Source organism: Mercenaria mercenaria, chromosome 16 (genome assembly GCF_021730395.1).
Source record: "Mercenaria mercenaria strain notata chromosome 16, MADL_Memer_1, whole genome shotgun sequence".
NCBI lineage: Eukaryota > Metazoa > Mollusca > Bivalvia > Venerida > Veneridae > Mercenaria > Mercenaria mercenaria.
In genome coordinates this window covers 9,196,898-9,341,076 of record NC_069376.1, presented here as the reverse complement: position 1 = coordinate 9,341,076, position 144,179 = coordinate 9,196,898, and the positions used below count along the sequence as shown (strand labels likewise).

Here is a 144,179-nt window from a genome sequence, read left to right as displayed (position 1 = left end):
ACTGACGATCACAAAAGCTCACCTTGTCACTATGTGACAGGTGAGCTAATAAAATGAACGCCCCGAAACTAATCGTCATGACAACGGCAACGTCACAATTATTTCCGACTAGACTAAAAGGTGAAATTTCGACGTCATTTGCATAAAAAGTGTGCATTTGACCTTTTCAATAATTGTACATCGGATGAAGATCAACTTTTGCTGTTAATTACGTATGTTATCAAGGACGCAACTCGTTTTTGAAAATCCCGCACATACCAGGTTCAACTTCTTCACCTTAAAAGCACTATCACATCAATAACTCTTGAAATATGAAGATTATTATTTCAAATGATCAGAACTGGAAGATAAAAGAATGTTTTAATGAATGTTTTGTTATTTCAATTTTGATCTTTGTCCCTAATACACTTATACAGGTTTTCTCATGGAACGGCCCATATATATTCCGTAAATCTATGATGGAACATTAATGAAAAGTATGTGTAGGAAAAAAATGATGTTCTATAAAGGAGAGTAAATAAGACCTGAGGTTGTCGAGTTTTTTTGGTTTTTTTTAATAATCAAAGAAAGATTTGATGGCAATTTCGGAAACTCCAAAATGACGACCAAAATGGTGGCGCATAACTGCTGGTGATTCAGTTTTCGAACAATAGTTAATTTTAGATCGCTTTGTTGATCATCGCGATACCAGAATATTGAATAGAAATACTGACCATTCGTTTGCATTTTTGTCCGTCTGCCTTTCTTTAACACAGTCCATAGACTACTTTTGCCCCAGCCCCTAAATCTGTAAACTTGATCTAGATAATTTGACTTTGACGTATATATACATGTAATTATTCGGATACAATATTCTGGAGTAGATTTATACATGAAAACAAACTATACGTTATAATTGCTACTTGCATCCGTTACCTTATGTTGGAACAGTCTTGGAACATCCTATAGTGTGTAATTTAAGTCATTTACACTGTTCTGGTAAAGTTATCAATGGATGTTACAGCACGCTATTTCCACCTTAAATTTCTCTACAAATTGTCATCTGGGTGTAAATATGATATAAATGAAGTAGGATACTGGCGTTAGTGTGTCAATATGTCACATTACAATGCGACATGACACAGGATATGCCACACGACAATGTTATGCACCAGGTATGTCACGCGATAATGCAACGTGACACACGATACGCCACACGACAATGCGATATGACACATGGTATGCCACTGAAACAATTCGAAGAGACACGATACGTCACATCCCAATGCAATGTGACTCACGATATGCCGAACGACAATGCGACGTGACACATGAAATGCCACACGACAATGCGATGTGACATACGATATGCCATACGACAATATTATGTGACACAAGATATGTCACGTGACAATGCAACGTGACACACTTTCACACGACAATGCGACGTGACACACGATATGCTACACGACAAGCGACACGATACACGACAGTGCAACGCGACACTTGATATTTACAGCGACATTTCATGCTACAGGCGCGATACAAAACCGTGCAACAACGCGACGTTCCCGCGTACAAATTTAGTATGTCACGTTGCAATATCGACTATTCAAACGAGTGTCGTGTTGCACTGTCATGTACCGTGTCAAGTGTCGTATTAAGCTTAACATGGCTCAAACCGGATTCCGTAAAATGAGGTTGTGAAACCCAATGAAATAAATGATATTTCATCTATAAATCTTTTTGAGACATTACAGTGTTATAATCAGCTGGTAATACTGATGTTTTCTCTATACTTTTTACGATAGGATTTTACTATGGAAACTTTTTAACAAGAGGGCCAAGATGGCCCTAGGTCGCTCACCTAGTGATTTCATGGAAACAAATATTCTGACCAATTTTCATTAAGATTGGACCAAATAATTGGTCTCTTGTGATAAAACAAGCATTTTCTTAGATTATGATATGACCTAGTTTTTGACCCTAGATGACCCATGTTCAAACTCGACCTAGATTTTATCAAGGCAATCATTCTGACCAAAATTCATGAAGATCAATTGAAAAATACAGCCTCTATCACATATACAAGTTTTTTCTTTGATTTGACCAAGTGACCTAGTTTTTGACCTCAGATGACCCATATTCAAATTCGACCTAGATTTCATTAAGACAATCATCCTGACCAAATTTCATAAAAATCAATTGAAAAAAAAACAGTCTCTATCGCATACACAAGATTTTTCTTTAATTTGACCTAGTGACCTAGTTTTTGACCTCAGATAACCCATATTCAAACTCGACCTAGATTTCATCAAGGCAATCACTCTGACCAAATTTCATGAAGATCAATTGAAAACTACATCCTCTATTGCATACACAATGTTTTTCTTCGATTTGACCTAGTGACCTAGTTTTGACCCCAGATGACATATTTTCGAACTCGGCCTAGATTTTATCAAGGTAATCATTCTGGCTAAATTTCATGAAGATCAGTTGAAAAATACAGCCTCTATCGCATACACAAGGTTTTTCCTTGATTTGACCTAGTGACCTAGTTTTTAAGCCCAGATGACCCATTTACGAACTCGGCCTAGATTTCATCAAGGTAATCATTCTGACCAAAATTCATGAAGATCATTTGAAAAATACCGCCTCTATCGCATACACAAGGTTTTTCTTTGATTTGATCTAGTGACCTAGTTTTTGACCCCAGATGACCCATTTTCGAACTCGGCCTAGATTTCATCAAGGCAAGTATTCTGACCAATATTCATGAAGATCAATTGAAAAATACAGCCTCTATCGCATACACAAGGTTTTTCTTTGATTTGACCTAGTGACCTAGTTTTTGACCCGAGATGACCCATTTTCGAACTCGGCCTAGATTTTATCAAGGCAATCATTCTGACTAATACTCATGAAGATCAATTGAAAAATACAGCCTCTATCGCATACACAAGGTTTTTCTTTGATTTGACCTAGTGACCTAGTTTTTGACCCGAGATGACCCATTTTCAAACTCGGCCTAGATTTCATCAAGGTTATCATTCTGACCAAAATTCATGAAGATTGGTTGAAAAATACAGCCTCTATCGCATACACAAGGTTTTTCTTTGATTTGACCTAGTGACCTAGTTTTTGACCCGAGATGACCCATTTTCAAACTCGGCCTAGATTTCATCAAGGTTATCATTCTGACCAATATTCATGAAGATTAATTGAAAAATACAGCCTCTATCGCATACACAAGCTAAATGTTGACAGACGACGGACGACAGACGACAGACGACGGACGACAGACGACGGACGCCGGACATTAAGCGATCAGAAAAACTCACCTGAGCATTGCTCAGGTGAGCTAAAAATCCGAAAATCTCCAACTCCTGGCTCCCAGCATTTCCCCTTAATTTCAAAGAGCAAGCCAGCAGCCTAAAACAAAATGGCGGTTCGTTGATGAAAGTAACAAATCAAAAGCTGGCTTATGAAAACCATATTATTGCCCCTTAATGCTACGCCCATCTCAAATGAACAAAAAGAGCTCACTGGCACACAAAGGACCAATCTGGTGCAACTGGAATAGTGCACCAATCACTTTTTCCATATTGCAGAAATGAGCTTAACAGTTAGGGAATCTTTAGGTAACTAAACCAGTTTAGCACTTAGTAGCTTGCGCATTTCTACAGACACCATAGGATCTCTGCACTGGAAATATTTCAGGGACCGAATACATGTATATATTCAGTTTACGCAGTATGAGAAACACTAAACATTCCATGGAATCACTGACACTACCGCCTTTTGATCTCGATTTTGATTTGATAAAATTAAAATTTAAATGCTGATTCATTTAGGTCCACTGTGAAACAAATCATTTAAGCTTTGATAAATCACTGTCGACAACTTATTCCACGTTTTCTTTTAATGCTGAGCACCAAGCAATGGAAATTCCCGGTACCATTTTTACGTCCTTGGTATGAAGTAGCAAGGATTTGAACCGGCGTTACAATGCATCTGTTGAAAAAATGTTTACTGCTTTTCTATAAGTAACGTCGGACATATATATTTTACACAAAGCCGGACGTTTTATTAAAACTTTCACTCTAGAGCTTTACGCACAATATAACATGTTGCGGAAACTTTTATGTTCATGGTACGGTTTGCTGAAATTTGGTTTCTAAACATCGACCGAAGAAAAAGAAACTTATTTTACACATTTGATTTAATGTCTTAACATACTGAATGCACTGAAGATTTGCCCACATGTACGCCAATTTACTTTGGTAATTAAACGTGAACTTTCAAATATAATTTAATATAAAGGTAAATTTAGACTGAAAATATTGTTATTCGTAGTGTCGTATGTTAAAAACGTAAGAATTTTCGTCTAAAGCTGTGTAATTGATTCTGTATATTCCTGTTGCATTGTAGTCCAGCACACCTAAGTAATATTCCCTACAGGTATATTCTACATAAATTGTTGATGTTCAGAGTGCTGCCATATATATCGAGAACCATTTCAAAGTAAAAATCCTAAAATCATTTTGAAGAATTACTAGTGTCATCCCGGAGAACGGAGCCTTGAATTGTATTCTGACATGAAGTTACGGGCTAACCGGAAGTTATGAGAGGAGCAGATATACCTGATGTATAAAAATTTTCGATAATGAAAAAAATAATAAAAAAAAAAAACTGGTAATTGTTACAGTATGTCTTCAGATATACGTTATTATTAACATGGAAAACAGCAACTGATCCCCGGCGGGTTCGATGCGACAGTTTCATCGAAAGTTTCGTATTGCGGCCCGAGTGCGTATCCTAAATGAAAGGAGTTTTCTGAATAAAAGAAAAGGATGCATTTCAAAGACTCTTATTTTCAATTGGTTATTTTTGATGTTTATCAAACTAAGAATGACCGCGAAAGTGTAAACTGTGTAAAATAAGGAATGCTCGATTAGATTATTTAGCTCCGTTGTGGCGGTCAGGTTTAAGACCTAACATGACGTATTGAAATTCAGTCAAAACTGAAACGGACAACCCATCATCTAGATTCAACTCAATTACTCAAATTTGCGAGAAATAAAATGTTTTTTCAAGACCACCGAATACACCTAACTTCCTGCTATACAAATATAGATAGTAATATGTAACAGGTGTCAATAGATAAGCAATTTGCATATACTTACTTCATAATCTGTTAGTGTCCTGAAATCGATAAACGTAAAAACGAACGAAAATGCAAAACATTCACTCTACTGTCCCCCACATTTCTCAGACTTGTATCGCAATGGTATTAAAGTACTTCTGCGGAAATTTCAACAGTGTGTCGCATTACTACAATTGCATTTAAAAATATATATATATTTTGTTTTCTATTTGATAGCTTACTGAGAAGAAAGTGATTCCTTTAGGCTATTTTCAAACAAAAAGTCTATTAGTGTCTAGGGAAATATAATTGCGAAAAACTTCTTTTAATTTTGACTTTATTTTCTACTGATTATCTACAAAATAGACATACTCTATTTTCAACTGGAAGATTTTCATACCGCCCCGTCTAAAAACGAAGTTGGGCTACTCATCGAACTTTTGCATACGTCCTTTTATGTTTCTTGGGTATAAACATCACAATATAAGGTTCCAGTTCATAATTCTGGTCAAAGAATTATACTAGTCCTATAAAATAAGACCGGACTATTCATATGCTTTTCGTCCGATATTTTAGTAGAACTAAAATACTTTTTGAAAAATACATGTACTTAGATATACATGTTTCGATTCATTTAAAGCCGTACACGCCAAAATGTTATAATGTACGTCTATGGGAAATAAATTGATGGTCTCTAACCTAAAGACGATATCCGGGCTTCCTTCAACGTTATTTGTAGCGGAATTGGACAATATACAGGGTCACATGATGTATGACGGTATACCAAAGAAAAAAAAATCACATTCTATGTTTGCATGACATAACAGGCAATATTGCTATATAAAACGGACCAAGATCTTTCCTCTTAAACCGACATTGCCCTAAAACGTTAACACCAAAATTGTCCTGTTTCTATTTAGTATGCAAAGAAAAGTATGAATTAAGGTACCGCCGAGATTATAGGGCCAATCGTTTCACTCAGCCCGGGACATGCCGGTCACGAGAACGGGTAAAAAAATAATTTCCGCCGGTTGAATAATAAACGAACGCTTCGGCGTACGCCACCCACGTGAGCTGCAAATATAAAAAAAAAGACAAATTTCCAATTTATCATGGTTCCTATAGACACCTTGTCATAAAAGGTTAGCAAAATAATTCCTGAAGTATTTTTCTATCTTTACTGTTATTAACCCAATTTGTCAGATGTATAACCAATTTTATATCGCGAATATATATGATCTGCCGCTTTGCCTATCTCGTTAGACCGGCGCACATCGGCGTACGCCGGATAGACCCGAGAAGTGCCGGGAAACCAAACGACCACATAGCCGGTTGCCCGAGACAAAACGGCGTACGCCGCAAATGTGAAACGAGTTGGCCTAATGGGGTTTACTTAAATACGAAATAAGGCAGAGCTTCAAAGCGAACACTCGATGAAATCTTGTTTGGTTTAAACATATTGAAAACAGACAATTTATATTGTGCTTTTTGCAGCGAATATCTTATGGATTAGTCCTTAACTGAAGCGACCTTTAAATCCAGTTATGCAGAATGATTTACAAATTTAAAACATGTCAAACTTTGCAAAATTTGAGGAAAGCCGGTGACGTCATTTTCTATTCGCCACTTTATGATTACTAATGGCAATATGTTTCGTTGTCAGTCCAATCATCTTCTAAAATAAAATAATCTTTTATTTCTCTCAAATAACAAGAAGCATTTCTTGCATTATTTTTTAGTGAAAGAAATATAAAAAAAAACATGTTGGCACGGTTTACAAAGTTCTTTGCTACTCATTCAAACAACCAGTCTGCGGAATACCGGAAGACATGAGAAAATTGCCCCTTATTATGCAGATAACAAAGACGAATAACTATATACCGACGTTGCCGTCTCGAGGATTTTCATACCCTATCATAGCCATGAAACATAAATATCAAACTTGTATTTTAGAAAATATCTAATTTTGATATTACGGATTGAGCATTTACATTTTCCTAACAAAAATTCACCAGAACTTTAATACTTTTCTTTTGTTCTTATGTAGTCCCTGTTACCCCGATCAGTCTATATGATATATCCCGATCTAGATAATACAATCCTGTAGGGAGATGTACTTGACCTGTTAAAAGCTTTTTATGACAAAATACATGTCTGGCGAAACTATTTATTCGTGTCACGTGATGGGCACGCGCAACAAGACAAGACGGTTTATAGTACGGATGTCATAATTTCTTATTATAATGTAATTGATAAACCTATTTAAATAACTAAACGTAATGCTTGAAATGGTGAGGACCATGAGCCTCAAATGAGAGCAAAGCATACATATGGCTACAGTCACCCATTTTCAACAATGAAATTAAATATTTATGAATGAACTTTTAATGTAATAAATATTAATGCTCGTTTGTTTTCACTCTTTTAAACAGGACACCCATTCTTATAATTGTAAATCTCTATATTTAGAAATATTTAGAAAAACTACACATCATCCATTACTATTGACACGAAAGAAAGATATGCATGTTACGTCCATCACTATATTCACGATACAAAGATGTGCATGATACATCCATCACTATATGCATGATACAAAGATGTGCATGATACGTCAATCACTTTATGCATGATACAAAGATGTGCATGATACGTCAATCACTATATGCATGATTCAAAGATGTGCATGATACGTCAATCACTATATGCATGATACAAAGATGTGCACGATACGTCCATCACTATATGCATGGAACAAAGATGTGCACGATACGTCAATCACTTTATGCATGATACAAAGATGTGCACGATACGTCCATCACTATATGCATGATACAAAGATGTTCACGATACGTCAATCACTTTATGCATGATACAAAGAGGTGCATGATACGTCAATCACTTTATGCATGATACAAAGATGTGCATGATACGTCCATCACTATATGCATGATACAAAGATGTGCATGATACGTCCATCACTATATGCATGATACAAAGATGTGCATGATACGTCCATCATTATATGCATGATACAAAGACGTGCATGATACGTCCATCATTATATGCATGATACAAAGATGTGCATGATACATCCATCACTATATGCATGATACAAAGATGTGCATGATACAAAATGTACGTCCATCACTATATGCATGATACAAAGATGTGCATGATACATCCATCACTATATGCATGATACAAAGTTGTGCATGATACAAAATGTCCATCACTATATGCATGGAACAAAGATGTGCATGATACGTCCATCACTTTATGCATGATACAAAGATGTGCATGATACGTCCATCACTATATGCATGATACAAAGATGTGCATGATACGTCCATCACAATATGCATGATACAAAGATATTGTTCTTTTGATGGTAAATATTTTTTACCGTTTGTTCATCTTGATTAACTTGTACATAGAAATGTACAAACAGTACTTTGCAATACAACCGCATTTTATAAGATCTATATCAGAATTCATTTATTATGAAAGTTTTTTTGTAGATATAATGAAAATAGCCCAATATCCTAACATAATTATTGACGCAGGAACGATAGATGCATGACAATGTATGTTTGTGCTTACATGCTTTACGCTTTGTTTCGCAAACCAAACCACAAAACAATATTCATTACATTTATATATATCTTACTACATATAGAGGCTGATCTATTCATTACAAACAACTTCTCTTCGACATAAAGAGTAAATATCTTAAATTTATTTCTTCGTAAATCATTAAAGCTTACGTGACGAAATAATATTTTATGTACATCTCCTACAATGTGGGTATTAAAGTGATATGTTTATACCACGTTGCTCTTACCTAATTCAAATTCCCTATATAAGTAACGCGTTCTAGAACAGCCAGGATTATACTTCTTTGACGATGTTTTTTTTTTCTTTTTAGACAAATATTCAAAAATACTCTGGTCACGCAAATTTAGCTATATTCGAATGGATATATAGCATGAAATACTCACAAGAGCCGCACATGTGGCACATGTGGTTAACTCAGTCCGAGTCCATAATCTGGTTAAATCCACAAATAACAAACTAAGTACTTTTATATCAAATGTATGCTACACACTTTAATTGTACTATCCCCTATACTGTACAACGTCGGCTTATTTGATATACAAACCGCTTAAGACATTTTTCAACCATAAAAAAACTGGAAAGCACGAGACAGAAAATTGAACCAATCAGCCGCCTATAGGAACAGATTAATTGCTGTAAACTCACCAAAATTGGTTCCCACACTGTCAATCAAATTTGTCTCATTTACATATCAAGAATGATTTTAAGTGCGAAAATCATCTCGTTAATTTGTTAGGGAGATTAATATCACTTTTTCAATTTCCCTTTAAATAGTTTAGTAGATTTAATATCTTGCTTTCATCTGATTGCCTTGTAAGCCATGTATCATACATGACGATGTTAAAATGAAATAAATAAATAATTTATATATTTTGCTCATTGTGTTACCAATACAATTTTTTTCTCATACAAAGTACCACGCAAATAAATATACAATATTTTCAAACATGCTCAAAATCTGTTATAAACTGCCTTCCGTATCCTGACAAATTCCTATTATGAAAGGAAATGTTTTAACAATGGAAAAATACTAAAGACATCTTTACTGTTTCCACAAAATATCCATCCGAGCAGAGATAAAATTTATTTCTCGCATTCAATGTTTTCAATAGAATAATTAAAACAATTTGCTTTTCTTTTAAGCACAATTTTATCATTATTTCTTATGAATTTTGGTGGAAATCTACTACTTACTTTTCATTGTCACAATGACATCCTAGTAAGTTGGATTAATTTAGAACTTTTCGTGCTTATTTTTTGCTTTTCTGTAAAAGTTAAGGTGACTCTCACACAGTGCTGTTAAATACTCCATTCTCTGTCGTTTTCAGAAATGGTCAAAAAGCCTTGTTGCACCTTAAATTGGTAGTAACGCGTTTTGGTAGTCACTACCAAAATTCGGCCGAGTTTTGGTAGTCACTACCAAAACGCGTTCGACTCAACGAAATTTGGTAGTTTACAGAACTGTAGTACCAAAATGCGTTGGATATGTACACATTCAACGAAAAACGGTATTAATAAAAATCTCAAAAAAAAGAAGATATTTTGTGACAAATGGAGAATATTATTTCAAAGAGTTTCATGATGGAACTTAATCGCTCATCCCACCTTGACCTTTCAATCTTGAAAATATATTCAGTCAAGCAGGACCATTGGAACACACGCGAGTCTTACTCTGACATATATCGAGAGATATTGAAGGAACTTGGCACAACTGTTTACCACAATTATCTGATGCGTCGGACGCATGACCCGACCCTGGGACAGGTTTCACAAACGCTCATAAGTAAATATAGACTGTATAGACTGTTTGAGGTTAAGATTCTAGCGATTCACGAGAAATGGTCTCATAAGATGATCTGTATAATACCTTTAAAAGTATATGCAAGGTAAACATGCAACATTTGTCCATCAAAATTCTTTAGAAGTGTTCAATGTTGCTTATTATTACATACTCGTTTCTACTCCCCGTTAAGTTACACTGGTACCGGAAACGTCAATATTTTTCCATACACTGACGCCTGGATTTTATATCGGGTGCGTGACGTAATTCAGTGTGTGTTGTTGCACTATTTTTTTTCTATTTAGTTCAGTATTGTCAATCCTATTCAGGCTATTGAACATATTTACGATTTTTTTACATAATATTTATACGTATAGATGCGTATGTAATAAAAAGGTTATTATATTTGCATCCTAAAGTCGCGCAATATTTCCGCTGAAGAACTCGTGCGTATTTCCCGATACAAAGCTAATAACCTATAAATATAGTGAAGTGAAATGCAATTAAATAATCCAATCCCGTAGTGAATTTAATTCCGATGGTTACCGATTAATTTATTCACCGAGAGTTATCGAGGTTGGCCGAGTAAATATCAAGCACTTGTATTTTTGTATATCGGGCATAACTTTCTCGTATGTTCACCTGGTACTGGAAAAAACTTTTCGTACACCCCGGGGAGCAGGACTGCCGTTGGACTGAATGCACAAATGAACACTCCTGAATTGTTACATCCGTTTTAAAGTTGAGGTTCTGTTGCACATTAGGTAAGCGTCTGTCCATTACTCGACTAAATGTTGGTATCTTGGAAACATGAGCCTTATTATAATAACTGAATATTCAAGATAAATACTTTATGCGACTTGGAACTAGAATCATATATCACATTAGGACCTCAACAGAAGTGGCGTCGGTACCAGCGTCCAAGTTGGCGTTCGCTTATAGATTTACATGTAATCAGATCCTTCGCCAGAGTATACTGAAAGTTTAGCACTAGAGAGTGCAGATCCTTCGCCTGAGAATACTGAAAGTTTAGCGCTAGAGAGTGCAGATCCTTCGCCAGAGAATACTGATTCAGTGCCAGAGAGAACAGATCCTTTGCCAGAGAATACTGAAAGTTTAGCACTAGAGAGCGCAGATCCTTCGCCAGAGAATACTGAAAATTTAGCGCTAGAGAGTGCAGATCCTTCGCCAGAGAATACTGATTCAGTGCCAGAGAGAACAGATCCTTTGCCAGAGAATACTGAATGTTTAGCACCAGAGAGTGCAGATCCTTCACCAGAGAATACTGAAAGTTTAGCCGCTTGAGAGTGCAGATCCTTCGCCAGAGAATACTGATTCAGTGGTAAAGAGAACAGATCCTTCGCCAGAGAACACTGAAAGTTTAGCACCAGAGAGTGCAGATCCCTTGCCAGAGAATACTGAAAATTTAGCTCCATAGGGTGCAGATCCTTCGCCAGAGAATACTGAAAGTTTAGTACCAGAGAGTGCAGATCCTTCGCCAGAGAATACTGATTCAGTGCCAGAGAGAACAGATCCTTCGCCAGAGAATACTAAAAGTTTAGCGCCGGAGCGTACAGATTCTCTTGATCCTCAGTGTAAAGTGAACAGAAATTATATGCTCATTGTAAACGAAAGTGCTACCATTCTGGTTTAATCTGACATTGACCTTTAACCTATTAACATAACAAGAGATTACAGAGTGATCTTGGCGCCATCCACTGAGCCATTTTCGAATGCTCCAAATTTCAAGACTAGCTCAAGGTCAAACTCAAGGTCAAATTTCATTTCGGTACAAAATAATGTGTATGTGGTCCCAATTTGAAAGCTGTGGTTTGAGAAATGTGAAAGCAGGTCACTAGATCAATTTCAAGGTCAAAGTTCATTTCGGTAGACAGAACTATGCATGTGCTTCAAATTTGGAGGCTGTAGCTTGAGAAATGTGAAAGTAGGTAATAGGTAAAAATCAATGTCAAATTTCAATTCATAACACAAATCTATGCATGCGGTCCAAATTTAACGGCTGTAGCTTGAGAAATGTGAAAGTAGGTCACTAGGTCAAAATCAAGGTCACATTTTATTTTGGAACAAAAAACTATGCATGTGGTCCAAATCTGAAGCCTGTACAAAAATGTGAAAGTAGGTCACTAGGTCAATAACAAGGTCAAAGTTTTTTTCGGTACACAAACTTGTGCATGTTGTCTAAATTGTAATTTACAAAATATCAAAGCCATAGTCTTTGTGGTTTGGACAAGAAGATTTTCAAAGTTTTTCCCTATGGGTGGGGCCATATTTGACCCCAGGGAAATAATCTGAACAATCTTGGTAGAGGATCACTAGATTTTGCTACATACCAAATATCAAAGCCCTAGGCCCTATGGTTTTGGACAAGAAGATCAGAAACCGTTTAACTGTTCCTGGCCAATGCAACCTTGACCTTTGACCTCAAAATCAATAGGGGTCATCTGCTGGTCATGGCCAACCTAACTATCAATTTTCCTGACACTAGGCCCAAGCATTCTTGAGTTATTGCCTGGAAACCATTTTACTGTTCCTGGTCAGTGTGACCTTGACCATTGACATACTGACCTCAAAATCAATAGGGGTCATCTGCTGGTCATGACCAACCTCCCTATCAACTTTCGTGACCCTAGGCCTAAGCATTCTTGAGTTAACATCCGGAAACCGTTTTACTGTTCAGGGTCACTATAACCTTGACCTTTAACATATTGACCTCAAAATCAATAGGGGTCATCTGCTGGTCATTATCAACCTCCCTATCTATTTTCATGATCCTAGGCCCAAGTTTTCTTGAGTTATCATCCGGAAAACGTTTTACTATTCAGGGTCACTGTGACCTTTGACATACAGACCTCAAAATCAATAGGGGTCATCTGCTGGTGATGACCAACCTCCCTATCAACTTTCAAGATCCTAGGCCCAAGCGTTCTTGAGTTATCATCTGGAAAACGTTTTACTATTCAGAGTCACTGTGACCTTTGACATACAGACCTCAAAATCAATAGGGGTCATCTGCTGGTGATGACCAACCTCCCTATCAACTTTCAAGATCCTAGGCCCAAGCGTTCTTGAGTTATCATCCGGAAACGGATTGGTCTACATTCCGACCGACCGACCTACCGACATCTGCAAAACAATATACCCCTCCTTCTTCGAAGGGGGGCATAAAAATCTGGGTTAGAGGGTCACATAAGGACCATTTGTGTGAAATTATTTCAAAATCTGACCATTATGGTTTAGGAGGAGACGTTGTTTGAAGTTTTTTCAATTTTTAGCTCTGACAGACCCTATGTCCAACCAAGCAAAACTGTTTGAACAACTTTGGTAGAAGACCACCCAAGGAACATCATGGCCAAGTTTCATCAAAATCCATTCAGTGGTTTTGGAGGAGATATCATTTAAACACAAATGTTGAAGACGAATGACTCGACGCAAGCACGGACGCACACACAGACGACGGACACAGCGTGATCACAATACCTCACCATGAGCACTTCGTGCTCAGGTGGGCTAAAATAAGTTACAGAACTATATGCTCTTAAGTAATAGTAATATGTACTTCCACGCAACACTTTAACCAGAATTTTCAGTCCAAAAGGGGGCATAATTTGGCAAAATTGCATGTTAGAGTTATGGCTCTTGATGCTATCACCTAGTTTTATGACCCTGAAGACACATGTGAAGTTTCAATTCAATATATGCATATTTTTTTGGAGATAGTAAGTTGCATGTAAACTTAAACAAGGATTTTCTAAGTCCAAAAAATACATGTCAGAGTTATGGGACTTGACCCAGTAAGGTTGGTAATTGACTTAAATAAAAAGAAAATATAAGTTTCAAAGCTATATACCTTTAAATGATAGCCATATGTACTTCCATGCAAAACTTTATCCAAGGTGTGACACCGATTCCGACATAAGTAAAACAGTCAAGCTAAAAATGCTTGTTTATTAATGTGGAATAGCAGCATATTAGGTGGTTTTGAAACATGTAAGCTACTGGTTCAGTGGCTGACATCATATTTGTTAAACCACTTAATTACCACCTGTTAAAACAAAAAGGTCATGATGACCCTGGATCGCTCACCCGAGAAATATGAGCTACATGTTTCAAATGTCAAACTGATGATTTTTAGAATTTTTTTGGAATATTTTCCGATGTACAATTAAGTTAACCCTGGGGTGGGGTCAATTTTATCCCGGGGGTCATGATTTGAACAAAGTTTGTAGAAGTCGTCTACTAGGCAATGTTACATATCAAATATCTAAGTCAGATCTAGGCCTCCTGGTTTATTTTTAGCAAATTTATTAAGTTTTACATATGTACAATCAAGTAACCCCTGGGGCTGGGTCAATTTGACCCTAGGGGGTCAAGATTTGAACAAATTTTGTAGAGGTCCACTAGGCAATGCTACATGTTTAGGCCTTCTAGTTTATTTTAGAAAATTTTGAAGATTTTTCTATGTACAATCAAGTAACCCCATGGGGCGGGGTCAATTTCACCCCGGGGCTCATGATTTGAACAAATTTTGTAGAAGTCTACTAGGCAATGCTAATGTCAAATATCTAAGATCTAGGCCTTCTGGTTTATTTGTAGAAATTTTTTGAAGATTTTCCTATGTAAAATCAAGTGACCCCTGGGGTGGGGTCAATTTTGACCCCGGGGGTCATGATATGAACAAAGTTTGTAGAGGTCCACTAGGCAATGCTACATGTCAAATATCTAAGCTCTAGGCCTTCTGGTTTATTTTCAGAAAAATTTTGAAGATTTTCCTATGTAAAATCAAGTGACCCCGGGGGGTCACGACTTGAACAAATTTTGTAGAGCTCTAGGTCTTCTGGTTTATTTTTAGAAAATTTTGAAGATTTTTCTATGTACAATCAAGTAACCCCATGGGGCGGGGTCAGTTTGACCCCGGGGTCATGATTTGAATAAATTTTGTAGAATTCCACTAGGCAATGCTACATGTGAAATATCTAGGCTCTAGGCCTTCTGGTTTATTTTTAGAATTTTTTTGAAGATTTTCCTATAGAAATCTATGTAAAATCAAGTGACCCCTGGGGCGGGGTCAATTGGGATCCCGGGGTCATGATTCGAACAACTTTAGTAGAGGTCCATTAGGCAATGCTACATGTCAAATATCTAAGCTCTAGGGCTTCTGGTTTTTGAGAAGAAGATTTTTTAAGATTTTCCTATGTAAAATCAAGTGACCCCTGGGGCGGGGTCAATTTTGACCCCATGGTCATGATTTGAATAAAATTGGTAGAGGTCCACTAGGTAATGCTTCACACCAAATATCTAAGCCCTAGGGCTTCTAGTTTTTGAGAAGAAGATTTTAAAGTTTTTCCTTTCGGCTGCCATGGCAACCAGAGTTCTGCATGGAATTCAATTCTTTAAACAATTTTTGTAGAGCTTCACCCAAGGATCATTCCTGTGAAGTTTGGATGAAATTGGCCTAGCGGTTTATGAGGAGATGTCATTTAAAGTAAAAGTTTACGGACGGACGCCGGACGGTGAGTGATCCTAATAGCTCACCCTGAGCCTTTGGCTCTGGTGAGCTAAAAAATTATGAAGGTATTTAAAGAAGACTGATGAGTAAATAGGGATAGAAGAATTTAAGTTCTAAATTTGTGACTTACTTGACAGCTAAGCCTAGACAAGAGCTGTCTCCATAGGATGACACATGCCCCCGATGGCACTTTGAATGAATAGTTATGGCCAATGTTAGAGTTTAGGACCTTTGACCTACGGACCTGGGTCTTGCGCGCGACACGTCGTCTTACTGTGGTACACATTCATGCCCAATAATTTTAAAATCCATGCATGAATGACAAAGATATGGACCGGACACGCCCATCAATGCACTATCATGAAATTTGACCTTTAACGTCTAAGTGTGACCTTGACATTTGAGCTACGGACCTGGGTCTTGCGCGCGACACGTCGTCTTACTGTGGTACACATTCATGCCAAGTTATTTGAAAATCCATCCACGGATGACAAAGATATGGACCGGACACGAATGCACTATCAAGCCAAGTTACTTGAAAATCCATCCATCGATGACAAAGATATGGACCGGACACGAAAATTGCGGACAGACCGACAGACTGACAGACCGACAGACAGACGGTTCAAAAACTATATGCCTCCCTTCGGGGGCATACAAATGAGATAATGGAACCAAGATGGTCAAATACACTAATCTTTGTTCAGTCTAACGCAATTTGGTAATGACTACCAAAACTCGGTCGAACTTTGGTAGTGACTACCAAAACTCGACCGAATTTTGGTAGTTTCTACCAAAATGCGTTGCTACCATTTTGAGGCGCGGTAATGGAACGCATTTTGGTAGTTTCGTCTACATCAGGGGCTGGGCTCGTTTTAATGATACACACAAATGATAGAGATAAAAGGGGAAATAACAAACCCAAAAATGTTGAATTCTGAGTGTGCATAAGGGGTCTTAAACATATCTAAACGAAAATCAGAAATACGATATATATTATATATATCTTTTCATGTAGTTTTAAGGGATCATATACGAAGCTTACTTCGCAGTAAGGTAAACTGTCGTCATCATTATTTTCATCCTCAATATCATCACCACAATCATCATTTTTCATTATTATCAGTTTCATTATCATCATTATCATCACTACCATTATCATTATCATACAGGTCGCCATAACCATTGATTAAATTCTATGAAAATTAAACAATTTCACAACACAAGCATATATACGTTACTTTGATTACAAAACATTTAAATAATTGTAAGGTATGCACTGCCAAGTTTAAGAATTAAAATGTCTGCAAAACACAATCAAGAATTGTAAGAAATAGGAAAATGCTGATCATGTGATTAATATGTTTAATTCTATGGAAATTAATCATTTTCACAACACATGCAAAATATTCATTATTTTGATTACAAAACATTTAAACAATTGTAAGGTAGATCTATGCAAAGCTAAAGGAAAGCATTTAGTTTTTGCTGCTGGTTATCAAACTTGCGCGAGAGTATTCTGACCAAGTTTGGTGAACGATAACAAAATAGTTTGGTTAACATCGGACAAAAACTGCTCATTTAAGAAAGCAGAAACTGTCAACATTCACATTTCTGAGTTATTCGAGGGACATACCTCCTGAGCTACTGAGATGATCTGACTGGTTATAAATCTTGACCAAGATATAATGCAAATCAGCACACTGACCAAGTTTGGTGGATATTGGAAAAGATTGCTTAAGTTTAAAAGTGGACGCTGCCAATACTTGCAATTTTGAGCAATTGAAAGGGCGAAACTCTAAAACTACTGGGACGATGTGGCTGATTATCGAACTTGTCCCAGATGTTAACATTCTGACCAAGTCTATAGAACATTGGATAAAAAATGCTCAAGTTAGATAGCAAACAACTTTAGGAGCTGCCCGCCCACCGCAGGTGTTCTCACAATGCGTCGTATACAAATGAAGAAGAAAGCTAAAATCTGCGATAAATGTTAAGAGAAAATCATTCGCATAATATAATTTTGCACATACATTTTTATTGATGTTTGATGTCGTGGGAATGAAATAAAGCCATTAAAACACTAGTGAAATACAGTTTTGACGTTGGCGTCCTTTTAAGTCGGATTCACTTGGTCAATAATAGATAAGCTAGCATAAAACTGCTGTTCTTGTCACTTTTCGGGGATGTTTTAACAAGAGAGAAAACGTGTGTTAACAGAGAGATTCTCGCGCTCAGGTGCTGTTGTAACACCTGTGCATATCCTATATGCGTTCCGTTGCAAATCGTTAACGTATTACGGCCCCAAAACGGTATCGTTAACGTCAAAAAAAAAACTCAGATATTCCTGCGTATTTATTAAAATTTACTGACGTTGAGGTAAAGTGAATTCATTTACTAGTTTTTCGCGCTTTATGCCAGAATATCGTTAGCGCATGTTCATTTCGTTTTATAACATCTTCAGAATCCCTCGGAAGCAGAAAAATGCTAACATGTGATAAGAATAATCTTCCCACACTGAATTTATTAAACCCGTAAAATGCTTGGCAGAGCCTCTCATCTTATCATTTTATTCAATTTGTGCAATAGTCATATGACAGGACACTCGTGTAATATCCTCTACATTGTATATAAGTGCACGTGTATTTTGAAATGTAATGTGCGGCCACGCAAAGCAGATTTCGGCCCAGATTGTACACCAAAGTTATATATGGGCAGTCTGTCAACTCAGTCATCCTCTCTTGTCGCAAGACAGACTGACGAAATATGATAAATATGACCTGTATTGCTGGCTCATATGCCTATGTCTTCAACTTCCTTTCAATTTTCATTAGTTTTTGTAACTGGTTTTATGAATACTATGAGTGCACGGATGCTACTGGCGAGTACACCAGAAAAATACAGTTGGGATCATGTATATGTTTATTTAGCGGGAAACATATAAAACTATATTTGAATTTTCCAGTGACAGGTCTTGCATAAAATGAGAAAGTAATTTCATGAAATCGTCAACAAATGTAGAAATTCTCCGTATACCCCTATAGAAAATGTGTATCTTTTAGCGTCAACGATTTGTGTCTTTTAGCGAGCCTAAAAATGTTGTATTATTTAGCGTTAGTTTTGTATCTTTTAGCGAGCCTCGATTTTGTATCATTTAGCGTTGATTGTATCATTTAGTGTCATTTTTGTATTGTTTAACGTCAGTTGTTTTAGCGAAGTTGTATCATTTAGCGTTCCCACACCCCTCTCGTTTAGTGTCGATTCCTTCAAAATGAAATTAACAGCAAGTCGAAAGATTTCCTGCTGCGAGAAATTATGCAGACATGTCCATGTTCACGTGCACCCACATATTAACGTACGGGTGGATAGGTGGACATATTATTTTTAAGCGTGCACGCACATTCTAGCTGCACTAGATATACGCGTTTACTTATACATTTATAAGTGTACGCGTAAATATCGACACACGCGTATAATTTAACGCGCGCATGCGAAATTCTATGTGCTTGTATATATATACGCGTGCGCATATATATTTTCCATTATAGGCGTTTAATTTTATGCATGCACGCTTTATTCTGAGTGCTTGTATATTTACAAATATGCATGCACATATAAACGTGCACGAGTAAATTAATATATAAGTATGCACCTACATATTTGCAATTACACATACATTTTTATTGATGTTTTTGCCATAAAAACCAGTTTAGTTTAAGGGGACGCATACTTTGAAATTAGAAAAAAGTGGGTGGGGTATTATAAAATTTACCTGCAAAAAAGTACAAGGTTTTGGTAAATGAAATGAATACTGTTTCAACTGTTATAAGTACACAAAGGATTGCTCACTAAAATAAAAATGAGAAAAACTGAAACAAGAAAGTTATTGTTGAATTACATAAGACTTCTTGTGTACATTCAAAGTCAACAATTAAGACTTTTTGGTGCGAAAATAATAGTGCTTCACTTTGTCCAAACATTTATCAATGTCCTACAGATTCTAATTTAAAGAAAGAATGTGAAATAAGTTCACTGTCTTGCTTTTCATTTCGCATATGTGAGCTAAAACACATTATTTAGTTTGTTTACAAAGTAGTGCATAAGAAAAGATACGGTGGTCAAGGAATGCCACATTACAAAACTAAAAGAGTATATTCCCCTTAATACATTAAACATTTATCGTTACAGAAGTCTAGTGGCTTACAATAAAGGCCTAGAAATGTTGCCATTATTAATTTTTAACTTGGTATTCATGAACTACAATGCACTTAAATATCAAAACACATTCAACAAACTTTTGAAAATGTATTGTCTTAAAAATCCCTAAAATAAGGTATGAAATTTGGTTGAGAGGTCCAATCAATGTGTATATGTGCAAAAGCAACATTCTAATCTTGTTCACAAAAGTTACTAATAAACAGCAGGAATGTCAATGATCAAAACTGGACGAATATACAGTTATCCTCACTTTAATGTCATTTATAATTTGTCCTTGATTTCTCCACCATACTTTTCATAACTCTGTTTGCACGAGTTGCACGATAATGCTGTCATTCACGTAAAAAAACGGGGTCAAATAAGTTGTAAATGCAATATCATCTAAACGTAATTAATGGATTATGCAGTTCAAGATAAACTTTATCTCATAACGTAACGAACATGTATAATGTTGTAACAACAACTTTACTTACACTGATTTAAGTAGCAGTCGGTTTATAAGTGACTTTATTGACTCATTTTGTGTTTTGTTATTGTTGTCAAAAAGTATAACGGAAGTGCCTCACAACTGAAGCGGAAACCAGTTTGATGCGCAAAGTAGTCCACTGTAAGTAATATTATTTGACAAATGTCCACAGAAATTAATAATTTTCTAATATTAAAGACGAATATCTGAATAGGATTCATTATTTGATAAGAAATTATAATCATCGACATGTTTTTTTAAAAATCGTACACGTGCTGACATCTAAGTTGTCTCCCGTTGTTTATTAGAGTTACCTTTCGTCCGGCGCAGTAATACATTTGCAGTGAATCGCCGAGAAGTCGTGGGAAAATTAAAAACTATGTAAACAAACTAAAATTAACCACCTTTTCAAGATGAATTTCAAGTGATCGACATTATGCATTTAACCCGCCTGACATGTGTAGCATCTTAGATATCCGTTCTAAGGTATGCATTGTGTAGAATGTCATGTTATGCACTTGCAATGCTAATCCCACTCTGATTTTTTTGTTTACATTTTTTATCAATGAGAAATATGGCGTCCATCCCGAGATGAACAGACGTGGCGTTAAATTTTTACATGTTTAAGCAAACCTGGTGTGTTAGAAAGAAAATCTCATCCCTTCAACATTATTTGGAACACTGTTATTGTAAAAAACCTGTATTTTCCTTATACAAAAGCTTAATATTTTGTGTTGAATGTACTTTCACAAAGACCTCTGTTTTCCTATTACATTCATAGTACCACATCCTTATCCACAAAATACTGAATATTACAGGTGTCCATCAGTATTATATCAGTTTAGGAATATGTTTTTTATTTTCCCACCATCGATTTCTTGAATATGCACCCCTTCCGCATTGCTGTATGAACTGTGAATGTAGCAATATGCGTCCCCTTAATAATATTTCATTGCAACTATTACAGACATGAATAAAACAATACATATGTATACATATATATATATATATATATATATATATATATATATATATATATATATATATATATATATATAGTGCAAATGGGTCGGGCTACAAGTTTTAACAACATTAGCGACAGCCCTCCCCAAAACGTCACAATTTCACATATATATAGTGGACGCAACTTGACCCCGATGGTTGACCTTTGCATTATAATACATAATGAGGCACAACCTGTTATTGAAAAGGAGTGTACGTAAAACACGAGCTGCACGAGAAAAGGGAAATATATATTTGTGTAAATATAAATTAGTGTATTGGAAAGTTTTAACTGATCAAATGTAAGTATATATTAAACTTTGATACTGCAATGTATACAAACTATTTCCATATAAATATGCACAACCCTAACCACCCTTGATTTCTATAATGAAATAATCGATATGAATAATCAGCCTTAGGTCAACCATCGCGGTCAAGTTGCGACTACTATATCTGTTCCGATACTTGTCTTGCAATTATTGTATGGTAGATTTATTACAGCGTAGAAAATGTATAACTACGTAAAGACAAGATAAATTAATTTTGAAAAATGAGAGTAGGAAAAGAAAGAAAAATGAGGATTAGATTGTCTGTTTGTCAAATGCCCCCTTAATACTGCCGAACCCTGGTTAAGCGTTTATTGGTGACAGAGTTCAATAACTCGAGACGATAACGATAATTTTAAGGTACACATTCGTACTCTTTTAACGACATAAACTGGTTTACGGTAACACGTGTACATGTAACTTCCTTGTTTTCTTGTTTGGATTACATTGATTATTTCGAAAGATTTCGAAGGCAAGTGGGAAATTTTCAGTTAATTTACTTATATACAAGCTCAAGTCATCTGATTTTAGACTTTCAGGACATAGAAAAGTGCCGTCAAGCTAAATATACATCAAAAATGATAACTTTCATATTCATGGTTATTTTTAGATGTGTGTACAAAAACAATATATATATTTTAAGCAGACATTGCATTTATGTTTATAAACAAGGACAGCTAAGAAATTGAGTTTGTAATTTATCAGCTGATAGCTGCAAGTTAGCCAGGTTGCTCAGATGGAAGAGCAGCCTAGACTTTGTCACAGCAAAGTTATAGGAAGGTCTCAGGTTCGAGTCCTGGTCTGGCTACAACTTGATGATTGATAACTGTTAAGTTTAATAGGTTTAGAATTTGAATCTTTCGGTGTGTTTGATGAATTTTTGGGTCTCTTTAAAAATGAATTCGTTTTCAGCATCAGTTAATTGTTCGTTTCCAAACAGTAGCTTATCTGAGCTCAAAGGATGAAAGATTCTAGTTGCTAAGAATACATTACGCTTCTGTAATGTAAATTGTTTACACTTGAAAAGATAATGTTCAGCATCTTCAACACCACTACCGCAGTCACATGTAGGGTTTTGTCTTAAGTGATTTTTAAACAAGTCTGCATTTAAATTGCTGCATTGGTTTCTGATTCGAGCATGGTAAACTGAAGAGGTTCTTTCACCACTTATAAAATATTTTTGTACATCCGGTGATCTAAAATGGTCCCTTAATGATGATTTGAAGTTTGAAAGTGTAGGTGAATCTCTAGTATTTCGATCTAGTTCATTCCATAGTTTAATAGAAGAGGGTATCACTGATCTGGAGTAAATTTCTGTCCGTCTTTGAATTGATGAAAAGTTTGAATTGTTTCTCAGGTTATAAGGATTAGTTTCATTAACCATAGGCGGAAATAAGTCAGAAAGATATATTGGTAATAGACCATGTTTTTCTTTGTATACTAATATGAGTTTTTGCATTTTACGTCTGTCTGAAAGAGACACCCAGCCAATTTCATTTAACAATCTATTGATTGAAACAGAACGTGTAAGACCAGTTACTACCCTTGCAGCTTCATATTGCATTTTTTCTAAGGATTATTTTTCAAAAACAGTGCAGCCATCCCAAACCACGGATGCATATTCTAAAATAGGTCTTAGATAGGAAATATATATTTGATTAAGTGTAGCACGTTTTAATTTGAATTTTAACATTTGCATTGAACCTAGGACTTTCGATGCTGAAGACGTTATGTTAGATATATGTTCATGCCAAGAGCCATCATTACTTAACGTTACCCCTAGGTGCTTATGGTGCTGGACAGGAGACAGATTAGTGTTATTAAAGACAAATTTTGGGAGGGTTCTATCAGCCAAAGAAAACGTAACAACCTCTGTTTTAAGCGGATTAAAATTTACCAACCATTGTTTTGACCATTCATTAATTTTTTGAAGGTCTGAATTAAGCATTTCTTCAATTGTGTTTGTATCGAAAGATGATACTGCAAGGCTGCTGTCATCAGCAAAAAGTCGTGCAGTACTTACTAAAGAATCAGCTATGTCATTAACATATATTAGAAATAAGAGAGGGCCAATCTCAGAGCCTTGAGGAACGCCGGCATTTTTATATTTTGTTTCAGAAAATGAAGATCCTACAAATACTCTTTGCATTCTGCCACTAAGATAATTTTCAATCCATTTGTTAAGTTTGCCTGTAACACCGTATTGTCTTAATTTGTGTAAAAGACCAGAATGCCAAACCCTGTCAAATGCTTTTGATATATCACAAAAGACAATACAAGTGATTTTTTCTCATCAATGCTTTACAAATTTGATGATATATATCAATTAGTTGATATACGGTTGAATGACCAGGAAGAAAACCTGACTGATTTTTGTAAATGAGGTTATTTGAATGAAAATAATTGTATAAGTGTTTGAAGATTACTCTTTCCATGGTCTTACCAAGACAACTGATTAATGAAATTAGTCTGTAGTTGGATGGAATGTCTTTGTCACCCTTTTTAAACAACGGCATTACATTAGCTAGTTTTAGACTACTTGGATATGAGGTTTCTTGCATTGACCTGTTGAAAATAATGCAAAGAGGCTGACATAATGTTTTAGCAGTTTCTTTCAGCATACGATGGCTTATTTCATCAGGTCCACTTGCCTTTTTAATTACTTAGTTGGAGAGAACATCAGAAATTTCTTGTTCTGTGATATTTATATTGTTAATAGAGGCATCAGTTTTTGAAACAAAATCTGGAAGTTCAGACTGAGAGTCATCAATTGTAGATATTGAAACAAAATAATTGTTTAAGGTATTGGCTATTTCTCCATCAGAAACAGAATAAGAGGTATCTTCATTCTTAAGTGGTGGTATTTTGTCGCATTTGGTCGAATTTTCTTTAATAAGCAATTTTACCAGTTTCCAATACTGTGAAGGATTTGTATTATTTAAATCATGTAGTGAAAACTCAATGTTATTAAAAAATATTTCTTGGGCATGCTTTTTCAAATTATTTACTTTATTTCTAACTCGTTTGAAGTTATTCCAATCTGAAATATTATTTGATTGCACAGCCTTTTGTTTAATTCTATCGCGTTTTCTTGATGTTCTGCGGATTTCGGAGTTGTACCATGGCTTATCACAGGGACGTACTGTTACAAAGTAGGTTGGAATACATGATTTAGCCATGTCAAGAAATTTACTGACAAAAGATGAGAAAGCTTCATCAATTGAATCATTTAAAAGAAATGACCAGTCTGTTAATCTTATAGTATGGTTTAGTTTATCAAAATCTGCATTTTTATAGTTCCAAACACGCCGCTTAAAAGGAGCACTAAATTTAAAATTAATTTTTATATGAGCATATGTGGCATAGTGATCACTTATAAGTCGGTCTGTTTCAAAAATACCAGATTCATATGTGATAATGTTGTTTGAAATGGCAATAGGATCAATTAATGTACTTGAATAGTCACTTACACGAGTTGGTTCTTCTATAATATTTCTCATATTATTCAGATTAAGAGTATCTTTAAATTTTCTATTAAGTGAGTTAAGTTGGTCCTCATTTATATCTCCGACTAATATTATGTTATTTATTTTCTCTGAAGCCTTTTCAATACAAATATTTAGTTTGTCCCAGAAGTCTACAGTACAGTGTGGTGGTCTATAGACCGTACATATCAAAAAAGATCTACTTTTATCTTTAATTTCAATCCATACTGATTCTGGGAGGAAATTCTCCAAATCTAATAAACTTTGGAGTCTTAAATGAGATGAAGCATAAACAAGAAATCCACCTGAATGTGCTGTGTTATCCTTCCTGAATAAATAATCAAAACCATCCAGAGACAATATACTATTATTTACTTCGGTAGTTAAGTGTGTTTCAGTGAAACATAGAATGTCATAATCCATAAAATTTTCTTTGATGTAGTTAATTTTGTTTCTTATACTGCGGATATTTTGATGCAATATTGAAAGGCAATGATCCGTATCATTTACAGGGCCCGGATTAAGCTCAATATCACCTGACAATAGTATTAATCTAATTAAAACCATGTAACAAAAACAACTAGGCAATAAGTCAATATGTGAATTGTGTACAGGTGATTGAACATTCATAAATTTGCTGTTTTGGTAAAAATTTTCATAAAGATTTATGGAGCTATACAGAACAATAGCTAAAAAACAAATCACACTGAATATGATAGACAATCTCTGAAGTAAAGTTATTAACATATTTAACCAGCTTATTTTCCATCCACATGAAATAACTGGTCACAATAAGGATTGGATATGAAACAAAACAATAAGATTTAGAAACTCTCTGTCTACAATTGTAATAAAGCCCTATTGTCACTCTCCATGAAGCTATGTCATTACCTATTAGGTAAAAGTTTTAAGTCAATAATTATGGAGAATGAACAACGGGCTTTTGTATTAAATGGGATGGGTAATACCCCAGGGAACTGGCAGAAAGGGGAACTATTTGGCAGTTGGAGACAAACAATGAACAAACTAAACAGTAAGAAAACAAAGCATAAAGAAATGCTAAGTATGAACATTTTCGAAGAAAAAATTAAAATTTGAAAGATCATTTCCTGGATAGACTGAATAGGAATTTTAGCAACTAACTATATTTAAAAATATGCTACTTCATAATAGAAATGATAGACTTAAGTTATGGCAAAAACATTTTAAATTTTGCAATTGTAGTACAGTGAGAAAGAAAACAAAAAAGAAAAACAACAACACACAAAAGAAAAAAAAAACAATGCAGTAGACTGACTACCTGTAAGATGCAAATCTTAAATCTTGAAATTTTGCAACAGATTACAAACATGGGAAACATAATTATGGTAAAAACACTTTAAACTATGTACTTATTTTAAGAAAATTAATATAATAAATGCATCATACCTGGTAATCACACTTCAGACTATATACTTGTTTCTAGTAAATAATAAGTGCATCATATTAAATATCTACAGTGAAAAACTTAATTTCACTTGAATTTATTTGTAGTATAATTTTGACCAGTTGCTAAGTGAACTATTTTCATAAGTTTTCTAATTTCATTACTAAAACAAATAAGACTAGAATTTTTGAGACTCCACTCAGGAAAGCATTAACAGATTTAAGTCTGGAAAAAAAACCAGTGTAATACAGTTCTGACGTTAGCATCGTTTTAATTCGTATTTACTTGGTCTCTTGTAGATATTCTATCATAAAAATGCTGTTCTTGTCACTTTTCGGGGATGTTTTAAGAAGAGAGAAAACATGTGTTAACAGAGAGATTTACGTGCTGTTCTAAAACATTTTAATATATGCACTTTCCGTGGTAAAGCGCTAAGGTATTACGGCCCATAAAGGATAATTTAATGGAAATGACGTCAACGTGAAAAGAAAAACAACAGGTATCCCTGCGCATTTCATTGAAATTAAGTGACATTGAGGTAGAGTATATTTATTCATTCTGCATTCGTTTTATGCGCTTTATGCTTAAATAGCTTTAACTCATGTCCATTTCGTGTAATAACATCTTTAGAACCCCTCGGGATTCTACATTCTGTAACATGAACAACATGCGTTATCCCTATAAAGAAAGAAGAAATTTTGAGGTTTCAGCATAACAAATCTTGCATGTGATAAAAATTCTTCCCATAGAGTATCCAATCCACAGCAAAATTGAACTACCAAAATGTACAAGAGACATTAGGTCCCTTCCTAAACAAACTGTCGCTGAATCAGTGGCTGCTTTTTTATTTCTTTCAAATTCTGACATTCATAAAAATTTTGCAGACACCGTTACATTTGACTTGTCACAATAAAAAACAAACTGTAAAAAAGTGTAAGCATTGGACTAAACCCTTCCCAAAGCATAAAATTAAACCCTGACTGACTAGAAGTAAAAAACTCAACACTACCCCGCCAAACAAATAGAATGCAAATCATTTACAGACTAACATTCTGCACCGTTGTTGTGCAAAAATAATAAAGCGCTTCGATGATACTGATTTATCAAGGGAAGTTACTCCAACCGGTGTCGATGTAAACAAAACGCGAGGTACCGCGGTGAACTGTTTTCTATAATTATGATTACTATACAAGAGCTGTCTCCATAGGATGACACATGCCCCCGATGGCACTTTGAATGAATAGTTATGGCTGATGTTAGAGTTTAGAACCTTTGACCTACGGACCTGGGTCTTGCGCGCGACACGTCGTCTTACTGTGGTACACATTCATGCCCAATAATTTTAAAATCCATGCATGAATGACAAAGATATGGACCGGACACGCCCATCAATGCACTATCATGAAATATGACCTTTAACGTCTAAGTGTGACCTTGACATTTGAGCTACGGACCTGGGTCTTGCGCGCGACACGTCGTCTTACTGTGGTACACATTCATGCCAAATTATTTGAAAATCCATCCATGGATGACAAAGATATGGACCGGACACGAATGCACTATCATGAAAAATGACCTTTAACGTCTAAGTGTGACCTTGACATTTGAGCAACGGACCTGGGTTTTGCGCGCGACACGTCGTCTTACTGTGGTACACATTCATGCCAAGTTATTTGAAAATCCATCCATGGATGACAAAGATATGGACCGGACACGAATGCACTATCATGAAAAATGATCTTTAACGTCTAAGTGTGACCTTGACCTTTGAGCTACGGACCTGGGTCTTGCGCGCGAAACGTCGTCTTACTGTGGTACACATTCATGCCAAGTTATTTGAAAATCCATCAATCGATAATAAAGATATGGACCGGACACGAAAATTGCGGACAGACCGACAGACTGACAGACGGTTCAAAAACTATATGCCTCCCTTCGGGGGCATAATAAAAATAAGTAAAATAAACTAGTGAATTATGATTTAATTGATTGGCACTTTTTTGTATTTTCATAGGGAGATTTTACGCATCGGGAAGGGGGAAAAACATACTATTTTGAGGGGCGATGGGGCCGAATTTCGCCGAATATTTTGGTGAGAAAAAAAAACCGCTGGTAACAGAAAACAACATGGTTTGATAAATGAATGTCTTCTTTAAAGCCCCACCGCAGAAAAACTGTTTTCATTTGCTTCCATGCGATTGAGAAATACATGTAACCATAGTTACACATATATGCTTAAAGTCTAGTTACACATAGACAGTGTTATATATTAGGCCAAGCATACGTACTTAAAGTCTAGATAAACATCGACAGTGATATATATTAGGCCAAGCATATTTGCTTAAATTCAAGATATACATAGACAGTGATTATATCAGACCATGAATATGTACTTAAACATAAGTTATATATCGACAGTGATATATATATATATATATATATATATATAGAGAGAGAGAGAGAGAGAGAGAGAGAGAGAGAGAGAGAGAGAGAGAGTAGGCCAAGCATATGTACCTAAAGTCTAGTTACACATCGACAGTGAGAAATATTAGGCCAGACATATATACTTAAAGTCTAGATACACATCCACATTGATATATATTAGGCCATGAATAATTATATAAACTTAAACATTAGATATACATCAACAGTGATATGTATTAGGCTAAGCATATGTACTGAGAGTCTAGATTCACAGTGATATATAATTGGCCAAGCTTATTACTTTAACACCGACAGTGACATATATTAGGCCAAGCCGATATACTTATAGTATAGATTCACATCAACAGTGATATATATTACGCCAAGAATATGTACTTAAAGTCTAGGTACACATTGACAGTGATATATATTAGGCCAGACATATATACTTAAAGTCTAGATACACATCCACAGTGATATACATTAGGCCATGAGTATGTACTTAAACATTAGATATACATCCACAGTGATATGTATTAGGCTAAGCATATGTACTTAGAGTCTAGATACACATCAGCAGTGATATATATTAGGCCATGAATATGTACTTAAACATTAGATATACATCAACAGTGATATGTATTAGGCTAAGCATATGTACTTAGAGTCTAGATACACAGTGATATATAATTGGCCAAGCTTATTACTTTAACACCGACAGTGAATATTAGGCCAAGCCTATATTCTTATGGTATAGATTCACATCAACAGTGATATATATTACGCCAAGAATATGTACTTAAAGTCTAGGTACACATTGACAGTAATATATATTAGGCCATGAATATGTACTTAAACATTAGATATACATCCACAGTGATATGTATTAGGCTAAGCATATGTACTTAGAGTCTAGATACACATCAGCAGTAATATATATTAGGCCATGAATATATACTTAAACATTAGATATACATCAACAGTGATATGTATTAGGCTAAGCATATGTACTTAGAGTCTAGATACACAGTGATATATAATTGGCCAAGCTTATTACTTTAACACCGACAGTGACATATAATAGGCCAAGCCTATATACTTATAGTATAGATTCACATCAACAGTGATATATATTACGCCAAGAATATGTACTTAAAGTCTAGGTACACATTGACAGTGATATATATTAGGCCATGAATATGTACTTAAACATTAGATATACATCAACAGTGATATGTATTAGGCTAAGCATATGTACTTAGAGTCTAGATACACATCAGTTTTCATATTTTTTGTCCAGTATTTAATAATGTTATAAAAATGTATACATTTAAAACTAATCCCACCCAGTTCACCATATATAAAATCAGTCTGTGTGGTTTTCTTAACTCCTAGTTATTTCTTACAAAATTGTAAATGCACTCTTTCAATGGATAGATCTTTTGAAAAGCCACATACTTCACTGCAATAATTCAAAATAGGCGCAACTAGTTTGTCAAACAACTGTAGCTTATTCTTTGGCGATATATAAGTTAATTTATAAAGGAATTTGTTTAACTTAAATACTGCTTTCTGAGCTTGCACAGCCAAAGTGCTTTGAGCAGTGCTCAATGAACCACCACAAGTAAAAACGATGCCTAAGTATGTGAATTTATTAACAATATCTAATAACTCTCCATCATAATAAAAAGCTAAATTTCTGGGTAAAGTGCCCGTCTTAAAAATCATTACTTTAGTTTTTGATGTATTAACTTTCATCTTCCAAGTTTTACAATAATCAGATACCAAATATATACAACGTCGTAATTCTTCTGCTGAGCTAGCAAAAACAACTATATCGTCAGCATATAATAATAAAAATACCTTAAACATATGAACATCTATACCTTGAGTACCAATATGAATAAAAACATCTTCAAGATCATTAATACACATTGAGAATAAAAAGGTAGACAAGAACTCCCCTTGTCTGACTCCGAGCATACAAGAGAATTCCTCACTAAGTTTGTTTAAGTATTTTACTCTGGACTTAACAGACTTATACATAGATTGTATAACATCTAAATTTTTTCCATGTAGGCCTAACTTTATCAACTTGTACCACAGATTTTCTCCGACTACATAATCAAAAGCTTTTGAAAAATCAATAAATAAAGTGTAGATTTGCTTCCCTTGATTTAACATATGGCTTATAAGTCCATTCAATACAAAAACATTATCTGTTGTACTCATATTTGGCCTACAACCGGCCTGTGCTTCCACATATACATTGTATTTTTCGGCCCAACTTTTAAGTCTATTATTCAATATACGTGTGAAAAGTTTACCTATACAACTTAATAAAGTAATCCCTCGATAATTATCTACATTATTTAAGCTTCACTTTTTATGTAACGAAACAATGTATTCTTTTGACCATTTTTCTGGAAAATATACAATGTCAAAAATTTTGTTGAATAGTGTATACAGAACAGGCGCTAATGTGTCTTTTCCTACAACAAAGAATTCATTTACATTGTATCATACAATCTGGCCCAGCTGATTTATTATTTTTTAACTGTTTTATGGCTAATTTTATTTCACTAACAGAAATCTGCTCATTTAGGTCTTCAAACATAACTTTAAACTCATTGTTTTCATACTGTTCATTAAAATAAATAACATCTTCATCTGGTATAAAACATCTGTCAGTAGGATTATTCACAGCTTTAAAATAAGTTTCAAAAGAAGACAATGGTATATTTCCTGTATTAATACCTGCAGACTGTTTTAACATACTCCAATATATTCGGGCATTTTTTAACTTAGCTTTCATAAGAGTTGAAGTTTGTTCTTTGTCATAATCATACCGACATTTTCTAATAATACATTTGTAATCAGACCTAGCTTTCACCATATTTTTCCTATTTATATCATTCGGACAATCTGTATTTGTTCAGTAATCGTAGGAATATATTTTTCTTCTCAAAGCAATATCTAAATTATACCATAGATTATCTCCCTTACTATTTCTATCGCTAATATAATTATTTGTATTAATATTCTTTTTAAACAAAGGTGATGCTACATTATCGATAATATTTCCGAAGTTTTGTATGCATATATCTACATCGGAATAAGAACAGCATGAATTGACCTCGATTGAAAAAGTGTTAAGATCACGTGAAATATCATCACTGTTTAACTGAGCAACGAAATCTGCTCTAAATTCATCATTCCAAGCAATTTTGTAATCAATATTCACTCCTTGATCATTCGAAGTAAATTCACTGCTCTCTTCACTACATAGAGTGTCAACACTAAAAGTACAACTAATAAGGCAATGATCTGATAAAATGTTTGACTCATCAACCTCGAAATTTTCTACGTATTTAAACATTTCTGGCTTACATAATACATAATCTATAACACTACATCCACGGTTATTCACTAAAGTATATTTTCCTATTTGCGAATCTTTACCATTTCTACCATTTACGATTCGAAAACCTGTTTGTTTACAAAAATCTAACAGTAATATACCGTTATTATTTATATGGCCTTGGTCTTGAGAGCACCTCGGCATTTCAACATCAGTAACATAATCGCCTGGAAACATATCTGTGTGAGACATATTATCATTTGAGACAAAGTCTGGTAACAAAGATGTCCTTGAATTGTAATCTCCAAATAATGCATAGTAACAACTATTATTACTGCTATTTTCTACATGAATAACGGAATTAGAAAGTCTATCAAAAATATTGTTTTCTACCATAGTATGCCGACTACTATCATCCGGCAAAATATAACATAAACATATATACATGTCTTTATCAAGACAAAGCTTATTTGCTGATTTTTTTACCCAAATAATATCATCTTGACTGGTGAAAAATAGGGTATCTTCCGAAACCAGCTCATTTCGTAAATAAACAAGCAAATTCGATGAATTGGTATCCCCCGCCGAAAGGGTTTGTGGTAAAGAATGGCAAAAAGATATATCCGGCAAAAAGTGAAAGGATGTTAATAAGAAGCAAATAATTTCATTAGTCAAAATCAATTTAACAGAAAACAAATGTTTAATTAAAGAGTATACAATAAATGTATGATACTTTTATCCTGACTAAAGAATTATGTCTCCCCCAGGAGACATATTGTTTTTGCCCTGTCCGTCCGTCCGTACGTCACACTTCATTTCCGAGCAATAACTGGAGAACCACTTGATCTAGAACCTTCAAACTTTATAGGGTTGTAGGGCTGCTGGAGTAGACGACCCCTGTTTTTGAGGTCACTCTGTCAAAGGTCAAGGTCACAGGGGCCTGAACATTGAAAACCATTTCCGATCAATAACTAGAGAACCACTTGACCCAGAATGTTGAAACTTCATAGGATGTTTGGTCATGAAGAGTAGATGATCCCTATTGATTTTGGGGTCACTCCGTCAAAGGTCAAGGTCACAGGGGCCTGAACATTGAAAACCATTTCCGATCAATAACTAGAGAACCACTTGACCCAGAATGTTGAAACTTCATAGGATGATTGATCATGAAGAGTAGATGACCTCTATTGATTTTGGGGTCACTCCATCAAAGGTCAAGGTCACAGGGGCCTGAAAATGGAAAACCATTTCTGACCAATAACTGGAGAACCACTTCACCCAGAATGTTGAAACTTCACAGGATGATTGCACATGCAAAGTAGATGATCCCTATCGATTTTGGGGTCACTCCATTAAAGGTCAAGGTCACAGGGGCCTGAACATTGAAAACCATTTCCGGTCAGTAACTTGAGAACCACTGGACCCAGAATGTTGAAACCTAATAGGATGATTGGTCATGCAGAGTAGATGACCCCTAACGATTTTGGGGTCACTCTGTGAAAGGTCAAGGTCACAGGGGCCTGAACATTGAAAACCATTTCCGATCAGTAACTTGAGAACCACTTGACCCAGAATGATGAAACTTCATAGGATGATTGGTCATGCAGAGTAGATGACCCCTAACGATTTTGGGGTCATTCTATTAAAGGTCAAGGCCACAGGGGCCTGAACATGGAAAACCATTTCCAATCAATGACTTGAGAACCTCTCAACCCAGAATGTTGAAACTTCATAGGATGATTGTTCATACAGAGTAAATGACCCCTATTGTGGGGTCACTCCGTTAAAGGGTCAAGGTCAAAGGGGCCTGAACATTGATAACCAGTTCTGATCAATAACTAGAGAACCACTTGACCCAGAATGTTGAAACTTCATAGGATGATTGATCATGAAGAGTAGATGACCCCTAATGATTTTGGGGTCACTCTGTGAAAGGTCAAGGCCACAGGGGCCTGAACATTGAAAACCATTTCCGATCAGTAACTTGAGAACCACTTGACCCAGAATGATGAAACTTCATACTTTTATTTAGGATGATTGGTCATGCAGAGTAGATGACCCCTAACGATTTTGGGGTCATTCTATTAAAGGTCAAGGCCACAGGGGCCTGAACATGGAAAACCATTTCCAATCAATGACTTGAGAACCTCTCAACCCAGAATGTTGAAACTTCATAGGATGATTGTTCATACAGAGTAAATGACCCCTATTGTTTTTGGGGTCACTCCGTTAAAGGTCAAGGTCACAGGGGCCTGAACATTGATAACCAGTTCTGATCAATAACTTGAGAACCACTTGACCCAGAATGTTGAAACTTCATAGGATGATTGAACATGCAGAGTAGATGACCCCTATTGATTTTGGAGTCAGTCAATTAAAGGTCAAGGTCACAGTGGCCTGTTCATGTAAAATCATTTTTTGGAAATAACTTGAGAACCACTTGACCTACAATGTTGAAACTTAATAGGATGATTGGACATTCAGAGTAGATGACCCCTATTTATTTTGAGGTCACTTGATCAAAGATCAAGGTCACAGGAGCCTGAACAGTGACTTGATAACCACTAGGCCCAGAGTGTTGAAATTTAGCGGGATGACTGGACATGCCAAGTAGATGATCCCTATTGCAGCCAACCATCAGTGTCTCTTTGACTTTCGCTCCTGACCGCTATTGACTTCTTGCCTATAGGACTTTGCATTTGGGGAGACATGCGCTTTTTTACAAAAGCATTTTCTAGTTTATTTTGAATGGGATATGCTTACTGTAATAAGCTTAGCTTTTAAAATTAAATGCAGTTAATTGAAATGTGAGCTTGAAGTTTAACTGGAACGAAATATTGTCTTTGAGTGGTTTGGCACCAGGTGTTGCTGTTTAACATGTACATTTGAACTTAAAAGAACAGATGTCCTTAAGAGAACACAGGTAAGATATCTTGAACATGGCTGAGGGCAAGGTTTGTGCAGTCACAACATGTTGAAGGTTTGAACATTTAAAAAAAAAAAAAAGGAATGGAAATATATATATGTATATATATTTATTTTTTTAGGGGGTGGGGGTGCAGGGGAACGGGAGAGGAAACAAAATTTCACATGCTGATTATAAATATTGATTGAAAATTAAAAATTAAAACAAAAAAAAAAGGTAAAAGGGTGAAGTTTGGGGGGGGGGGGGGGGGGCAGAGGATGCATGATCAGTGGTGGGCATGACTGGGTGGAGAAGTGAGGTGGGGGAATGGTACAACTTGGAAGGTTTGAAAAAAATCTAAAATAAGAAATGAAAAAAAAAAAAAAAAAAAAATTGGGGGGGGGGGGGGGGGGGGGGGGGGGGGGGGGGGAGAGGGTGTGACCAAGGCAAATGGGTGACCAGGTGTGGGTGCGCAACTTCACATGTTTATAATAAATGTTCACATAAAAGAATGAAAGAAATTTAATGAAATTCTGCCAAATGGTAAGTTTGTTATGTACAAATATGTGGATTTTTAGACAATTAAAGGGCAATAACTCTGAAGTTACAAAAGAAATCCGTACAAAATTGTCTGTGCACAACCACATTATAGTGCTCTAAATTTTGTTAAAGTTTCATAGTTCTAGGTCAAATAAATCAAAAGTTACGATGCAGAAATTGCCATATCTATAGTACCCTATATAGTTAACACTAGAAACTTCTAAGGCCATAACTCGGGTTGTAACTTGGGCAATCTGTCTGAAACTTGATGGGCCCCATAACCTCATAGTGGTGAACATGTATATGAAGTTTGTTTGAAAAAAATCTAAAATAAGGATTTTTTTTTTTGGGGGGGGGGGGGGGGGTTGTCGGGGGGAGGTGTGTGATCAAGGTAAGGGGGTGACCAGGTGTGGGTACACAACTTCACATGTTTACAATAAATGTTCATGAAAAAGAATGAAAGAAATTTAATGAAATTCTACCAAATGGTAAGTTTGTTATGTACAAATATGTGGATTTTTATACAATTAAAGGGCAATAACTCTTAATTTACAAAATAAATCCGAATGAAATTGTGTGTACACAACCACATTACGGTGATCTAAATTCTTTTTAAGTTTCATAGTTCTAAGTCAAATATATCAAAAGTTATGATGCAGAAATTGCCATATTTATAGTACCCTATATAGTTAATACTAAAAACTTCTAAGGGCCATAACTCTGGTGTTACTTGGGCAATCTGACTGAAACTTGACGGGCCGCAAGAACTCGTAGTGGTGAACATGTATATGAAGTTTTAAATAAATATTCCCAATCATTTCCTAGATATGGCTCCGGACGGACGGACGGACGGAAAGACGGAAGGACGGACGGAAGGACGGACGGAAGGACGGACGGACGGACAACGCCAAAACTATATCCCTCCGACTTTCGTCGGGGGATAATAACAATACCACCGGAGTTGCGTTTACTCTTACTTTTGATTAATTTTCGATTTAAAGCGAAATGCTCAAAGCCTTCTACATTTAAATCTGAGTACTGACCACTCCAAGTCTCTGTGAACATAACAGAATCATTTGTATTAAATACATGCTTTAAAAAATCAGAGTTTAGTTTATCAGTTCTTTTCGTTGACAAACCCTGTACATTTAGAGATGCACAACGTAGGCGAACCTTCTCCGCACCGTCCTAATTTTTAACTCTAAGATTACTGCTAAGGTCATGGTTCGGGTCTATGTCTATTTATAGATCCCGGGGAAATTCGTTCTCTACTTGATGACACATTACGCCCGTATGGTTTAGATGTATTTGTGCGTCTAATACTGCGGTTACGCGCACGAGAAACATGAGCAAAACCCATATTTTTATTACCGTCTGTCTGTGTATTTGGTTTATTTGTGGTGACATTCACTGGAGCATTAGATCTAAAAATAGAATGTTGACTGTTTGGAGCATTTAATCCATTCGAAAATGTGACATGTGCAGATTCTTCGGATGATTTTGGATTAATTTTTTCTGCACCTGAGGTAGGCGTTTCAATATTACAGTGACTAATATTGTTTTTTTCACATTGAACCACTAATGTTTCATCTACTGAATTGCTGAGATTTCTCTGTCCTAATACGGATGCAGAATCAATATGACTATCATTGTGCCATGATAGAGGTACTCCTGGTGCTATTGATACTGTCACATTTTCTTGGGGAGATAAGTTCAAACTTGCAGTTTTTTTAGGAGGCAGTGTTTCCATTGTGGAATCCTGTGGGCGTAAACTATTGGATTTTTCCTCAGACTCATTGTGGCGAGACGCGTCCGGCATACTCATCACTGGTGCTGAAAATTCAGGGGCGGCAGCACTATATAATGGGGGTGAACTGTTAGTAACTTGCTGCTTCAGACCTGAGGTTTTAGTGAACGACGAACACTTCTGAGGGGCAGCACTATTCTGTGTGGGTATATTGTTCGTATATATTTAGCAAAGGTAAAGACGTTTAATGAGGATTTTCTAGATTTAGATCAATATGCAATGATGACATATTTATGTAAAAGGTTTGCATAGTACATCTTTAAAGGGACGTGAAATAAAGAAAAAGCTTTGATGAAGTAATTTCTATGCTGCATCGTTATTAAATGTGAATCCAAAAAAAGAAACCTGTTGATAATTATCTAATAGTAATAATCTTACATTATTGAAATCAGTAATAATAGATTAGACAACCTTATAACCAAAAGCACCACCACCTCGCAGGAACTTGTATTCACGACCCTTCAAAATTGTATATTTATAGTCTGTAATATAATTCTACATTTAGACTTTTTAACGTATCTTTCTTTATGACTGAACTCTTTTATTTCAAGTGACCTTTGTCTTGCTATTTAAACACTGCTGGAAATAACTATAGAATAAAAGAGATACCTACATTTGTATATATAATTCATCTTTCGTGTCTATATGTTACATTCTACTTTTCGTTGGTACTGTTGTGACATTCATATGTCTTCGCTATTGACCCATTCAAATGAAACTAGTCACTCTTCCGTAAATTCAGAAAAAAAACTGACCTGATGTCTATGCAGTATTTACAATCATTTCAGAAATGTTTAAGCCGCTGTATGAACCACATCAATAAATTTGTTTCTAACATATTCTTGACAATGTTTTGACATCTGTTCGTTAATATCTTCTCTGTATTGTTTTAAATATTATTGTTTTATTCCTGTAAATATGTATCAAAACGTCTGATCACAAAGCTCCAGTAGCACATCTATGCATGATATGGAAACTATGTACGGGTATGATATGTTAAACGTGCGGTGGTAATTAAAGTGTGCCCTAGCGCTTTTGCAACTGTCTTTTCTAACATTCGAGAACGCATTTAATATGATGATCGTGATTTCTCTGACATAGACTGACTTTGCATCTTGGTAAAGAGATTGTGATAGAGCCGCTTAAGCAGGGACACAATAGATCGCGCTAAAATCAGATACGAAACGATTATTGTTGCTAAAGCAATAGAGTCGAATGTGACTGAAAATAAACAAACGCCCCTAGTAATAAGTAGAAGTATAATGATTATTTTAGGAAACAAGAACACCGAAATGCGAAGCAGTATACACCCGAATATAAAACATTTGACCTCTAAGTACAACCTTGACCTTGAACCAGCCATCCGAAACGTGCGCTCTGTATGTCGGCAGGATGTGGTGAACATTTGTGCCAAGTGTCTTTAAAATTCTTCAATCAGTTCAAGTGTTACAGAGCGGACGCGAAACAAGATTCTTTTGACATTTGACCCCTAAGTGTGACCTTGACCTCGAAACGTGTCATTCAAAACATACGCTCTGCACGTCGTCTCGATGTGTTGATCATTTGTGTCAAGTTTCTTTGAAATCCTTCGAGGGGTTCAAGAGTCACAGAGCGGACACGAAATTGCTTACGGACGGGCGGACAGACGAACACCGGCGTCATAACATAATAAGCCTCTTTCGGACGTATAAAAAACGTGTTTGTTTTCTGTCGAGATTGGCAATCGCAAATATTAGTAGTTGAAAAGGCCAATGCTCTGTGGGTGAAAAATTACAAACGGCAATCAAAAAGTCTTACATTATTTCAAATACGTCGTCTAAATTTGGCAATAAACACAAAATATTGCAAAGCTATATTGAAACGAATACATAGCAATTCAGTTGTTGGACGGAAAGATTAACAAACAAAAGTTCTCCTCAGGTAGGTACTTACAGGACCAGTAACAGTTACAGCTGATAATCAAGATCTTATCGGGGAGTCCATACCTATTTCATTGTACGTTATCTACGCTTGTTGATTCTTGGTCCTTCTGCGGAAAGCAAGAATGCCAATTTGAACATGTCAAGGACAGCCATGTTCCCAACTCGCCACAGAATCTTATGTGCTCAACCCTTACATGTATGCGTACATCTACAAACCTACTGCAGCTATTCATGGTTATAACTAATTACATTTACAGGTTGCAGCCGGTGTATTATACATTCAACATCAAGAAGTATAGAACTAATATACTTCTTCCACGAGTTATGTATTTAAGTAGGCTATTCTTAGCCTATCAGAATTCTCAGAATTCCAGGCGATGGATAATGTTTCACCAACCAATCGTGATACCCATCATGAAAAGCTTCCTTCTCAAAACTTGCTTGCCACCTTCTAGGTAATGACCGACATGAAGGTAAAAAATCCAAACTATGGACTATGGAAAGTTTATTGTTTAAAAACTCCATAATTATTCAATAAAGCTTTGAGATCCTATGGAAACTATTAATCCTAACTTTTGAAAGGCCTCTATCAAAATAAAACATATCTAGCAAGAAAGAAACGTTAGAAGAAAGGTAGGAATTCTAATCATTGCATTTGATTAAGTGCGAATGTTTAGAGTCACTGTGGACTTCAACGCGATACGAATGGTGGGCCAGCAAATTGGTACAATGTTCATTTGTAGCACAGACATAAAGGACACATAAACAGCTACAACACGTTTGAAATATGATGATATTCGTATTTTTGATGGTATACCAAACAAACATATTCACTAAGAAAATAATATATGTTCATTACTTCACATTATTTAATTGTTTATATACAAATGTACTTAAATATTGTTACTACATTGACAACAAATATTCTAGGATGGAAAACCAAAGATAATAAGATGAAGTTTTGCTGTGTAATGTAAATTGGCAATGATTTACGCAAAGTTATATTTTCAAACTTGGCCGCCATTTTGATGACGTCATAGATCGGTCCAGTCGCGGAACTCGGCCTGGCGACATGTTTTTATGTGACCTTCAGACATGGTCTAACAGTTTGGTATATGACGCCATTAATCTTTTTTTTCCCGATCGCACGGGATTCCCGTTCTGAATACACTATTAAGGGGATAGTGCTAGGACTGGTCAGCCCGGTGTCAGTATAATGTGACTGAGTGGGGTACCATGCCACGTGTCTACGACGTGATATTCCAGTGAGGCAGCGCTATAAAGTTGGGCATTGGGCTCACTGCTACAAGTAGACACCGTCATTTATATGACTGAAAAATTGTTGAAAAAGACGTTAAACCCGAACACACACACACACACACACACACACACACACACACACTTGCTTACCGGGCAGGATTTCCCCGTGTTTTCTTCTTTGCTGATATGTGTTGAGTACAATACTAAATTTACTCCACACTGTTAAGTTAATCTTTATATCATACCATAATGAAATGAGTGCCAGACTGTCACAAAATGTGCTCGTCATCGAACTTGGCCTAATTCAAGGGCCATAATCCAAGAGTGCCTAAGGCGATTTGGCTGGTTATCGTACTTGGCCGAGATATTATGCCCACAAACATTGTCAGCAAATTTGGTGACATTCGGATGAAAACTGTTCGACTTAGAGAACGGACAAGGCTAATTCGCAGTTCTTCGAGTAATTCAAGGGCCATAAGCCAAGAGTGCCTTGAGCGATTTGGCTGGTTATCAAACACGTCCGAGATATTATGCCCACAATCATTGTCAGCAAGTTTAATAACAAGAGGGCCAAGATGGCCCTAGGTCGCTCACCTGAGAAACACACCATAACACACCATAACAGTGTAAACATGTTTGACCTAATGATTTCATGGAAAAAAATATTCTGACCAATTATTAAAATTGGAGCAAAACATCTGGAGTATAAATAAGTATTTTCTTTGATTTGACCTAGTGACCTAGTTTTTGACCCCAGACTACCCATATTCGAACTTGACCTAGATTTCATCAAGCCAACCATTCTGACCAAATTTTATGAAATCCAGTATAAAATGCAGTCCCTACACACGGTTTTTCCTTGATTTGACTTAGTGACCTAGTTTGTAAACCCAGATGACCCATATTCGAACCTGACCTAGATTTCATCAAGGCTATCATTCTGACAAAATTACATGAATGTCGGTTGAAAAATACAGCCTCTATCGCATACACAAGATTTTTCTTTGATTTAACCTAGTGACCTACTTTTTGACCCAGATGATCCATAATTGAACTTGACCTAGATTACATCAAGGCAATCATTCTGACCAAATTTCATGAAGATTAATTGAAAAATACAGCCTCTATCGCATACAGAAGGGTTTCCTTTGATTTGACCTAGTGACCTACTTTCAATGACCCATAATCAAACTCAACTTAGATTTTATCAAGGCAATCATTCTGAGGAAATTTCATGAATATCAATTGAAAAATACAGCCTCTATCGCATACACAAGGTTTTTCTTTGATTTGACCTAGTGACCTACTTCTTGAACCCAGATGACCCATATTTAAACTCGACCTAGACTTCATCAAGGCAATCATTCTGACCATATTTCATGAAAATCAATTGAAAAATACAGCCTCTATCGCATACACAATGCTTTTCTTTGATTTGACCTAGTGGCCTAGTTTTTGACCCCAGATGACCCCTTTTCAAACTCGGCCTAGATTTTATCAATGTAATCATTCTGACCAATATTCATGAAGATCAATTGAAAAATACAGCATCTATCGCATACACAAGGTTTTTCTTTGATTTGATCTAGTGACCTAGTTTTTGACCCCAGATGACCCATTTTCGAACTCGGCCTAGATTTTATCAAGGTAATCATTCTGACAAAATTTCATAAAGATCAGTTGAAAAATACAGCCTTTATCGCATACACAAGGTATTTCCCAGATTTGACCTAGTGACCTAGTTTTTGACCCCGGGTGACCCATTTTCAAATTTAGCCTAGATTTCATCAAGGTTATCATTCTGACAAAATTTCATGAAGATCAATTGAAAAATACAGCCTCTATCGTATACACAAGGTTTTTCTTTGACTTGACCTAGTGACCTAGTTTTTGACCCCAGATGACCCATTTTCGAACTCGGCCTAGATTTCATCAAGGTAATCATTCTGACCAAAATTCATGAAGATCAGTTGAAAAATACAGCCTCTATCGCATACACAAGCTAAATGTTGACGGACGACAGACAGACGACAGACAGACAGACGACGGACGCCGGACATCGAGCGATCAGAAAAACTCACCTGAGCATTGCTCAGATGAGCTAAAAATCGGATGATAACTGTTTGCCTTAGGGAGCGGACAAAGCTTAATTCGCAATTTTGAGCAATTTAAGGGCCATAATCCAAGAGTGCCAAGGGCGATTTGGCTGGTTATCAAACTTGTCCGAGATATTATACCAACAAACATTGTCAGCAAGTTTCGTGAAAATCGGATGAAAACTGTTTGATTTAGAGAGACATGATTTGGACGCCGAAAGCCCGCCCGCCCGTCCGCCGCCACGGGTGTTCACATAATAGCACCCCGCTCTTTTCAAGACGGGCGTATAAAAAGAAACGAGAGAAAAGCAAATATTTACACATTTTTGGGTAACGACTGCAACCACTTCCAAAATACGCAAACATTAAAAGTTGATATTCTCTTATCATAATATATATGTTAATGTTACATGTGTGCGTTATCATGTGTTACTCTAGTGCAACAAATGTAAACAACTTTTCCTCAAAGTACTCAAAGTATTAACCGAAACCATGACCATCGGATAAGAATGTTTTAACTTAGAAACCAAGCGCACACACTTATATGCTTTGATCAGAAATAAGAAAGTAGCTATCCCAGATTTTATTTCTATCATCGTGGTGTCGGAAGACGAAATACATTATCCAAGGGAAGAAATTCAGATCGACTCCTCGCATTTAGTAAATGGAGGAGTTGTCCCGTCCAATATGAAAAATATGGATATTTTGGTATAGCCAAATACGAGCAAAAATATGGCCTTTCCAGACAGTAGATTTCGGAAATTGTTATATAGACTTTAAAAGACTTTTATTGTATAGAATCACCTCGGTATTTTGGTTTGCATATCATATATTTTCAGACGTTTTCAATGTTATGACAGTGAACACCGATACGTGTTGGTTCGTTAGCTGCATGTGCAGTATTTATTCGGCCAAAAGGTAGTCTAGAATAAACAAAAGCACCGCAGTGCGGAGCATAAACGCCTTTGTTTCACTGAATAAAGTTTAAAATGCTAATTGTCCTAAAACTTTCAAAAATGTGTAATATTCCTTACATTGTTCATGTTCATTAAACCATTGTGGGATATCACACTGGGGCTGTTCGCGTGACTGTTGCATGTGCGTAGATTTTTCATACGTTCGTTTAAGGTACAGTCCAGCAGGTCAACAATTTTACAATATAATGTTCTTGAGGTTCCTAGTACTATTCCATCACACGATTAACATAGAAGATACATCAGTTTCCAAATTTGAAATGCTTGAATGTGTTTTACTATGTCAGTTTTACCACACAAAAAAATTACCACAATCCTCTTTTAACGTTTAGCATACGTTTTACTAAGTCCGACAAGTTCCAACTTTTGCTCTATTTCATTAACGCTTAACTTCCGCAGTCTAGTTGTTGACTTTTCCTAGCTTTCCTGTGTGGAATGATACGCTTAAAATGTTTTCATCAGAAATTTTGTGATGGTCACAATAATGCAATGAATACTTTAATTCTTTTATCAAACAGAGTACATACATAGTATATAATATGAAAAGTACTTATTTCACACTCAAGGTGGAGCAAGGATTTCTAATTTTCAATTATCTTCCGTGACAATTTTACATTTCTTTTTATCTCAAAGACGAGTTAGTGTCAGTCTTATCGTAAAATTATAAAATGAATTCACACGCTTATTTTTTTTATGAAAAGTCACAAATAGTTTCGTCGTGAATGGCTCATCAGTGTGTCTAAATATTTAATAATAAAAAAAAGGGAAGTAATTCGGATACGGCCACAATATATGCCCATACTTTTAAAAGTTTACCAACAACGTATGTTTACCTGCTGTTCATTATGAACGTTATGAAAGTTATTAAAGCTTGACCTTTCATAGAAACATCTATGAATTAGTCCGACATCGTCCCCAATGCATTTTCCAGTATTAACTCTTTGTTGATTTTTCTATTTTATTTCAATCATACGCACGTACAAACATCTGTAAGCCTGGTTTGCTAGTGCGGCAAGTAAAATGCAATAATTTGAATTCGAGAGGTAGCGAGCTCGATCCCTGTGCTTTTCAAGACAATTTGATAACAAAAAGTTTTCTTAATCAACAAATGATTCTTAAATCAGCTTTGGATTGTAGCAAAAAGAGTATGAGTATACGGTTAATAAAACACAATGTATGTAAGTAAGTGGTTCTACTCAGGCGTCTGCCTGTGCCTGATTCTATATTCATATATTTATTGTACAACTTGAATAGTCCTAACAAATATAAGAGTAAAGTGAAGTGTTTGTTGATTATAGTCACCCCTACTAAAAGGGGCATCTGTTCTAGCTTTTAAGACACTTACATATATTGACATGCCTTAGTTCCCGATTCCTATTTCTAATGCCAGGCACCAGACTGGTATGCAAACGGTAATTGGCGGTTTAGTTCCACTACAAACAGGGCTAGAGCCTAACGTAACTAAGGATCATTCTTTTGAATTGGTACATATATATGTATACTACCCTAAAATGAACCGTGTATATCCCTACATTCAACTCGTATATTTATTTAAGTAATACGTGAAATGTTCTAAGTATCACCGCGAGTTATCGTGGGAAATTTAGATACAAAAAAGTTGTATATCTAACAGGGGAACGTGATATAATTTTAACATTTCATTACTATTAAACTTAAGCAATGTATGTTTTAAATAAGTATTGATCAATGAGTCAAGGATCACATCAAAACGATTTTCTTTTATCTACTTCAATGATAAAACTCCTGAAATTCTACCGTTTTTAGAAGAAAATATCGCATGTTATGTTAAATGTTTTGTTTTAAGTCACACAGACAAACATTGGTACATATAGCGACTTTCTCTGTTATGATGAAAGAAGATGCCCCGGTTATAATTCAGACGCAGACAGACGCTTGAGTAGAACCAATGACTTTCAGTAAGCCAAAACTTCTACAATCTAGATGATGTTTCGAAACTACATTCGCGTGTGCCAGAAAGATTACCCACTTAGACATGGAAGCAACCGTGACAACATAACATATATTACGTTTGTTGATAACATTAAGCTCGTTAACACCAGTTCTTCTGTTATAGTCACTATCATATAGGGTAAAAGACTTAAAGAGATTTAAGTTATCGTTTCACGTAGCTTACTACATCATTTGAAAAAAATAAATATATTTGTTTGACAATATCGTTTAAAAAGAAATCAGTTTGTACATATTATTATTCCTATCGACAATTGATAGCTTAAATTACAAGAAAATGACTAACATTCATTGAAACAAGATGGCCATAATGGCCCTATATCGCTCACCTGTTATCATTGCACTTAAGGACAAGAAGGTCAAACAAGAGGGACATGAAGGCCCTGTATCCCTCACCTGACCTATTGACCTAAAGATCATCATGATTAACATTCTGACCAAGTTTCATTAAGATATGGTCATAAATGTGGTCTCCAAAGTGTTAACTAGCTTTTCCTTTGATTTGACCCCGTGACCTAGTTTTTGATCCAACATGACCCAGATTCGAACTTGACCTAAAGATCATCAAGTTTAATATTCTGACTAAGTTTCATGAAGATACAGTCATAAATGTGGCCTCTAGAGTGTTAACAAGCTTTTCCTTTGATTTGACCAGGTGACCTAATTTTTGACCCCACATAACACACATTCGAACTGGACCTAAACATCATCAAGTTTAACATTCTGACTAAGTTTCATGAAGATACAGTCATAAATGTGGCCTCTACCGTGTTAACAAGCTTTTCCTTTGATTTGACCTAGTGACCTAGTTTTTGAACCCAGCTGATCCAGATTTAAACTTGACCTAAAGATCATCAAGATTAATATTCTGACCAAGTTTCATTAATATATATATTAGTCATAAACGTGGCCTATACAGCGTTAACTAGCTTTTCCTTTGATTTGACCGGGTGACCTAGTTTTTGATTCTACATAATCCAGATTAGAACTGAACCTTTAGATCATCAATATTAACATTTTGAACAAGTTTAATGAAGATATAGTCATAAATGCGACCTCTACAGTGTTAACAAGCTTTTCCTTTGATTTGACCAGATGACCTAGTTTTTGACCCCAGATGACCCAATATAAAACTCGTCCAAGACTTTTTTAAGGATAACATTCTGACCAAGTTTCATTAAGATTGGGCCAAAATTGTGACCTCTAGAGTGTTAACAAGCTTTCCCTTTGATTTGACCTGGTGACCTATTTTTTATCCAAGGTAACCCAATATCGAACTCGTCCAAGATTTTATTAAGATTAACATTCTGACTCAGTTTCATTAAGATTGGGCCAAAAATGTGACCTCTAGAGTGTTAACAAGCTTTTCCTTTGATTTGATCTGGTGACCTAGTTTTTGACCCCAGATGAACTAATATCAAACTCGTCCAAGATTTTATTGAGGCTAGCATTCTGATTAATTTCATTAAGATTGGGTCAAAAATGTGACCTCTAGAGTGTTAACAGTCAAATTGTTGACGACGGACGGACGGACGACGGCGGACGCCGCACACAGTGTGATCACTAAAGCTCACCTTTGAGCACTTTGTGCTCAGGTGAGCTAATAAAAAGCTTTGACACTCAGCCATCACAACATGCACTGACAGATCTAGAATTTTACATTCCTAACATATAACATTCCCTCTTTTCTGTTTGTTTCCATATCAAAACATTTCAGATTACATGGCGCAGCACATCCGATTCCATAGAGTGCATCACAGATCGGTGTTGCAACGGAAAAGCCGTCATCTCCTCCTAGAAGCATTCCGACAGCAGTAAGTTCACTATCGCTATTAGATACGCTGAACACAAGTGATCCGGAGTCACCCTTTTCCGCAAAAGGACCACATCCTTCTATGTCATAAATCTGCATAAGGTTATCTAAGATCAGTTCAATATTTCCGGAATACATCAATGGTCCCTTTGCTATATCTGCTCCCAGAAATCTAAATTCTCCAATCCTTAAACGTGAAGAAGCACCATATTTTATAAGCCGGCTGTCTCTATTTTCCTTTATGTCGCTTGAATCATAAACCTTTCCCGAGGTAAATTGAAGTGTTTGATTTTCATCAAACCCTGTGAATAAAGAAATAAATATATTGATATTTATGGTAATAATTAATTTTATTCTATAAACATTATAGAGTGATTTTATACAAATTATGCACATTTCTGTACATTTTGTCATACGCGAAAAAGTGCGTCGTGGCGCGACCTTACAGGAAACCACAAAGACCCAGTCAGCTTTTATAAGCGGATTAAACAAGAGGGCCATGAACAAGAAGGTCCTCAGAAAAAATATCTAAGTCTAAAGGACAGGAACAACAAAGGAAAGAAATTTAACCAGAAAGAAAAAAAAATTCTTATAAAGTACAGATATGTTAAAATACACCTAAAAATTGGAGGTTCCATCCATGTTGTACCACAGAAACGTGGTCTCGGTTTTTCCCTACGGCCAATAATAAAAAAAATACTAAAAATAGGCTATTTATAGTAACGTAAAAGGGAAGTAATTCGAAAGAAAATTATTGTAAGAAAGAAGGATCTGCCAAATAAATCTGTTGACATAAATGAAATTTCAGATCAGTATCTTCATTAGTTACGGAGATATACCCATTTTAATTTGAAATAAAGGGAGGTAATTTGACATAAAATCAGTACATAGTTATCTACCCTGATTGGCTCGGTCCAACTAATGACAATAATGAAATTTCAAATAAGTCCTGTAAGTACTTACTGATATAAATCCATTTTGACTACAATCAGGGGAGGTTATCAGATATAAAATAACTCTGGAAGCTACGATTGGATCTGATTTGTCATGGAATCCAAGATTTATTGTTGTTGAAGTTATTTTGGAAGTTTGAATCAAATAAAACCATTAATGAAGTCTCTATATGGCTGCAAAAGCCAAAATAGCCAATATTGGACATTTAAGGGGCCATAACTCTGGAACCCATGATGGAATCTGGCCAGTTTAAGAAAGGAACCAAGATCTTGTGGTGATACAAGTTGTGTGCAAGTTTGGTTAAAATCAAATCATAAATGAAGCTGCTATTGTGCAGACAAGGTCAAAATAGCTAATTTTGGCCCTTTCAGGGGCCATAACTCTGGAACCCATTAGGGAATCTGGCCGGTTCAAGAAAGGAACTGAGATCTTATGGTAGTACAAGTTTTGTGCAAGTCTGATTAAATTCAAATCATAAATGAAGCTGCTATTGTGCAGACAATGGCAAAATAGCTAATTCTGGCCCTTTCAGGGGCCATAACTCTGGAACCCATAATGGAATCTGGCCAGTTCAAGAAAAGGAACCAAGATCTTATGGTGATACAAGTTGTGTGCCAGTTTGGTAAAAATCAAATCATAAATAAAGCTGCTATTGTGCAGACAAGGTCAAAATAGCTGATTTTGGCCCTTTCAGGGGCCATAACTCTGGAACCCATAACTGGATCTGGCCAGTTCAAGAAAGGAACCGAGATCTTATGGTGATACAAGTTGTGTGCAAGTTTGGTTAAAATAAAATCATAAATGAAACCACTATCGTGCAGACAAGAAATTGTTGACGGACGGACGGACGGACGGACGGACACACGACGGACGACGGACGAAGGGTGATCACAATAGCTCACCTTGTCACTATGTGACAGGTGAGCTAAAAAAAAACGTAATAAACTTTCCTTTACATTAATAAAGGCCTTAATATTTTAAATGAAATGCAGAATAGGTCTGCAAGGTTTTGGCAGTTTTATATTCTACAAGAGGTTACATATTGAAATAGAAAACGAAACAGAACAGAACAAGTGTTCAGCTTTAAACAACGTCACAGTAGGTATTATGAGCTGACATTTTAATACGTCTTATTAGAGCAATGTTGCCTCAAACAATAGACCCATCTCTATTTTTTCTGTTGATTACTTTAAATCTCTTTTTATATTAAAAGTGTCTCCGACTATTTTCTGTTTTTGTTATAAGCAAAACCGTAACGGAAATAATGCGACCCATGATGGGCTTGACAAATTAGATGTAATTTAGAGACCCTCTCCATAATGTTATATTAAAATAAAAATCACTATTCCTACTTTGATTTACTCAAATGAAAAGAACTTCAGAACATGCTTCAATTCTGAATCCTGCTAAAATGGAAATTTCTGCGAAGAAAATCTTGTAATCTGTAACAAAATGTATGAAACTCACATTTTTTGTAACGATGTATTGTTTTTCAAAGCAATTTGAAAAAGACTTGTGTATACATTTTGCTTACTTTAATGCATGTATGCATTGATATAGTTTTCTTCTTATAACATCATTTATCATGCGAGTTCTTAAAATTGCCCAGTCGTTTTTTAAATTTAAGCTGCAAATTGATACATTAATTTCTCTTTTACCTGAATGACAGTCCTGATGTTATTCGTTATATACATACATATGGAGGTGAAAGGTCAAATTTAAGTTTGTCCAGACCATAACTTTGACATGCACGGACCAAATTTGTTTATATTTCGCATGCATGTTTACCTCAATGAGAAGGAGTGTCATACACAAACTCAATGATTCTATCTCAAAGTTCAAGGTCGCAGTCCAGGGTTTTTTTTTATTCTATAGCAGAGGCCGAATATCGGCCTCGTCCCCCAGCCGAGGATTTCCCCCACAGCCAAGGATTTCCCCTACCGCAGTCGAAATTCCCCTACGTCCGAAATTCCCCCCTCCAAAATCGTAAACAAAGCAATGGAGATTACTCCCAGCGATTTTCCCGACCGAATATCGGACCCGTTCACAATTGCAGACGGTCTTTCACAATTTTCAATGGGTGTGAAAACCTTTAGAAATAGTAGAAAAATGTTAGAAGAGCGTTCAGTGGACCCGAGGTTCCGGTTTTGACCAGCAAAAAACCGATAAAAACTCGTATCTGACCCGCACATAATATGCCGTGGGCGTCTGCTTGTCTCGCGGTAATACTCTTTGATGCGTAACGAGTTCGAAAGCTCTGCCCCTTGTCAATCAAAATCCCAGTGAACTTCATACTGTTTGTCGACACCAGCGTAAGTATGACAGTAGGCGGAGCGTCGTATGTTAATTAGCTACTGACAGATGTCAATCACGCCACGCGCCGACTGACACGTGGTTATCATCAGTATGTAATATAGATGATTGATAAACAATGCAGCCTCAGATTATCGTGTTTGTACCTCTTGTTAATTAGCGGTAACAGCTTATGCTGTATTGTGTAATATGTGTTGTTAATTTAAAGTAATTATTTTATGTGCTTGATTCGATTAAATAAGCCGGTCGGCCTTTACGCAAATTTATTATCTTTGCCGAGGTATTTTGCTAGAGCAAAATAAAATATAAATGTTTTAAGTAATCAGATATTATAAGTATAGAATAGTTCTGGTGAAAAGATGAAATTTAAAACGGGTATTTTATGAAGAATTTTTAATGTTTGCTTTCGTTTTTTCATATTTGTCACACGTTTTCGCGATCGTGATTTTCGGGCTTTTTTATCCTTTCTTACAAGATTTTCTAGTACAATTGAAATAAAAAGCCAACAAAAGTATGCATTTAATAATAATATGATGACTCTTGCAAAAGCAACTCTTATTTTAAAGCATTTTTTTTTAATAAAAGCATGTGACCTTTAAATATTCAATGATTTGAGCATTTCAACTCACCCCACCCACCTTGTTACAATGATAAGTGAACATTAGTGCAAGCCCATCTATTGCTAAGTGACAGTGTGTATAGTTGCTAAAAGTTGCAAGAATATGTAATAAAAACATAGTTTAAAGTGTTTATTATGCATAATTGTAAATTCCCCCCTGAGTGAAAAAATCCCCCAAAACTGCTCGTCGCGCGCTATTTTCTTCCCCCAATGACAGGCTGGGGCCTCTTCCCCCAGTCGTAAAAAAAACCCCTGCAGTCGGAGGTCAAAGGTCAAGTTGAAGCTTGTTCGGGCATTTCCTCTCCAAGCATTCTGGGATTTTGATGTATCTTGGCATGAATGTTCACCTTTATGAAACGGAGTGTCATGCGCAAGAACCAGGTCCCTAGGCCAAAGGTCAACGTCACACTTAGAGGCCAAAGGTCAGTTACAAGAATGACATTGCCTGGAGCATGTCTTCTTTATGCACAAGGAGATTTTGATGTAATCTGGCACATCAAAACCGTGTTAAAATGGAACCTTAATTTTAAAATTACTTCTCTTTGTTTTTACTATAAATAGCTTATATTGTAACTTATTAATTACATGCCTGGGGAAAAAATGAGACCACATTTCTGTGGTACAACATGCATGTTACATCCATTTATGTTGGTGTATTTTGACCTGTACCTGGTAAGGAATTTTGTGGGGATTTATAATATATAGATTTTTATTTTATAACTGGTCAAAATATTCCATATGCAAATACAGGTTCTAGTGTAAATGAGTTCTGACACCGCCAAATAGAACAATAATGTTACTTCTTTAGACAGCTTGCGGGCTCGACATTCTGCCGGTGGGCATGCAGAATGTATTTCTAGTTACAGATCGTCTTTGCATACTGTAAAACAATTTACTTAAAGAGGAAGAGTTCCCTAAAGGTAAGATTATTTTACATGAAAGCAATCATTCAAGTTTTCATAGCGCTTGAATAGTTTTTCAAAATCTGCTAGCCAGACGCCCGATAGACAAATAAACAAACAGGAAAAAAAACCGATGTAAATAAGTAGGTTGATTTTGTCTTCAATTTTAGTTCAATCGAAGCAAAGTGTGAATGGGCATGGTTTACATTTACAACTTTTGTCTAATGACAATCGTTACGCTTTTAGAGAAATTGATTTGCTAGGATCGGTTTGATAGTTAGTAGTTACAAACCTCTTCCTTTGTTAGACAGAGGTCTATATTTTTCTGAAAGACTCTTTGCACAAAAGAATTCTCATGAAGAGGTCTAGCTGTTCTGACAAAGACCTGAGCACGTGAAAAAAGTGATGAAATAGCATCTATTAAACAAATAAATATGTTTCAATGACACGCTTTTATGGTGATTTTTTCATGCTTGACCATGATTTCATTATGGTAAATAAACGACTTTTCAAGAAAAACGTCAGTTCTTATATTAACATGTCTTGATATTAAAAGAACCTTGCATCATTAGGAAATATTCTAATATCCACATAAAGCCGTAAAAGATGAGAGGATAAAAAATGAATGTGAAATCAAACAATAGGTTAAAATAAAGAGTAACCGCTCTACCACTGAAGAAGACAAAAAAGATCTTAAAATTCATGGTTTTCCAGCATATTCCACTCAAAACATTATTTTCAGTTGAATACATTTAAACAAGAGGGCCATGAAGGCCCTGTATCAGTCACCTGACCTATTGACCTAAAGATCAACAAGATTAACATTCTGACCAAGTTTCATTAAAATATGGACATAAATGTGACCTCTAAAGTGTTAACTAGCTTTTCCTTTGATTTGACCAGGGTACCTAGTTTTTGTCCCCACATGACCCAGATTCGAACTTGACCTAAAGGTCAACAAGATTGACATTCTGACTAAGATTCATGAAGATATGGTCATAAATGTGGCCTCTACTGTGTTACCTAGTTTTTCTTTCGATTTGACCTGGTGACCTAGTATTTAATCCTACATAAACCAGATTCAAACTAGATCTTGAAATCATCAATAATAACATTCTGACCAAGTTCCATGAAAATACAAGCATGAATGCGGCCTCTACAGTGTTAAGAAGCTTTCCATTTTATTTGACCTGGTGACCTAGTTTTTGACCTCAGATGGCCAAATATCAAAGTTTTCCAATATTTTATTGCGGGTAACATTTTGACCAAGTTTCATTAAGATTAGGACAAGATTGTTACGTTTAGAGTGTTAACAAGCTTTTGACCTGGTGGCCTAGTTTTCGACCCTAGATAACCCTATATCAAACTTTTCCAAGATTTTATTGAGGATAACATTCTGACCAAGTTTCATTAAGATTGGGCTAAAATTGTGTCCTCTAGAGTGTTAACAAACTTTTCCTTTGATCTGACCTGGTGACCTAGTTTTTGACAACAGATAACCCAATATCAAAGTCTTTCAATATTTTATTAAGGGTAACATTCTGACTAAGTTTCATTAAGATTGGGCCAAAATTGTGACCTGTATAGTGTTAACAAGCTTTTCCTCTGATTTGACCTGGTGAGCCAGTTTTTGACCCCAGATGACCCAATATCGAACTCGTCAAAGATATTACTTAGAGTAACATTCTGAACAAGTTTCATTAAGATTGGGCCAAAATTGTGACCTCTAAGCTGTTAACTGTCAAATTGTTGCCAACGCCGACGCCGACGCCGACGCCGACGACGGACGGAGGGACGACGGACACAGGGCGATCACAAAAGATCACCTTTTAGCACATTGTGCTCCGGTGAGCTAAAAAATGGAATATTAAGCAACACAGATTTTAATAATATGCAAGGGCTGGTGTCAGTTTGAACCTTTTCAATTGTCCTCAGTGTGTTTTATAATTATGAGCCCCTCTTATACTTTTGGTGTTTTGTGACCAAAATGTGCATAATTTGCTCTACAAAAATGAAAGTAATTTTTACTTTTCTGAGGTTCCATATTTTCTACCGATATCGAAATAATGTTTTGGTAGGCAGGCGATTATTATCCTGCATAAACGTTTCAGGTAATATTTGATGGGGGAACATACATTCCCGGTCTTACATGTACACTATTACAACATCCCACACCTATATAAACTATAAAGTACCAGAAAATTATCAGGCAATAACTTCTACGAATAAACATAACTAAAGTAACATTAATTCTTTATCTGTATCGTTTTGTGTAAGGACAATGTTTCTGTCTTCAAGTTTCTTATATGGATCTAATGCGTGCGATAAAATTTCGTCAGAATCAAAACCACTAGACATTTTGAAAAGAATTGACTCTATGCAAGTCGGATATCGACCTCGCTCGTACATCGGTCTTTCTCTGTAGGGAAGACCTGCACACGAGCATCTCGAAACACCTCGGTGTTTACAAGAAGCCAATGCAACCGCGCAGGGCTTTCCTATAGAGAAGGACCTCGTACTCGGTCGATATCCTATACAAATAAAGGAAAAATGAACATCGAGGTTTTTACCTAGCGGGGTATTTGTTCATCTGGCGTCGGGATAGCCAATTATCCAATATATGGAAATATGAAAATTAAAATTACAAAATACGGAGGCAGCGATGGCACTATTTACGACGTCATTTACACAGTGCTGAATAATTAATGTTACAAATACCCTTATAAATATATTGATACAAGATGCAATTTTGTGCCTTTTAGGACTTTGAGTTTATAAATGGCTTAAGCAGTGTCATCAATCTCGTATTTCGTATTATAATGACCTTTAGATTGATCTTACAAATAGTATTATGAGTCATGTCTAGCTACAAGAAAGCAAACGACAGTTAATAATACCATATCTATTCAAAGGCATTTACAAATATATTATTCAAACAGTCCTCGCACCATCAAATAGGAAAGCGAAAAACTGTAAAGAGGTCAGCCGCGAACCATGCACTGTGCTTTAGGATTTTCGCATTTAATCTTCGTTTGATACTTTTTCGGCGACGCCGTCTTAATTCGTTTTCGTTACCTATGCCACGTGACTTCAATTTGCAAATCAAACTGCTTGATAACGCATTATAGATAATTTATCAAAATGGAATATTTATGCAACACTCTGTCTGATTGGACGAGAGTGTCAATTTCTTTCACTCTGTTGATTGTGCTACGCTGAGTGAAATGTAGACAAAGCGTTTATCCTAAATGACGCTGTTCACAGTTTTAAAGCTAACTTTGGCTCAGTATATTTAGCAAGAATATTGATATATCTCAAAATGATAAGTAAGTTTAATAAATATGATAAAAACCATATATCAAATTAAAGAAAGAGCTGAATACGGTCTGCGTATCACATGAATAAGGGTGTGATAAGAGTCTTTTATGTAGAGAAGTGCTTTTTAAAAGATTTTCCTTGTTACAATTGTCGTCTGTATATGAAAAGGTTTCTTGCTTTTGTGACTTATTCAGGTTGCATATTAAAATGACTACTTGTTTGCTTTGATATATTTGTTATAAATTATTTAACTGATTTATTATATATGAATATTTTTCTTTAGTATCTTATGCAAATATTGAACTCAGTTGAAATCTGTTTTATTATATATATGCTATATAATGATTGAATCTCGTTACACTGAAATGAAGGTACACTGCATACAGTTTATCTATGTGATATGACTATGGTCAAACTTTGCTTATGAAACAGAAATATTGAAATAATTACAAATGTATGTTTTGCTTGACCTTCACTTTTTTTATAGGTGTGACGTCATTGTTCAAAGATTTATGAATAGCGAATATGCTATTTGTTATAGCAGGATGAGTTGGCCTATTTTAGAAATAGATAAAAATAATAAATAAAAAATCCTTTAATTGATTTTTTCTCATGTATTCTAATCAAACTTGATTTGTAGCATCTTTATTAGGCCCGCAGCCAACTTTGTTCAGCTGGGACATTTGACCCCTTTTAGGGGCTGCTAGAGCTAAAACTAGAATTGCCTTTATACAGCGTCTCATGAACAGCTTGGTGGATCTTTGTCATACTTGGTCTGGAGCATCATTATAAGATCCTCTTCCAAATTTATTTATATAGGAACTTGGGCCCTATAAGGGACCACTATAGCTAAAAGTAGATATGCCTTTCTTCGCATTAACCACTAAAATGTAATGGATTTTTATCAAACTCGATGTGTAACAATATCGTAAGGTCTCCTGCTATTTTGTTACAAATGGGGATAGGGACCAATTTAGCTAAAAATATAAACACGTTTAATGACCTCTTCTCATGAACCGCTTCATGAATCTTCATCAAACTACTGCTGTAATTATTCGTCTAAGGATAAACGAAACAAAATTGCAACCCTACGAAACCTTTGCGAAAAATTAGAAGAGAACCATTTAAATTGTTAAAGTGCGGTGTTTAGTTTTGCAATTTGAAAAATGTTAGATGAAAGATGAATGTTAGATGAAAAATTCATAAACTTCTTTCCTTATTACAATTCGCCGACCATCATTTTTAAAGATATTTCTTGTTTAAACTGTTTCATAATTATTTGATTAAAATGAGTATATGTTTAATTTTTCGAAGTTTTTAATCTACAATACCATAGGTTTTAGAAGAATTTATGGTTTATTTTATAATTTGTCATAAGTGCGAATCATCTGTGGTTAAACATTTTCTGTGTACCGTTTACAGGTCATTTGTTGACTATTCGAATCTTACTATTGATTTGGAAAAACATTACAGTCCAATTACTATCTCCTCCGTGAAAAATAATCAAGCTTAAGGATAAATCTTTTATCAGTGTCACCGTTTTTAATAAACAACCCTTACTCCTATATGTACCACCCAGAAATAACAATGGTTCCCCGTACTTGATTGCTTATACCGCCTTTAGGACCTTTACTCTTTGTTGATTTTTGCAGTTTTGATTTAATGAAACCTGCATTTTCCATAGTTTTGCTCCCTAATTTAATTTACATAGCTGACAGTCCATTAACTGACTTTTTGATTTAAATAGCGATGGCCTCAATAGCAGTAGTTGTTGCTTTTGGAATGTTCCCGGAAAACATTATTATTAAGATTATTCGGTAGGCAGTATAAAGACATTTTATATATGCGGTCATTTACCACTTTTTGTACTCTCATATGCAATTTATTTATTTATTTTGCTGGATTTAACGTCGCACTGACACAAGTATAGGACAGAGGGAGACTTCCAGCTTTGATGGTGTTGGAAGACCCCATCACGAGATGAAGTGTAGGCTGGTTCCTTATTCTTTTTTTAAATAAAGAATAACTTAAGGAGCTAGTTGCCAATTTCTTATTTGTAGAACACTAGGTAAAAGCAGTGAGATAACAATCCTTACTCTGTTCAGCAGCATAAAATGAAAACACTAGATCATAGCACGAGTGATTAAAATCGATTAACGGAACGCTTTCAAGCGCGAGTAAGGATAATAATCTCACTGCTTCTACCATGTCGTCTTCGATATGTCCAGTTCCTTATCCAAACGTTGTACCTCTATCTTGTGTCATACTCGCTCATAATGGAAAATACAGCTTATAATAGGCGTTAAGTTGGTCTGAAGTTTGCATATTGCAGTTCGCAGTCCGAATTGCAATCTGTTTTGCATTTTGTATTTAGCAGTTCGAATTGCAAACTGCAAACTGTTTTGCATTTTGCAGTTCGAATTGCAAAATGGATTTTTATTTTGCAATACAAGATGTATATGATCCATAATTTGCTTTCCAAGAAAGATGTTAATGACGGTTTTGAAACATTAACAGGAGGGCAAAGAAGGCCCTAGGTCGCTCACCTGAGAAACACACCATAACACACCATAACAGTGTAAACATGTTTGACCTAGTGATTTCATGGAAACAAATATTCTGACAAATTATCATTAAAATTGGAGCAAAAATCTTGTGTATAAATAAGTATTTTCTTTGATTGGACCTGTGACATACTTTTTGACCCCAGAGTACGAGACCTATATTCGAACTTGACCTAGATTTCATCAAGACTATCATTCTGACCAAATTTCATGAAGATCAATTGAAAACTACAGCCTCTATCGCATACACAAGATTTTTCTTTGATTTGACTTAGTGACCTACTTTTTGACCCAAGATGACCCATTTCTAAACTCGGCCTAGATTTCATTAAGGTTATTATTTTGACTTAATTTCAGGAAGATCAATTGAAAAATACAGCCTCTATCGCAAATAGAAGCTTTTCCTTTGATTTGATCTAGTGACCTACTTTTTGATCCCAGATGACCCATATTTTAACCTGACCTAGATTCTATCAAGGCAATCATTCTGACCATAATTCATGAAGATTAATTGAAAAATACAGCCTCAATTGCATACACAAGTTTTTTTCTTTGATTTGACCCAGTGACCTAGTTTTTGACCCCAGATGACCCGTTTTCGTACTCGGCCTACATGTCATCAAGGTAATCATTCTGACCAAAATTCATGAAGATTAATTGAAAAATACAACCTGTATCGCATACACAAGGTTTTTCTTTGATCTGACCTAGTGACCTACTTTTTGACCCTAGATGACCCTTTTTCAAACTCAGCCAGATTTTATCAAGGTAATTATTCTGACCAAAATTCATGAAGATTAATTGAAAAATACAGCCTCTATCGCATACACAAGGTTTTTCTTTGATTTGGCCTAGTGACCTAGTTTTTGACCCCAGATGACCCATTTTCGAACTCGGCCTAGATTTCATCGAGGTAATCATTCTGACTACTAGTAAAATTCATAAAGATTAATTGAAAAATACAACCTCTATCGCATACACAAGGTTTTTCTTTGATTTGACCTAGTGACCTAGTTTTTGATCCCAGATGACCCATTTTCAAACTCGGCCTAGATTTTATCAAGGTAATCATTCTGACCAATTTTCATGAAGATCAGTTGAAAAATTCAGCCTCTATCGCATACACAAGCTAAATGTTGACAGCCGACGGACGCATTGCTCAGGTGAGTTAAAAAGGGCGGTCTCCATAAGGCTGTTTTCCTGGTACAAACAGATTTTGATATATTTTTGCTAACAGATAGCCTTATGAATGGGCCTTACATCCCATAAATAGCTGGCCAATCGGAGCTTTAGTTTTGAGTGAATTATGTCTTAAGTGTGGGTGGGGTAATTCCATACTTGTCCTGCCTTACATAACAAATAGGTGAATTTCTATGTTTTTATATCAGCTGAACTAAACGTAAAGGGGTATAATGTGTACACTATAATCATATACTGACATGATGTAGGACATTTGATTCTGCAGCATAATTTTACAAAAATATGCCACTTCATATGCAGTTTGTAGAATCTTACACATTTTGCATCTACCAACTTTGCGGAAAACCACAACATTTCTTGATACAAGAAGAGAGACAAATCCTATTTATTGAGAATATTTGTTGATGACTAGACATTGCATAATTATGGGGATTTTTCTATGAAGTGACTTATTTGCCCTTGACTGCAGAAAAAGACATAAGAAAAAATGCAGAAAACGCCAAAATTTCTTATTTCACAATTTCAATTCATTTATGTGTAAAGGTAGCCGCTGTTCAATGAAATTACTGTACTTGACTCTTAAAATTATATTTTAATTCTCAGTTGCTATTAATTTGATACTGTAACACAGCTTTTACACTCTCTTAGCGTTGCTGTACTGTAGAAAGTAATGGGGAAAAGATACAGACTTTGCAATCAAATATAAAAGCCTGGTGTATATTTACTCCTTGTGTTATGTTTTCTGTTTCAATTTTCTGACATTTCATCGTCTTTATGTTATTCTGCATTACCATCACGTGAGGAGTTATGCACTTTCGGTGTCACATACCTCAGATGCAGCATCTGTCAAAGCTATCATGAGTTTGTCATGTGTTTTGAGGTGGCTTTATTTTTGCTTGTGACATTCAAAACTTAAATAATAAGTAATAATAATGCCTGTTTTTATCAATATGTTAGTTCTCTGTTTTGGCGAAAGCTTTGTCATATTGGCAGATTTATTTCTATGTCTGTCTTTTTGACACAAAAGGACTTCACAGAAGAAGGGGATGATGGTGGATCTAGTTCTAAAGTGCTGGCATTATTATTTGATTGCCGTTCCCTTAAGATGGTGTTAGGCAAGGAGGAAGCTTGAATCCCGTAACATTTATCACAATATCTTGTTCATTCAATTTTCTTAGTCGGGACGAACGCCCATATCTGACTTTACAGCCTTTGCAGATTTTGCCTCTTGACTTTGCCACATCATATTGAAAACAAAATGTATACACATATAAACTTGTTTTATATATGCAAAACAATAACCTCCTAGGTTCCAAATTCAGTTCTTTTGAATTAAAGTATTAACAGTGTATAACTACAAGCAGGTTATAAAATATTGTATAAATGAAGCCAAAACAGATTCCTTGTTGAAATATTATAATAATACACCAATGGTATCCGATGAAGCAAGGTCAAGAAGGAATTCAAAACATATTTTAAACAGCTCCTTATATCTACCAGAGCATATAAGGTAATGGTTTTCATAGCATGTGTTATGCAAAATAAAAAAAAAAAAACTGCCAAATAAACAAGAAACAATTTTTCAATTGGTGCTAGAGATGAACAAAACTTTGGAGCAAATGTCAGGAGAGAAAGTCTCTTCCAGCAAAACACTCTTCGTAATATATCTCAATAGATAAGAAAATACAGATATATGTACCAAAATCACTGTGGACTTTTTCTCTGAACAATCTAAAGATGTTGCAACTTTGTTGAAGGTAAAGATTTTATTTTCATTACTGTAAAAAGAGGTAAATTAATTGGACACTGGGCCTAAAGTGATACCTGCAAAATTGTAAAAATCACTATGCATTTATTCCTTTGTCATGTTTGTTGTGACAGATCCTTATTCAAACAAGGCAGATATCCGAACACCACATTACTGAAGATGTACCACAAGCATTTGCTAAATAAAGAAATGAAAACTTAGTTTGTATTTGACAATACAACATAAAGGTTTAAATGTATAAAGAGTTAGATGTATATCTTAAAGCTGTGTTCAAGGCAGAAGATACTAAAATGAATCTTTGAATCAGGTATTTTTGTTTGCTGACATTTCTGTATGCCTTTACTAGTAGAGAGATTTATAGAGAACTGACAACATCAGATGAATAGAAGATTATCACTTTTTATGAAAGTGATGAATAACAAGAGCTGTCACAGGAGACAGCGCACTCGACTTTTTCGATGCTGGTTAGTAAAACTCGGCACATTTGAAGAAACTGAAGCTGTTACTGGAGTGACTCCAATGATGGATGAAGATATTGCACAATAGCCTGAGTCAAAAATATTAAATAATAACAGAGGTAAAGATAAAGTGTATCAAAACACTATATAGGTGTATTCTAAGCAAAAGGGGGAGGGGGGCCATGATTTATCAAATATTGGTGCAAAAGTTATGCACCTTGTGTCATATGATGTGGGTGACGATGTGGGACAACTAATTCAGTTTTGAATTAAATATGCATTTCATAATAACTGAGATATAGTGAAAATGCACCAAATTAGCCGTAAATTCTAAGTAAACGGGGCTTAATTCATGAAACAATTGTGCCAAAGTTATGCACCTTGTGTCATATGATGTGGGCAATGATGTTGAACAATAATTTTAAGTTTAAATCAGATCCATTTAGTAATAACAGAGATAGAGAGAACGTGCTTCAAAACTTTAACCTGAAATTCTAAGTAAAAAGGGGGAACAAATTATGAAGACTTTTGCTAGAGTTATGTACCTTATGTCATATGATGCGGATGATGATGTTGAACAACTACTTTAAGTTTGAATCATATTAATTCAGTAATAACAAAGAGTGAAAGTGCGTCAAAACTTTAACCTGAAATTCTAATTAAAAAGGGGGATAATTCATGAAAAAGTGAAAAGACTTATGCACCTTGTGTCATATGATGTGGGTGATGATGTTGAACAACTATTTTAAGTTTGAATCAAATCCATTTGGTAATAACAGAGTCAGAGTGAAAGTGCATCAAACCTTTAACCTGAAAATCTAAATGAAAAGGGGGATAGATAATGCAAAAATGGTACCAGAGTTATGGCCCTTAGGTCAGATGATCCGGATGATGATGAGGAAAAACTATTTTCAATCAAATCCATTAAGCAATTACAGAGATAAGTAGAAAAAAATAGAAAGTGTAAAATTTACTTTAACCAAGGTGGGGGAAGACGCCGACACCAGGTCGAGTAGGATAGCTCTCCTTATACTTCGTATAGCGGAGCTAAAAATGATTTTTTAATTAAATACAGTATGATTCATTGAGCCCGAATTATTTTAGCACATAAATGGACTGAAATTCTGAAATAAGAAAATTTGGTATTTTCTGCATTTTCCTCATGTCTTTTTTCTGCAGTTAAGGGCAAATAAGTCACTTCACAGGCAATGCACAGAAAAATCCCCATAAATCTGCAATACTTAGTCATTATACACTTTTAGAAAAGATTTTATTGCCATTAAAGTATTTTCATTTTCTGTGTTTTGTTCCTTCTCCGACTTTTGAAAAAAGAACCAGTTCCTAATTCCTTATTCGATTCATCGTTTTTTCTTACTCACGATATAAGGAAACGTGTTCTTTTCAAGTCCATGAGTGTTTAAACCGCAAGTAAGGATTATTTTCTCATTGCTTGTACCATCTCGACTTGGAGAAGTCCAGTTCCTTATTTGAACTTTGATACCCTATTTCATATATTACTCTCTCATATCCGTGAAAAGTACCACTTATATCCTTAAAACAGTTCAAGAAGAATATAGCGTAATAGGGTTTTTCTATAATTATAATATAGGATTTCGGCACATAAATAGTTAAACTTCTTATAGTGTTTTTTTAGATTTAAATTCTAGTTGTAAAAGCAGGTTCCGGGACATCAAACAATTTAATTTCTTTCGATATTTTCAAGTAGAACTAGAGATGCTTTTGAGAAAAGCGCTCGTCTCCCACAACTGCCCCTGTGAAAAATGTCTAATTTCTCTAGATGGTTTAGACGAGTGGATCAAACTATATGGTCTGGACGAGTGGATCCGATCAGTAAATCAAGGGCCATAAATCAAAAGTGCCTGGGGGATTTGACTAGTTATCGAACTGGGCTAAGGTCATATGGCCAAACACATTTTGTTTAAGTATAGTGAAGATCGGATGAGAAATGTTCGACTTAGCGGAAAAAAGTAAAAGGGCGGATTTTTTGGTAATTCAAGGGCTGTAACTCCAACTCGACCGATTTGGATAGTTAATAAACTTAGCCGAGGTCTCATGGTTAAACACATTTTGTTCAAGTCTAATTAAGATCGGATGAGAAATGTTCGACTTAGAGTGCGGACAAGAGTAGGGAGGTCGATGTTTCGGTAATTCGAGGGCCGTAGCTCAAAGATGCCAAGAGTTAAAAGGTCGAATTGTTCGGTAATTCAAGGGCCGTAACTCCAAAATGCCTGGGCGGGTTTGGCTAGTGATCGAACTTGGCCGAGATATCATGGTCAAACACATTTTGTTCAAGTTTGGTGAAGATCGGATGAGAAATGATTGACTAAGAGTGCTGACAAGAGTAAAGAGGCCAAGTTTTGGTAATTAAAGGGCCATAACTCCAATACGCCTGGACCGATTTAGCTAGTTATCAAATTTCAGCGAGGTCTTATGTTCAAACACATGTTGTTTAAGTTTAGTGAAAATCGGATGAGAAGTGTTCGACTTAGAGTGCGGACAAGCTTTGTGACACACACATACATGTAAACGCAACCAGTCGGGGATGTAAGCTATAAACCTACCAACTGGGAACTTCTTTATTACTGTAGCTACAGTTATCATATTTCTATCAACTCTTATTCTTATGATCTTAAAATTATCCGAGGCTTTAGATTAAAGCTATCTTCAATTGTTAAGCAATGAGATTTTTCACATTCAGAGCGGGGAATTTTGTGTTTAAACCAACTGAGGTGAATGTGTAACAAACCGGGTGTTTGTGTATAGACGAAATGTGGAATTGTGTGTTTCAACAAAACGGGGAGTTAGTGTAAAGACTAAATGAGGTACATGTGTATAACTAACCGGGTGCGTGTGTAAAGTTGAAACGAGGAACTAGCTATTAAAATGGTGAAATTGCGGAAGCTCCTGTTACATATCATATGTATGAGAAAAGACAACCGAGGGACTTAATTTGATTTGATGGGTTTTACGCCATTTTAAACACTATGTCAGTTATGTCAGGTGGGCAGTTTACCCAACAATCGTTCCTGGAAAGATCAAGCACTAGTACTCAAGCCGTCATCTTTCTTACATAAAGAGACCTGGAAGGTAGCAAGGATTGAACCCATGTCCCTTAATCAGTGAGTATTTACGAGTGATTTTAAGTCAGCGATTCTAACCACCCGAAAACAGAGGCGGTCAGATAATAGAGAAAGTTCTATATTCTTTATGTAGGTACATGTAACACGTCAATCATTCGACATTCAATCAAAAATTGTCTATGTCAAATGTTAACATTAAAATAACTGTTTATGACAAGACATAGAACAATCGAAGAACAAACCAGACTCATGATGCAGAGACATAATAAAGCACAAAACAGTATCTGTTTTTATCAGTTGTGTGCTTAAATCACTTTCCATTGCCTACAGCAACTTTTGAACTTCGATATTATAAGATTCTTTTACTGGTTGTAGATGCAGATAGAAATATCCGGCCTCGAGGGTAACTGTTTAGGCGGTAACGAGGCTCTCTGCCGAGTTACCGCCTAAACAGTTACCCGAGAGCCGGATATTTCCATCTGCACCTATAACCAGTGGTAGAATCTTTTCCTTGCTTACCGGTTTCAAGAAATAATAATAAAAATAAAATCAATTGAACAACTTTCTTTTTTAGAACTATTTCTTATGGCAGTGTATTTAATCAAAGCGCGGGAAACCAACGTCCGTAAACAGGAAAGACGTCATGACGTTTCAAAACAAACAACAATTGTTTAGTTTCGGTTTTGTTTTACCAGTTACATCGTAACGTTATGAATTTTTGATAAAATAACGTGATTTAAATCGAGAAATATACTATCAGGAACCAAAAGGAACTGTCAAGGTATTGAATTTTCATTCCGTTTTTAAATAGAATATAAATTACTTCACAAATCTTTTACATATATGTAGTTCTTATACGTCATTTACAGCACAAGAGTCATCTTACACCGCCCCGGGGTGTAAGATGGACTTTTTCAGCACCGGTAAAGATACCGGAAATCCCCGTCTGGTTTGCAAGAATAAGTAATATTGTATGTTTTAGTTCCTTCTTTATGTTTTAACTAAAAAATTTAATTAGGCATTCACAAATCTTACACAGGATTTGGTGTAAGGGGTGCAAAATATTTGTAGTAGAACAACTAGGAGGGTCCGTAGGCATATCCCCATCTCCCCCTCCCCACCCACCGGAACATTTTGAAAACAATAGATTCATCTGGTGCACACTTGGCGTTCGAAGGTGATTTTTTTTTGGTATTGAAAAAGGACAGGTTTCATGATAAAATCAACCCAAATAACATGCTACGTATAGTTCATGTTTTAATAACTCGTCAGACTTATTCTTGCTTAAGTATCTCGGAATGGAATTTCTAAGCCCGATTTCTGAGGAGTTTTATGGGGAGGGGTTACTAAAATTTATTAACGTAAAATAAAAAAGCTTTACAGGAGCTCATGCAAACTTGTCGGACTTTTATTGTGCGAGCGTAGCGAGCAAGAAAAAAATGCATTGTTTTACCCAAACAAAAGACAAATTGCCTATGCGAGCATAGCGAGCGAGAAAAATGCATATTTATATTTTCACCCAGAACAAATGATGAATTACCTATGCAAGCGTAGCGAGCGAGAAAAAATGCCCCAATCCCTGGATCCGCCCTTGAATTTGTGCTAAGCAGACAATTTATTTTTCCTTAAATTCTACTCGTTCAAAAGACAGAATTAACAGTCAAACATATAAGTGTGGTTCCTTTAAAAACCATTCGGATTAACGAAAGCATGCATACAACAAAAACACAGACAACTTATTTGGATAATCTCCCAATCGGTGTAATATTCAATATATTTTTCAGTTGTTGTGTTCCTACATTTAAACTGTGCATTATTATATATACATTGTATACATTATCATGATTTAAACTATAGTACCGTTTGCTATTTAATAATGGTAAGTTTCAAAAAGATATAGAGAATCCATCATTGGTCTTCGGTTAAGATCAGAAAATCCCAACCCGAGGGCGCACCGCTCAAGTCTTAAACGAGGATGAGCCGAGTTTAAGACTTGAGCGGTGCGCCCGAGGGTTTGGATTTTCAATCTTCACCGGACACCAATGATGGATTCTATTTCTCACTTACCACAACAGAAACAATAAAAACAAGCATAAAAATATGAAACTACTTAAAACGCGGGAAATTGGCGTCCGTAAGCAGAAGTGACGTCGTGATATTTCAGTGACGCACAATAACAATGTTCCGCTTTAGTTTTATCGTTTGTAACGTAACGGTACGTTCTTTTCATAAAGTAATGAATTTTGAATCGAGAAATACACTATAAGGAACGGAGAGAAAAGATAAAGGTACCTGATTTTTAATTATTTTACATAAATAATATGTATATTCAGCGCATGAAGGAGTCCGTCACAGGAGTGTGGGATAACCCATGTGAGGTAAGATTTTCCAGCACTTCTAAAAATAGGGATTTTTCTGTCCGATAAGTGAGAAAAGGCATTTCAAAAATGACGTTCCCAGAGTAGGATACATATGGGAAAATTAGACCCATCGATTTTTCACACGAGTGTAAATATTTTATATAGCGCAAAGAAGGAGCCCTTTACTTTATTTAAATTGATGGAAAAAGTATTATAGGTATTTTAGCTTTGCAAACGATGTAATAATATTCAATGCATTGTCTTTCTTATGAATATTTTATTTTAAAAATGAATTTATAAGAAAATGGTCTTTTTTGCGTATACTTTATGTCTGTCTATTTACAATTAGAAATATAGTAAAATATGGATAATTTGCTGAAATTTCTTCTGTTTAACAAAGAATAAATAGATTCTTATGTGCGCTTAAAGACCTTTGCAAACGACTTAGTAATCTATATTCATTTAGCTATTGTTTCATACTAATTTCAGTTTTCTAGGTGAAGAAGAAAATGGTCTTTTTTAAGCATTTTGCAGATGCGTATAGGTTTTTTTTTCCTTATCGGAAAGACTCGAACATTCTCGTATGTTTCCGTCAATTCTTACGGAATTTAAGCTCCTTAACGGTAAAGACTGATATCTTCTCACCCGCTAAACAGCACACATGTACGGATTTATAAATTAGTGGACGCCCCATATGATTTGTTTACAGCCAATAGTCAATTTTAAACAGCTTGAGGATCGAAGTTCAACATTTAAAAAAGAAACGTTGAAATTTTAGGCGGCACATTTTGGGCAAGTTAGAAGTAGAAAATCAAAATTCAAATTTTGAAGGGATGATGTTGAATTTCGCTTACATTGAATTTCGCACAGACTCGGAAATCGAAATTAAAATAAAAAGAATTCGTCGAATTTCGAAGCAGAATTGAAATTAGATCCAGCAGGATGACCGAAATTCAAATATTTTGAGGGGAGCGGTCGTCCAGTGAATGTGTCGGCCGCTCAACCTAGGGGTCGTGGGTTCGAGCATCCGTGAGAGGGGTCACGACCATGTCTTCTCATATGACACCAGTACTGGGTTTTCCCGGAAGCTGGCTGTTTCAAAGATAGTTTCACATTCAATACCAGTTTTAAATTCGATTGCTTTGAAAATTCGAGCATGCTTCAAATATAATACCGAGAATAATCTATTTAGATTTTTAACAAGGAGCTGTGTTCAGTAAACGCTTGATGCCCCCGGTGGCATCCTTGTCGATACAAAGCAACCTAAGTCCAAAACGAGGTCAAGTTCAAGGTCAAGGTCAAACTTAGGTCAGGTGATGTCTGAAGATGAGCAATGATCACAGGTTACATCTGCATTAGTATCAAGTCATTCTAGTAAGGGGTATTGTTGCTAGACGAAACGGTCCCATTTGGTTAAACTCGTACGGATGGACGGACGGACGGACGGACGAACGAACGAACGGACGGAGAGGACAATCACTATATGCCTCCCGCATCAGTAGATGCCGGGGGCATAAAAACTTGAATTTCGATATATCCGATCTTGCACGATTTTTAATCTTTGAATCTTGAGCAGATCGCAGTTTCAGTATTATACTGAAATTCAGCTTTTCAAACTTTGAAGTACGATTTTCGAGGTGGCTCGACACTAATTGCTTGCTCGATATTTGACTTTTTCATTTCAATATCAATCTTGGAACAGGCTGTTCATTCAATACGAGATCGAAGTTGGCTTTTGGAATATTATAAATTTCGATCATAGAGCTGGCCCGAAATTAAAAGCTATTTTGCAATTTGACGTTTTTCGATCTTCAGGTGTAGCTTAGGATCAAAATTCGATAAGTTATGAAGTTGAATTTCGATCTTCGAGCTGGCATAAGATTCTAAGCCTGTTGGACACCGCTCACGACATAATAATAAATGTGCAGTTATTTGATAAAAAAACTACTTAAAATCTTTATTTCATAATCATGAACATCAAAGAAAGTATTATAAAAGCGAGTTTCCATCTGATTGTAAGAAAGTAGAAATTACTTTTGGATAGTTATTGTTTGGTTTTATAATAATGTGTTTGTTGAGAATACCGTTATTCTGATTAAACCACCAACAGCCATTTAGGTTTCTATTTTCTAATCTATCTTTGCAATCACTGTAAATTAGACTTAACAATATCCCTAAATCCATATGATCAAAAGTATTAATGTAACGGTACATTGGCGAAGACGGGTTAGACATCGGCCTGAAATACGGAGTACTAGCGAACAGTCTCGACAGCCGAATTACCTGGCTAAACATATTATCGGGTTTTATGGTGATTTTCACGATGGGTCTAATTTTCCTATATGTCAACTCATGACTCAGGCTTCAGACGAAAACAATAGTAGTAGGTATTAATTTGAATAAGATAGAACTGAGGCAAACACTTGACTCTAAATCAGGCAGAATGACAGAAACAAAGCATTTATTTTTATTTGCGCCTTTCTCTCCGATAACAGGTTAACGAAAACTTGATTTTTTTAGAAAAAAGAATTTTGCGCTTATTTAAAGTCAATGTAAAATATTAGGTTCGATATGCGGAAACAGGAAATAAAAATCGGGGAATCTTAATTCAAACTCCGCGATGACTGGCAGTCGCTGACTTTAGCATGAAAATCGTTATTTCTTGCCCGGGAAAATAGCAATCAATATTTAAAAAAGACTTAAACAAAGTTTACAGCATTTCCAGTTATAGTTATTTTGTTTTCAAACTATTTTCCCATATAAAGGTTTTGTTTTTATCTTTTTTTAGAAAACCAGGCTTCAGTAAAACGTTGACTTTACATAGTTAATTTTTCAAAATTTGTGAAGGTCGTGTGTTCGAATCCCACACTCGGAAAGTCTTTTTCCCAATTTTGTGACGATTTTTCCTTTAGAAACTGAACATGATTTAATTGCAAACAAAACTATCTGGAGTTTCGATCACGAAAATGTATATAAAGTAAAACATTACAAAGGTAGGAGAATGAAAACTGAAGCAACAGCTGAATTTACCGCAAAGTTTATCAGTACTCTTTCAAAACAAAGTACATGCAGAAACGGAATGCTCGTGTAAAACTCGTTCTGATCAAGGAAGATTAAAATGAAATCAGTCATAGGTATTTTAAATTCATGATATTGTTGTTTTAATCAAAACGTTTATATCGTAAGTATTTTTATGATTATAATATATTTGTGTTCCTCTCAATGCTATTAATACTAGTAAATTATACGTATGCCACTGTCAAAACTAAAGATAAATATACTTGCACCTATAATAAATACTGCGTTAATGTGTCACCGAATAGGGAAATGTCTTATTTTGTGTCGGTCAGTTACATGAGTGAAGTATGAAATAACCATATATGTAACAACGAATAATATCGTTATGTATTTAAAAGCTTTATATTCAATAAAATCCTTCAATCGCAATAAAATTTCTCTGTTTTCAAGTTTCAATCAAACGATTAGTACATGTATAATAAGTTGTGAATTCATACGATGCGTCACATATTGTATTTTCTAATACCTCGGGACCTCATCTGTAGAATACTGTGATTGTTTCTATTTCATCAGCACTGTCAGTTCAATCATCAATAATTTTCGTTCTTTATTTCCCCAAAATACCACATAAAATGCTACCGCAATAAACGTACGGTGTGATATATCACTGAATGAACAAAACTGATAAGCAGGTGAGTGAGGTCGTTCCCACCCTGTCCAACAAACAAAATTTCTTAAAACATTGTTTTGATCAAATTGAACTTCGACGGACCTGAAGTTGAAGAAAATATCATGCGCAGATATAATTGTATGTCATACTCATACTTATTGTAGAATGATAGGAATGTCAGTGACAGAAAAACTCCTTTTGGTTAATGAGCATATGCATTGTAAAAATTACCCTTGGTATGTCAGTAACGCACTGAGACTTTGAGCTTTCAAACTTTACACGTCAATGTTTTTTTGTGTAACAACTTAATAACTTTTATAATGCTAAAAGCGACAGTTTATAAAGACAAGACGCTTTTAAAGTAGTGTGCTTCAGGTTGCATAATCTGGGGACAATTTTTCTGTAGGATATATCGGTTCGTTATGTAAACATCAAATTTTATTTTATTTATTTTAATTTTTTTTGCATGAGAATTGTTTTGCTGTGATTCCCATGTGTTTAATTGATGTCTCACGGTTTCTATATTTTTTGCCAAATGATCTTAAACCCGTGCAGCCGCAGCATTATCATTTTATTTGAACCGTCGTAAACTACAATTATTTCGGACATGTACAATATACTTTATAGCAACATTTTTCTATCATGAATTCCTAGACTTTACGATCGCTAAACAAAAATCGCGCAAAAATAGCATGAAATTCCCATGTTAAGGTAAATGCACGAGTTAGCTATGATCTAGGCTTTAGAATTTCCAAGTGTTTAAACAGTTTTAAGAATGTATTTGAGTCAGATCCTTGTGACATTTTCTTTGATGTGTAGTAGATAAAATCAATCAGATAATGTACTAATGTTATGATTAATGTGGTCTCTAAATTTGACAAATACTTAATAAAATAAAACTGTATTAAGGGGACGCATATTGCTACATTCACAGTTCATACAGAAATGCGGAAGGGGTGCATATTCAAGAAATCGATGGTGGGAAAATAAAAAACATATTCCTAAACTGATATAATACTTATGGACACCTGTAATATTCAGTATTTTGTGGATAAGGATGTGGTACTATGAATGTAATAGGAAAACAGAGATCTTTGTGAAAGTACATTCAACACAAAATATTAAGCTTTTGTATAAGGAAAAAACAGGTTTTTTACAATAACAGTGTTCCAAATAATGTTGAAGGGATGAGATTTTCTTTCTAACACACCAGGTTTGCTTAAACATGTAAAAATTTAACGCCACGTCATTTCAGCTCGGGATGGACGCCATATTTCTCATTGATAAAAATGTAAACAAAAAAAAAATCAGAGTGGGATTAGCATTGCAAGGGCATAACATGACATTCTACACAATGAATACCTTAGAACAGATATCTAAGATGTTACACAGGTCAGGCGGGTTAAATGCATAATGGCGATCACTAGAAATTCATCTTGAAAAGGTGGTTAATTTTAGTTTATTTACATGGTTTTTAATTTTCCCACGACTTCTCGGCGATTCACTGCAAATGTATTACTGCGCCGGACGAAAGGTAACTCTAATAAACAACGGGAGACAACTTAGGTGTCAGCACGTGTACGATTTTTAAAAAAACATGTCGATGATTATAATTTCTTATCAAATGATGAATCCTATTCAGATATTCGTCTTTAAAATTAGAAAATTATTAATTTCTGTGGACATTTGTCAAAAAATATTACTTACATTGGACTATTTTGCGCATCAAACTGGTTTCCGCTTCAGTTGTGAGGCACTTCCGTTATACTTTTTGACAACAATAACAAAACACAAAATGAATCAATAAAGTCACTTATAAACCGACTGCTACTTAAATCAGTGTAAGTAAAGTTGTTGTTACAACATTATACATGTTCGTTACGTTATGAGATAAAATTTATCTTGAACTGCATAATCCATTAATTACGTTTAGATGATATTGCATTTACAACTTATTTGACCCCATTTTTTACGTGAATGACAGCATTCTCGTGCAACTCGTGCAAACAGAGTTATGAAAAGTATGGTGGAGAATTGAAGGACAAATTATAAATGACATTAAAGTGAGGATAACTGTATATTCGTCCAGTTTTGATCATTGACATGCCTGCTGTGTATTAGTAACTTTTGTGAACAAGATTAGAATGTTACTTTTGCACATATACACATTGATTGGACCTCTCAACCAAATTTCATACCTTATTTTAGGGATTTTTAAGACAATACATTTTCAAAAGTTTGTTGAATGTGTTTTGATATTTAAATGCATTGTAGTTCATGAATACCAAGTTAAAAATTAATAATGGCAACATTTCTAGGCCCTTATTGTAAGCCACTAGACTTCTGTAACGATAAATGTTTAATGTATTAAGGGGAATATACTCTTTTAGTTTTGGAATGTGGTATTCCTTGACCACCGTATCTTTTCTTATGCACTACTTTGTAAACAAACTAAATAATGTGTTTTAGCTTACATATGCGATATGAAAAGCAAGACAGTGACCATATTTCACATTCTTTCTTTAAATTAGAATCTGTAGGACATTGGTAAATGTTTGGACAAGGTGAAGCACTATTATTTTCGCACCAAAAAGTCTTAATTGTTGACTTTGAATGTACACAGTAAGTCTTATGTAATTCAACAATAACTTTCTTGTTTCAGTTTTCTCATTTTTATTTTATTGAGCAAACCTTTGTGTACTTATAACAGTTGAAACAGTATCCATTTCATGTACCAAAACCTTGTACTTTTTTGCAGGTAAATTTTATCATACCCCACCCACTTTTTTCTAATTTCAAAGTATGCGTCCCCTTAAACTATTTCGGCTTTGTAGTATTCACTACTCTTCAACATACGTAGATAATTGCGTAACAAGTTGACAGCTGCTTATACATGTATAAACATCGTAGGAGGTAATGACATAACAAATGCTGTTTCAAATGCAGCACAGGTTTTTGAGAGGTATTAGTATCGATTTTACTTTTGGGACATTTTTACATCATAGATTTCAACACACTGCGATTGCTGAAAAAAATCAGCGCGAAAATAGCAAGAAAATCCTGTGTTAAGATAATTGCATGAGTTAGCTACTGTATGATACATGTTTTATTATTTTCACGTGTTCTTAATCAGTATTTTAAACGTACTGGAGTCAGATCCTCATATGCATTTCTTTGATGTGTAGTAAATAATATCAATAAGTTAATGTACAAATGTTGTTGTTCTTTTTTTACAAACAATGGAACTGTATTAAAATTCTCTGGCTTTTCTGTATTAATTACTGTTGAATTTACATAGGTAATTGCATTATGAACTGAATATATGAACATTTTTGGAGGTAATACTACATTTATTTTTTTCAAATGCAGCACGGTAATTCAAAAGGAATTAGTATATTTCAGTACCGCGCCTGAAGTTGAAAGTTTGTTAAATGCGATGAATATATATAGAATGTATATTTTGTATATTTTGAGTAGTGTTCCTGTGTATTATAATATTCTCAGTTTAACATAAGTATTGTCAAATCAAGTCATTAACTTAGAAATAAAAGCGCATAACACAATAAGCCGGGATAGATATGCGGTAACATAGATATATAATACTGTCTTGTGAACGTAAAAAGATATTTAATTGGTAATTGATGAATTAATCAACATAATCTTTTCACTCATAAGCTTATAATGACGAAAGCATTATGTTAAATTAGTGAAAATAATTTAAACCTTTGTGTGTATGTACTACGAGTTGTATACAGGTAAACTGGGGAACTGCAGTAAATGGCGAAAGATACACACCGTTGTAAAATTCTGATTGTGTGTGAGATATGTGTATGACCAGAACCGGCGTACCGGGGAATAAATTTCTATCGCTCAGAATCAGCTCAAATTTCGACGTATGACTAATTTGAAGGTCAGGAATAACGTGGTATTGTTAAAATGAACTGGGGAATTCCCCGGTTCGAGGCGTATCCCCAGTACGTTGGTGTGTATTCGTACGAAATTACCCAGTTGGCAGCGTTTACAAACTCACACACACACACTCACGCACGCACGCACGCACGCACACACACACACACACACACACACAGAGACTAGAGTAAATCAATATGTCTCCCACACCACTGTGTGGTAGGAGAAATAATTATTAAGTTATATTTCTTGACTGAGTGTACTTGTCAAACATGTCATTTAATCAAACGCCAGAGGGTCTTAATATTTGTTTATGATTCGATTCATTTACGGAAAAACTATACTAGACTACCTCGGAAGTTTACGAGATATTAAGGTAACATTGCACAGGCCTGTCTAGCGTTTCTCCTCTTTATAAACGTATATATTTAACAAATAATCAAGGACTTCGAGTGGTTTATCGTCTGATTTGCCATGGTTCAGAGTTCAGATGCGTAGGAATTGAGCCACGAGGGTGTTAGCCCAAGTGGTTAAATACTGAAGCATCTGAACAATGAAACGTGGTAAATAAGACGATAAATCACATGTAGGTCTTAATTGTTTTCATTCTGACATGCTCATTGAAATATTTTAATAGAGATTATGCGGGACTTAATTTACCCAAGGGGTATTTTATCGGACGTCATGCAGCAATTTGACGTCATAATGCACTCTTACCGGCTCGCGCGTCAACCGTTGTTTATCGCAGAATATACAGAGCTTGATTTCCATATTTGTTTACCTGGAAATCAAAACGAGCCATATTAGAATGGGAGAAAAAATCAGTTAGAGTTAGGTTAGGGATGGAGAAATAGCTAGATATAGGCTAAGGTTATCTTGTAATAAAAGTATACTGTCATGAACTTTTAATTACTTATGAAAATAGATTCATGTATAGACACATTTCAAAAGATTTTATTGCGATTAAAATATTTTCAGTGTTCTACTCCTTATTCGATATTTGAAAAAGGAATAGGGTAGCAGTTCCTTATTCCTATTTCGGTTTCCCGATCATGCTGACGGGTCACACATTAAACCGGAATCCACCTAAAAACCGGAATACACCGGAATACACTGTGCATAACCGGAATACACCTGTATTTTTAATTAAAAGGTATGTTTGAAGTGTTTTAGATATTATTCAGTCATATTTATTATAAATAATTATCATACCAAAGGAAAATAAAATACGTTCACCCAAAATGATTTTATACGAGACTGAAGTTCGGCGACCGCGCCGGAAATTTTCATAACCGAAATACACTCTTATATTATTAATAAATGGTAGTTTGTATATATTTTTTTTCTTTTTTTTTTAGAAGTAATTCATGTTATATAAATAATAGGTTTACAAAAGGAAAATAAAATACTTAACACAAAACGATTGATACGTGATTGAAATTTGGCGACCGCTTGGGAAATTACCATGACCGAAATACACCCGTATTTCTTCAACAAATGCATTTATGTTCTTTTATGAAATAAATGCTCGTTATTTTTAGTAGGATTGTTGTATCTTATATCACGCCTATTCGGCTTCTATTGTTCCGTTATTTACCCATCAAATTTTATTCGTATTTATAATATAGCACACCTTGTTTATGCATTTCACGCACGATTAACTTCGTGTACTTTTATAAGTCAATCGCAAACGGCTCATTCTTTCTCTTCTCTTACAGCTGTAGAGGACACATTGCAGAAAAAATCTCGGAGATTTTTTTTTGAATTTGAAAACAACGTGGTATATTTCATGAGTTGCTGTACTGAGATCTACGAATTGTTAGCGCGGTGTTTATATTGTTTCTCGTTTCAGTTTTATTAGTCTTATTAGAGGAAACATTGACATGCCAAGACCGGGTCGTGTCAAGGAACGTAATGAGAGGGTGGACCATGTTGAACGGGTCAACAGAAGGGACCGGCCGCCAGTTCGAGGCCAGGCTAGGAGAATGGAAGTTCAACAGGCTCTACGTAGAGATGAGCGACAAAACAGAAACGGGCGACCTGTAAATAGAGAAGAGCGTCACCGAAATAGAATTCCCCATGACGGTCAGGGGAACTTCCAGATTCAGGACGGAAATCAGCCCCAACAAAATGGAGACGCTGGTGCGCCTTTTCCACCACCAGTCGCACCAATTATGACGTCAACGGAAGTACAGACGGACCAGACTTTAGGTGGTGGCCATGTGGAGCAGCAGCAGGCATTCCTCCCTGACCACGTGATTTGGATCGTGGGCTCTTCAATCCCATTTTGGGCTAAAAAAAGGGCACTTAGAAGATCATCCGTTAACATTGGTCTGGAGGATCGGCACTGTCGCGTGTTCTGGTTAACCCGGAGAGGCATGACCTGGAATGAATTATTTCCCTTGATTCATGAAAAGCTCAGAGCAAATTTTTACCCACCAGACGTCATTCTTATCCACTGTGGCGGGAATTCGATTACAAGGGTAAGAAAAGGTTCTTTAGTCAGGGTTATCAAGGAAGATATATCAAAAATTCATTATCTGGTAGGACATTCAACATCGATTGTTTGGTCGAGCATTCTACCAAGACTTAACTGGTTCTCTGACCGTCCTAGCAGCTTAATTAATTGTGATATCAAATATGTTAACAGAGCAGTAGCTCGCCAAACATTGTCTTTAGGTGGTCGGTGGGTAAGAAATGCTGAAATCACTTCCGATACCCCAGGGCTGTTTAGACATGACGGGGTGCATTTGTCTGATATTGGATCCGACATTCTTTTACTATCTTTTAAAGATGTGATTGAGGCTGTTATTTCTGGGAATAATAAGGCAACTTTTGACTAGATTTATAACTAGGTATTTGTTTGTTTCTGTTCGTTTAATTTTCTTCTATTTATAGCTATACTTTGGGCAAATTTTACTAGAAGTAAAATATTAAGTGGCCCTCAACACACTTCGTGCATTTCGGTATGGCACATTGTAAGTCTCATTCACTTTTGTGACATATATATATTTCGTCAAACAGAACGTCATCATCATTATTTAAGTGAAGTTGTTGAGCATCTTGGCCTCGATTTCTTAGTAGTTGTTCCTGCCTAACTCTATGTACATGTATTTCCCCCTTACACCGTTTAGTGCAGGTTTAGCTTATTGAATAGTTCTTCTGCACCCTGGCGTTGGCTATTCGGTCTCTATGCACCTTGGCTGGAGACTTTTCCTATCATATTCCATTTCATCATTGTTATAAGTCTTACATGTGCCATGATATTTCAATTCTTTTAGAACTTGCTATCTTATATAAATTTAAAAAATAAAGTCACGGCCTTCTTCCACTGAATAAGATTTTGTTATTTATGTTTAATAGCCAGAAGCGACGGTCATCACTTACTTGTTCAATTAATTTCAAACTTATAAAGTAGTCAAATTTCTCTGGTTAAGTCTGGCTCTCATCTTTGGTAAGTGTTTGACCGATGCTTCTTATATTCAGTCCCTACTAATAAAATAAATGGTATTTTTGAAGTGGTTTTTGACTGAATTCAAACATATTTATCAGAAATAATTAATTTTCAAAAGGATATTAAAATACTTCTGCGCATTACGTCTTGTACATGATTGAAAATCGGCGTGCGCATTGAAAATTTGCGGCATTCGTGAATGAATTTCCATGACCTAAAATTCTCTAATATACACCCGTAGTTCTTTAATCAATCGTATTTTTACGGTTTATTACAGAATTAAATCATATCTTAAATGAATAATTATTTTACAAAAGCAAATTAAAACGCGCAAAACGTTATTATACGGGATTGAAAATTTGTTGAGCGCACGGGAAATTTGCGCACTCGTGGATGAACCACAGTCGCCATAATAATGACTTTAGTTATAATGTAACATGTTTTTGCATGCCCAGGAACGCCTATAACCGTGAGTAATGATAATTTTTCTCATTGCTTGTACCATGTCGTTGGGAAAAGTCCAGTTCCTTAATCGACCTTTGATACCCTATTTAAAGTCATACTCTCTCATATCGGTGAAAAATACCACTTCTATTTTTAAAACAATTAACGAAGATTATGTATATGAGATTTTATTGCGATTGAAGTATTTTCACTTTCTTTTTTCTGTTCTTTATTGGACTTTTGAAAAAGGGATAGGTACCCAGTTCCATATTCCTTACTCGGTGTTCAATCATACTTACTCGTGCTATAATATAACGTGTTCTTTTCATGCCCATGAAAGTTTTAGACAGCGAGAAAGGATTATTTTGTGTACCATCTCGACTTGGGAAAGCTTAGTTCCTTTTTCAAAATTTAATACCCTACTTTAAGTCATATTCTCTCATATCCGATAAAAATATTTTATTACGATTAAAATTTTTCATTTTCTGTCCTTTACTCCTTATTCGACTTTTGAAAAAGGAATAGGAAACAGTTCCTTTTTCCGTTTTCGGTTTCTTGATCTTACTTATGTTATAATGTAATGGATTCTATTCATGCCTCTGACCGGTTTAGATCACGAGTAAACATTATTGTCTCATTGCTTTTATCATCTCAACTTGGAAAAGTCCAGTTCCTCATTCGAACTTTGATACCCTATTTTAAGTAATACTCTCTCATATCCATGAAAAATACTGACTATATCCTTAAAAAGTTAATGAAGATCATTGAAAGACATTTTTTTTCAAAAGATTTTCTTGCAATAAAAACATTTTTATTTTCTGTGCTCTGTTTCTTATTTGACCTTTGAAAAAGAAATAGGGAACCAGTTCCGTATTCCTTAATCGGCTTTTCGATCTTGATTACTTGTATTATAATGTAACATGTTCTATTTATACCCAGGAACGTTTTAAACCGCAAGTAAAGATTTTCTCATTGCTTGTAACATGTCCTTCGGAAAAGTCCAGTTCCTTATTCGAAATTTGATTCCCTACTTTGAGTCATACTCTCTCATATCCATGAAAATACCCCTTATATCTTTATACAATTCATGAAGGTCATGTTTTGAAAAGGTTTTATTCTGATTCAGGTATTTCCATTTTCTGTGTTCTATTCCTCATTCGAGTTTTGAACAAGGAAAAAAAAGAACCAGTTCCTTATTCGGCTTCTCGATCTGACTTAATTGTTTTATAATGTAACGTGTTCACTTCATGCGCAGGAATGTATTTAACCGCCAGTAAGGATTATTTCATCATTGCTTGTACCATGTCATTTTTGAAAAGGCAGTTCCTTATTCGAACTTTGACTCCCTATTTTACGATTTACGATACCTGGAAAGAATATCCATTTCTTCGTTCAATTCGATTAATGTTTATATGAATAAACGGCAAAACACGAGTTTGTCACTGTTTTAAACAACACACCCTAAAGTTTACACAAATTTTACATGGCTCCGATTCGTGTCACGTGATCGATAACGACCAACCGCACTGTCAGCGTGTACTGAATGTAATGGCGGACGTGTAATACAGCGAGTAGCCAAACTGAAACCAGGAAGGTCTAATACGGGGAGTAGACACTCCGTATAAATCAATACATTTATCTGTATTATGCTGTCGTCCATACCTGTAAATATCGACCAGTCGTAAGCGATCGATATTTTGTTTTCGCCACTATCGATTAGCGTGTAATTAACATATTACCTCATGTTAATCATGGGCCTATATACACTTTTTGTTCAAAGGGTTTACCATTCACATGTTAAGTGGCGATAATTAGATGATCAGAGATTTATCTAAAGGGATTCTGAAGGAAAAACAGCATGTCACTGCATGTGGTGATATGCTTAATTATTATATGAATTAACTCGAGCTCACTTCCCTGAAGAAATATTTTACCACTGAACTTCAAACCTGTATTAAAAGACCGATTTTTGTTCAATTTGAATAAATAAAATGGAAAAACAGAAAGCTGACACTTTTCTTAATCTTGTAGAGCCATAATTATAATAATTGATTATAATGTCAGATTTCTAAATACAGAAACAAACATTCTTCTTGGACGCAGAGAATGTTTCAAATGAAATTGTTGTATAAACTCAAAAAAATAATTCAATCGTAAAACTGATGTGTGAAAAATACAATGTATTTAAATTAAAATAGCAATGATGTTTTTTTTAAAAAAAGGCCGACAACGAAGTTACATTTAGTATTCCGAACTTTTAGATAAAACTGCAGAAAATCATCTAGGTTTAACACGCATTTAAATGGTGAAGAACAAAGCAATATCAAAAACAAATATTTTCAGGCAACAGTTTACAGTTTCGACTTGCTCTTTTCATTAAAATATGTCCCAATTTTATTGTTCTAAATACTCTGAATCAACAAGGCAAATATCAGGTAAAAAACGACATCTTTTTCTCTGGGTAAGGCAAGCCTAGATTTAGCCATTTTCACAGGGCGAAATGTAACGTTAATGTAGATATTTTCCATTTAAAAACAGATGCAGGCAATAATTTCATGACAGAACTTTTGTTTTCAACAAAAAATTCAACAAATGCTTTCCCAGATTTTCACTGAAAGGACGAGTTAAACTGTAAGGCGTAAGTGTGTGAGTAATAGCAGAATAACCTACGGCATACGCTTCGATTGGACGACAGCATAACCTAAGGTAAATGCCGGTTTCCAGTCCCCGTATCAGTTGTTCCAGCTGAAACATACAGTGTTTACGCTTTATTAACGTGTTTTACTGTTATGTTCAAACCGTAAAATGATTATGCCCTTTTCCTGTATCTTCGTGCCCTCTACGTATTTCCCCATTTAAATCCCAAAATTAGGCAAAATACATTCAAAAAATGTATATACGATATTGAAGATAAAACTTTTATCTTTATCATGCAAACTTTTTTGTTTGGATATCCTAAACAGTCATTGTGAAATCTCAAGATGTTTCCACCATGTGTGTAACCTAAGTCATTGCTGCCATTTTCCTATGTCATCGTGCCACTTGTGTTATTTGGGTCACAGACACTTGAGGTCTGCCCCCCCCCCCCCCTCCAAAATATGTATTGTATTAAAGAACACCAAAATTTTATGGGAAAGTTGCATAAATAGTAAACATGAGATGATTTTTCGAGGTGGGTGTACGAGATATTTCTGGCGAACATTTATATCTTGTGTATTTTTAAGTTAGTGAGAGACTATATATTTTATAAAATTAGTTCAAATAAATCTAATATTGTTTGTGTGATTAGAGTCTGGGTCTGGATATACAATGATGATGATTAAAAAGTATACATGTGCGTAGTAGTTTGGGCTGGAGGGGGTGGAGGTTCAGACCCCAAGTGTCTGTGATTTGGGTCGCTTATGTCATTCAAGCATGGGAATTTTCCCCTTCGATGAAATTAGGTTAGGAGAATTGGCAATAACCTTGGAATGAAACTGTCATAAGTTTTGGAAATGAAAATTTGGATATTTTAAAAATAATTGCATTGTACTTGGTTTCTTTGTAAGCAGCTACACATTTTTAATGATAGATATTTAATTAATGTGGATTAAAAGCAAACTACATGTTTTTTATGCATTTTGCCTTCTTTGTTTACGAAATACCATGTGCTTATTATGTTAACACAATTTAGTGACGTCAGAGCATTTGCATGAACTAGCAGTGCGTGTAAATGACAGAGGCACGAAGATACAGGAATTGGGGATAAGTGTTATTATGTTTTATGATTTCAACGTGTAAATATATTGCCTGATCGTGTTTTTACCTAAATCTAATTTCAACACATGAAAGGTTGTTCTTGGTTTTGACGTAAAGGAGGGAATATGACCTATCACAAAAATATCTCAGAATCACTTTTAACGTCAAATTATTTGGACTAGATCCGAGTCTGTCTTGCACAGAAATTAATACGCCCCACCATTACACAAACAGGTCTTTAAAATAAAAATACTATAAAATAAGAGCCGAAAAACAAAGGCTAACCTTGTTTTGCTTTGTGTCCGACTTCTCTGTTCTGCTGAACATTAAAGAATAATTTTATTTTGCTGCCAAGTGAAGTTTTGTCCGAAGTTCAGTTGAATGTCGGATTTCCCATCCCCACCAAGCAAATGATTGACGAGACTTATATACACGCCATATCGCCGTCTGACAAAACAAATAGGCAAACCGTTTCCTCGATGATTTTATTCAATAACACTCCATTCCAGATGCAATATATTCCTAGATTGAAGTGTAGAAAGCTAAAAGTCTGAACAAATGCTATAGGTCACAATAGCCTAAATAGTTTTCCCTATATATTCTATATAAAACTGACCTTTTTCAAAGAGCTACCAAACATAGCTAGACCCATTTCAGAGAACAAATCCTTACCTCATTTTAAAGAGTTATGATAAAACTGATATAAAATGAAGAGAAAAGTAGGGGTCATGTATCTTCTAAGAGAGATTTCTCTGGTCACATTTACTTACTGTAAACTGACATCAAAATCACACTGCTGTGACCTGGAAGTACTACTCATACTAAAATTGAGCTTGACTTCACCAAATACGACCTGCTCTCCCATTTTTCCTACCAAAATGTCAACAATACATCCACAATAAAATTTAAACAAAAACTAGCCTCAATTTAGACCTCTGTTGCCATGCCAAGTGAAAAATTAGTGTTGAAATACCTGGCAGCCATTACGCGACTAGACCAGATGGCTCCCACGCTGGTTCCTTTAGATTAGTTAGACCTATAAGAAAAATTGTTTTTCTGTAATAGTCTCAATTTCATTTGTATAGTACCAGTAACACATCTGCATGAAAAATACCAAGTTTCAGCTTGATTAAATCAGTTTTCCAGGTTTTATGGCATTTTCAGTAACGCGGGTCCCTGCGCTAATTTTCCTTCAAAACTGATGTCGCGGCATAATTTTTAACCAGTTCTTCTAGCCAGAGCTGGTTTTTGCCATATTTCATAAATTTTCACCATAATTTGCAAGCAAATTACACATTAACACTTTGAAATATACCAAATGTCCCCACTGAAAGGTATAGATGGGCATAATTTAGAGTGCAAATTTGCATTTTTTAGAAAAAATACCCCCCGAAACAGTGAAAATGTGATTTTTGGGGTTTTTATCAATTTTTGCAGCAAAATTTCAATAAAATGCTCATTTTTTACCAAAATCTGACCAAACTAGTTCATTTATATCAATATCTGGACAAATCTCAATTTTTGCCCACATTTTCTTATAAGAAAAACTGTTTTTCTGTAATAGTCTCAATTTCATTTGTATAGTACCAGTAACACATCTGCATGAAAAATACCAAGTTTCAGCTTGATTAAATCAGTTTTCCAGGTTTTATGGCATTTTCAGTAACGCGGGTCCCTGCGCTAATTTTCCTTCAAAACTGATGTCGCGGCATAATTTTTAACCAGTTCTTCTAGCCAGAGCTGGTTTTTGTCATATTTCATAAATTTTCACTATAATTTGCAAGCAAATTACACATTAACACTTTGAAATATACCAAATGTCCCCACTGAAAGGTATAGTTGGGCATAAATTACCCCCCGAAACAGTGAAAATGTGATTTTGGGGTTTTTTATCAATTTTTGCAGCAAACTTTCAATAAAATGCTCATTTTTTACCAAAATCTGACCAAACTAGTTCATTTATATCAATGTCTGGACAAATCTCAATTTTTGCCCACATTTTCTTATACCATGAGGAAGAATTGACCTCATGACCGATATTGCAGAAAATCGATATCAGGGGAGACAACAGCTATTTGGTATTGGTAACATATATTGGTAACAGGTGACCGGTATTGCGATGTAGATATCTACTGCCTCCGGGTATTGTCACCTGGATGTTTATTTCAATATCAAGTGTAATAAAAGAGAAGGTTTTTCATAAGATAATTAAACAAGCTTGAATTATCACTGGAGTTACAAATTATGGAAAAGGGATTTTTCATTAGAAATAAAAGAAGTCATTTTTATCAAATGAATGTTTAATATGTAATTTTCTGAACCATAGCATTTTTAACATGTTATTTTATAATAATTAAATTAATTTTTATATCAATAGACCATATCTATCAGCAATAAAAACCATATTTTCATATAAAATTATTTTCATACATATTCTTATATAAGAAGAATGTATATTTTAACATGTTTTCGAAAAACAATGTAACAAATCGGCTGAACATTGCTATCTGTAAACCATTTAGATTCAAGTTAAAGGCAAATATCGATGAAGTCTTTTATTTATTTAGTTTTTTCATTTTCAACCAAATCTGAAATGTAAATGACCCTTAATCTCTAGAAAAAAGGAGGTTCGTACCCAAAGACACATCCTTTTATATTTATATAGCACTAGCATTGATATTTTTACGGCGTCTCCCATCTATAAAATATGCTGTCGTTGAAAAATAAACTGATACTGATAAGTTATTTTGTTGTTTGTTTTTTTTTTAAACAGCTGTTTACAATTTATAATTACACAGGTGTATGTTTTGAATTATTTTAATCTGAAATGGTTGAACATCACACGTATATCAATTCAATAATTCTTAACATATAGACAAAATAGGAAGTTTAATGAATCGGAAATTATGGTATGTTTGTAAAATTTAAAAAAAAAAAAAAAAAAAAAAAGATAGTGGCAATCAGCGTGGTACAGGTATTTTGCCATATTCAGGCAGACATAATTCATTTTAATATAACTCCACCAATATATGAAAACTGTTTGCAAAATAAAAAATATGCAAAAGATTAAAATCGCATGATAATTTTACCTTGTAATTACAAAACAAATACCCGTATTAAATTCAAAACGCAATTATAGCCTTATCAGTATTATAAACGTCTGTGTTGTTTTAACGTTCCTTATTTAAGAAATGATAAATATGTGCCTATATTTTATCAGTTAATAAAATATGGGCAGGAGTTCGGATGCGTAATAATTAAATCACGAGTGCGTAGCACGAGTGATTTAATATTCGCATCCGAACGACTGCCCATATTTTATTAACTGATAAAATTATTGGAACATATTTATTATTTCGATTCTAACCACGTAAATTCTTCGCATTTTACAGCACTACATTTTAGCGCGATTGTCATTCGGCTGGCCATATGCTATTATAAAAACCTCCCCACGAATGGAAAGCGTTGCATCAAACGGAATTTTCCGATATTCAGTAAATTTTAATTAAAGTATTAAGTAGTTATTGCCGTGAAAATGTTATTTTCAATAACATCAAAGGTCGGATATAGAAATCAGAGGTAAATACTTAATTCAAGGTTTATATATGCAGTTTCTTAAAATAGTACACGTCACCTACATGATGGCACTGAAACATACACGCCAGAACATTGCGGCGGCATATAAACACGTAAAAACTTGAGTCTGGAAGATTGGAAAATTAATTATAATTTATTTACTGTCAAAGTAGAATCTAGTTGACATTTGTGGTGCCTACAACGCAGAAATTGTAAACTACACACACGACCAGACCTAGATGCACTGGTGTTGAAGTTGAAACTTACCGGGCTGAAACATATTCTTACGGTAAAATATAAACAAATAAATTCATCAGTTAGATATTGTTTGTTTCAGAAAATTTGATGTACTTTTTATTACTACTACATAACACTGAAAAAGTCGAGTATTTAGTCGGTATATAACGGAAGCAGAGTAGAATCTCAGTCGTGTTACAATCGTAGGGCGGAATGGAAGAGCTATATTTTATCATAGATTCATGTATAGGCGATTTCGCTATATGTTTATGTTGAGCGCAAATAACCAATCTGCGCTATTTACCAAACGCGCAGCGCATATAACAAATTTTTATACGTTGGTTATATGCGCAACGATTTACAAACCGTTGCGCAGGATAAATTTACCCTGCGCGATTTACCAAATGCGCAGCGCAAATAACAAATGTAACTTTATATATCAGAAATTTGCATTTCGTGTTTGATAAATCATGCAGTTGGTCAATTTATTAATAAATATAGATGTCAAATGCTGAATACCTTGGTACTTAAATTATGTGTCATAAATTTGTTTCTACATCAGTAAATTCACGGCAGTCGGTCACCAGGTTTCAATACCTCCGATCTGATAAAAGATGCAATAAAACCCAAACATGCGTGAAGGTGTGATTTCCTCCAGCTTGCACACGTCGTCCTCTGGTATGTTTTAGGCTATTTTTATAATTTTCTACTTCACCCGAGCACACACTTAGCAAAATATCGTTTTTATTATATTGAAATATCTTGAAATTTCACAATAATATTCTTTTTATCAACGGGAGCATATCTCTCAACATATCTAAGATAAAAGATGAAATAAAAAAGTCTCAGAATTAAAAGAAAATTCTTACAGATCTTATCTATATTATTATTATTATTATTATTATTATTATTATTAGTATTATTATTTTATAGTACAAAATCGATTGAATAAAGAGTAGGCCTAATTTTCATCTAAACGTAAACGAAATTTTATATTTTGTAGCTGCACAAGATATGTGTTCGGTGCCCTGCGCTAAATGAAAATCTGGAAATTACTCTAATAACTTGAATATCTTTTATAAATCATATTAACTTTTGCTTAGATTTACGATTACAGACTAAAACTTTATTTTTTTTATAAATCTAAATGGATCTATAATGTTGCACATGTAACTTGCGTGGGAGGTCGATAATGCGCTAACAGCAAAGTTTGAAATTACACTGTATTTCAAACATATTTCATTCATAAAACATACTATTTATGTAACTTTCAAATGAATACTGTAAAAAAATGAATATAAAAAGAGTGATTTCTGTCATAACGAGAACGAAATATTACATTTTTTATCTGCGCAAGATGTATGTCTATGCTAATAATAAATCTGGAAATTACTCTAATAACCTGAATATCTTTTATAAATCATATTAACTTTTACTTTAATTTACGATTACAAACTAAAACTATAATTTTTCTAAATGGATCTATAATGTTACACCTGTTACTTGCGTGGGAGGTCGGCCCTGCGCTAATAGCAAAGTTTGAAATTACACTGTATTTCAAATATATTTCATTCATAAAACATACTATTTATGTAACTTTCAAATGAATACTTTAAAAAATGAATATAAAAAGAGTGATTTCTGTCATAACGAGAACAAAATATTACATTTTTTATCAGTGCAAGATGTGTGTCTGCGCTAAATGAAAATCTGGAAATTACTCTGATAACTTGAATATCTTTTATAAATCATATTAACTTTTACTTTGATTTACGATTACAAACTAAAACTATAATTTTTCTAAATGGATCTATAATGTTACACCTGTAACTTGCGTGGGAGGTCGGCCCTGCGCTAATAGCAAAGTTTGAAATTACACTGTATTTCAAATATATTTCATTCATAAAACATACTATTTATGTAACCTTCAAATGAATACTTTAAAAAAACGAATATAAAAAGAGTGATTTCTGTCATAACGAGAACGAAATATTACATTTTTTATCTGCGCAAGATGTGTGTCTGCGCTAATAATAAATCTGGAAATTACTCTTATAACTTGAATATCTTTTATAAATCATATTAACTTTTACTTTGATTTACGATTACAAACTAAAACTATAATTTTTCTAAATGGATCTATAATGTTACACCTGTAACTGGCGTGGAAGGTCGGTCCTGCGCTAATAGCAAAGTTTGAAATTACACTGTATTTCAAATATATTTCATTCATAAAACATACTATTTATGTAACTTTACAATGAATACTTTAAAAAATGAATATAAAAAGAGTGATTTCTGTCATAACGAGAACGAAATATTACATTTTTTATCTGCGCAAGATGTGTGTCTGCGATAATAATAAATCTGGAAATTACTCTAATAACCTGAATATCTTTTATAAACCATATTAACTTTTACTTTGATTTACGATTACAGACTTAAACAATAGTGTTTTTTTTTACAAATCTAAATGGATCTATAATGTTACACCTGTAACTTGCGTGGGAGGTTGGTCCCGCGCTAATAGCAAAGTTTTCATTTGGCAAAAGCTACATTTTTAGCCTGAAATCACAAAACAATGATAAAGTTAACATTGTTTATGAAAGATATCAAAGTTATCCGTATTATTTCCAGATTTTTTTTTACTAGCGCAGGGCAAACACATCTTGCACTGATAACAAATGTAATATTTCGTTCTCGTTATGACCGCAATCAGGCTTCTCTCTACTTTTTTTCTACTCCGAAAAACTTAAAAAAAAAATGTTTTTCTTGTTCTTTACAAATTAAGCACAGTCAGTTCACACCTTTACGCGTGCCCGATCACCGTCAGTTTTAAAATTAAACAGTTTTATATAAGCCTACAAGTCTAACCCTCCAATGATATTTAATTTTATCGGGAGATATCATCCATATGTTTAAAGCGCAGACTCATTTACCAAACGCGCAAGACAGTTACCCTGCGCATATAAGAAATATATAAGGTTGCCCGATTTACAAATCGTTGCGCAGATAACAAATTGGTTATTTGCGCTGCGCGATTTACCAAATGCGCAGATTGGCTATGTGCGCGTAACATTTATATAGCAACTGCTGCGGATCGTGTTAGAATTAGAGGTAATTGGCAAGTTTTATTACAGGTCCAATAAAAAGGATTTATGCGTGATGCATACAACATTTTATTACTTCTATATAGAAATTTGTTTCATGTAAAATTATCTTGAATTGAACATGTACAATAAATTATGAAAGTAAGTTAATCACGACGACATTTATGATAACTGAAAAGATCATGAAACCAGGTAAAATGTTCGCGAAAACAAAAATATATCATTAAGTTACTGAAGTAAAATTCAATTCTGTTTTAAATGCAGATATAAGTAAAAGGCCACCATAGGATAAACTAGTAGTAAATCCAGTAGGGATGACGTGTAGTAAACAAGCAGACGACGACAGGCAACTGTAAGCATGCAACAGGTAAACAGGTAAATTTTAGCTAAAAATTATATCTCGAAATTTAGGTGTCCCGTACACAGGAAACGCGTGTAGAGCTTTTATTATTCAACAAATTTGCTTCAAACTTTCAGCATTGATAAAGGACAAATATAGCTAGAATATCAGGGCATTTTCATTAAGATATAAACATTAAATTAAACAAAATTACATAAAAAACGGCCGATTTGCAGTAAAATTACCGGGAAAATTTCATACAGCGCGATCGTTAATAGTTATTATGTTTTAGAAGTAAATAACTTAAAACTACTGCGATCATTTAACTTAGACTTTTGGCTGGAAAAGGCAAAAAACAGAATAGACAAATCTTTAATAATGAAAAAATGCCATCAATTTAAAAACATACAGTAAAGCGAAATTGTTAACTATAATGCGAACAGTAAAGTGCATAGAGTAACATATTTATCGATAATGACATAGGCGTGGCGTGTAATCTAAAAATAAACCTGTGTATGGAAAAGTATCGGACTTTTATAAAGTTGTTTATAAAATACGGTGCTCCGTTTGGACAATCGTGACGTTTTATCTAATACTAAACCGCGATGCACGATGGTACGATGATGAAACAACAATGGTATGATGGTGAAAACGCGATGGCACGATGATGAAATGTCTATGTAATATCGCGTTTTCATCATCGTACTATCGCGTTTTCACTATTGTACCATCGCGTTTTCATCATCATACCATCTTGTTTTTACCATCGTGTCATCGCGTTTTCATCATCGTACCATCGCATTTTCACCATCGTTCCATCGCGTTATCACCATCGTACCATCGCATTTTCACCATCCTACCAGCCCGCCCGCTTAGCTCAGTAGGTAAGAGCGTTGGTCTACGGATCGCGGGGTCGCGAGTTCGATCCTCGGGCGGGGCGTATGTTCTCCATGACATAGAGGATAATTGTTGGTTTCGGTGTAATATCACTTTATAATTTCACCGAGTGGGCACCAAAAGTGATATTTTCACGAGTGGCGCAGCCACGAGTGAAAATAACAACTTTTGGTGTTCACGAGTGAAATTACCGTGATATTACATTGATACCAACAATTTTTCTGTTTATCTTATGTCTAAAACTCTACTTTTGTTGTGTTTATTTCAATAAAATGTCGAAATTTGCGGGAAATTTTATCAGGAAGCATCGCAAAGATGACGTCATTTTAACGACGTCATCGTCATATTGTTTCCGGCTTTCAGTACGCTCGGTAAACTTTTTGACATTAATCCGGGTATCAGATTTGATAATTTTCACTGAGTGGCCAGTGAGTTTATCAGGATATAATTCACCGTTATATTTCGATAAACCACCGAAAAACATAAAATAATATTTGATAAACGACATTGTGTCTGAAATCATTAGTCCTCCACCTCTGATAATTCATGTGGGGAAGTTGGCAGTTACTTGCGGAGAACAGGTTTGTACTGGTACAGAATCCAGGAACACTGGTTAGGTTAACTGCCCGCCGTTACATGACTGAAATACTGTTGAAAAACGGCGTTAAAACCAAAACGAAATCACCATCCTACCATCGACTTCCGGTGGTCATGCGCAGTGGTACAGTATATGTGTCAGTAAAATATATATATAGCTCGAGTCCTATGGCATTTTTAGTAATATATTAACGTAAAAGAAAGCAAAATTGCATAAAAACGGTCGATTTGCAATTAATTTACTTGTAAAATTTCATACAGCGCGATCGTAAATAGCTATCTTGTTTTATGAGTAAATCATTCTATACCGCTACGATCATAAAAATTAGACTTTTTGCTGGAAAATGCAAAAAAAAAAAAAAGACAGAATAGAAAAACATTAAAAATTGACAGAATGGCAACAATTTAAAAACATAGAATAAAAACGATACCGTCAAAGTACATAGAATGGTTTAAGTATATAGAGTAAGCAAATTTATCGATATGTATATTATAAATGATCTTGTGTACTGGCAATACTACTAATCGGTCGTAAATAAGTTGCTCTTATAAATGTATTTTTTTTTTGTTTTGATATATTATAATGGTTTTAAAGTTTATAAAACATAGATAAGTTGAGTATAGACGTAGTTCACGGACAGTAGCAGTCTTTATCTTTGTGTCTTATGTGTAAGTCAGGAAGGGAACCGCAGTGAGCTTACAGCGCATAGAGCTTAAATGTGAGCTCTATGCGTCAAACCGTGACGCATAGAGCTTACATGCGAGATAAGCTCTATGCGTCGAAAAGGCATGATCGTCACGTATAGAGCTTACTTATGGATGATGATGCGCTATGTGAAATTATGCCTAGGTAATACGGTATGAATGATTTTATTGAAAGGAATCGGGGAGCATCGCTATGTCCGCCCATCTGTATGTCCAGAGCTCTTTTCAGGTATGCGGAACTCCACAGGAAACTTCGCTGTCACAAATATATGCGAATATTACAGGCCCGCAGAACGAGGGACTAGGCACGCGATTACCCAGCGCCACTGCCAAACCAACGTTTGCTACATACAAGATGACTAAAGAAATTACCGTTACATCGGACTGATAAACATTGGATCTGTGGTCTAGTCTTTAACACACTGGACTTTCATTCAAGGGGACACGACTTCGATCCCCCGCGAAGATAATTGTCAGTTCGATCAGTAAAAAGATAAAGATATAGTTGTGCCAGTGTATGATCATAGTGTCATAGCGATGTCTTCATAAGTACAGGGTCTAAGTGTGTCCTATCTTTATTTAAAAGGACTGGCGAATATGGGCTCAAACCCATGAAATTCATTAGCCATACATGCTGTGTCAACCCTTACGGTACACATACCTCCAATTGAAGTGCGGCAAAATTGCGCAATTCTTTGCATGTCCGCACCCATTTAGAATATAATACGCACAACATACTGACTAAAGGTTAGAATTACTTATCACTATGGTTACAAAATATAAAATCTAAGATATTTTTTGTTTATATTGCTTGAATCCGGTTTAGATCTGATACCGGAGTCTGTAATATATCACAGGCGCACCAGATTTGTTTTTAGTCGCAGCCAAAAGAATCTTGTTGGCACGTTTTATGAATTTATGTAACTGATCCGGGGTGCCCTATTTCTCATGCAGATAACCAGTCTGCGGACTGTACATAAACCGGAACCGGAAAAAACATCTAAAAAATGCCTCAGTATATGCAGACAAAAAAGATGAATAACTATATACGGACGTTACCGTCTCGGGATTTTCATCCCTTTATATGAATTAAGACACCGCCTAGAATGGAAATTTATCTTTTATATATTCGCCACTCATAAGAAAGTGAAACATCGCTCGAAACAGTTAACATTTAGTGGTATCATCCTTGTTACAGCAAATAACATACTTTGCAAAATTTACGGGCAGCTGGTGTGACGGTGACGTCATTCACCGCGTTCCCGCACTGGCATTAGGATTTTTAGTATTGTTTGCACTCGGCGCAGAAACTTGACATCCTTTACACTTCCTTACTTTTTTTAAAAAGGTGTTTGTTTTTTTTCCGTTGCATATATACAGTTTTCATTACGAAAACATGTTGGCACGATTTAGGAATATCTGTGACTGATTCATGGTGCTGTGTTGTTCTTGCAGACAACCAGTCTCCGGATAGTACATAAACCTAAACCGAAAAAAACATCGAAAAGAAATACCTCGGTATATGCAGACAACAAAGAAGAATAACTATATGCGGACGTTACGGTCTCGGGGAATTTCATCTCATATCATCTAACCGATGGTCTCTAGACTTGCTACAGTGCTTTGTTGCACCTCAAAATGGTAGCAACGCATTTTGGTAGTCGCTACCGAAATTCGGCCGAGTTTTGGTAATCACTACCAAAATGCGTTTCACTCAACGCAGTTTGGTACTTTACAAAAATATAGTACCAATATACGTTGGATATATAAACATTCAACGCAAAAACGATATTAATAATAATCTCATGATTTACAAAAAGAATATTTTGTGACGAATGGACAATATTATTTCAAAGAGAGTCATGATGGAACTTAGTCACTCATCCGACCTTGGCCTTTTGACCTTGAAAATATAACGACCCTAATTCAGTCCGAAAGGGCCATTGGAACACACGTGAGAGAGGTCAAAGCAAATCTAACTTTGACATACAACGAGAAATACTGAAGGAACTTGGCACAACTGTTCACCACAATTTACTTAGTGAAACAAGCTTGTCAATTTTCACAGACTCAAACAAGAGTGCGAAACTGTCACAAAATACGCCCGTAATGCAGGAAGAATCACAAACACACATTAAAACTATAAAAAAGCTAAAGGGAAGTGCTTTTTGCTGCCGGTCATTAAACTTGCGCGAGATATTATGCCCATAAATATTATTACCAAGTTAGGTGAACATTGGACAAAAGAACTGCTCAAGTAAGAGAACGGAAACTGTCAACATTCGCAATTTTGAGTTATTCGAGTGGCATAGCTCCAGAGCTACTGAGATGATCTGACTAGTTATCGATCTTGGCCGATATATATTGCAAATCAGCATCCTGACCAAGTTTGGTGGATATTGGATACGAACTGCCCAAGGTAAAGAGCGGACGTTGTCAATACTTGCAATTTTAAGCAATTAAAGGGGCGTACCTCCAGAACTACTAGACAATCCGGCTGATTATCGAACTTGCCCGAGATGTGAACATTCTGACCAAGTTTAGTGGGTGAACACTGGATAAGAACTGCTCAAGTTCGATAGCGGACAACCTTTCGAGCAGCCCGCCCGCCGCCCGCCGCAGGTGTTCTCATAATACGTCGTATACAAATGAAGAAAAAACCAAATTCCGCGATAAATATTTATAGAAAATCATTCGCATTTATATATGTAGATAAAAAAGTATGATACATGACATTGTATACCTTTTTGCAGAGGAAGCTTCAGTTCAGAGTAAATGATATATTTCTAACCCATCTTAACACACTAAACCCACCATTTCCATGCGTTTTCCGGGGAGGACCCCAGAACACCACTCGCATGCATACACCAAAATAAAAATCTAAATCTAACGTCGGAGAATTCAGTTTTTGGAAAATTATTCGAGTAAGCCCCCGGCCACATTCTACCATTCTTATACGTTGTGTTTCAAAGATATTTGTGGTGGACTCTCGAAACCCATCGCCTTTAAAGAGAAAAAAATCTTTTTGTGTCGGAATAATAATATCAGTCATGTGTTTACGAATCGGATAGAAATATCCGTCCCGAAGGCACCTGCGCATTTAGCGGTAATGAGGCTTGCATATCGTATACATTCTAGCATTTTATTCTGGCAGATTATTTTCCTTGCATACCGTATTTTACAAATAACATGTAGAAATACTTAGGCCTACGCAGCACTATTTCTTATAGTAGAGAATGAACACAAAGCGCGGGAAATTAACGTCCGTAAGCAGAAGTGACGTTATGATGTTTTGCGTTACGCAGAACACTAGTAACAAAGTTCTAGTTTAGTTTTATCATTTGTTGCGTAACGTTATGTTCTTACGGTAAACCAACGTATTTTGAATCAAGAAATATACTATAAGGAATGGAGAGAAACTATCAAGGTACCTGCTTTTTTCATATTTTTGGTTGTCATTAACAGCACGAGACTCATCTGGCATGGGGGTGCCAGATAGGTTTTGCCGGCAGACTGTGACTCAGTGACTTGGAGTGCCGGTATAAATTACAGACTCCGGTTCATACCGGATTAACTAATTTTGAACGAAGAATATCTTAAATGTATATATTTTGTAACCATGCTGATACTAACCCTAACCTTTAGTCGGTATTTTATGCATATTGTACACTAAATGCGTGCGGACATGCAAAACTATGCATATTTTTGCCGTGCGCTACAATTGATATTCACTTTCGGGCATGCGCAGAAGACCGCTCCAACTCTGCAATGAATTACATCGTTGCCGGCATGGGTGAAATCACCGGAAACGCCAGTCCGGTGTGTAAGAGATATTTATCTAAGACCCCTAAAACACGCACAGAATTCACCATTTATGTTTATGTAGGATGTTTTTTTTAAAAAAAAAACCTAGGTGGAGGACCCACGTGTCATTCTCACAGTTATACCTCGTTTTACAGAATTCAACATTTTCGTGCTTTAAAACTCTCGGTGGGTTATTCCTCCGACAACAATAGCACATTAAAACAACAAAATAATACAATGTTATTGCATAGGAAGCGTCGTATGAGGCTCTTTTCAAACGCCCAGTAATCTACATTTTGGTTGTTTTTATACAAAAACTATATCTCGGTAGGGGAACTCCAAACCCCCTCCCCCACCATTTTTATAGAAGACATTCCCTCCTTTTATCTCTCTCTTTTGTGCATTATGTAAAAATGAGCACAGCCCCTGATGTAAAAAAAAAACCTACCAAAATACGTTTCAACCCATGGTCCTTAACTAATCATATGTACCCTTGCAACGCATTTTGTCGCTACCAAAACTCGGCCGAATTTGCTGAGCTTCATTTCTTATAAATATGTAAGAACTCAAGATTGATTGTGAAGCCTCGATATTAGGAATACATTGATTCTTTATTGGGCGTAAATATTGAGAATTAGATTTTTTTTTCGATACAAGTTATAATATGTAATTTCCGAAAAAATCACTCCGTGTTATTTAGAGATAAAAAAACTGGCCACACACTACAAACGTAGTACTTTTGTGAACGAAATAAGTATGTTTCGGATTATAATAGCAACACATATTTAATAGAAGATTTTAAATTAGCAATTTCTTTTTAGATTTAATTCAGTACACCATTTGCGTATAAATATAGATACTTATATTTTGATATGTGATAATGACAGCAAACCAGCATTAATGTGGATTTGTTTTAATCGTGACTGTTGCACGACCCTGTCACAGTGCAGACTCGGCCACTACTACGATCAAAATAATTTGAAGAGGAGTTTGATGAAGGATGATACTCAATAGAACCTATGTCAGTTTTTTGTTTTTGTTTTGTTTTGTAGTTTTACATTGTTTTTATTGTATGCTAAACACAAAAAGGGGTTATAGGAAATATGCATAATGAATATGAGTATGACTTTGGGATTTAAATTAAAGCTAGTGTTTGTTTTATTCGCTTTGGAGATTTTTTGGCATAAGAACGTATAAGGAAGAGAGAGAATATTAAACTCTATTTTAGCCCTTACCCGCTGAATTTCTATAACGAACGTGTCCATCTTTCACTTTGGACAGTACAATTAACTGTTAAAGGGGCTGCTTACAAAAGGATACCGACTGAATGGCGAACAGTGCAGATCATGATCAGACTGCACGGATGTGCAAGTTGATCATGATTTACACTGGCTGCAAAGATAGACTCAAACGTGTCCGGCATTATTAGGGTTAGTACGAGAAGTAACTCCAGATCACAGCAGTGTGGTTTAGATGTAATTTTGCAGTAAGTAAATGTGAAAAGAAATATCGCCTGTAGAAGACACATGACCATACTCTATTTCCCATTTGACATACTCTATTTCCCATTTGATGCCAATTTAAACGGTAGTATCGAAGACTTCCATATCTAAAAAGGTATTATTCAGTTTAGAATATTCAGTTTCTTATAAAGTATTTTTCTGTGGAAAATTATACACATGACTTATTTTATATTAAATATTCCCACCGGAATTCATTCCCGTCGGAAATATTTCCCATGGGAAATATATCCCATAGGAAATATTTCCCATGGGAATAATCTAAAAGTCTTCCCATCGGAAATATTTCCCATAGGAAATGATTCCCATAGGAACGTCCTCCCATGGCCGAAATATGGGAACGGTTTCCCATGGGAAAATCTGTAAAAATATAAAATGACAAATAACTTTTTCCAAAGTCATGTTATGATGTGCCTGGTGTAGAATAAGTTTAAAAGAATAAGTTTAAAATTCCCATGGGAAATCCACTTTCCCATGGGAAAATTTATCACATGTTCTTCCCATGGGAAAGTGGATTTCCCATGGGAAAAGACCGCATTCCTATGGGAAAATAGCATTTCCCATGGGAAAGTTAAGTTTTTAATGTTGACTGCTGCTTTGTTGGTGGCATAAAATCAAATTGAAAAGTATGGCGTGCATCAGAATTTGAAGCACTTTACTTTAGCGAAAGAATTTTTAAGATAGCGTGTACAGAAGTACTTGCTGTTTTTGCCACATATTGGCGTGGCAAATTAAAATTGGCGGCCATTATATTATTTACATTGCAAAAACATTCTTGTACACAAAAAAAAATGCTCCGGACATATTTTCCAGCTTTAATTTGATCAAGGCGGACCTTGAAATTTATTTACTCAAATTTATTAAGATTTTACTTAATAATATACAAAAAATTCTGTATTTTACTTTTTTACGACAGTTTGCATTTGTGATCCAAGGGTCGATTGGAAAGCTATCTCTTTTAATGTTTAATTGACATAATTGGCATAACTGACACTTGATATTTAAATGTATATGAAATAAGGTGAGAACAACAACATAAGAAGAAATGCGCATCTCTTTCTTTTTAGAACCGAAATATTAAAATGCAATATTTATCTTATATTGTTTTTGTGATATTAACACAAAATGAATTACTCGCGAAGTAAAATTACATTAAATGATTAAATCATTACTTTAACCTTTTGATCACAATACCGTATGTTCACGCGGCATACTATAATATCGTCTGCTTATGACGCTACAACAACAACTTCGCGCTGAAGTTAATTTTTCTTCGAAATTAGTGGAAATAAACCGTCTGAGAACGAATCAAATTTTTATTTCACAAAAATGAAATAAATATCATTCAAAAGATAAATTCAATGAGAGTAGGAAAGTTCTTGCACCTAAGCTTTCATATCAATGGTTTTATACAAAAAAATGCTTTGAAGAAACGCATGTATGAGCTTTTTGTACATTTTATATGGAAACAAAGAAGGGAAAAAATGACGAAATGATGGCATCAAACTTCATGCGAAGAACGAATCAAAAATTAAGATAAAATTTAATTTAAAAAAACCTTGTGATGAATCAAATGTTGAACTTTGGTAATATGTTTGCACCTAAGGTTTCTTATTTTTAGTAATTTTGTCATTAAGTATAATGTGTACATGCCGTTCTTATTTCTATATAGAAAATCTGACCGCTATCGATTATTGGCCGGAGGAATATTCTTCGGTATGATGAGTCACTTTTCGTTTCTTCGGGCATTTCCGTTATAAAAACTTTTTGTAGTAATTGCAAATACGGTATGCATACACTATACATTTGTGACATGGTCTCACTTACCTAATAAAAGCGCGTTTATGAAAATAATTGCATAAATATGTCTTTTAGCAGTTATTCTTAAAAACAAGATGGCGTCGTTTTAAAAAAAATCCAAAAAGTAGTCCGCCAAGCTTTATCTAAAAGCAAAAATCCGACCCCTTTATTTTTGCCTTTATTTTGCATGAAGGTAGAATAAAAGACTCTTGGCTGTAAAGGTCAAGATCACAACTATTTGGAATTCTATTTTTAGAACAATCAAAATGGCCGCCATTAAAACAATAGCTATTTTAGCAAAACTTAGATTTTCTTTATTCTTGATACATGTTCACGTGCACACTGATTCATGCTTTCTCCTAGGGTCCAGTGATGCAATTGCATAAAGTAAGGTCATGCTATATAACGGTCTGTCTGTACATCCGCCCGTACGTAAGTTAAACATATTTTCTTTTTTAAACAAAATACACGCTTTTACGTACAAACATCATAAGCCATGTAATGCTGTTTGATCTTTTAGATTAGAAAAAAAGACCCTCCGACAAGTCCAAGAGAAAACAAATTCTAAAATAATTCCATTGATAAGCACACACAACCCTAGAAATTGTGAATTTTACAGTGAAATTAAAAGTAACTTATCTACAGACAAACCCAAAAATGACAAATATTGTACAGAATTATACCATCATTAAAAGTAAACGCCAGCCTGCACATCTCAAGAAAATGCTAACAAGGGCTAAATTTGATGAAAACGAATCAGTTGCAAAAGTAACGACATGTGGTAGATCAAACTGTGGACTTTGTCAACAGCTTTTGGAATGAAACACATTTAATTTCAGAAGCGGAAAATCATTCACAATCAAAAACACATTATCCTGTGACGTTCAAAATTTAATAAACGTTATTAGATGTTGTGGCTGCCAGAATTTTTTACGCAAACGAATAACTGTTCACCGACAACAGATAAGAGACAAAAAACACACGAATGCTATATGTGAGTGAACATATCGACACATGTGCTGGACAAAGACAACCACCATTTATGATCTTTCCATTATATAAATTACAATCTACAAATGCGATTTTAAGAACAGAAAAAGAACAATTCTTTATCAATATATTCAAACCAGAGCTTAATTCAAGACATAACTAACAAATGCAAATAACTAGTCAAGAGTAATGTCCCTTTATTTTGACGTCATTTGACGTCGTTCCTATGCAATGTATTGACGTTATTTTCACTCCTGAAGATCTGCACAAGCAGTGAAACCGGCTGAGTTCTTTTATATTTATTATTGGACAGAATCGTTTTCCATATATATATATAAAGGGTTCTAGCGACGTCAAAGTTAAAACATGAACACCAAGAATAAGTTTTCTGCGAATTTTGTGATATGTAACATTCCGCTGGCATTGGATTCTGATGCTCTTTATAACTTCAGGCCTATTTTAGAAATGAATAATGTAAAATCATAAATATATGCACCTTTATGACATATTCCTTATGAATAAATGGAAAGTTAATGCGACAAAATTGTATAGCATAATGAAATAGTTAAAGCCTTCCTGCTGCATACATGTATTGCCTTAAGTTTAAAAACTTTGAAATTTCCCACTTAGATCAAGGACATCAATCCCTTCTTTAAACGATGACATCATGTCTTAACAGATTTAAAACAGCATACACTATTTGCACCAGCAATAAAATAAACGGGATAAACTATTTCCCTTTATCTTCCATGATGTTAATTTAGTTTGTTTTCATGCTACTTATAATGGCATAATAAAAAAGTTGTTTGAAACTAGTTAATTTATTTCAGATATACTTAATGATTGATGTAAGCATAATTCATTTAAATATACTAGACTTACTTAGTACTTTCTCAACGTGTAAAATACATTAGCTGTTATACAGTCATCATCAATAGATTGTTTTATAAAGAAAATTGCAGTTAATAATGCTAAGAAATGACCTTACACCTAAATCTCTAACCTTGAAATGACCCCTAGAATGCAACAGCCCCATCGACGCATAGATAAAAGATGAAAATGGCAGTCTCACCGTTAAATACTTTTCCATTTGTTTTAGATAATAGAGGTACATGTAAGCAGTAATGTAAATGGTGCTTTCTATACAAGACATTAAGGAATAGGTACATGTATCAAACATGATTTTGAATAGAGATAAAGAAAATGTTCCCTACAAAATCATTTTTAACAGTTGTTCAACATGCCAAAAGTACGTACCAATAAAAACGAATGTACTCAGTAATACTTTCTACTATGTGGATTATACTCAAACCCATGAAAAATATGTTATTTATAAAATATCAAAAATAAGATTTTACAAGTTGTTGATATATGTTATGTTAATAACAGCGCATAAAATGGACCTTTAAGCAGTTAAACAAATCGTTTTATATATATTTTGCGACAGATGGACGGACAGACAGACGGAACAAATAATAATATGCCCCACCCAGAAGTTGGTTAGACATGTTCTTTTTGACGTACAGAGAGACGGATTTACAGACTGACGTGAAAATTTACATCACTTTATGCAAATGTATCACTTGAATTTAGGAGGAGGTATGAATCAGTTTACACATAAATATGTATCATGAATAAGATAAAAACTAACTTTTACTAAAATAGCTATTTGTTTTAATGTTCTAAAAATAGAATACCAAAGAGCTGTGACCTTGACTCTTACAGCCAAAAATCTTGTATTGGTCAAAACTACCTGTGTGCAAAATTTGGTACTTTTGTCCGACCTGTCTAGATTTTTCAAATTTTACGAAGAACTGGAACAAACCTAGAGCGGTTAGCCGAGTTGAACCACCGACCTTCCGTAAGCCAGATGGATGGCTTCCTCACATGATAAATTCAACGCCCTGAGTGAGGCTGGAACCCACATCAATGAGGAGCAAGTGATTTGCAGCCAGTGACTTTAACCACTTGGCTACGGAGGCCCCCTCATGTGAAAGTTGATCGATAGTATCACGAGAACTATATTTTATACTTTGACATTTATTTTCTATGTTAAAAGCACAAATTGTTAGACTTTTACGTCAATATACAGGACGTTTCCTTATTCATTTTTAATTTAAAATAATTGAAACATTGAATTCCTGGAAAGGACTGCATAACCGGGCCAATTTTCGGAAAATTCAAAGCTTTTAGAAATTCACCATTCTTTGTTTTGATGCATGAAATTTCACATAAGTAGGTCTAATGTGATTTTTATGTGTGTTTTTTTTATTCCTTAGCAGACGGCTTTTTTTTTTTCAAAAGGGGGCAATATTTGGAGAATATTTTAAGTATATAAAAGTGCGGATAATACAGGACAGATAAATTGTTTGTTGTTCATTTTCTGTGGTTCGACGATGTACTGCTAAATTTGTTATAAAAGCCTATTGCGAAACAACAAAAGGTGTATTACAAAAAAAATCTTTACTGCTTTATTCTTAAGATATTTTTTCGGGAATTTGTCGAAACGTTAGTTCGTTCAAAGGACTTTTCCAAAAATAAACTAACGTAATATTTCACTTTAACGTTAACAAAAAGTTTTTTAATGGTTGTACATAACTACGGATGATAAAGTTATACTGACCAGCTTTAATCAAGTCTTTCTTACTGATGTCAGGAAACTGACCGCTGACTGGGCTTCTTTCTTTATCAAGTTTGATAACTGCAACGTCAAGACTTTTTTCCTCAGAACGTGTACTGAAACAGTGATTTACAACTTTACCGCAACGTTTCGAATTACTGTACTCGATGCTAGGTTGAAAACAAATCGTCTCTTTTAGCACTTTTGATTTCAAATTATCTTCCTCAATGACAACATGAGCACATGTAATTGCACACAGTCCATGTTCAGCAATATCAACAAACCCACCAAGTGTTCCAGTGCATTTTCTGTCCTGTGGACCTATAGCGCATCCCATTTTTAACTGGTCATGTCTATCACTTGGCTGTCCGCCAGCATAAAGTTGAATTACTGCCTCGCGGACATCGACAGGGAAACCATCTAAGACGTCGGGGAAGCAAGTTTCTTGTACAGGAATTAATCCTTTTACATGTACGTATAATACAACACAATCCTTTCTTTCCAATGTGTGTTTTCCTTTCATGAATCCTCTTGATTTAAAGGGACTTGCTGAAATCATAGTTATGTTGCTATGTTGTTCTCTAAGAGTCTTTGAATGATCTTTTATCACTGTTCGTAATTTCTCCATTTGTGAAAGGTCGATACGTGTCAGTGAATCAACTTCATGATTTATAACTTGTTTATTCTCTACATTTTTTTCTGTTTTCCCTCGAAGAAGAACTTCAAAATCTTCAAAAATGTTAACGTCTTTTTTCGACGTAACTGCTGATTTTGTAATGACAACGAAAACAATCCTATATGGATTACTTCTACGGTATGCTGGCCATACTTTTAAAATTTCTTCGGATCTGCTTTTCAGATTTGTACATATTTCTTTACACACTTCTGAAACTTTTGTCGAACCCACTCCAAATTCGTCACAAATTGTGTTTAAATGGTCTTTATCTGAAATGTAGCTTTCTGTACTGCGCAGCATTTTTCCTGAAGAAAATAAAAAATCTTTATGTCACTACTGAACGGTGAATATATATCTTGTCGGATTAGAAACAACATTTTAATTTAGAAATTCATATAAATGATGATGTGAGTCTGTGGGTCTCTTGTGTTAAGGCTAATTTAAGATTGCAGTTTTATTTAGGAAAAATACGTTGTTCAAATGTAGTAAACCCTTTCTCGAACGTTTCACAAAGACTGTAAAATAATGGAAACAATCTAAACTTTGGATAAATATGCAAAGATTTATTGTGCTTTAAAATCCTTACGATAACTTTAAATGTTATTAAATATTCAAATTCTATTAGGCTCAATGAATTATAAATGAGACATCACCTGCATTGATTTGTTATATGAGTTATTAATGCAAGGTTGACTTTCCCTCTAATAAATATTAGGGGACTACTTGACCATGCGGTTAAGGTCGCTGTCTTCGAATCACTTTTACCCTAACCGTTGTAGGTTCGAGCTTTCACTCGGTACGTTGAATTGTTCATATGAGAAAGCCATCCCGCTTCGTGGCTCTACCAAGGACCCCGCCAGTGATGAAATAATGCATGCGTATAATTGCTAAACGGCTGTTTCCATAGGTTGCATTTTTAGAGGGCGATGTTTCTCAGAACAGATTATTTTTCTTATATGTAAATTAACATGTCAATGTCTTTCTATTTTTGATAAGAAGATATGTCGTACTAAATGACCATGTATGGTTATCATATAATTGAAATGCTCTAAAGTGCTGAAAAAATGAGGTCTGAATATTTTATTATTAGTATGAAATAAAGAAGAAATTGAATTGGTATAATGTAATTATTATAACAAAATCATTAGACTATGCAAAGTCCGTCCGCTTCGCTAAATACGCAGTACTTATGACTGGGTCGTGAGCTTCTTATGTTGAAAAACGGCACAAACCCAAAGATAGCAAACAAAATAAACAAGGTCAAAGAATTTAATTTCATTCTTTAAAACTTGAAAGTAGCTCTTAGTACAATGAATGATATGCGATGAAACATGAGTAAAATATAGCGTGATTCTTATATTTGCAAGAAGTCTCAATTTCATTTAATACCAGCATAAACGCATAAGAAATAACATTTTGTCCAAAATGATCCATGCTATTTTTTTCTATTTTTTTCTGGTGACATTTTTTCAGAATAAAAAAAAAAAATATAAAAGATCCAAACTATTGCCAATGTGTTAGGCTGAAACAAGCATTATCGATTACACTTTTCGTGACACATCTCAGATTTTTTCTGCAGTATCGCATATATACGAGCTTTAAAAATGTCATTATCATAAACTAAAGCTGTCACAGGAGATAGTGAATATGGGCACATCTGAAGAAACTGGTGCGCTGTCACTAGAGTTTTTAATGACTACAATGGCGGAAGAAGATATTGCACAATAGCTTGAGTCTGTGCTAAAATTATTAAGTAATAAGAGATGTTAAGATAAAGTGTGTCAACACACTATATTAATTTAATTCTAAGTAAAATGGGGCATAATTCACGAAAAATTGATGCCACATTTATGCATCTTGTGTCATATGATGTGGGTGATAAGGTGGAACAACTATTTGAAATTTGATTCTAACACGATCCGCAGCAATTGCTATATATATATATATATAGCGAAATCGCCTATACATGATTCTACGATAAAATATGGTTGGTTGTTACATTTCACCCCCCTATGATTGTAACATAAGAGATTCTACTTCATTCCATTTCATACAATTATTTCAGGGCCAAACGGTTGAAAACGCATTTCAAAAACATAAAATAAAAAAAGTGAACTGACTTATGTGTAGGTCCGTAAAACACAAATCTGATCTCTACGAGCGAATTCCATTAGGGTAAGCTTAATTATGATATCAGCGGTGACGTCAAAATGTATGACATAAAGTATGACGCATAATGATGTGACGTCATATAAAAGTTAAGCTCGTCACTCGTAACACAGGGTCAACTCCCTTAATTTGATGATTCTGTTCATAATTAGTTTGCGAGCTGTTAGATTACTAATTTATGAATACTTCTCAAAATTCTGATAAAAAAGAAACAAATATCTATACGTTCCATTGGCTATGCAACACTTTCTAACCATAGGGGGTAAATTGTAACAGCATATTACCCGAATGACGTATTACGCTGAAAATGTAGTACTGTAAAATGCGAATTATTTGCGTTGTTAGAATCGAAATAATAAATCTGTTCCAATAATTTTATCAATTAATAAAACATGGGCAGTCGTTTGGATGCGAATAATTAAATCACTCGTGCTACGCACTCGTGATTTAATTATTACGCATCCAAACTCCTGCCCATATTTTATTAACTGATAAAATATTGGAACAGATTTATTATTTCTTAAATCAAATCCATTTTGTAATAACTGAGATATAGTGAAAGTGCATCAAAATTCTATTATAAAAAAATAGTAAAAGGACGATAATTCATTTAATATTGGTACCAGAGTTGTAGGCCTTGTGCCTTATGATGTTGGAGATGATTTGGAACAACTGTATGTACTAGCAGTTTGATTCAATTCGATTTAGGGATAACTGACATGGAGTGAAAGTGCATTAAAACTTTGGCCTGAAATACTAAGTAAAACTGGGGATAATTCACGAAACATTGATGTGAGAGTTATGGCCCTTAGCCATATGATGTGGGTGGTTTTGAATAACTTTTTTAAGTTTAAAGCAAATCCATCAAGTAATTACAGAGATAAGGATAAAAAACAAAAAGTTAAAAAAAAAAACAAAAAAACTTTAATCAAGGTGAGAAGGCGAAAAAAATGCCGACGCCGACGCAGGGGTGAGTAGGATAGCTCTCCATATACGTTGTATAGTCGAGCTGAAAACATAAATGATGTGTGTGAATGAAGCATAATATACAATTGCTTTAAATTATATGCTGATTTCCTTTTACGAGCTTTTCGGCACAGAACAGTCATGAAGCGATATTTTAATGACTTCAAGAAAATAAATTTCGGGATATGATTTTATTGCTTTTGAATGTAATTACATGTAACACAATATTTTTGTTTTGCCATCTAAATCACGTGAGAAACTACAATATGCTCTTCTTTTTTAATGTTCCAATTATTTCAAACGAATTCGACACACAAAAAGTTTGCAGTCGCTGTTTGATTGGATAGGATAATTTCTCTGTATGAACATGCGGCGTTATATCTAAAAATGATTCAGATTTTGTAGAGAAAAACAGGCCTGGCAATTCAGCCAACAGCAATGATTTTGAAACTTATGTTTTTTAAATTTTGCGTATTTTTGGTCGATGTGGCACATAAAGGCCCATGGGAAAGTGGCATTTGAAATTTTTTTGTGCGATAAATTTTGTCTATAAATGCTTAAAATGTCCCAAAAAAAACCCCCATTTAAAATAACCCCCGGTTTACGGAATACTAATGGCAACATTATCTTTTTAAAGCCCTTCGTATACAAAAAAACCATCAAGACAGAAATATGAAAAGTTCTTTTTTACTTGATGTAAATGTCTTTTCCCTCATTTCCCATGTCAACGCTATTTAGTAACATTCAAAGAAACTTTTATTTATTTTAAATTTTAAAGGGTTTCCGTGAATTTGGGGCAGTGGGTAGACATTGACATTCGGATGACATTCGAACCGAATGTAGATCTGAAAGACTTTAGAATTCGGTAGACATTCGAACAAAGTAGATCTGAAAGAATTAGCATTCGGATGGGACTTCAAAAACGAAGAGATCTGATAGAATTAGCATTGGTGACATTCGAAAAAATCAAGTCAAATGCAATCTGATGACATTAGACTTGGGATAACATTCGAAAAAATCAAGTTAAATGCAGATTGATAGACTTTGACATTGGATAGACATTAAAAAAACAAGGAAAAAGCAGATGATAGACATTGATTTTTCGGTAGACATTCAAAAAAAATCAAGTCGAATCGTTGATGACTTAAATTCGGATAACTTCAAAAAAATAAAGTAAAGGATATCTGATATCTTTAGCATTGGAAGACATTCGAAAAAAAACAAGGACGAATGCAGATTGATAAACATTAGAATTTGGATAGAATTCGAAAAAATCAAGTCAAAGCGATCTGATATACATTAGCATTCGGATGACATTCAAAAAGGGGAACAAGTCGAATGGTTTGTAGACATTAGACATTGGAAAAAAGTTTCGAAAAAATAAAGTCGAATGCAGATCTGATGACATTAGACATTCGGTAAAATTTCGAAAAAAAACGAGGGGGAAAGTCTTAGACGTATACTTTGGTGACTTCAAAAAAATAAAATGAATCAGATTGTAGACATTAGAATGGGATAGCATTCGAAAAATCAAGTCTCGTTGATAGCATTGCATTCGGATAGACATTAAAAAATGAGGGAATGATATCTATAGCATTGACATTCGATGACATTGAAAAAGATCTAGTCAAATGTGATTGATGAATTAGACATTCGCATAGAATTCAAAAATTTTAAGTCGAATGCAGAGGAAGACTTAGATTCAGATAGACATTCAAAAAAAATAAAGTCGAATGCAGATGTGTAGACTTTTGACTTGGATATCATTCGCCCCGTCGGGGTTCTTGCTTGTTTTGGGTAGACTTAAAAAAAATGCCGTGCGTTTGTGCTTCTTCGTGCTTCGCTGGGCCGTGCTTTGTGCGGTTTGGTGCATTTAAAAAACAAGTCAAGCGTTGCGCCTTGCTTGGAAAAAAACGTCTTTGTGCGTCTGAAAAAACTTAACATTGGTGTTCGCCCCGGGGTGCTTTGTAAAAATTGCTTCGGTTTAAAAAAATGTCGTGCGTTGTGCTTAGTTTTGGAGCTTCGTCGTCGTGGTCTGATAGCTTGGATTTTTCGCCATTCGAAAACTGAGGCCCGAAGTCTGTAGACATGACATTGGATGAACAAAAAATCAAGGTCGAAAGCAGATCGGGGTTAGACATTAGACTTCGGATATACATTGAAAAAAATAAATTTAAATGCAGTTTATGGGGAATTAGATTGGTAGAATTCGAAAAAACCAAGGGAGCGGGGACTGATGACATTAGATATTGGATGACATTCGAAAAAATAAGTAAATGCAGATTGATAGAATTGGGTTTCGGAAAACTTTGAAAAAATCAAGTCGATGATATTGATAGACTTTGACATTCGGATGCCCCTTGAAAAAAAACAAGGACAATGCAATCTGATGCATTAAAACTTGGATAGGACATTCAAAAAATCAAAAGGGAATGAAGATCTGTTACTTGACTTTGGATAGAAATTCGAAAAGTCAAGTCGAATTAGATCGATAGAATTTAGACATTCGGATAAAGTTCAAAAAAATCAAGTCGAATGCAGATTGATAGAATTAACATTGGTAGCTTCGAAAAAAAACGGGCAAATGAGTTGATAGACATATACATTGGATAGACATTCAAAAAAAAAAGTTAAATGCAGATTGATAGACTTGATTTTCGGATAAGAATTCAAATGCATCAAGTCAAATGAGATTGATAGACTTGAAATTCGGTAAAAATTCAAAAAAACTGGGGCCAAAAGTATTGTAGACATAGACATTGCGCTTTCGAAAAAGTCTGTCGAATGTGATTGTTAGAAAAGACATTGCATAGACTTCAAAAAAATTTTAAAGTCAATGCAGTCTGATAGACATTTAGACTTCAGATAGAATTCGAAAAAATCAAGCAAATGAGTTTGATAGCATTAGAATTCGGATATAATTCGAAAAAATCAGTCGAAGGATTCTGATAGCCCTTAGACTTTTGGTAGACATTCGAAAAAATAAAACCCGAATGCAGATTGATAGACATTGACTTTGATAGACTTTCGAAAAACTGAGGCCGAAGATATCAGATAGAAGTAAAAATTGGATAGACTTCAAAAAAATCAAGTCGATGGATTGAAGACATTAGACTTGGGATAAAATTCAAAAAAAATCAAGTTAAATGCAGATTGATAGCTTTGACTTTCGGTAGACATTCAAAAAAAGGGGGGAAAATGCAGATCTGATAGAAATTTAGACATTCGGATAAACATTCGAAAAAAAAATCGGAGCAGATCTAAAGAATTAGACTTCGGTGACATTGCAAAAATCAAGTCAAATGCAGTTTGATAAAATTTGGACTTTGGATGAATTCAAAAAAATCAAGTCGAATGAGTTTAAATGACTTTAGACTTTGGGTAGACATTCAAAAAAAATCAAGTCAAAGCGATTGTAGACATTAGCTTCGGATAGACTTCAAAAAAAATCAAGTCGGTTGGATATTGGAGAATTGACATTCGCAAGACATTCGAATAAGATAAGTGAAGATATCTGATAGACTTTGGGACATTGCATAGACATTCAAAAAAAATTTAAATCGAATGCAGTTTGTATAATTAGACTTGGATGACATTTGAAAAAACAAGTCAAATGCAGCTGATAACATTAGACATTCGGATGACTTTCGAAAAAAAATAAAGTCAAATGCAGATCTGATAGACATTAGACATTCGGTTGACATTCAAAAAAATAAAGTCAAATGGATTGATAGCATTGCATTCGCAAGACATTTAAAAAAAAGATCATGCGAATGTGGTTTTGGGGACATTAAAATTTGGAAAAACATTCGAAAAATCAAGTCAATTGCAGTTGTTTTAGACTTTGAAATTCGGTAGAATTCAAAAAAATAAGTAGAAGCAGATCTGTAGACATTAGAATTGGATGACATTCGAAAAAACTGGGGCCGAAGGATATTGAAGACTTAAAATTCGCAAGACTTTCGAAAAAGGTAAAGTCGGGTAAAATCGATGCATTAGACTTTGCATAGAATTTAAAAAAATATTTAGTCAAAATGCAGATTGATAAAATAGAATTCAGATAGCCTTCGAAAAAAAAGTCGAATGCAGATGTGATAAATTGAATTGGTATCATTCGAAAAAATCAAGTCGAATGGATATCTGATGCATTAGACTTTTGGATAGACATTCGAAAAAATCAAGTCGAAGCAGATTAAAGACTTGTATTCGATAGACATTCGAAAAATGGGCCGAATGAATTGATGCATTAGAATTCGGATGACATTCGAAAAAAACGAGGGCAAAGCAAAATTGATAGACAGTAAAATTGGATAGACTTCGAAAAAAAATCAAGTCGAATGCGATTTGTAGACATTAGACATTCAGATAGAGATTCGAAAAAAATCAAGAGAAGCGTCTGAGTGATATTAAAATTTGGGATGACATTCAAAAAAATCAAGTAAATGCATTGAAAAAATTGACTTCGGTAGACATTCAAAAAATCAAGTCGAATGCAGATCGAAGACATTAGATTTTCGGATAAATTCGAAAAAAAAGGGAGAATGCAGATTGATAGACATTACCCCATTCGGAAGACTTCGAAAAAAATAAAGTCGAAGAGATCTGTTTGAATTGACATTCAGATAGACTTTCGAAAAAACTCAAGACAAATGCAATCTGATAATATTAGACATTGGGATAGACTTCGAAAAATCAAGTCGAAGCAGATTGATGACATTAGACTTCGGATAAAATTCAAAAAAATTAAAGTCAAAGCGATTGTAGAATTAGACATTCGGATAGACATTGAAAAAACAAGGACAAATGCAGATCTGTTAGAATTAACTTTCGGATAGAATTGAAAAAAATAAAGTGAAGGGCAAAAATTGATAGACATTAGACTTCGGATAGACATTCAAAAAAAAATCAAGTCGAATGCAGATTGATGACATTAGACTTGGATAGACTTCAAAAAAATCAAGTCGAATGCAGATTGTGAATTAGACATTCGCATAGACATCCAAAAAATAAAGTGAATGCAGATTGATAAACTTTGACATTCGGACAGACATTCGAGAAAAAATCAATCAAAAGCAGATTGATAGACATTAGACAATGGGTAGACATTCGAAAAAAATCAAGCGAATGCAGTTTTGAAGACATTAGACTTCCTAGCATTCAAAAAAGATCAAGCGAATGTAGATCTGATGACATTAGAATTGGTAAAGATTCGAAAAAAAAAAGGCGAAGCGATCTGATAGCATTAGACTTGGATGACATTCGAAAAACGAGGACGAATGCGACTAAGACAAAAATTTCGGATGGGACTTTCGAAAAAAATCAATTTTAAATGCAGACTGATGACATTGACATTCGGATAAAAATTTAAAAAAATCAAGTCAATGCAGATTGATGACATTAGATTCGATAGAATTCGAAAAACTGAGGCCAAAGCAATCGAAGACATTGGGACTTTTGCATAGCTTCGAAAAAGATTAGTCAAAATGTAGATCTGAAGACATAGACATTCGAAGACATTCAAAATTTTAATCAAATGAATCTGATAGATTTAGACATTAGAAAAAATTTCGAAAAAAAAAAAGTCGAATGCAGATTGTAGACATTAGAAAGTCGGATAAAGTTTCGAAAAAATCAAGTGAATGCGTTGATAGACATTAGCATTCGCAAACATTCGAAAAAGATAAGCAAATGTAGATCTGATAGCCTTAGACATTCGGAAGACTTAAAAAATTAAATAAGTCAAATGAGATTGAAACATTAGACACTCGGATATACATTCAAAAAAAAATCAAGTCGAATGCAGTTTTTGATTAAAATTAAGAATTGCAAGATTTTCGAAAAAATCAAGTGAATGCAGATCTGTGACTTTAGATATTCGGATGACTTTCGAAAAAACGGGGGCGAATGAGATCTGATAGACATTAGACTTTCGGATTTAAATTCGAAAAATCAAGTCGAATGCAGTTGATAGACATTAGACATTGAAGAATTCGAAAAATCAAGTCGAATGCAGATCGCAAACTTTTAGACATTGGTAGAATTCAAAATTTCAAGCGATGCAAAATGATGACATTAGAATTCGATAGACATTAAAAAAGGTCAAGTCGAATGTAGATCGAAAACTTTAGACATTCGATAGACATTAAAAAAATATTAAATCGAAAATGCAGATCTGTTAGAATTAGACATTTGGTAGCATTTGAAAAAATCAAGTAAAATGCAGATTGATAGAATTAGACTTCGCATAGACATTGAAAAACAAGCGAATGCGATCTGATAGACATTAAAAATTTCGGATAGACATTCAAAAAATCAAGTCGAATTGCGTTTGTAGACATTAGACATTGGGTTAGACTTTCGAAAAAATAAGGTCAAAAAGCAGTTGTTTTGATATTAGACATTCGATAGCATTAAAAAAGTTGTCAAATGTAGATCTGATAGAATTTAGACATTCGGATGGGCTTCAAAAAAAATAAGTCGAATGCGAACTGATAGACATTAGACATTCGATAGACTTCAAAAAAAATCAAGTCAAATTCGATTGATAGTATTAGAATTCGCATAGACTTTTGAAAAAGTCATGTCAAATGTGATCTGATAAATTTAGCATGGGAAACTTCGAAAAATCGAGGACAAATGCAGATCTGATAAAATATAGACATTGGAAGCTTTCAAAAAAAATCAAGTCGAATGAATCTGTAGAATTAGACATTCGGAAAACACAAAAAAACCCAAGTGAATGGATCTGATAGAATTAGAATTCAGACAGACTTCAAAAAATGAGGCCCGTGGATTTGATAGTATTAGACATTCGCATAGAATTCGAAAAAGATCAAGTCGAATGTAATTGATAAAATTTAGACATTGATAGACTTTCAAAAAAATAAGTCGAATGCAGATCTGATAGACATTAGACATTCAGATAGCATTAAAAAAATCAAGTCAATTTTGAAATTTTATGCATAGACATTGGATATACATTCAAAAAAATCAAGTCGAATGAGATTGATAGACATTGACATTGGGTAGACATTCAAAAAAAATCAACCCAAGCAGATTGTAGACATTAAAATTTTCGGATAGACTTCGAAAAACTAGGCGAATGCTTTTGATAGACTTAAAATTTGCATACCCTTCAAAAAAAGATTAAGACGAAGTAGACCTGATAGAATTTAGTTTGATGACATTCAAAAAAAAATAAGTGAATGCAGATCTGAAAAACATTAGACTTCGGATAGACATTCGAAAAAATCAAGTCGAATGCAGAACTGATAGACTTAGACATTGCATAGAATTCAAAAAAGGTCGTCGAATGTAGACTGAAAAAATTGACTTTTCGCATAGACATTAAAAAAAATTTTAAATCGAATGCAGATTGATAGACTTTAGAATTTGGATAGAATTTGAAAAATCAAGTCAATGCATTGATAGCATTAGACTTTCGATAGCTTTCAAAAAAAATAAAGTGGGATGAGACTGATGGGAATTAGCATTGGGAAATAGACATTCGAAAAATCAAGCGATGCAGATCTGATAGACATTAGACATTGGATAGACATTAAAAAAAATGGGTCGAAAGCAGTTCTGATAGAATTTTAGACCCCGCATAGACATTTGAAAAAGGTCATGTCAAAGTAGATTGAAGACATTAGCCCTTCGTAGACATTCGAAAAAATAAAGTCGAAGCAAAAATGATAGAATTAGCTTAGTAGACATTCGAAAAAATCAAGTCGAATTCAAAATGATAGATTTAGACTTTGCATAAAAATTTTAAAAAAGATCATGTAAAATGTAGATCTGTAGACATTGACATTCGGATAGTATTGAAAAAAACGAGGACGAATGCAGTTTCTGTAGCAAAAAACATTCGGTGGGCATTCAAAAAAAATCAGTCGAATGCAGATTGTAGACAAGCTTCGGACACACATTCAAAAAAAAAAGGGGCCAAATGCAGATCCATAGACATGACTTTCAGACAGACATTAAAAAAAACTGGGGCCCGAATGGATATCATAGATATTGACATTCGCATGACTTTCGAAAAAGTCAAGTCGAATGTGATCTGATAGCATTGACATTCGCATAAAATTTAAAAAAATAATAAGTCGAATGGAGATCTTTAGACATTAGACTTGATAGACATTCGAAAAAATAAGTCGAATGCAGATTGATAGACTATGACTTTCGGTTTAACATTCAAAAAAATCAGTCAAATGCAGATTGTAGACATTAGAAATTCGGTTTGACATCAAAAAAAACAACCCAAAAGCAGATCTGATAGACATTAGAATTCGGATAGACTTAAAAAAAAACTGGGGCCCCGAATGAATTGTTAGGACATTGACATTCGTACCTTCGAAAAAGATCTGACAAATGAGCCCTGATAGGCATTGAATTCGCTAGACTTTTCAAAAATATTAAGTCGAATGCAGATCTGATGACATTAGACATTCGAATATACATTCAAAAAAATCTTTGAGGAGACTGAAGACGTTAGCATTCGCAAGACATTAAAAAAAATAAAAGTCAAATGCAGATTGATGCATTTTACATTGCGATATACTTTGAAAAAAATCAAGTCAAAATAGATCTGATAGAATTAGACATTCGGATAGACATTCGAATAAAAGAGGACGAATGCGATCTGAAGACTTTAGAATTTCGGATAGCATTCGAAAAAAAAAAAGTCGAATGAGTTTGATAGCATTAGACTTGCATAGACATTCAAAAAAATCAAGTCGAATAGATCTGTAGAACTAGACTTTCGGATAGACATTCGAAAAAAAATAAAGTAAATGGATTGATAGACATTAGAATTCGCAGACTTCGAAAAAAACGAAGACGAAGCAGATCTGATAGACATTAGACTTTCGCTAGACATTCGAAAAAGAGGTCGAATGTATCGATGACATTAGAATTCAGTGACATTCAAAAAAATAAGTCGAATTCAGATTGAAGACTTTGGGACTTGATAAAATTTAAAAAAAAACGGGACGATGAAGATTGATGGGAATTAATTTTGATAGACATTCGAAAAAATGAGGTCAAAATTTGCAAATTGTAGACATTAGACATTGCTAGACTTGGAAAAAATAAAGTCGAATGCAGTTGATAGACATTAGAACATTCGTTTTAGCATTCGAAAAAATCAAGTCGAATGCGATTGTAGAATTAGAATTTGCTAGACATTCAAAAAAAAATAAAGTGAATGCGATCAGAAAAATTTAGACATCGGAACATTCGAAAAAATAAAAGTCGAATGCAGATTGTAGACTTTAGACATGGGATATACGTTCAAAAAAATCAGTCGAATGCAGGTCTTTTTGGATTAGACATTCGCATAGACATTCAAAAAATCAATTTCGAATGGATTTGAAGTTTGACTTTGGTGAATTCAAAAAAAATAAAAGTCGAATGGAGATCTGATTAAATTGACTTGGGAGGAATTCAAAAAAAAAACGGGCAAAGCGATCGATAGATATTAGACTTTTTCGCTAGACATTCGAAAAAAACAAGTCGAATGCAGTTTGATAGCTTTGACATTCGGTTGCATTTGAAAAACGAGGAGGAATGCAGATCTGATGAAAGACTTGCTAGACATTAAAAAAAATAAAGTCGAATTGGCAGATCTGATGAAATTAGGCATTCGCTAAAATTTCGAAAAAAATAAAGGGCGTTTGAGATCGATAAAATTAGACATTCGGATAGACATTCGAAAAAAGAGGACGAATGCGATTGATGACATTAGACTTCGCTTAGACTTCGCAAAAAAAAAAAAGTGAATGCAGATCTGATGCATTAGACATTTGGAAATATACATTCGAAAAAAAATCAAGTCGAATGAGATCTATAAAATTTAGACATTCGCATAGACTTTCAAAAAAATAAAGTCGAATGCAGATTCAAGACTTTAGACCTACGAAAAAATAAGTCGAATGCAGTTGATGAATTAGACATTCGAAAAAAGGGAGGCAAATCGCTGATAGACATTAGACATTCGGATGAATTCAAAAAACGAGGACGAATGCGACTAAAAGGGAAATTAAAATTTGGATAGACTTTCAAAAGTTTTAAGTCGAATGCATTCGATAAATTTAACATTCGGTTTATAAAACAGGCATAGTATTTATTCCCAAAGGAATCACGGCGCAAAAATGTCTTGCTATTTTAGTTTATGCGCGAAAATATTCCTAGAAAGTAAAGGTATTGAAAGAATGAAGAATATTAGTAGAAAACAAAAGCCCAAAAAAAATGGTTTTGGCCCTTTGAAACGCAAATATAGATCCCTTTTCAAAAGAATTTTTCTATGGTAGAAATTTATAAATAAACTATAACTTTACGGGCCTACGGAAAAACATTTTCTAATCAAAAAAATCCATGCTGTTTTCCCAACAAAGTGGTTTAGAATTGAAAGGTAATTGTGTGTGCGGGGGCGGGGGTTTGCGCCTTCAACTTTTTTTCTGTCATAAAGGGGACTGGGGCGACTCGTAGCATAAAACCAATAGCCATTTTTTAAGTGCGCCTCATGGAAAAATAGGCAGCGACAGTGGGTGTTTCCCCTTTCAGTTTATCCCTGCCCGGGATGACCCCCGCAAGGGGGGAAAATATACAAATTTTAAATTTTTTTGTCTTTTTTAATATGACGCGAACCTTTTTAAATAAATCTTTGCATTAATTTTTTAAAATTTTTTTAAATTTCTTAATGAAAAGCAGAGGCCGGTCAGTTGTCCTTAGAATTTTTTTTGCAGTCAGGGGGGGAGCTTTTAGATGATTTTTAACAAGGGGGGTGACCCCCAAAGATAAAAGGTCCCAAAAAATTATATCCTTCCCACTGAATTGAGCTACCAATAATACCACTCTAGTCGGGGACTTTACTATCCAAATCGATAATATAGGATATGATTAATAAAGAACGGGAATGTCCGTGATGAAAAAGAAATCATTCGCATTTTTCGAATCTTTGACTTTTGTTTTTTGTTTTCATGGTTTTTTACAGTAAATGTCTTTTTCTTCAGATGACAAAAAAAGTCCTTTCATGTACTGTAGGTCTTGGTTTAGGTACTTTGCAGCCGTTAGTGTTAAATAAAGAATTAAAAATTTAATTTCATATTTCCCTAATGTCAGTTTTTTTGTTTTTTTTAGGTGAATACATAAAAATTTGTGATTTTGGATGTCTGTGATTTACAGTGAGAGATTTTCTTCAAAAATTTTTAAACAGTAAATGAAAAAATTCTGATTTTTGTTGTAAAACCAAATAGTTGGGCCGGGGAATTGCCCAAAAATAAGAGTTTGTGATTTTTTTGTTTTTTTTAAGAAGTTGGGTTTTTGGAAATTTAAAACAAAACCCTCTCAAAATCCTTGGTAATATTTTTCGAAGGGGAGGAAGTTATTTTGAGGCGTGTCTTTAACGCTGCGATTTCATTTAGGATGTGAAAATACAAACACTAATTCATTTTTTAATTTCAATGCGGCTGGAAGGCAGCACCATGTTACATGAAATTTCTTCAACAATGAAGATCTTAAAAATCCATGTTATATTCGTATACTTTGCTAAATAGTTTCACTTGCAGTTGATTTCCTCGAGGTTAGACTATAAGATTCTTTCACTGGTTGTAGGTGCAGATGGGAATATCCGGCCTCGAGGGTAACTGTTTAGGCGGTAACGAGGCTACCTGCCGAGTTACCGCCTAATCAGTTACCCGAGAGCCGGATATTTCCATCTGCACCTATAACTAGTGACAGAATCTTTTTCTTGCATACCGATTTCAAGAAATAATAATAAAAATAAAATCAATCGAACGACTTTCTTTTTTAGAACTATTTCTTATAGCAGCGAATTTAAACAAAGCGCGGGAAAGCAACGTCCGTAAACAGGAAAGACGTCATGACGTTTCAAAGACAACTAACAATGTTTAGTTCCGGTTTTGTTTTATCAGTTGCAGCGTAACGTTATGAATATTTGATAAAATAACGTGTTTTGAATCGAGAAATATACTATCAGGAACAAAGAGGAACTGTCAAGGTATTGTGTTTTTATTCCGTTATTGAAATAAAATATAAATTACTACATAAATCTTCTACATATATGTAGTTTGTAATACGTCATTTAAAGCACGAGAGTCATCTTACACCCCGGGGTGTAAGATGGATTTTTCCAGCACCGGTAAAAATACCGGAAATCCCCGTCTGGTATGCAAGAAAGCGACGTCTGTCTCATTTTTTTCCAGATTGCGCTGTATCACCAGCTTCCCGGAAATGCGCCGACTATCAGAGGGCGCTCAAAGCTGGAAATGCGCCGACTACCAGAGGGCGCTCAACTGTCTGATGTTTCTAAGAATGACCCTATAGATACACCGAAAACACACATTGACGTTCTGGCTGGAATCTGATGAAGAAATGAAACATCCGTCAACTGTTCGTCTTGCTGAAAAACAAAAGATTCTTATTTATTTAGTCAAATTGAATAGTGTCCAATATTCCTACTTCCTCGCGTTACATTTATGAGAAGGAAAGGACATAATTATACATTTTTATAGTTTAAGCCTGCTAAGGGTAACAACCCTGTTATTTTCACAATTTATAATTAAACATTGGCATAAAAAATCTTTGTAACATGTCTGTGTAACTAGGTTAAAGGTAAAGCTAAGATATTTAGTCAAGAACATACAAGATAACTTCTCTGGTGATTTAAAAGTGCTATGAATGTTCAACTGACGAAACATCGCCATTTTATATATGGCACTCGTTGCCTTATACTACAATCAGTAATTCTATTATTAGACCATAAAATGATTTCAAGCCTTCTTCCACGTCAAACAGCACAAGACTAAATAGAAGAGAAAAACAGTACTTTATAAGGGAGATAATTCTTGAGACCTTGTTTGTACTTTTAAAGACACCTGGTGTAAGGGAGGCAAATCTTTTAACTTGTCCACATTAATATCCTTACTCAATAAACAGAATTTTTAATTCAGATCTACTGTCCCTAATAAAACAATTCGAAAACATAAACAATTGTTGCTATATCGTTCACTGGCAGTGTTTCAACTGAGAAAATGTTGAAAAATCCAGACATTTTGTATGTAACCAACGCTTAAATATATCATTAATATTATGAAAGACTTTGATTAATGTAAATGATTGTAAAAACGTCTATACTTTACACTGATCTGTCTTTGAACGCTGTATCTATACCACTACTTGCTGATAGCGGAGAAAATTCGAATGCTCTAGACGTCGGCTCATCTTCTCCGATCTGTGGTCCCATTCGTCGAGCTTTTGTCAAAAGAGATCACAATTTAGCACCTTGAGTGAATGAAAAGTATCTTATGGTTTTTAATAAATCAAGTTGAAAATGCTAATGTAATTAGGCGAAGCACTCGTTGTCTCTTAATCAACTAAAACGCGAGTATATGTTCATTCGGCATAGCCTCACCTTTATACGTCAATGACCTTATCGTGTGAAAAAGTTGTCAGAAATTGTCTAGAAAAGGTCAAGTGCAATATATCAAAGCAGCTCCAAAAATATCTTTTAAACAAAATATCTATGATAGAGATAAAGATGGTAGTCCTGGTGCGTTTGTTACATCTGTGATACCTTATTTATTTTAGAATGTAAAACAAAGATTGTAAAACTTTTTCTGAAAGTTCGGAACAATTTTGAAATTGAGACTTTTTCACTGCTAGGATGGATTATATTACTTTATACTTACCTTAAGATTGAATGCCACTTGTATTTTACCCATTAATTCTTTTTGAAAATACTGGTTATATATCCATTGTTTCTTTCAGCACGTGTAACTATATCTTGTTAATATCACAGTAACTAAGGGCACGTACAAAATAGAACGATTTTCCCGAGCATTCCACGTCACTGCAGTCACCACCAAATATATCATCTTTACCTAAAATGAAACAAGACTTTGTAACAGAGTTACCACCGTCTGCTGCCTAGGAACATTTTCACAAAACATACTGCATGTAACAGAGTTACCACCGTCTACTGTCTAGAAACATTTTCACAAAACATACTGCATGTAACAGAGTTACCACCGTCTACAGTCTAGGAACATTTTCACAAAACATACTGCATGTAACAGAGTTACCACCGTCTGCTGCCTAGAAACATTTTCACAAAACATACTGCATGTAACAGAGTTACCACCGTCTACAGTCTAGGAACATTTTCACAAAACTTCACAAAACATACTGCATGTAACAGAGTTACCACCGTCTACTGTCTAGGAACATTTTCACAAAACATTCTGCATGTAACAGAGTTACCACCGTCTACTGTCTAGGAACATTTTCACGAAACAGACTGCATGTAACAGAGTTACCACCGTCTACTGTCTAGGAACATTTTCACAAAACATACTGCATGTAACAGAGTAACCACCGTCTACTGTCTAGGAACATTTTCACAAAACAGCCTGCATGTAACAGAGTTACCACCGTCTACAGTCTAGGAACATTTTCACAAAACATACTGCATGTAACAGAGTTACCACCGTCTACAGTCTAGAACCATTTTCACAAAACATACTGCATGTAACAGAGTTACCACCGTCTACTGTCTAGGAACATTTTCACAAAACATACTGCATGTCAACACAGCAGCTTCTAAATAACAAGACAACATACTAACAGAACGTACGTAAGTTACAACTATACAGCATACTAACAGAACGTATGTAAGTTACATCTATATAACATACTAACAGAACGTACGTAAGTTACATCTATATAACATACTAACAGAACGTATGTAAGTTACAACTATATAGCATACTAACAGAACGTATGTAAGTTACATCTGTATAGCATACTAACAGAACGTATGTAAGTTACATCTGTATAGCATACTAACAGAACGTATGTAAGTTACATCTATATAGCATACTAACAGAACGTATGTAAGTTACATCTATATAACATACTAACAGAACGTATGTAAGTTACATCTATATAACATACTAACAGAACGTATGTAAGTTACATCTATATAGCATACTAACAGAACGTATGTAAGTTACATCTATATAGCATATCAGAAGAAATTAGTAAGTTTGAAAATGTCTGAAGATATACACTCTATGTGAATTCTTTCAAATGCTAATATCTGTATTTATAGAATTGAACATGTTGAAAAACAACAAGAAATCTGTGTTGTACCCGGCAAAGAAAAGTGGTCTTGACTTTTCCCTGTGGTCAATATTAAAGAATAAAAATACAAGTTATTCATAGTAACAACAAACAGAAGTTAATTTAAAAACAAAATCCTAAGTCTACCGGCTAAAATCCCTACCAAGTGGCGATAGGTCAAAATACACACCAAAATTTGACGTAGCATGCATGTTGTACTACTAAAAAATGGTCTCGATTTTTCCCTACAGCCAGTCATTATATGTTACAATATCAGCCATTTTTAGTTCTGCAAAGGAAATTAATATTTGAACAATGTTGAAGGAGGGTGGCGGTTACCCAAGGATCATTCCTGTGAAGTTAGGTGTAATTCTGCCCAGTGGTTTTCAAGAAGAAGATTTATTTTAGAAATGTTGACGGACGGACGACACACGTGACACGACGGACGGTCACAAAACCTCACCATGAGCCTTTGGCTCAGGTGAACTAAAATAGCTTATAACTAAATTGCAACATCCGGGTGCGCATCCTCACTGTAATTACCTATCATGACAGAAGGATTCCGATATCACACACGGAGAATTACGTAATCTCACGGAAATTCCCGAATGTCATCACCGGTACACCTCTTGATTCATAGAAAGTCTGTAAAAACTTACCGGCATGTCAATTCCATTAGTATTTGGTGACACGTTTCCGAATCCTATTGACGTCAGTGACGTAAACGTAAAATATAACGCTGTGATGCAATACGTCTTTATGCTGGGTCCACTATCTGTAACGTTGGCAACGTTAGCTGATTCTCGTGGCTGCAGTATCTAACCATCCTAGAACCCCAGAAAAATGATAAAACCTTTATAAAAACATAAATATATACAAATCAGACGTCACGATTACGTTTAAAACATTAAGTGCCTTCAACAGTGTACTTTCTGTAGCAACATTCATACTGAAAAACATTTGCCAATATTCAGATATTTTTTCACAAAGAATAAAAATGTTAAAGATATATTATAAAGCATATCTGACATTCATAAAGCGAGATATCCAAATTATAATTCATTTCATATCAATAATGGATTTTAAAAAAGCAATAAGTGAAGTCCTCTGAAACTGAGCAACAGACTTCTTCTTTAATAAGTTGCCGCATGACCTATATATTATGCCGTTGTGGCGTTATCAACAAAAAGCGAAAACAAAAATGAAAAGTGGTATCCACGAATAAAAGCATTTCTCACATAATACCTGATAAGAATAATATAATTAGGTCTTCAAAATCATTTGTTTGTCAGCGGGCTAGCGACAAGATGTTATTTTTAAATTAAAAAAAATCACGTAGTGCGCGTCAGACCTCAGGTTACACAATACGCATTTTACCTCGCAGAGTGCGCACTAAATCTCGCATAGTGTTCACTTTAAATCTCGCAGAGTGCGCACTAAATCTCGCATAGTTCACACTAAATCTCGCAGAGTGCGCACTAAATCTCGCATAGTTCCACTAAATCTCGCATAGTTCGCACTAAATCTCGCAGAGTGCGCACTAAATCTCGCATAGTTCGCTCTAAATCTCGCAGAGTGCGCACTAAATCTCGCATAGCTCGCACTATATCTCGCATAGTTCGCACTAAATCTCGCAGAGTGCGCACTGAATCTCGCATAGTGCGCACTAAATCTCGCATAGTTCGCGATATTCGCATAGTTCGCACTAAATCTCGCATAGTTCGCGCAAGACCATATACAGTGCGCAAATAACCTCGCACAGTTTGCACCAAATCTCATGTAGTGCGACCTAAACCACGTTCTCACAGCTCAAAGAATATCTAACATGTCATGTACATCAGAAAATTATGTATTCTCAGTTGTAATTTCTGCTTTCTCCTTTTTCGGAAATACTTGGACCCTGTCTTTTAAAGAACCGAGGAAAAATGTTTCTACAGTAAGGCTTTGATAATCACATACTGCTGTTTACACTGACTATTTTTAAAAATCATAAAAGATTTTAACGCTTTGTAACAATTATCTCTTAGATATATTATCAAAAACATGAAATGACTTTGAATAATATGTTAATAGGGGATGAAAATCCCCGAGAAGGTAACGTCCGTATATAATTATTCGTCTTTGTTGTCTGCATATACTGAGGCAATTTTTTTCGATGTTTTCCGGTTCCGGTTTATATACACACCGCAGACTGGTTGTCTGCATGAACATCTGAGCACCCCGAATCTGTCATAGAAGTTCGTAAACCGCGCGCTAACATGATTATTTTACTTCTTTTTTGTAATGAAAACTGTACATGCAAATGAAAAACACTTTTAAAACTGTAAAGAAGTGTAAAGGCCGTCAAGTTTCTGCGTGGAGTGCAAACAAACAAACAAAATCCTAAAGCCAGTGCGAGAACGCTGAATGACGTCACCGTCACGGCTTCCCGTAATTTTGCACAGTATGATATTCGCTGTAAGAGGTATGATGCCACAAAATGTAAACTACAGTTTAGAACGAAGTTTCACTTTCTTGATCGTTGAATATTTCTTTCTAAGCGGATATATAAAAGATAAATCCCCATGCTAGGCGGTGCCTTAATTCATATTATTTATAAATAAAGTCTTTACTTTTCACTGATCTGTCTTTGGACGCTGTATTTGTGTCACCAGAAGCTTGCTGCAGAGCATTTAGAATGTCATAGAGGTCGGCTCATCTTCTCCTATCTGCGGTCCCGTGCTAGCAGGGAAATCGCCCACTTTGTCTAGCTGGTGTCAAACGAAGAAACACTTCAGCATCTTGAAGTAGTAAAAAATAATATGTTTAAGAAGATAAATACTAAAGTTATCTAATTAAACATTCATTTTTTTTTACGTTTATGTATTCAAAGTTTCTTTATGTACGCGTAACTCTATCACGTTCATTTTTACGTTTATGTATTCAATGTTTCTTTAAATTAGTGTAACTCTATTACATTCATTTTTTTACGTTTATCTATTCAAAGTTTCTTTAAATAAGTGTAACTCTATCACAGTAACTAAGTACACAGCCGTAGTAGCACGACTTTCTCGAGCATTCTAGGTCATTGAGATCACGACCAATTAAATCATCTTTACTTAAAATAAACAATAGAACTTCAGAATTTTTCTTCCGGGAGAACCAAAGAAGTTTCCATCAATCCCACACAGCATTACAGAGAAATCAATACACCACACAGCATTATAGAGAAATCAATACCCCACGCAGCATTATAGAGAAATCAATACACCACACAGAAATCAGTACCCCACACAGCATTATAGAGAAATCAATACCCCACACAGCATTATAGAGAAATCAATATCCCACACAGCATTATAGAGAAATCAATATTTTATTTTTATCCTGCAAAATGATTGAACTGTATTTCAAATATTATGACTGAATTTTTTCATCTTAAGAATTCTTTGAATTATAATTTTATGTTTTAAGTTTGATTTTATTGTGGGGTTTCATTCATTTATTATGTAAGTTTCACAGTAGTATATTCACATCCGCCAAAAGCAAGTGTCTGTGGAATATGTGACTATATCTATAAGATGTGTGTGTACTGAGGATTGTAACGGGACATATTTTGTGTAACTAATTTAATTTCAAAACGGAACGGATTCAATACAGAGTTAATAATTTAACTTTACATGAAATACCCACGGTTAATTTAATCCACACCATAAGCATTAAAACTTACCTCATATCGCTATACCAATATTTTACTGTAACAATCTCCAATGAACCGCATGCAATTAGATAGAGAGCTATCAGTATATCACCCGGATGTAGCAATGTGTCACCAGGGGGCGTACTGCATAGATAAAAATGAATGAATGAGTTGGGTTTTACGGCGAATCGACACAAAAAGGTCATATATCGCCGAGAAAAAGTTAAATGGATTACGTTAATTGCAAAGCATAAACAAGAGCACCGCCTTGCGGGTGCTGACGCTCATCTGATTTTTTTTGTGTAATAGAAATATTGTCCTACCCATGATTTTCTAAGTCTAAAAAGGGCCATCATTCTTGCAAAAAGCAGGTTAGAGTTATGTTTCTTGATGTTCAGTGTCCACTTATGATGGTGAAAAACTGTTGCAAGTTTTAAAGCAATAGCTTTAATAGTTTATGAGAAAAGTTGACTTAAACATAATACTCAACCAAGAAAATTATTTTCTAAGTTCAAAAAGGGCAATAATTATTGCAAAAAGCAGGATGGAGTTATGTTGCTTGCTGTACAGGGTCAGCTTATGATGGTCAACAAGTGTTGCAAGTTTCAAAGCAATAGCTTTGATAGTTTAAGAGAAAAAGTTGACCTAAACATAAAACTTAACCAAGAAATCTGATATTTTCTAAGTCCAAAAGGGGCCATAAATCTTGCAAAAAGCAGGATGGAGTTATGTTTCTTGCTGTACAGGGTCAACTTATGATGGTGAACAAGTGTTGCAAGTTTTAAAGCAATAGCTTTGATAGTTTAGGATAAAAGCTGACCTAAACATAAAACTTAACCAAGAAAACTGATTTTCTAAGTCCAAAAGGGGCAATAAATCTTGCAAAAAGCAAGATGGAGTTATGTTTCTTGATGTACAGGGTCTGCTTATGATGGTGAACAAGTATTCCAAGTTTCAAAGCAATAGCTTTGATAGTTTAGGAGAAAAGTTGACCTAAACATAAAACTTAACCAAGAAATCTGATATTTTCTAAGTACAAAAGGGGCCATAAATCTTGCAAAAAGCAAGATGGAGTTATGTTTCTTGCTATACAGGGTCAGCTTATGATGGTGAACAAGTATTCCAAGTTTCAAAGCAATAGCTTTGATAGTTTAGGAGAAAAGCTGACCTAAACATAAAACTTAACCAGGCAACGCCGACGCAGACGCCGACGCCGACGCCGACAACCGCTCAAGTGATGACAATAACTCATCATTTTTTTTCAAAAAATCAGATGAGCTAATAAAACTATTAAAGTAAAAGCGTATATACATAAATAGTGTAAAAAATCAAATGCAAACATTAAAAAGTATAAAAGTGGTGAATAAAAATAAAATAAGGTTCAGATTTTATGATATATACCTATTTGTTTCAAAAACTTCAAAATTTTGTCGGCTGAAATTTGCTCGTACAGCTCTTTTAGAGTTTCAACATTATAGTATGAGTTGCGCTGTGGATCGAAGTCTATACAGTCGATTAACATACGAAGATATCCTGAAAATAAAATGTTCTAAGTGGCATTTCATTTCATATTTAAAAGTTAAAAAATATAAAAGCTAAGCTGTTCATATGTTATAGAGGAAAAGTCTTCATTAATAGCAATTTATAGCAAATCAAATATTGCTTTTTCTTTACAAACAGAAAATGGCGAAAAAAGTTTTTATTTTTTGTTCAGTTTCCGTAAGAATTACATTTTGTATGATATTTTGTGTGAAAACCTTGTCAGTTTTTGAGATAAACAAATAAAGAGTTTCGTGCTTTTATTCTGTTTGAACGTCACATTTGCTACTGACAGCAATTCGAATATCTCGCCACACGATCAGAGTTTTATAAATGCTAGGACGGGCCTACATGCCCGAGTGGCTACGGTCGCTAACTTCACTTCCCTCTCGACGATATAGGTTCTAAACCTCGGTGTGGAGTAGAATTCTTTCATGTGAGGAAAACATTAAGTGGACTTTGTGGATGTGCGAGGTTCTATCAAGTTGTCCACTCATGCACAAAGTAATGCTTGGAGTGGGTACCTGGGATATTCCTTAGAGCCGGAAAGTCGCCATATGACCTAAAATGACGGTGTGATGTTACAGCTAACACAAAGAAATAACGCTATGTTTTTTATAAAAGTACCATCCAGTTGAGGAAAATTTCTTTAATTAAGATGAAGCATTCTTGTCTTTTTCTTTAGTGCTTTTGTAATTAATATCAATACACATATTGCAATCTCTGCTAAAATATACTGAAATACCTTCTGGAACGCTGGGCACTTATTCAGCAAGTTTCTGTTCAAATGAAGTTATATATTTGCTTGAAGGCACTCCGGGAAACTCTTTAAAACCTACAACATAATAATTATGTCTCTATCATATTAGTTACACGCATTTATAATTACACACATAACACATCAATCTTCGTCAGAATTAAAAAAAAAAATCTGCTTGGCATAGAAGTAAACACTACCTTAAACATGTAAATATAACTTCAAAGAGATGAAAGGAAACGCGCTTTCACATTAACTACACTGTACACACACAATTCAGGTTTTTATAACTAGTATCTAGTATTTTTGAGAACAGCCGCAATTCGGACTGGCCTCCTTAGTCAAGTCGTTATAATTAAGGTATTTGACTTCGAATCACTAACCCCTCACCGATGCAGACCCTCGTTTAGGATGTAGAACTCTTCGTGAGAGGAAGCCATCCAACTGGCTATAGGAAGATTGGTGACAGAGGCGAGCCCAGGTCATTTTTCCAGGGCGGGGGTGTCCAAATGGGAGTAGGTGTTGGAGTGGGTACAAATTTTTGTTCGGGTCAACGGAGAGCGATTTTTGCGCGTTTTAGAGTTTGAAACAAGAACAAGAACCTGAATCCCATCAAAAATGTAATCATAACTTCGAAAATAAGAAATCCATTATTATTTTACAAATTTTCCCATGCTATGAAAAAACGAGCATAGTGGAGGTACAGAAGACTAAAGGTAGGGCTAGCATTTTTTGATTCTTTTTTTGTGTTACCAATTTGAAAACATATCGATAAGAACTTCGATCAATGAAATAAGAAACCAAAATTCGATTTATATGAAGTCAAATACGTAGTTTTAAACGCAATTAAATTTCTTAAAAGAAAACTACTTGATAAATGATAGAAAATGACATTCATTGATTTACGTTCAGTATACAATTGCAGCGTTATAAAGGAATTTCCCATCATGACAGAAGGATGCCGAAATCACACACGGAGAATTACGGAAACACACGGAAATTGCCGATTGTAAAACTAAACAAACTCGGCTTATAGAAACTGTGTATACTATGTACTATACCGTGTTCCATAAGTGTACAGCCAGATGTGTTGGAAGGTCTCTTGCAATCAGTGTGCAGGATTCTTCGGAAGATGATGAAAGTTTTTAAAAAAAATTTCTTGGTAGTCATCTGTCCGCTGATACACCAGCATCATTTTAGAAGAGACGTTACCGTCGAAGATTGCAGTACTCAGCAGCCCTATAAAATATATTTAGACAAACATTTCAACTCTTTCCAAATAATTTTAGTTTTTACTCCGCCAATTAGAAAACGATCATGATGCTATCTATTCATTTTAATATGACATCTTACAGTTTAGACTGAGACAATGAGAACTGTAGAAAATAATTCAAATCATCTTATAAAACATACCGCATATTCCCTCGTCTACGGCACAATCTGCACCAACTCTAATTGCAGTGAAAAAAAGTAGTGTTCCGAAATGATTAGAACGTGTGTGGACTTCCCGATGTAAATATTTACGAAAACGGATACAAGCCCAAAAAATGGACTCATACCAGTGTAACTCTAGAACTTTTAAGAAAATGGTTCAGAAAAGTCAAAGAACTATGGCCTTGTTGGCTACATTCCTAGTCTTATTCAACAGTAAGGCTACGTTCCAAGTTTTTTTTTTGTTTTTTATATTTGTTTCTCAATTATTGGTGCTATTCAAAGATTAATCTAATTTACGGTTATTATTCAGTAGTTGTAGCTAGATTTGTATATTTCCGGATTTGTTCGTTTATCTTGGTAAATCTATTAAAGATAAATCAAAATTTTAATGCTACTTACAACCAAGCAGAACAGCAAATATTGAGAATATTTTCCCGCCGTTAGTATTTGGTGACATGTTTCCTAATCCTGTTGACGTCAGCAACGTAAACGTAAAATGCTGTGATGTAATACGTCTTTATGCTGGGATCAATATTTGTGACGTTGGCAACGTAAGCTTCATCGAAACTTGTGGCTGCACTATCTAACCAACCTAGAACACCAGTAAAACTGATAAAGCATTTCCAGACAGCATAAATAGGTAAAAAGCACACGTCGCAATTATGTTAAACAGACTTAGCGCTTTAAAGAGTGCATTTTTGTTGAAAAAGCATATGCCAATATTCAGATCAAGTTTGCACAGAATAACAGTGTTAAAAATACATAATAAAGTATGTATTCCTTTACAGATGTCAAACAATATTTATTACATTTCAAAAAAAGCGAGATATCCAAATTACAATAATTATTCATCTCATATTAATAATGAATTTTAGAAAGCAGTTACGCCTTAAAAGTTAAAGAAAAATCAAATCAGATGTGTCCGTCCTCTTCAACTTAGCAACAGACGTGATCTATAGTATGATCTACAATTTTATAGGTGTGCCGTTATTAACAAAAAGGGGGAAAAGTAAGGTAAAGTGGGTATCAGTTTATAAACGTATTTCATTTCAACCAATAATTTGTCTAGCAACTACATTTTTGCAACAATACTGGCGTTTACATTTTATGAGGTTTCATAATTTCTATTACAGTGTATTCAAAATACTTACTGAAAAAATGTTAGATTCCTTTATAGTTAAGGTAATGGTGACGTAATGACACTCGGTAATTTCCGTCTAATTACGTATTGCCGTGACGTAATTGGGCATTCTCCGGTCGTACATGTAGCTAAACGTGCATATGACTTTCAGTAATAACAGAAGAAATCCGAAATCGCATGCAAAGATATAAAATATTTCCCGATTATTCTAACGGGTTCCGCAACCTAAAACTCTAAATGTATTATTCTCCATGTTGGCGAAGAAGACTACCAAAAAGTGAATGACTTTAAGAATATGACATACAGTGCTCATTAAAGCTTTTAAAGGCATATTAATTTTGAATGGAATCAGATAATATTTGAGGAATAACATATAGCTGAACCATGTTTTATCATATTTTTACCACGACAAAGATGCTATAGTCCGGGCGAGTGATTTAGTAATATATGATAATTACTCACCTGTGGCTTTTGTCCAAGTGTAGTTGCTCCCAGTATGCGATGGCATAATACACAGTAGCTAATGTTCTACCAGAAAGAACTGAACAATTAACAAAAGTAGTACGGCAGCACCACACTCTGTAAATTATTGAATGCGCATTATCACACGGAGTTAGCGTAGTAATCTGGCTGTCTTTAGAATATCTGCTTTCGTCACTGTCTGAAAGAAAAGTAGCAAATGATTATTATTTTTAGTTATTACGTTTCCGAAAAACTTATTTTTAAAACCTTACTCTTAAAAGTACTTATAGAAACGAATGGCGCATGCGCAATCAGTAATTTGCACGTGGTCTCGAGTTTTTCCAATATCATGACCAAAACATATTTCATTTTCATTTTTCTGACAGAATTCTTGCCACAGAAGAGTGGAATACGTCTGATAATCTCACAGTGGAATATATAACATTTTTATTGATAATATTGTCAATTTCTAATATGTATGTTTTTAAGTTAATGACTTGTATCTCTAACTTATTTAATGAATGTTACTTTTAATCATTTAAATATATATATAGTGTATTACCAGTATGAATTGAAGCAATAACATTATATAAGATCAATGTGTAACTAAAACAATAATCTAGCCATAAAAAGATAAATCCCTTTTCGTGCAGATTACATCTTCTTGCAAGCCAGTTATTCATAGAAGCAAATCTTCTCTATATAAGAATGACAATTATGCATTTTAAAATCAGCATATATATAATGATCTCATCTAATAATGATACAACGTAAGTTAGAATTCGTTAATTGCTTGTAAGTTTCAATCTTCCATTCGCAGGTTGTTAAATATAGTTTACTCCATCCCTAGCTCCACGCGAACATGCAAAGTTAAGGTGATGGAAAGTCATTCCTGAACGTGCAATATTTTAATCATTTTTTTTTTGTAAATTTTGCCCTTTAAACTGACAAAGTTGTGGATCTAATAAGACATCAAACAAATGTTAATCCTAAAGCATTCTTGCACACCGGACCGGCCTTTACGGTGATTTTACCCATGCCGGCAAAACCCATCGGCTGGGACTCAGTGCAGAGTTATAAATTACAGACTCCGGTATATGCCGGACTGAAGCAATTTGAACTAAAAGTACTTTAAATGTATCTATTTTGTAACCATGGTGTTACTAACCCTAACCTCTAGTCAGTATATCATACATATTATACACATGCAATAATTTGCGCGTTTTTGCCGTACGCAACAGAAGACCGCTCCAACTCTGCAATGAGCTACATCGAAACCCATCTGGCACACCCATGCCAGATGACTCTCGTGCTGTTAATGTCAACTAGTGGTTCATGCACTGATATTATATTGTTCATGTAAAATACGAAAAAAGCAGGTACCTTGATAATTTTTCTCTGTTCCTTATAGTAAATTTCTCGATTCAAACTACGTTAGTTTACCGCAAGAACATAATGTTACGCTACAGATGATAAAACTTAAGTGGAACTTTGTTATTGAGCGTAACGCAAAACATCATGACGTCACTACTGCTTACGGACGTTAATTTTCCGTGCTTTGTATTCATTCTCTACTATAAGAAAGAGTAAGTATTTCTACCTGTTACTTGTAAAATACGGTATTCAAGAAAAATAATCTGCCAGAATAAATGCTAACATGTATATGATGTGCAAGAAAAAATATCAGTCATGTCATTGTGTTTACGAATCGGATAGAAATATCTGTCCCTCGGCCACCTGCGCATGGGCGGTAGATCGGCAAGCCTCATTACCGCCCAATGCGCAGGCGCCCTTGGGACCGATATTTCTATCCGATTCGTAAACACATGGCAGATATTATTATTATTCCGGCAAAGTGGATTATGCCAAGAAGACAAGAATGCAGTAGTTTTGCTGCCTATATGTTGTGTATTGAAAGCTGAACAAACTTGTTCCAACATAATGATAATGTGTCAGCAAAAGCCCCTTTAGACAGGAAGTTAAATGTTTTCCTTTCTTCATATTAGTATTCGCGCATCAAAATATGTCATACTGTGGCCTTTACGAGTGCAATGACCACATGGTAAAAAATCATTGAAATGTTTGACAGCATTGTTCAATGAGCTTGTATCAACCGTAAAATGTTCTATACTTGTGATGTATATTCTGTACTGTATGATGAGTTGATTTCGTAGCCGCCAGATTTTCTTCTTTTCCGGTCACGTGTATATTCCGATAAGGGACTGTATGAAGGGGCACATTTCTGGACAGTTCAACACCTTTAAATACTCACCATATTCAAAAAGCTGTTACATGTCTCCGTCATAGTGCACTTGCAACAATGTACCAGTGCTTACACATTACATAACTAGCTTGCAAAGTCGCCTACTTTCTTGGTCACTTTTATTTTGCTGCACGATATCAGAAAATGTTTTCATAAAATCTTCCACGGACTTTAACACGAAGCTTTTATATCATACATGTTTCCCTTCTATTACTACGAAATATGTACAAGGAAATAATACATTTTCTTGTGTCGGAAATCGGCGCGCTGTGTATTATACAAATTTAAAATATTTAACTGCACGTGTTATGCGTGAAAACGCGACTATCCTGTGACTTTCTTAGCTGCGTAAAATGTTCACTGTAGGTAGAAACTCAACATTACATGTGTTCTTCGCGTACTTTGATTCTTATTATGTAAAAAACGCACCAGTAGCGAGTAAAACATAAATAATGTTATGCTCTAATTCGTTACTCTCAAACGAGCATAAATCATTTACACTCTTTGAACATACACTTTAAAAACAACATAACACAAGATTGAATTAGGCTAGAGGGATCGTTAGCAAACCGTCGAAAAATAAAGAACGGGAAAATTACCAGCCTCCACGCAGACTTATTCCAAATCAATCGACAACCGGAAATAACATTACGTTTGAGACTGGAAATTTTCATTAAGCATAACTATAAATATCAACATAATTATAATGTATTTTACATATAAAGTAAACAGTAACACACAATGTTAATTACTTCAAATATTTGAAGTGTAATGTCAATGAGATCTTTTTTTTTTTTTTCTTTTTTTTTATAAACCCAAGTTTTTTGTAACACTTAATTTCTCATCAATGTCTTCTAGGACGTAACCGTCCTTTGCCTTCTCGCTCTTCCACCTTCCGTGTATCTGATATACTGTTCATTGCGCTTACTGTTGCGCCACCTCTTCTTAGACTATGCGTTCCATATTCATGTGCGTTAAGTCCCAGTTCGCTTAATAATTCTCTAAGAATCTCACTGCATCGAGTATAAGACAAACGATTCGATTTCCGAAATACGTAATCATTACGTTTTTTTTACAGAAAGAAAGTTGTCGGAATAGATAACTGTCATCATTTACAGAAATATTACCCTTTTTAAAGTACAACTGTAAAACGTTATAAGGGCAAGTAATATTGTCAGTTTTAGAAATTTGAACTTTTTCTCCTTTGTTAGACTGATCTACTTTGCTTGACCTGATATTCAGTTCTAAATACTTTCGTAAAATGAAATGTCAGAACATTTGAGACTATACAATTCCGAAACTCTTAAAAAGCCAGCAAAACCTAATGTGACAAAAACCAATGATCTTAAATAATATAAATTTTCGTAATTTGTAGGATGTCGACTAAACATTTTTAAAATAATATCAGTTTTGTATCATTGATAGCAAGAATAAAGCTACATGAAAATCCAAGGCCGGAAAAGTTTGAAAAATATCCATTTGTTTACACCACGAGATCCACTTATTGAAATAGGTTGTGTAAGATTTTCGAGTATTATCTGCTCTACTTTGTAAAATCATCTGAGGTAAATCTTTAGCCAAGCAATTTAGTTTGGGATTTTCTTCTGTTAAAAGATGCAAATCTCTCCAACTGCCAAATTTGAAAATATCTGAAAATTTTAATGAATTAATGAATGTCTCTGCTATGTTAACAAATTTAATATAGAATATTTAAAAAAAATAAATAAATAAATAAAATTCATAATAACTTTGATAATCTGTATGTTTTAATATATCAGTAAACTTTATATTGTAACGAAAAGTAAAAAAGAAAAGCAGAACGATGTTCTAATGATTTCAGCGTTAAAGTTAAAAAAAAAATCAGTTTCATTAGAGCTTATCGTTTTATCTTTTAAGGCTACTGTGACCTCGTATTCTAATTTTCATCCAAGCTAACCTTTGTAGCTAATAAGTAAGGCTCCTGTGACCTTTATATATATATATATATATATATATATATATATATATATATATATATATATATATATATATATATATATATATATATATATATATATATATTTCAAAATGGCTAACCTCTGTAGCTAATAAGGCTCCTGTGGCCTATAATAGGAAACTAATACCATTTATTCCCGGATTTACTAACTTTATAACTATTTCTTCTTAATATTACTTCATATATTCATTGTTACATTCTAGGATTAACACAAATGGTTAAAGATAGCGTATCAAAAAGTAGCATCTAATTTTATGGCTAAAATACTGCCATGGAAATGCTTCGATCCTAGTAAGGACTTTTTGTTTGTGCCATGAACAAAAATGCTCGGGTCGTAAAACTCTAAAACGTCTTTAACATAGTGCTTCCAGTTAAGGTGGTTCGCGGGTTTCCTACGAAAATTTCGAAGTATGAGATATAAGACTGATATTAGGTCTGTATGTACTAACATCTCCTGTCTTTCATTTGGAGAAAAAAGAAAATCGTTCCGAGTCCACATTTCCTTTGAAGAGCGCCACCTGGCGGCATATGTATTTTTCAAGGGAAATCGCCGTTTTACTGTAATAATCTCATTAAAATTAATGTTATTACATTTTTTAAAACTCAGGAATATAGCTAAATTCAATGTTATTGTTTACATTTTGTGTTTTGTAAATTATTTCATTTGGAAAATGCTTAGATAAAGAGATGTCCGTAGTAGGGGTGGGGAAAAATGGCGAAAATATTCAATGTATTTCATGGCCGTTTAGACGAAATAAAATAAAATGGAACGGTCAAAGATCTTGATTTTTAAATATATTCTTCTTTAATCATTTCTGAACAATAAAATAAAATAAAAATAGGGGGTCTTCACGGCAGATTTTTTGCAAATTTACTTTTTATTTGTTTTGGTAATGTAAATTTTGTGACGTTGATACACAATGACGGCGTTAACGTCGCGCAAACGCTGATTTCATTATGTCTTTCATTGATATAAACAGGACCTTCAGAGTTCACAAAAATCTTTAGAATCTTTTTTATTTGAATGTATTCACATGATGTACATTGTTGCGTATTTTGCAGTCACTATCTATCTATTATCTAGTAATATACATCAGAGTCAGTTAAAGCTACTTGCCCACAGTTTCGGTGAAATTTTTCAACATGTTCATGTTCACCAAGTTTGGCACAAAATGTGAATATGTCGCGCTAAAACATGTACTATAACTACTGAATATGGTATAAGTGGTTGAATTTTTTATGGAAATGTTTAATCTTGCATAACTCGCGTATCTGGCTCCGTATTTAAGGGTTAGTAAAGTGTTGGGGGGACGGGGATGGGGGTGTAGAAAAAAATCTTATCAGCTTATCCGCTATGAATTAAAACGGAGCTGTCAAAATTCTTTATTTTCAAACATAGGTTTCTTTAATTATTCCGAAGAAAACAGAAAAAAAAGAGTGATTTGCAAATTTACATTGAGCTGCGCCATATGAAAACCAACATAGTGGCTTTGCGACCAGCATGGATCCAGACAAGCCTGCGCATCCGCGCAGTCTTGTCAAGACTCCATGTTGTTCGCTTTCAAAGCCTATTGCAATTAGAGAAACTGTTAACGAACAGCATAGATCCGGACCAGACTGCGCGGATGCAAAACCATTATGTTGGTTTTCTCATGGCGCGGCTCATTTTACCTTTTGTATGAAATGTTTAAGTGCGAAACTGAACGACAGACCTTATTGTTTTTCAATATTTCAAGTGACTAGCTAACAACGAAGATACAAGATACGTAATGGGGTGAAACTGTTTTCCAGACAAAAATGAAATACATTTTTAACGAAAAGGAACATTTTGAAGGGTGGCTAAAACATCAATATGTTTCTTTTTTGTTATGATATGTAACTTTATTTAGAGGTTTTGATTTTCATTATAATTCTAATTGTGTAACCTATATTGAATATTTTCAATAAATAAAATCACGGAATCTTAAGCAGATGATGGATAAATGAGATAATGCCTCTTACGGTAAAAATGTACTTCAGTCTGTGAACTTGAAACCGTTACTTGAATAAAGCTCATTTTGGTGCCGCTTAGTGCATTAAATTTATAACGTCAACGTGAATGCACAATGCAAACCGTATTGAGGGAAAACTTGCTTTGAAATGACAGAACAAAAATAAAGCTTTAGTTCATTTCGCTTCAAAACATTCAGAAAATAATATAAAACAGATACAGTCGACGCAGACAATATTTTAGGATGGAAAGATGGAAGAAGGGTGGTTTAACTGAGGCTGCTCTTGCGAAAGGTTTAGAGGCATGCGTTCATTGTTCAGACTCGCTGTTTCTTTCAGATATTTTCAAGGAAACGCGCTTTCGACACGGTTCACTGTTGTACATACAAAAGTTTCGATTATAGAATTTTGGCGGCAAATGGGATCATTCTTATTTGATGAAGGTTTTATTCCAAAATCGAAGTATGGTATTCCAGTGCTGAATGTAATATCAAAAAAATAACCACTATGATTTCATCTCGTGCATTTCTTTTGTTTCAAAAATTTTAAAAGACGGATAAAACTAAGAAATAAATAAAACCACCATTTACATGTACTTTGAAATGTTTTCGCCAGAATGCTGAAAACGAAATATTTGACTGGTATTTAGTGTAAAAGTGCATTTTGACACAGATGTGAATAAATTCGGATATTTCAGGACTGCAACTCACTGCAGACCTAGAACGCCTGTATAAATTACAGACTCCGGTATATACCGGATTCAAGCAATTTGAATGAAAATTATCTTTAATGTACATATTTTGTGACCATTGTAATACTAACCCTAACCTTTTGTCAGTATATTATACATATTATACACTAAATGCATGCTGTCGTACAATAATTTGCGTATTTTTGCCGTGCGCTCCGACTGATAATCTGTTCAGGACATGCGCAGAAGACCGTCCCAGCTATGACAGACTGCAATGAGCAACATCGCATAAAGAATGTCCGTGACATTGAGCGCAAAGTGAACAGAAGTTACGGTATGCAAGCATCAAATGGGGATTTTACATTTATGCGTTTTGAAGCGCCTTGTCAGATTTTTCTGTTAATTTTATTTTCACAGTCTTGCATATCATGGATCACATATGTATCATAATTAAAATGATTATAGTGAAGTCTACAAGTAACCACCGACTGGATATATTCCTTAATGAATTACTGTGATCATTGCGTTGAAGATCCACAGCTTAAAAATGTACCATGGATTGATTACAGTGAAGTCTTCATGCATTAAGTTAGCTCTAAAACTGTTTCAAAAATGGATAAAACAATTTAGCAGATGCGTATAGGTTGCACGCAATGCTAATTACGACGCCAGTATTCAGAAATCCATGTGAATATAGACTCTGTTCTTGCAGACAGCTAGTCTAATAGAATTTGAGACAGGCTGAAATTTTAATACCCTGACAGACTGAACGGCAAGGGTTTCCTAGGTCATCATTTTTAAATGACATTTCACATAATAATATAAACAAAATAATTAGCGTCTTTAAGGAAATTGTTGAACTTACATAGAAGTATATTTCTAGATGATATACTTAGATTGTAAATTACTTACTGAAACTGTAAATAATGTGAATCTATTTAGTAAAAATATTTCATTTTTGTGTACTTTCATCATCCTGTATATACAAAAATGTATCTTTAAAGGACATAATGAACAAAACGTTTGTGTGACGTTAACACCATAAATGACGTATCAACGTCACAATATTTACATTACCAAAACAAATAAAAAGTAAATTTACAAAAAATCTGCCGTGAAGACCCCCTATTTTTATTTTATTTTCTTGTTCAGAAATGATTAAAGAAGAATATATTTGAAAGTCAAGAATTTTGACCGTTCCGTTTTATCTTATTTCAGCTAAACGGCCAAGAAACACATTGAATATTTTCGCCATTTTTCCCCACCCCTACTACGGATATCTCTTTATTTAAGCATTTTCTTAATAAAATAATTTACAAAATGCGACGTGTAAACAATAACATTGAATTTAGCTATATCCCTGAGTTTGAAAAAATGTAATAACATTAATTTTAATGCGATTATTACAGAAAAATGGCGTTTTCCCTTGAAAAATACATGTGCCGCTAGGTGGCGCTCTTCAAAGGAAATGTGGACTCGGAACGATTTTCTTTTTTCTCCAAATGAAAGACAGGATATGTTAGTACTTACAGACTTAATATCAGTCTTATATCACATACTTCGAAATTTTCGTAGGAACCCCGCGAACCACCTTAAGTGTTTCATCTTCGAAAATTAGAGGCCAAAAAGCAGCCGACTGCCATCTGGGAACTACAAGTACACCTACTGAATGACACTTAATCAGATGTATGATTGTTTTACAAACTAGGTTAACAGGGGGTACCAGCCAATTATTTTCACCGAACCAGTCTGTCGAAAAAGCATCTACTGTCTCACATTCTGGATTCCAGAACTTTGAATTAAACCACGCTGTTTTTCTGTTATTGTAATTAGCAAATCTGTCAACTGAAAAGGGTCCCCATTTTGTATTTAAAAATGTGAAAAACTCTGTGGAAACGCCCCAGTCATCAGCATCAAAAATTCTGGAATAACTGTCCGCAATCTCGTTATCTTTGCGAGGTATCCATAATACTGAAAGATCTATTCCGTTTGAGTTGCAAAAATTAAAAATAGACAAAGCCAGGAATTGCAAATCGAGCTTGGTACTTCCAGACTGAACAATAATTTCACAGTTCTTGTTGTCTGTGAACCACTGAACGCGCTTGTTAACTAAAAACTTTGATAATGCGCAAAGACCCCACTCTATGCACTTCAATTCTCTCCATGTGGAGCTTTTTACTTTTTCAGACTCCGCCCATTGTTTGTGCGTAATGCAGTCTGGAAAAGACGGCGAAAACGCGTCACAGGCTAAATCACTGGCGTCAGAATAAACTAAGACTGAGTCTTGGGAGATGGGGAATAAATTACGATTGTTCAGACGATCTACATTATCTAACCAAAAAACTAATTCCTGCATTTAGGGGCCATTTTCTGCAATAACAAGAACAGAATCCCAACTGTAACTTTCGTTCACTCTTTTATAAATGAGCCTGGTCATTAAACGTGCTAGGTTGCCCAACACGAAATGCATTGATGCTATCATGCCGGTTACCTTAGCTAGTCTACGGGAAGTAACTCTGTTTGCCATTGTTTTCAAGGCCGTAATCTCATGTTTTAAGTTATCTACCCTGTCTTTCGTTACCATTAAGTAACCCGATTGAAGATTGAAAATGTGTCCGAGCCAGGTCAAAATTTGTACAGGGATCCAAACTGATTTTTCGTCGTTTGCTAAAAAACCAGAATTGCTTAAAGAATCACGTACGAAATCAGAATTTCTATACGTTTCCTGAAATGAGGAATTTGTTGACCAGCCATCATCTAAATACACAATGATTTTTATACCATGTGTTCTCCAGTATTTAACTAATTCTCTCAAAACTTTAGTGAAAATAAAACCTGCGGAACATAGACCGAAAGGTAAAACAGTAAAAACAAAATATCTGGTAGTATTATTGTGTCTAACAGAAAACCCAAAAAAAGTTTGGTGACTAGTGGAAATATCTATGTGATGGTAGCCTGAAGTTAAATCAAACTTGAACATGAATCCATCTTTTTCTACGTAATCTAAAGCTAACTTTATGTCCTCGAAACGCATTTTTTCTTTCCATACATATTTGTTTACGTGCCTCAAATCTAGTATAAGCTGTTTTTTGCCTAACCGATTTACAGAAACTGAAAGAGGATTTACCACTAAAGGTTGGAAGGGAACCTCTAAAATTCTACCTGAATCTAATAACTCTGATAAAGAATCTAAAACAAATGGCATGTTATCTAAGGCCGACTTATTATTTTTTTTTAAATTTTGTTTCTGGTGTATGTATAAACGGAATGCTGTATCCGTTTTTAATAACTTCTAGTATGTAACTGTTAGCACCTATCTCTTCCCAAAATTTAAACTTTTCCTTTAGTCTGCCCTTTACCGAAATATTATTTGAGAATTTGTTTTCTTGAATTTCAAAGTATTCTTTATGATCATTGTATGTTTCGAAAAAAGAAAGTGTATCTAAATACTCAACTTTGAAATCTTTAACTTCATGCGTTGTCGCTTCAGCATGTCTTGCTGCTGGCTGCTGGGCTGGTGACGGTTTTGGGTTCGGTGTAGGATTTTTGATTGAAGAAGTTGTTTGGGCAACTTGAGCGGTAGTGTCCAAATTTACCGCAGGCAAAACACTGGTCCGTAGGTCTTGGTCCCGAGAAAAATCTCTGGCGTCCTTGGAAATCGTATGTGTAGGGACGAAAAGAACCCTGTCCGAACGCTGGTTTCTGAGCGTTCGGGTATGAAGCAGTAGGCACGTTCGGAACAGAATAAGGAGAGTAACGTGAGTTAAAAGTTCTTTTCTCTGCCTTGCGTTTTTCATCCCTCTCCTTCAAGATAGTTAAGGCTGCCTTTTCAGCCTTCTTGATTTTCTTGTTGTCCTCGTCGTCACTGGCAAGATCGTCCTGCTCGTACTCGGAAACGGTGAGCCAGCCTCCTGGAGATTTGTCGGCGAGACGTATTAGCTTGTTACGATGATTCAGCTTCTTTGTAAGCTGATTACATATCTCGCTGGCTTCACAGCTCTCAAAGTGATCAAAACACAGTTCAAGTTTTTTCACTAAAGTCAGTAATTCACAGTTGAAATTAATTTGTACCTGTGCTCCTTTTGATTTCACGGATACAGGTTTCACTGTAACTGGATCCGGTTGTTTGCAAAGTCCTTTTTAATTTCCGAAAACTTTGAGTCAAAGTAAGATTTTAACTCGTCTATCGATTCCGACATGTTTATAAATTTCACAACTTGACGGCTTGTCTAATAAACCTCGAATGGTAACTCTTACTACTACCGAAAAGCTCGTGCATTTTTACCGCGTAATCATAAACCCGCTTATTTCCTTATAAGGAGATTTCTAGTTACGGTGTTATGCTCCCGATAATAAATACATGATTTCATATTTAGAAATCATGTGCATTGATAATTGTTTTTTTTTTAATTTTTAATTTCTCGATTTGCTTTGGGTTTGACGCTGATTTTCACGATTATTTCAGCTATGTAAAGGCAGGCAATTAACCTAACCATGGTTCCTGGATTCAGTACCAGTACAAACCTGTTCTCCACAAGTGACTGCAAACCAACCCACATGAATCAGAGGTGGAGAACGAATGATTTCATGCACAATGTCTTTCATCAAATCGTCACAGAGAACATACTGCTCGCTCGAAGATCGAACTCACGACCCCGCGATCGGCGCTCTCCAGAAAAATGTAGGCAGTTTTGACCGATTGAAAATGTTAGTGTATTTTTCTCAACAAGTCACCACACAGATAACCCGGCGCACTCCGAACTTGTCATTGTTACAACATTTTTCCAGTTCACGTAATGTAGTCTGGTAGAGAATAAAGGTGTACTTACATTGCTGAACTATAGACTCTGCTGTTAAAGCGAAACTGCTTTAGTTGCGGGAGGTCCTGTGTTCGAGTCCCGGTCAGAGCATGAATATTTGCATTCTGCTTCAGCATATATTTGGACTGTATTTATAATTTTTATATCTAATTTTGAGAAATATACCAACATCTGACGGGTGTGGACTATTTTAAAGGCTGAACACCACTAAATTAGACTGTTCTGTATAAAATTTACTTACTTCATAACAGCTTTTCGACATTTTCTAGATTATCCAATTTTCTGAAACGTACATTCCCATAAAGAACTTTATCGCTTTAATAAAACAAAAAGAAAAGGGGTTGTAGACTTTTATATAAGAAAACTACAGTTCGTTAAGGGGACGCATACTTTGAAATTAGAAAAAAGTGGGTGGGGTATGATAAAATTTACCTGCAAAAAAGTACAAGGTTTTGGTACATGAAATGGATACTGTTTCAACTGTTATAAGTACACAAAGGATTGCTCACTAAAATAAAAATGAGAAAACTGAAACCAGAAAGTTATTGTTGAATTACATAAGACTTATTGTGTACATTCAAAGTCAACAATTAAGACTTTTTGGTGCGAAAATAATAGTGCTTCACCTTGTCCAAACATTTATCAATGTCCTACAGATTCTAATTTAAAGAAAGAATGTGAAATATGGTCACTGTCTTGCTTTTCATTTGGCATATGTAAGCTAAAACACATTATTTAGTTTGTTTACAAAGTAGTGCATAAGAAAAGATACGGTGGTCAAGGAATGCCACATTCCAAAACTAAAAGAGTATATTCCCCTTAATACATTAAACATTTATCGTTACAGAAGTCTAGTGGCTTACAATAAGGGCCTAGAAATGTTGCCATTATTAATTTTTAACTTGGTATTCATGAACTACAATGCACTTAAATATCAAAACACATTCAACAAACTTTTGAAAATGTATTGTCTTAAAAATCCCTAAAATAAGGTATGAAATTTGGTTGTGAGGTCCAATCAATGTGTATATGTGCAAAAGTAACATTATAATCTTGTTCACAAAAGTTACTTATACACAGCAGGCATGTCAATGATCAAAACTGGACGAATATACAATTATCCTCACTTTAATGTCATTTATAATTTATCCTTGAATTCTCCACCATACTTTTCATAACTCTGTTTGCACGAGTTGCACGAGAATGCTGTCATTCACGTAAAAAAATGGGGTAAAATAAGTTGTAAATGCAATATCATCTAAACGTAATTAATGGATTATGCAGTTCAAGATAAACTTTATGTCATAACGTAACGAACATGTATAATGTTGTAACAACAACTTTACTTACACTGATTTAAATAGCAGTCGGTTTATAAGTGACTTTATTGATTCATTTTG

General features: G+C 34.8%; 1 protein-coding gene and 2 long non-coding RNA genes across 4 annotated transcripts; all 3 read right to left on the bottom strand.

The window, feature by feature from the left end:
* Positions 1–43,702: 43,702 nt before the first annotated feature.
* LOC128549458 (uncharacterized) lies at positions 43,703–104,030 on the bottom strand. The gene is made up of 2 exons (XM_053526098.1): positions 103,057–104,030; positions 43,703–48,369 (listed from the first exon to the last, which is right to left on the bottom strand). Exons 1-2 carry the CDS (start codon positions 104,027–104,029, stop codon positions 47,903–47,905), a joined length of 1,440 nt encoding a protein of 479 aa, XP_053382073.1. The 5' UTR covers position 104,030; the 3' UTR covers positions 43,703–47,902.
* Positions 104,031–118,378: 14,348 nt separating this feature from the next.
* On the bottom strand, positions 118,379–125,842 carry LOC123540657 (uncharacterized). Of its 2 annotated transcripts, none has more exons than XR_008367681.1 (6): positions 125,718–125,842; positions 124,621–124,788; positions 122,668–122,835; positions 120,577–120,768; positions 120,023–120,139; positions 118,379–119,288 (listed from the first exon to the last, which is right to left on the bottom strand). It is a non-coding gene; the product is annotated as an uncharacterized LOC123540657 (long non-coding RNA). The 2 variants fall into 2 exon arrangements; XR_008367680.1 differs by having other exon boundaries at positions 120,028–120,139.
* A 2,123-nt stretch (positions 125,843–127,965) lies between these two features.
* LOC128549461 (uncharacterized) lies at positions 127,966–131,444 on the bottom strand. The gene is made up of 4 exons (XR_008367686.1): positions 131,021–131,444; positions 129,817–130,009; positions 129,045–129,222; positions 127,966–128,061 (listed from the first exon to the last, which is right to left on the bottom strand). It is a non-coding gene; the product is annotated as an uncharacterized LOC128549461 (long non-coding RNA).
* Between the last annotated feature and the right edge of the window lie 12,735 nt (positions 131,445–144,179).

Coding starts and splice junctions, on each gene's coding strand:
- LOC128549458 (XM_053526098.1), bottom strand. CDS start 104,029: ATGCTGCGCAGTACAGAAAGCTACATTTCAGATAAAGACCATTTAAAC. Junction 48,370..103,056: donor GAAAGACTTGATTAAAGCTG/GTCAGTATAACT, acceptor CTTTATTCACAG/GGTTTGATGAAAATCAAACA.